The following is a 144179-nucleotide window of genomic DNA, read 5'->3' on the forward strand; positions in this document are numbered from 1 at the left end:
ATAAAGCAGAAGCCAGGGCCTTGCATGCTTAAAATGACCCACTCACGAATTAATCACCTGTTCGCACACAACTCAAAGTTCATGAGAGAGGAAAACATAAGCTAGAGTCTCTACAAAAGCAGCATGAAGTCCAAATTCACCAGACTTGAAAAAAGAGAGATGATAAAATGATTACAAAGCAATATCTGAGAAAAAACTGGTCAAAAATGAGGCCAAGAAATGATCTCAAATTTGGGATCAATAGACAAGTATGTTTAAATCAATTATTTAAACTACCCTGAAAGTAGGTCAACTGAAAGAAAATATAGAGCACCTCAGCATAATATTAAAACCTATAAAAAAGAATCTTGCTGGAGATGTAGCTTAGCAGTAAAGCAATTACCTAGCACATCCCTGGTCCTGTGTACAATTCCCAGCACTGGGGAATAAAAGGATCAAATTTTTTGAGTGCTAAATCAAGTTATAATTAGATGAATTTAAAAGATATATTGATTCATAAGAAGATAAGACTGATAGCCTCAAACAAAATGTAAGAGAAAGTATATTGAAAGAGCAGAAAGAGGATCAGACAGAAGAATTAATTGTCAGGAGCTTTCCATATCAGATGGGAAATATTAGACAAGAAATTCAAGAAGCTCAATGAACCCTCAGCAACACACAACTAAGTCCATAAGAGGCAAATTGCTGAAAACCAAAGATAAAGAGGAAAATGTAAAAGTGGCCAGAAGCAGTGGAGAAAACTTGAGATAACACTGTGAGCAGGCCTTGACTTCAGGAGAGAAATCAGAGAAGGCAGAGGATAATTGGAGGACACACTTACAGTACAGAACACACACACACACACAAACTCTCAAACTTGAATTCGATTCCCAGTGAAAACAATCTAAATGACAGAAACAAACTATCAAAAACAGAGAATTCATTGATAGGGGACCATGAAATACAAGAGCCTCAAAAGCTGTTTTCAGTACAAAGGAAGATGACCTGGGATTGAACCACAGAAGTGTAAACAAAGAGTCAACACTGCAGAAAAGTTAACTATGTGAAAATATATTAAAGAGTAGCTATTTGGGGGCTGGGGTTGTGGCTCAGCAGTAGAGCACTTGCCTAGCACATGTGAGGTGCTGGATTTGATCCTCAGCACCTCATAAAAATAAATAAAAGTTACAATGAATTTCTAATCAAAAATCCCAAATATTTAAGTGATGATAGTATGGGTGAATTCTATCTTGATCTGAGTGGAAGTCACCAAGTGAACATACAGTCACATGACACATAAGGATGTTTTGATGACAGACCACATGTAAAACTGTGGTTCCCCCAAGATTTTATTGCCTGGTAATACTGTCACCTTCTTAGCTTGTGTAAGTAAACACTGTCATGAAGCAACATGTGACTGTGGATACCTAAAGTTCATCAGAATGCAAATTACTGTGTATATTATACTTCATATTTTCAAAACTACATGTAGACTATCTGCTACACACAAAGAACTATCTCAGACAAGAAGGAGAATACAAACTCAAGCACCATTTTCCTGCTTTAAAGAATGAAGATAGGCCTGAGTTGTCTAAAGTTTGTATAACAAAAACTTGAAGTTCATTGTTGGAAAACTTGTGCAACAGGCTAGACTGGGTCTCCCTCCCAGGGCAAGGCACTTGACTCCAAGAGAGAACTTCACCCCACCACCCGGGCCTGGCAGAGGAGCAAGGGGCCTAGAGCCAGGAAAAGCCTCCAAAGACCGAGGAAACTCAACCTGGGCTGCTGCCTCAAGTGCGGGCGAAGCGTCTTGGTGCCCCGTGAGGCCAGGTCCCAGTGGCCCAGGGCGGCATGCGAGTGGACCTGAAGGCACTCACCTTTTCCTCCTGGAGGCCAACGCCCCAGTGGTACACAGTTGCTAAGAACGCTCTTCCAGTTCACAGGCGCGCGCTCTAGAGAGTAAAGGCAGCTGGGTGAAGCCACAAGTGGCGCGTGGGCAAATCCTTTGTGGAGCTTGTCTGCACATGCTCCACTGCAGCGGGGCAAAGGTGTTCACAGAGGCTGCAGCCACTTATCAGGCCTTGCCCGATGGCGACTTGCTATTGCTGGCTTCAGTGAAGGCGGCTCCTGAGATGCCTTCCTGCCAGGAAGGGCCCTTTCTTCCACCAAAATGCCCTGCCTGCCCTGGAGATTGTAGTCAGAGGTGCTGAACCACTGAGATACATCCCCCAGCTTATATATTTTCAATGAATCAGTATGGGTGAATTTATGTTCATGAATTCATATCAATTTATCTATATCCATGAATTTATAATAGTGAATATTTACTTTGAATCTAGATTTTGATGAATCTATACATCAAAATAGATCCATATTGATGACTCGATAATGATGTGCAAATATAGATGAATCAATATTGATGAATAATTATTAAATAATATATATTAATGTATTTATATTGAAAAATCTATATTGGTGAATTGATATCAGTGAATCTATTTTGGTGGATTTATAACCATGAAAATACTGATAAATTTACATTGATAAATGTGCATATTGATATCAATGGATCTATGTATTGAGGAATTTTATCAAAGAATTACTATGAATGGATCAATACTTATGAATCAATATTGATAGATATATATCAATGAGTCAATATATATGAATCTAAATCAATAAATCTATATTGATGAATCTATGCATTGATGAATAAACATCGATGAAATGACATTGATAAATATATATATCGAATACATATGGATGCATCTATAAAAATGTATACATATAAATGAATTGATATCAAAGAATCTACATGCAGATAAATCTATATCAAAGACTTCATATATTGATGAAATTAGATCAATGAATCTGTATCAGTGAATCTGTTCTGATGAGTCTATATATCAATGTATTAATATGGATCAATCTATATATTGAATCTATATTGATGAATCAATATAATGGATTGATATAGATGAATCTGTATATTGGTGAATTTATATCAGTGAATTTATGTATCACTGAATCCATACCTATGAATTTATATATCAATGAATCTATACCAATGTATAGGTATAGATGAATCAATTTTGATGATTCTGTATTGAAGAATATATATCAATGAAGTTATATTGATGAGTTATATCAAGGAATCTATGTATCAATGAATCTATATTGATTAATAAGTTGATGAATGAATATCAAAGAATTTATACATGGATGAATCTATTTTGATGAATTGATATTGTTGAATCTATGTCAGTGAATCAATCCATAAATGAATCTATATATCTATGAATCTGTATCAATGAATCTATATACTGATGATCTTGTTATAATGAATTGATACCCATGAATCTATATATTGATGAATCCATACAGATGAATCAATATCAAAAATCTACATATTGATGAATTTATATCAAATACTACATATTGATGATACAATATCAATGAATCTATACCCATGAATCTATATCAGTGAAGCTTAATCAATGAATTTATTATCAGTAAATTGATATAAGTGATTCTATATGTGGTTGGATATATAACAATGGATCTTTATCCATAAATCTATATCAGTGAATCTGTATAAATGAATCTAGACATCAATGTATTTATATGGATCAATCTATAAATTGATGAAGCTATATTGATGAATTGATATCAATTGATCTATACTGATGATTTTATACATTGATGAACGCATATCTATGGATCTACATATCAATGAACTTATAATGATGTATAGATATAGATAAGTTGATATCAATGAAACTATATGAAAGAATATATATTGATGTATCTATATGAGTGATTTATATTGATAAGTCAATATATTATTGAATCCATATCAATGTATCAAAATAGATGAAAAGATCAATAAATCTATATTGATTATTCTATATTTATCAATCTATACATTGCTGAGTTGATATCAGTATATAGGTATAAATAAATTGATTTTGATGATTCTACATTAAAGAACAAATATTGATAAGTCTATATTGAGGAATCTATATATTGATAAATCAATATTGATAAATATATATCAAGTAATCTATATGTAGATGAATATATATTGATGAATTTGTATATTGATGAATCTTTTTGATGAATTTGTATATTGATGAATCTTTGTTGATGAATTGATATTGATTAATTAAGATTGATAAATTGATCATGAATTTATATAAGTGGATCTATATCCATCAATCTATATCATAGAATCTATATCAATGAGTCAGTATATTGATGTCTCATTATCAATGAATCTATACTGAAGAATCCATATCAATTAATCCATATGATTAAATATATATTGATGAGTCCATATTGATGAGTATATATTGATCAATCTATATTCATGAATCTATATCAATGAATCTTTAATGATGAATCAATATCAATGAATATATGTTGATGAATCTCTATATATTGATATATCTGTATTGAATAATGTATTTATTAGTTAACTTATATATCAATGAATCTATATCAAAGACTCTGTATCTTGATGAATCTGTATCAAATATCCATGAATCTATATCAGTAAATATTTTTAAGTTGTTTTATTCACTTATTTTATTCACTTATTCACCGTTATTTTATTCACTTATTTATATGTGGTGCTGAGAATCAAATCCAGTGTCTCACACATATAAGGCAAGCATTCTACCACAACCCCAGCCCCTATATCAGTAAATCTTTATTGATGAATCTAATATCAATGAATATATATATCAACATATCCCTAACTATGAATCAATATAAATTAATCTATATATTGAAATTATTTTGATGGGTCTATATCCATGTATCTGTATCAGAGAATGTATGTCAATGAATCTATATATCGATGTACCAATATGGATCAATCAATATATTGATGAATTGATATCAATGGATCTCTACTGATGAAATTATATATCAATGAATTTACATAAAATAATTTATATATCAATGAATCCATATTGATGAATCTATATACCTATGAATCAATATTCATTAATTCACATTGATGAATCGATATCATTGAATATATGTTGTTCAATCTATTTATAGATAAATTTATATCAATGCATATATACCGATGAATCTATATTGATGAATTTATACCCATGAATTTATATCAGTGAATCTTTGTTGATGTATAGATATTGATGAATCCCCATTTTTGCATCCTTGATGAAGAAAATGATGAGGACTTTACCTAAACCAGATCTTCAAGAATTTATGAAACTGATCCTTGATGACTTTGAGTCCTGGTAGTTCCTGGCATATATGATCCCCTCAAAACAAGAGGAAGGGTACTCATTGTATCATCAGCTTTTTTTCATCTTTCTGAGGGTCTGTCTGTCCAGCTAGCAGGGCCAGATTCAACCTGTGTGTAAGGCTCAAAGTAACCCCTACTGGCCTCATTTCCTTTTTTGCCACCAGAATATAGGCTTTCTGACTTACCTGAAGATTTTGCTGGTATTCACTTGGTGTGCAGTTAAGTTCATCAGATACTGATGCTCCAAGAGACTGTCATTACAATCTACAGGTGATTTCATAAAATCAGCACCAAATACCTTATTCTATTCAGTTTATTTCAAAAAATAAATTAAAAGAGTGACTTTTACCTCAGCTACACCTAGTTGACTTCATGCCACCAAGGAATTGAGAAACCATCATTTTTTATTATTTTTTTTCAAATAGTTTCCTATTCTCAATGTCATTCCTCTCACCCTCGCTGTGACAGATTTTGAGTATTATTTCTCTCTTCTTCCTCTAAAAGTTTAAACATTTTAGATATTGCCTATCAAAGCAATCATACAATGTGTGCTCCTTTGTGTTTGTTTACTCCCAGTATAATTTGTCAAGTTCATCCATGTGGTAGCACATTCTTCATAGCTTTTACGTCACTTGGATGAATGGTTCCAATCCATTTCCATGTTTATTGTACAATTATTTGAAATATTATAAGAACATCTAGTCTTGGATAAATACCACATCATACACCTTTCTTGGGGGTTCTCTACCATTAGTTAGCATAGAATCTAATCTCATGTTACCTAGAACACTATTCAATTATAAAAATATTCATTCAAATTTCGTGCTATTATTTTGCTCCACAGATAGGGACAAGAAACCCAGAAATTAAAACATAAAAACAAAAAACTCATTTCACCAGTTCAATGGCATGAACAGACTCAAGTCCATCAGTTTAATATAGCTGAGGACAAGCTCTTCAACTGAGTGGTCTCAACCAATGCTGCTTTTGCCTCTTGGAAGGGAATATTTGGCAATATTTGAAACTATTTTGTTGTCACAAATAAGAAAAGAAGTTAATAAAATTGAGCTGTTTTAGAGCACTGAAAATTTTACCATATGCAGGACAGTTCTCAACAACAACAACAAAAAAATCAATAGAGTTGTGGGTCAGAATCCCTGTTTTAAATTGCATGCCTTCCATAGATTGATTTTGAATACATGAGAAAATAAGTCAGCAAAATGTAAAAGAAGAAACTGGTGTTTTGAAAGAAGAGTGAGGAAGTTGTGAGCAGACAAGTCCACCTCCAACTTCGAAGAGGAGGCAGAGGGCCCAACTTTCACTATTGAGACAGTTTCATGGCTGACCCAAGCTGAAGACACTGAGGAGTTTCTGTCTCACTTCCCCATGTGTCTGGAATACTCTCTGATTGTAGCTGCCATCAAAAGACCAACAATTGTATTCAGACTCATCCTCAATCTGCAGATCAGAGTCAGGCTGTGTTGGAAAAATCCATCAATGGAACCCTGAGAACTTATCAGAAAACCCAGAGTATCTGTCTTCATCATCATATATCACAGTGCTGAAAGCACTGCCTAGCCGCTGTTGGTACTAGTGCACATAGTAGCTCCCAATATTGTGATATTGGGAAAAAAAGTTAAAAGAGGAAACATCTGATGCTGCTTAAAACTGGCCTATTTTGGAGATTTGGATCTCTCCTGATGTCTGTGAGACTTTGGGACATTAGCATGAGTAATTCTATTTTCTAATCCGTCTTCCTCTCCTTCTCCTTCTTTACTTTTCTTCTTTTTTTGAAAGATGGCTTGCTTATTTGTTTACTGTCTATTTGTTGGTAGTGGAAACTGATCCCATGATTTATCAAAAGCTGAGCATATATTCTACCACTGAGCTATACACCCAGCCCAATAATGGAGCACAGTTCTGTTAAAAGAAAATTCCTTAGACTAATGAAGTGGTTTTTTGTATATTTGTTTGTTTTTGGGATTGAACCTGGGTGCACTCAACCCCTGAACCACATTCATAGCCATATTTATTATTTTTAAAAATTTTATGACAATATCTTACTAAGTTGCTTAGGGCCTAAGTTGCTGAGTCTAACTTTGAAATTGAGATCTGCCTGCCTCAACTCCTCAGCTTCCGGGATTACAGGCATGCACCACAGTTGAATTTTTGTAAACTTTACTTGAGCAATGAACAACAGAGAAAAACAAAGTAAAACTTTTTTTTTTTTTTTTTAAACCTGGAAGCTCCCAGAACCAGTACTGGTTCTGAGAACTCTAGTCAACCACCTGATCAAATAGCACTTAGAGAAAAACAGAGGGAAGCCATAGGAAACAAAGTAATTGGCTACAGCTTTGTTAAGCAGTCAATTGATTACAATTGAAGTAATTAATGGATATAGGGTCTTCCCAACTAACCAAAGCTGTTTCTCATTAAACTCTGTATTGACTTGGCCCACTAGGCCCAGTATATGAGCTCATCCAAACTCAAGTTCTCCCACCAATTTCAACAGTCCTAAGTAATGGCCTCCCATTACTGTTTTTAACAACACAAAAATGTGCATAGAATTTTCCTGTTTAAGTGCTAAGGATTCAGCCTAGGACAAAACTTATCCTTTTTGTTGTTGTTGTTTGTTTGTTTTGTTTTGTGGAGCTGGGGAATAAACAACCTAGGGCCTGATGCTCATGTACTTCACCACTAAGCTGCACCTCCAGCTCCTTACAATTGAGTTTTAAGAATTCTTTCTATAGTCATCTGCCATTGCACTGCTGCCCTGCCTTCTTGATTCCTCTCAATTCCTCGCACCAGCCTGGAACCTAGCTTTTCCCTGGCAGCTGCCATAGCAGGAGCACAGGTAAGCAGCAGCTCCAACTTCTGTTAAACTTGTATGTTTACCAATTACCACAGGATTGGAGCCTCACCTTCAAGATCAGTCAGTGATGGCTGCCCCACAGTGGAGTATAATGACCACTTTGCTATTCAGCTATTTGGGGCTTAAGATTGTGAAAGCACCTTTGAATGTCTTATTTTCTAGGTTGTCAACAAATACTCTTTGTCACATAACTATCCTTTGGGCATTGCAACACACCTAAGATAAGAATTATTTCATCTTAGCCTTTATACTTGCTTAAAATCTCATCTAAAACACTAAGTACCTGTTTGAAACTCCCCCACTGTCCCACCCAGGAGGTCAAAACTGAGAGGGGAGGGAAAAAATCCTTGACAGGATATGGGTTTGAGACAGTGAAAGGTCACTTTTTATGTTGACTTTAGCCTTTTATGAAGATTGTAACTGGTGAGTATAAAGTACAAAAAGTACAGTTAAAACATTTACTCAATATAATTGTTAACCTGTAAACTTATATTTGCTGATAAAATTCTTATACTTCAGGAAAATTGGTACCCCATTTTGAAAATGAGATCCTGTGCCATAAATTCAGCTGAACTAAATATAAACATTAGTTCACAAATTAATAAATTATTATTATTCAACAGAATGAATGAAATAGAAAAACATTTAATCAATAACATTTCTTTTTAAATTATGTAGTCTAATCAAACAAGATTATACAGAAGTTTTGTATTTTTCTTCTTTTATGAGATTATGTATTCTGGTGCTTTTTGAAAAGAAACCCTTTTAAATTCTTCAAATTGACACTTTGTGTCAACCACCAATGGATTAATGATTTTTTCTCCATAACCTCTGAAATTTCTTTATATACTTAACAGAATAGAAACTGGATTGCTTTTATATATATATAAGACTGTTTCCAATTGAAAGGCTACCACAAGTACTTGTGGGTATTTATCTTGTATATGATATTCTTAGAGGTAAAATGCATGAACTTATTTTATAACTCTTGGACTATATATGTGTACATTTGGAGAAGGTACTGGGGATTGAATCCAGAGTGCTTTACCACTGAGATACATACTCAACCCCTTTAATTTTTAATTTTAAGACAGGGTCTCACTAAGTTGTTTAGGAACTTGCTAAGTTACGGAGGCTGGCCACAAACTTGTGATCCTCCTGTCTCAGCTTCCCATGCTGCTGAGATTATAGGCATACACCACTGTACTCAGCTAGGACCTTGTATTTGACATGAAAAAACATGCAATATTAATGTTAACCATATCTTGAAACTTAGCCTGTAAATATTTTTGTATAATTTGCTTTGGTGAGAAACATTTTGGTGTTACATATTGCCATCAAAATTTTCTTCATTTCTATTTAGTAAATCAACTATTTTAGTCTCTACAACTAGCAAAGATTTGTGTAATACTACAGAATACTTCAGAATTTTTACTTTTAAATTTCTCTCCTGTTCTTCTGGAACCCAATCTAACAAAATTAGAGGGAATTACCAAAGAGATTCACTTAAAGGAAAAAGTTGACCTGTTCTGAATCAATAGTTTAACTTGCTAAAGATAGCCAATACTATCTATTATCTTAACCCCCCAAAATTTGCAGAGACTGTCATTTGTGCTTATTTGTGGGATAGTTGAATAAAATTTTAAGTTCTATAACCCTCATGTGAAAAACAAAATAAGCAATTATTGTATTTACCTGCAAGTAATTGACTTGCAGGCAAAGTAGAAACTACCCCACATGTTGTTGTATTTGTAAAGAGATGACATATTTCAATGAAGTGCCTGCCATCCAGTTTCCTGTCAATCATACCTCTCTCTATATATAAAAACAAGCAACACTGAAGTGGATAATTGGCTGCTTTCACACTGAATTGCTGTGCATGGTCTTATCAGAGATAATTGATTCAAGAATCTACATTTTTGAATACTTAGAAACATCAAATTAAAATGGAAACATGAAAATAGTTCTTTCTTTCCTCACCTCAGTTGTTTGTGAAACATGTGGCACACAAGTCTTTTCCCCACTGTTTCTTGTCTTCTAATGCTCTTAATAAAGTCTGTCACAGAGCAAAAATTAATGTTGTTGTTTTTAAGAGGTGTTGTCAATGGCACAATGGCACATACCTGCAATCTCAACAACTCAGGAGGCTGGGGCAGGAGAATTGCAAATTTGAAGGTCAGCCTCAACAATGTAGCTAGCTCTAAGCAACTTAGGGAGATGCTCACTCAAAATTTGAAAAGTAAAAAGGGCCTTGGGTATGCAAGTAAAGTGCTCTAGCACTGCAGTAAACCTCAGCCCCTCTCTTCTAGTTCTTTATAGTTTATAATAAATTATTATCATTTTATGGTAACTATATTAACTTTTTGTTTTGGAATTTTATCAGAGGCCCCCAGAACCATGAACCAGCATTGGGTAGATACTTTAAGTGAAATATGCTAAGAGGTTATGAAAAACCTGTGCTGTTATTAGTTTAACATCTATCCTAAATTTATGTAAGCTTCCAGGTAAATGATCAATCAGGCAAAGTAACAGAATTTCCTAATTTTCCCCCTGGTGCTGGTGATTGAACCAAGGGTATTTTACCATTGAGATACAACCCTAGCCATTTTTATTTATTAATTTTTATAATAAGGTCACACTAAAGTGCCCAGGCTGGCTTCAAACTTCAGATCCTCCTATCTGAGGCTCCTGAGTAGCTGAGATTATAGGCATTAGCCATGACACCCAGCAAAAAGGGTAATAGAATTTCTTTAATTTGATAGGAGCTGAACTGGGGCTGCCATTGGACATCTCAGAGTTGCTGCCTACAGTGTTATAGGTCATCTATAAAAGCAGGGGTTTTTTAATTTGTTTTTTTTTATACCAGGGATTGACCCCAGGGGTGCTTTCCACTGAGCCACATCCCCAACCATTTTTATTTATTTTGTTTGTTTTTGAGGTAAGGCCTTGCTAACTTACTTAGGACCTCACTAAGTTGCTGAGGCTGGCCTCAAAATTTCATTCCTCCTGCCTCAGCCTCTCAAGTGTCTGGAATTACAGGCATGTTCCACTGTGCCTGGCCCAAGCAAATCTTCTTGAAAGGAACACTGACTAGTAGACACCTGAGTTAGAGGAAGGTCCACAGGCCAGCTGAGAGATCAACCATGAGTTTTGCAGGGATAATCATTGGGATGGATAATATACTTGGAATGGACCTGAAAAGTTCTAGGATTGGGATTTCTAGAAAACAGAATCTGTCTTCCATGCTTTAAAAATATACAACCAGCTAGATGTGGGAGCACGTGCCTATAATCCCTGTAATTTGAGAATCTTAAGCAGGAGAGTTGCCAAGTTAGAAGCCACCCTGGCAAACTTAGTGAGTCCATTTTCAAAATTAAAAAAAATAGAAAAAGCTGGAAATGTTGCTTAGTTGTAAAGTACCTATGGGTTCAATCTCCAGTATTAGGAAAAAAGAAAAAAATACATATTTGTATATACATACATAGTATACACACACCCATATACATATATTTATTTCCAGGGATTAGCAATATAGGAATTTAGCTCAGTGACAGAATCCTCACCTCAGTATGCATAAGGCCCTGAATACAATCCTCAGCACTAAAATATATATATATATATATATATATATATATATATATATATATATATATATCTATCTCCAACCTGAGTTGGGTGGCCTACATTTGTAATCCCAATGGATTCTGTGACAGGAGGACCACAAGTTCAAGGCCAGCCTGGACAACACAGAGAGGCCCTGTTTAAATAAATTGAGTTAAATTAAATTTTAAAAATTACTTCCATGGAAAAATTTTTACACTGGACAATCAGAGGGACATACACTGTCAGTCTTAAAAGGGGGGCTAATTACTGTGTCTGGCAGGTTGATGAGGAATAAATTGTTCTCAGAATGTTTTTCAAAAAAATATAGAATTTTCATATACATAGCTCTATTTTATTAGTTTGAATTCTTATATTTCAATATGTGGTAACATTATGGTGTTAATCTATCATCATTGGTTATATATGAGGCAACAATTATTATCCTAGTTTTTCTGGAACAGGCCAGCCTCAAAAACTTAGTAGAGCACTGAGCAAATTAGTTAGACTCTATCTCAAATTAAGAAAAAAATAGAAAGGGCTGGCGATATGGCTTAGTGCTTAAGTATTGAGATTGAATCCTGGGTTCAGTTTGTACTAGGGCTAGGGGGAACAACTCAGCCAGAACAAATGAAAGGGCTGGGGCAACTCCTGTGGGAAATAGACTGACAGGACAGTGATGTCAGGAGGTAGTCAGCTGTCTTTATTGAAGTCCTGAGAATTTCAAAAGCTAAAGGGGATGCTTGGGAGTCTTTGTTAGAGGGCTTATTGTGCATGCAAGAGAGCCTGGGTTTGATTCTCCAGGCATACCAAAAAGAAAACAAAACAAAACAAATCTGAATATTCCCTATTGGGAGAATCAGATTCCTACATTGGTCCCCATAAACCACTTATATGTGCAGGATAGGAAAGCATCAACAATACCAGCTTGCATTCTGAAATTTGGGGAATGTTTTATACTTGGGGGTTCACTTGGTAACTCGTGGAAAATGCCTCCCTAGGTGATGGAATTTAGTCTCCTAAGAAATCACAGAGTAGTTGACAGCAACAACTGGGGCACAGGACTAAACGAAGGAGAAGAGGGTGCAATGAGTAGAGCAGGGCTTCGAGTCTGGGAGGGAAAATTATGCAGAGACTTTGCCTAGAAGCATTCTCTTATAAGTATGACACCTTCTCTTAAGAAAGAGGGTAGAAGGTGGGAGTCCTGGCATGTTCCTGTAATCCTAGCTACTTGGTAGGCTGAGGCAGAACAACTGCCAGTTTGAAGCTACTCTGTGCAACAAACAGAGACCCTGCTTTAACTTTAATATAAAAATAATAAAGTAAAAGACAGGCCACTATTTGCTGTCACACACATATAATCCCATCAAACATGGAGACTGAGGATGGGTAATTACATATTCTAGAGGCTGAAGCAGGATTAAAATTTTAGACTTGCCTCAGCAATTTCATATTCTAGTGTCTGAGGCAGGATTAAAATTTTAGACTTGCCTCAACAACTGAGAGAGACCCTGTATCAAAATATAAAGTGATGGGGATGGGGCTTATTTGTAGAATATTTCTGGTTTAAACCCCAACACACACAACACACACACATACACACACACACACACACACACACACACACAAATTAATTAAAATAATATTTAGAGCATGGTGGCATATGCCTGTAATATCAGTAACCTTTGAAGCTCAGGAAGCTGAAACAGGAATATCTCAAATTAAAGGACAGCCTGAATAATTTAGCAAGACCCTATCTTAAAATAAACAAAAGATCTAGCTTATAATCTAGTGGTAGAGAGAGTATCCTGGCTTCAATACCCAGCACCAACACACATGCACAATTAAAAAAAATAAAAAGAAAAAATAGAAGGTAGGAGTCTAACCAAAATTCCACCTTGTAGATAAACTTAGGCCAAAAAAGTAAAGGCCTAGAAAACCTAGTAACTAAGACTGTTACAATTGCATATTGCTAAATTTATCAAGAAAATTGGGCCACATTAGAATTCATCAGTAATTTATTCATCAAAAATCCTTAGTGAAAGCTTATTATATGCTCATCACTCTCCTAGGTTCTTGGAATACATTCATGAATAAAGCTCACTTAGACCTAAAACCAGAAAAGCTTACATAACAATGGGAAAAGGGTGTTTGCAATATTACTGTATTTTCTTCAAATATGAGAAGCACAGGACCAACTAAACTCTCAAAAAGTTAAAAGAAAAATTAATCATCATTTTTAAACTTGGTGGTGGGGTGTTTTTCTCCCAGGAAAACTGGCACCATGTAGATTTTTTGGTTTTGGTAGGGTTGGGCTAAAATCTAAGACCTTGTACACACATTCTAAGTAGGCAATGTACTGATGTGTTATACCTCCTGAGCCTAAAATTTCTGACTTAATTTTTTGGCAGTACTGGAAATATAACCCAGGACTTTGTGCTTGAAAAGCACACACACTAACCACTAAGTTACAGCACCATCCCCATAGCACCATTTTGAGTGTGAAGCCAAGAAGATCTCTCTCTCTCTCTCTTCTCTTGCTTCTTACTGCATGTGCTGCTTTCTCTGAGTCTTTTTTGTGTTCTTTATGGGTAAACAAAAAATAGAGAAGATTTTTATTGAGAAATATAATATTCAAGAAATTAGTATTATGATTTAAGTAGCTCCCATGCTTAGATACTTGTGAAAAAGTTTTCCTACTTTTTTTTTCACTCTTCTTTCTAAAGTAATTAAGTTGGGAGTGTGGCTTACTATAGCACTATCAGACAGTGCAACATATCAGAATTCAAGGGGCTGGGGTATATTTCAGTGGTACAGTAGGTGCTTAGCATATGAAAGGCCTGTGTTCCATTCCTTGGACCTTCCCTGAGTGTTTTTGATTGCATAACTAATTTAAGGTAACTTACAATAACAATAGGTTTTTTCCATAGGTATTTAAACCTCTCATCTTAAAAGAACAACATTCTCATGGAGTGTGTTGGTACAAATTTGTAATGCCAACTGCTTAGGAAGCTGAAGCAGGAGGGTCAAAAGTTTGAGATCAGACTAAGCAATTGAATGATACCCTGTCTCAAAATAAACAAGAAGAAAAAAAATATAGCCTTTTTAGCAAGTAGTGCTGAGAAAACTGGTTCTTCATATGTAGAAGAGTTAACTACATTCTTATCTTTACCCTGCACAAAAATCAACTCAAAATGGATCAAAAACCTAGAAATGAGAACAAATACTATGGAAATCCTAGAAGAAAACATAGGGTAAATAATACTTCTGCTTACAGGCACAGGCAATGATTTTCTCAATAGGAATCTTAAATCTCAGAAAATAATGCCAAAAGTTACTTAACTGGATGGGATGAAATTTAAAAGCTTCCACAGAGCAAAGGAAACAATTAAGAATGGGAAGAGGGAGCCCATAGAATGAGAGAAAATCTTTGCTAGCTGGTCTTCTGTAAGAGGATTAAAAAGTAGAATATATTTTAAAAAACTAAAAAACAAATAACCCACTTAAATATTAGTAAATATAATAAAAAGACACATATCAAAAGAAGAAACACAAATGGCTAACAAATATATAAAAAAAGCAGTTCATCAGTAACAATTAGGGAAATGCAAATCGAGACCATATTGAGATTGCATCTCAAACCAGTCAGACTAGCAGTCATCAAGAATAAAACTAAGGCCTGCACCCCCATGCAATTGAAACCCAGAGTTCCAGGGCAGAGCCCCCCCCATTCTGGGGTTCCTTATTCAAAAGTTTCTCCACAGCCCAACATCAGGAAACATACAGGCTTGAGGGTAAAACCACCACGAAACTGGAATATCTCTGCTTCTATCAAGAGACAAAAATAAGGACCTGGTAAGACATCACCAAATTCCCTGTGGCCTGGCTGCACCAGGGTTTTCTCTACTAGTCCTAACACGTAACAGGGAGTCTTGCATAAGGTTGCCTATCTCTTGTTTCTTCTACTAACAGTCAACTTCTCATGATTACCCTCTCACTAGTCTTATAATCTAATAACTCCATATTCTCACATCCTATCTCATAAACACCTCAGCAACACCCCAGTCCCTCTTTCTACCATTAAAACTATAAACCATTACACAAACCTATTGACTATATGGTAGAAGATAACAGAAATTTCTGATTATAGTGACAAAACTGTAAATGTAAAAATAGAAGCTGATATGTAGCTGCACAGGTGGGTACATTGAGTGCTGTATTATGGATCTCTCCCCTAAAAGCGAGGTATAGGTAACCTATAGGGATACTATAAGATAATAGGGCAGAAGTTGTAATACCTCAGATCTACATTGCAAGAGAGGAAGACACATAGACATCATTAAAAAACAAGGGAGGAAAGTGCCCCAAACAAACCAAGATACTATAACAATAGAATCCTTAGACAGCTCAATAGGTGAAATATCAGAGAAGGAGTTCAAAATATACATAACTAAAATGATTTGGGATTTAAGAATGTGATCAGATACAGGAAAAAATTGATCACTCCAACAAAGAGATAAGAACAAATTCAGGTGACCATTAATTATACTAACAAAGAGATAAGAGAGCAAATTTAGGTTGCAAGAGATTATTTCAAGAAAAAGATACAGATACTGAAAAAAGAAACAAACAAAAATCCTTGAGATGAAAGAAACAATCAGCCAATTAAAAAACTCAATAGATAGCATCACCAACAGACTAGACTACTTGGAAGACAGAACCTCAGACAATGAAGACAAAACATACAATCTTAAAAATAAAGTTGACCTCACAGTGAAGATGGTAATAAACCACAAACAGAACATCCAAGAATTATGGGATATCATCAAAAGACCAAATTTAAGATTTATTGGAATAGAAGAAAGTTCAGAGATTCAAGCCAAAGGAATGCACACTCTCCTCAATAAACTAATACCAGAAAACTTCCCAAGCAAGAAGAATGAATTGGAAAATCAAACAGAAGAGGCTGATAGGACAACAAATATACAAAATTACAACAGATCTACACCAAGATACATTATAATGAAAAGGCCTAGCATACTGAATAAGGATAAAATTTTAAAGGCTGCAAGAGAGAAAAATTAGATTACCTATAAGGGAAGACCAATTTGGATGGCAGCAGATTTTGCAACCCAGACCCTCAAATCCAGGAGATTCTGGAACAACATATGCCAAGCTCAAAAGATAATGGATGCCAACCAAGAATCTTATATCCACCAAAATTAAGCTTCAAATTTGACAATGACATAAAAATCTTCTAGATAAACAAAAGCTAAATGAATTTACAGCAAGAAAGCATGCATTACAGAACATTCTTGGCAAAATATTCCATAAGGAGGAAATGAAAAATAGCAATGAACATCTGCAAAGGGAAGAACTACAATAAAATAGAAGCCAACCAAAGGAGAAACCAAGTCAGGCTAAATACCAAAAATTTTTAAAAAATGACTGGTAATACAAATCATATCTCAATAATAAGCCTAAATGTTAATGGCTTAAACTCACCAATCAAAAGACATAGGCTGGTAGATTGGATTATAAAAAGACCCAAAAATGTGCTGCCTTCAAGAGACTCATCTCATAGAAAAAGATGTCCACAGACTGAAGGTGAAAGGTCGGGATAAAATATACCATTCACATGGCCTATGTAAGCAAACAGAGGTTTCCATTCTCAGACCAAATAAAGTAGACTTCAAGCCAAAGTTAATCTAAAGGGATAGAGATGGGCATTCCATACTGATTAACGGTACCATACATCAACAAGACATAACAGATATAAATACATAAGCCCCAAATGTGTTCATTAATCAAACTCTTCTCAAGTTCAAGAATCAAATAAATCACAACACAATAATTCTGGATGATTTAATACACCTCTTTCACCAATAGATAGATATACCAAACAAAAGCTAAACAAAGAAACTATAGAGCTCAATAATACAATCAATAACTTATACTTATCTGACATATACAGAGTATATTATTCATCAACAAATTAGTACACTTTCTCCTCATCAGTGTATGGATCCTTCTCTAAAATAGACCATATATTATGTCACAAAGCAAATCTTAGTAAATACAGAAAAGTAAAGATGCTACCCTGCATTCTATTAGACCACAGTGGAATGAAATAAGGAATCAATGATAAAATAAAAAATAAAACTACTAGAACACCTGGAGAATAATAATGCTATTGAATGAGCAATGTGTTGCAAAACATATCAAAGAGGAGATTAAAAAATTCTTAGAAGTAAATGAAAACACCACCGATACAACATATCAAAATCTCTGAGACACTATTAAGGCAGTGCTAAGAGGAAAGTTAATTGCATGGGGTTCATTTCTTCAAAGAAGAAAAAGTCAACAAATAAATGACCTAACATTACATCTCAAAGCTCTCCAAAGAGAAGAACAAATCAACCCCAATAGCAGTAGGAGACAGAAAATAATTAAAATTAGAGCTGAAATGAATAAAATTGAAACAAAAGAAGCAATTGAAACATTGACAAAACAAAAAATTGGTTCTTTGAAAAAACTAAATAAAATTTGATAAACCCTTAGCCATGCTAATGAAGAGAAGGAGAGAGAAAACTCCAATTACTAAAATTCATGATGGAAAGGAAAATATCAAATGGACACCATTAAAATACAGAAGATAATTAGAAATTATTTTGAAAATTTGTACTCCAATAAAATAGAAAATATAGAAAACATTGATAACTTTCTGGAGGCATATGATATGCCTAAACTAAATCAAAATGATATTCACAATTTAAATAGATTAATTTCAAGCATGTAAATAGAGGATTCCATCAGAAGATTACCAAGCAAGACAAGCCCCAGACCAGATGAATACACAACTGAGTTCTACAAGACTTTTAAAGAACAACTAACACCAATACTTCTCAAACTATTTCATGAAATTGGAAAAGAGGGAAGTTCCAAACTCATTCTATGAGGCCAGTATCACCCTGATTTTAAAACCAGACAAAGACACATCAAAGAAAGAAAACTTCAGACAAATATCTCTAATGAATATAGATTCAAAAGTTCTCAATAAAATTCTGGCAAATCAAATAGTGCATCACTATCAAGTAGAATTCATCCCAGGAATGCAAGTTTGGTTCAACATACAGAAATCAACAAATGTATTTCATCACACCAATAGACTCAAAGATAAAAATCATATGATCATCTCAACAGATGCCGAGAAAGCATTTGATAAAACAGAGCATCCCTTCATGTCAAAATCCTTGAGAAACTAGGGATAACAAGAACATACTTCAACCTTGTAAAGGTTATCTATGCTGAGCCACAAGCCACGATCATTCTAAATGGAGAAAAATTGAAAGCATCTCCTCTAAAAACTGGAACAAGACAGGGATGCCCTCTGTCACCACTTATATTTAACAATAGTTCTTGAAACTCTAGCCAGAGCAATCAGACAGATGAAAGAAATTAAAGGGATACAGATAGGAAAAGAAAAACTCAAATTATCAGTATTTGCAGGTGATATGATTCTATACCTAGAAGACCCAAAACATCCCACCAGAAATCTCCTAGAACTAATAAATGAATTCAGAAAAGTAGCTATATATAAAATCAACACTCATAAATCAAAGATATTTCTGTACATCAGTGGCAAATCTGCTGAAATTGAAATACAAAAACCACCCCATTTACCATAACTCAAAAAAATACTTGGGAATAAATTTAAAGAAAGAGGTGAAAGACCTCTGTAATGAAAACTACAACACGCTAAAGAAAGAAATTAGAGAAGACCTTAGAAGATGGAAAGGTCTACCTTCTTCTTGGATAAGCAGAATTAATACTATTAAAATGACCAAACTACCAAAAGCACTTTACAGATTCAATGCAATTTCAATCAATATCCCAATGTCATTCCTTATAGAAATAGAAAAAGCAGTCATAAAATTCATCAGAAAAAAATAAGAGACCCAGAAGAGCCAAAGTAATCCTTATCAAGAATAATGAAGCTGATGTCAATACTATTTCAGACATAAAACTATACTACAGAGCAATAGTATCTAAAACAGTATGGTATTGGCACCAAAATAGACCTATAGACCAAAGGTACAGAATAGAGGACACAGAGTCTTAACCACATAACTTCAATAATCTTATATTAAACAAAGGCGCCAAACATGTACATTGGAGAAAGCTCTTCAACAAATGGTGCTGGGAAACTGGAAATCCACATGTAACAACAACAACAAAAAAAACTCTCTCTCACCTCTTCAAACAGATATGATTCAATCCCCTCACAGGTGTATAGGAATGTGCACAAAAAAAAGTTCTTCTAGAAAATATAGCAACAGTACATAATTTCACAAGCAACTTCCCTATGTTTTAGACCTAAATTAACCTCTGAGCCACAAAAATTACATTAATATTTTTTGACCTATTTTAATAACAGTTTAACTTTGCTGTTTTTTGGGGGGATACCAGGGATTAAACTCAGGGACACTTGGCCACTGAGCCACATCCCCAGCCCTATTTTGTATTTTATTTAGAGAGGGTCTCACTGAGTTGCTTGGGGCCTCACTTTTGCTGGGGCTTGCTTTGATTTGCAATCCTCCTGCCTCAACCTCCTGAGCCACTGGGATTCCAGAGGTGGGCTACCATGCCCTGCAAGCTTGCATTATTGTTTCCCATGATTATCGCACATCAGTAGTTCAGAGGTACAAATGCTTCAATTACTGCCAAATTATACTTTGCACAGCCTCCTCAACATTCAGAAAACATCCAATGGATGGTTTCATAATGTCATAATTGTTCCATCTTCTTCTAAGAGTTTTTGATCTGAAGCTTGTTTTTCGAGTTCTGTGTTTATGTCACTTTCTAGGGGTGCTAAGCTCTAATTCATGAGAAGAAATAAAACCATATTGCCCAGACTCAAAACTGAATTATATTTGTCTTATGAATTCCAGGATCTCCACCTCAGGAAATGCCTTTGGAATCTCTTGCTGTACTCCATTGTCTTCAATAATAATGTCGTCTTCATCGCTGTCTTCATCTTTTCACTCAAAGCTTGGTTTCATCTGATGTGGATAGCTAATAAGGCTATTATTGGTAGACTGTGCAGAGCTACTGGAAGTCCAACTTTTCCCAACAACGTTATTCCTCTGGTTTTCTGGTCTCGCTGTTATGATGAGGTTGCAGCTGTTTGCAGTCATCACATCTCTTACTTGGTCAATACTATTCCCTGAAAATTCCATACCATTAACTTCTAAAAATGTCATCATTTACAGTTAACAGTCCTGTGCTTTGAGCCAGATATACTGAGAGGATCCTAGATATAAAGATCCCAGGGACATTCTCTAGGTGGTGTGGTGTTACCCTGACATTTTAGCCATCCTAGATGGAGAAACCAGGGCATTTCTCAATGCCATATTTGTAAAGACAATCCTGATGGTGTGTTTCTGGGAGCATATCCATTTCTATGATGGAAGACAGAGGCCTGATATCCTGGGGCATACTAATGCATGGCTTTTTTTCTGTGGTTATCTGGACTGAACACATTAATTAAAACATTCTTCATCGTTATCAGCATGTCTGTACTGAAGGCACTGTACTCTGCTGCTTCTTTCCTTTGTATAAAAATCCTAAACAGTGGATTGGCTGTTGACATAGATTTGTGATAATTGTCATTATTTATAGGCAGCAAGTCTCCCTGGATGTCTGCATTGACTATCTTGTGAACAAATTTCTAGGTTTTGACCTTTAAGCAAAAATTGATGAAACTCAGCTCCAAACTTGCTCTTCACCTCTATGGTGCCCAGGCAGCTACCGCTTGCCCAGTGCTGGTGGACACTGTTCAGGCTGAGGCACAGCCCTATGAAGCTCCTCAGGCTGGCCGCCACTCAGGAAAACAGACAGCTAGCACACAGCCAGTGGGCTCAAGCTGGGATGGGACCCTGGACACCTTGTCACAGGCACCTGCAGATGGGGCTGCTGCTGCTTGGGCAAGGCAAGCTCAGCTAGACTTGGCAAGCTGCTCACCTGGCAGGATCCAGGGTATGACTGGCTGCGGGCCAGCAGGTATGTGAATCCCTACCTCTGTGCTTCATGAGAATGCTAACACTTTCTTGCAAAAGTTTAATAAAGCTAATAGATATGAACATCTCGAGCTATAGGCACCACTTCTCAAAGAGAGCAATGTTGGAAAATTCATTCAATGTCATTTTCACTGTGAGCTCTACAATATTGACCTTTTCCTCTTTGGTGACTTAACATTTAACCCAAAGGCTGGTCCACAGTAGAAGCTTAATAATTGATCACATCACTATATGAATAAATGGCTGTCCCATGCCCAGGATATTAAGGTTGGAGGGGGTAATATAGATAATATAGTTAAATCTCTATTAAAAGCTTGAAATCTATATGTTTGCAGTGATTAATTCCTGCTTGGTTGCTTCCAGGGACAGGAAACTCTCTACCATATTGCCACAGCAATTTTTAGCTATGCAGAATTCTGACTGCTAAAAGCTGTGCCCTTCAGGGCCACATGGAATAGGATAGGCCCTCAGAAATGTCATTCATAGATTTGTCACTTAATGAAACACTTTTTTTGTCAACTGGGGGATCAGGGTACTATAATGGTGGTTATATGAGCCTGGGAGTTGGTTGTCAGAGTTCACACCCAGGCCCTGCCACTTCCCACATGTGTGAATATGGACAATTTATTATGTGAACTTAAGCAAGGTTCCTGGCCTCTCTGACCTTCAGTCTTCTCATCTGTAACTGGGTGGTCAAGGAGACTTCATCTCTGCTCATCGTCCTAGGAATTTCAAAAGGAAGAAGGTACATCCAAAATCAGTTTGTCTGAATCTATTAAAATATAAACAGGTTCTACTTTGTTAAATTACATTGTTTTGTTATTGGAAAGGGACTACTTTTTTACACCCATCTAAGCCAAACCCATCTCTCACTTGGACTGGTGAAGTAGACACTTCCATTTGCCCCCACAGGCCTGTTCTCTACTCAGCAGACCACCAGGCTTGTGATCACATGGGCCTTGTACAAAATCCATGGATGATGAACAGTCTGGGGTATTTCTGAGTCCTCCATGGCCCTGAGTGCTCTGGTGACCTCTTTTTTAAATATTTATTCTTAAGTTTTATGTGGACACAGTATCCTTATTTTACATTGTTGTGGTGCTGAGGCTCAAACCCAGTGCCACATGCATGCTAGGCGAGCACTCTACCACTGAGACATAACCCCAGCCCCTCTGGTGACCTCTTCATCTTACCTCCTGGCACCTTGGCCTTCTCCCCTGACCCTGCTTGGGTCCATTCTAACCCACACATTTGCTCTTTCATCCAGCCTTGGCCAAAATGTTTTACTCATTGAAGGTGCTGCTCCCTAACCCATCTATCACCTCCTGCTTTTCACCTTCTTTTTTTTCTCAAAACTTTCTAGGTCTTGACATTATATTATCTCTTTGTTGTTTGTTATTTGCCATCTTTCCTGATTGACTGTCATTTCCACCATCACTGAAAGAATGTGACCTTATGATTGGAGCCATAGGCTATAACTCTGGCCCAACATTGCTGTGTGTCCTTGGGCAAATTATCTGGTCTCTCTGAGCTCCCATTTTTTATATCTGTAAAATATAGACAGCACTTATCCATTAGGATTCAAATAAGTTTTGATACATGCCAAACCCTGACAGGATGTAAGAACTCCACACACGCCAGCCACTCTTCTTTCCCCTTTCTTGGGGGGGTGTGGTGATGACATTGAATAAACCTTGACATTGAATAAAACACTCACTCCAAGAAAGGGCTCCCCTATAGCCTGTTGGCCTTCTCATCTCATAGTAAGTGCTCAATAAACATGAATTGGATGAACAATGGGACTGTTCAAAAGAACAACAGATCTTCCAGAGCCTTTCAACTCAACTTTGCTTTGAGAGGCATATGAGATTTAAAGGACCAAAAAGGGGCAGCTTCAAGACAGTTACTTGGAATTGATATCATGGTCATATCATCAACATCCTCATTGTTTTTTTCTTATTTTTTTTTTATTTTTGTAGTTGTAGATGGACAGCATGCCTTTGTTTTATTTATTTATCTTTATATGGTGCTAAGGATTTGAACCCAATGGCTCACACATGCTAGGCAAGTGCTCTGCCACTGAACTCCAGATCCAGCACCTTCTAGTTGTTTTTTTTAAGAGCAAATTCCTTTTTTTAGATAGCAAAATTATAAAGGATTTTCTTTGCCCAGTAATTAAAGTTCTGTATTAACTGGGTGAAGTGGTTAGTTGATGCAGCTGTGTAACAAAGTTGAAAATGGAAGTATCTTATCAGTTAGGGAAATCTCAAAGGAACACCTTGATGCAGCTTTGTCCTAGGTTTTTTCTTCATGTACTCAGAATGAGGCAGACATCAGTGAGACCATATTGTAGACACATTTTATGCACTAATTATTTCACTGTGCCTTTACTTTCTACCCTATGCTTTTCTCACATAATTGTGAATGTCTTTTCCTTGTGATAGTCAATTGTAATATTCCCTGGTGACTTTATCAGAATACCCTGTTACCTTTGCAGGGATGTCTCCCAATCTTTGATTAAAGAAATTCAACAACGCTTTCCATTCTCCTGATACAAACATTGGTACAGAAGTCATGGGACCCAGTTAGGCTCATGATACAAAAGGAAATTATGCTGATAAATAGGAAAGTTTTTTTTTCTTTTAAGTATGAGTTATTGGAAGGTGTTCTGTAACCTGATGGTGCAGAATGAGGCTTCTTTCTTCTCATGAAATAAGACTCTGGATCAAACTGTACTTGAAGCTTACTTTGAACAGTAACTTTGCAGTCATAGCAGCCAATGAATTCCTCTCTGGCCTTTTGTTCCTTTGTTGTAGGTTGGTTTGTTTTGTTTTTAACACCACTTTGAGTTGGGTTTTCCCATATTTTACCACCAAAGACTCCTCAAAGACATGGAGCAGTTTAACTTCCTAGACTCTCTTGGGTCAACATATTTAATAAAGATTAAAGTATAAACAACTGTAGACCTCTTGTCATTTGGGGATTGTGGGCAGGAGGTGAGGGTGATACACCATTTTCCAAATGTCTTGGTTTGTATTCTGCCATTTTCACCCCTGACTTTCCTGTTCCCCATGCACCCTTCGCCCCCATATACCATAACTGGGTCCCTGGCCCTCTTCCTTCCCAGGGTCCCTGGAGGCATTGCTCACAGCAAGTGACAAGGGTTTCAGTTGATTACACCCAACTGGGGGAAAGTCAAATGGAGTTGGCTGCTAAAAAGGTCCAAACTCACCAAGCATAGCTGAAACAGTAGATATGTTAAGGGGTCTGCCCTACAGTGAGCCCTATAGCTGGGATGCCCAAAGCCACTCTTAGGGTACACATGCTTACCCTCTCATTTTATCTTATTATTATTTTTAATGGACAGATCAAAATCATATGTGGTCATCATGTACAACGTGCTATTCAGAAATGAATCTATACATGGAAACTGAATCAAACTTGTTAATGTATGCATTCCATCTTGCACTTAATTTTCATTGGTGAGAGCACTTAAATTCTAGTTTCTTCACAAATTTTAAGAATACAATACATTAATCTGGGCAGGCTAGTGCATGCCTATAATCCCAGTGGCTGAGGAGGTTGAAGCAGATGTTCAAAAGTTTGAGGCCAGCCTCAGAAACTTAGCAAGCCCTTGAGCAACTTAGTGAGAACCTGTCTCAAAATATAAAATAAATGAGTGGGAATGTGGCTCAGTGTTTAAGCATCCATGTATTCAATCCTTGGTACCAAAAAATTGAAAAAAAAATAATAATACAATACACTTGCCTCCCCCTCCCTCTTATCCATGGCTTTGTATTCCATGGTTTCAGTTACCCATGATCAATCACAAAGATATGAAATGAAAATTTCCAGAAATAAACCACTCTTATTACAATGACTTGTTACATTTGTTCATTTTCTTATTGCTGATGTTGATCTCTGACTGCACCTAATGTATAAATCAAACCTTATCATTTATCCATTATGTACAAGAGAAAACAGTCTATGCAAAGATTTGGTGCTTTCCATGATCACACCTTTGAAGTCCTGGAATGTATCACTCAAGGATAAGTGGAGGCTGCTTCATGTGGTTGTCCACTGTGGTCACCATCTGGTGCAATGAATCTCTTGAACTTATTTATACTGCTATGATATAGACAAGTGTCCCCAAAAACTGATGTGTGGAAAAGACTTTATCCAAACCTGTGGAAGTATTAGGAGGTGGTGGCATGACGAGATCCACTCTGCAAATACATGCCCTTAAGACCTGAGCAAGAGATACTGAACAACTATTGCACTCTGAAATAACTTGGGCTTTACCTCTGCTGGGATAATGAGGCATGGCTCCAGAAGTAGGTGTTGCCTGGTAGGGTTGAGTTACACTCACCTGTTCCTTTGTAATCCTACCCAATGCCCTTTGTCAGATAGAATGTTTTAAGATACAGCATTCCCCAATAAAATCCAACTCCAGAATGTGTTCCCCCTCTCTCTCTTCAGCATCTCATAATTTTCTCTTGCCCCCCTAGTGAGAACCTGAGTCTGGGAGCCGGGGAAACCATCCTGAAGCTCATATAAAAAGTTATTCAATGTCTGCGTGGTATTTTGCATCACCCCAAATTCACATGAGTGATTTTGGTTCAGTTGCCTAGGCTGGATGGGGTGGGGTGGAGGTGCAACAGTGGCACCTTTAAGAGGTGGTTCTGGGAGAGGAAGGTAGGTCATTGGAGCATGCCCTTGAAGGTTATTTGGGGACAATCAGACAAAGATTCAAGACAAGCATCCCTTTTCTTTGTTTCTTCAATGCTACTGGGTGAGCAGCTTCTTCTAATAGGATCTCCAACTCTGATATTCTACCTGGCCACAACCCAATAGGGCCTACCAACCATAGACTGTGAAACCACTAACATTCTGAGACAAAGTAAAGTTTTCCTCTTTATAGACTGAATATAGGAATAGGAAGCTATCTAACACACCCTATTGTTTTAAAATGAGAAAATATGTCAGAAATGGTGGCACTTTCCTGTGTTACCAGTGGTTCAGAAAGCAGAAGGAGGTTCACAAATTCAAAGCCAGCCTCAGCAAATTAGTGAGACCCTAAACACTTATTCAACCCTGTCTGTAAATATAAATATACAAAAGGAAGAAGATATGGCTCAGTGGATAGATGCCACTGGGTTCAATAAGGGCTACCAAAAAAATAAATAAATAAAAAGACTTACCAAATTTTCAGCTTTCCTGATGATCCTGTTTACTGCAATTCCCCTCTGGAATCATGACTCTGAGATTGGTTTCAAGAAAGTCACTTCCATTGAACTTCTCGTCATTCACTTCCAATCAAAATCATGCTACCCTGGTTTTGATTCTGCTCAAACAGCATAAACAATTCTCCTGTAAAATGATGGCATAGCACATGACAACTACAACATTCAAAGTGAAACAGGCTGACATTGAGCAATTTTAGATTCAAAGCATGGAGATGCCATGTTCTGATATGAAATTGCGCTTGCTTCCTCTCCACATTGAGTGTTTCTGGGCCTTGGGTGCCATCGGTCCTGATTAATGCCCACTGTGACATCCTAGCCACTCTCCAGATACCTCCTGATATCACAGACAGGCAGACTGACAGCATTGTGACATCACTGTTCCCAGGCAACCAGAGAGGCTTCAGGTTCTGGCTGCTTCAGACAAAGATTCATGACAAGCACCAGGTCAACTGTGATGATATGAAGAGAAACCAAGTTACCAAGCCCCAGGGGTATGTTATTTTCAAGAAAAGCTTGAAACTTCTTCTCCCACTGGAAATGAATTGAGGGTCTGTTGGTGGCATGGCCCATCTAGTCTATGGGTGAACCATCTCCTTCCAGACCCAGGATCCCACTGAAGCCCACCTGCCTGCACACCCTCCAGGGCCTCTAGGAGGCTCAGTCAACAATTGGCCAAATCAGGCATGCTGAACACTTCCATACCCATATCCTGCTGCAGACAATTGGGACCCCACAGGTCCACTGGACCTGGTAGAGACAGAGGGATATGGGAGGGATATGAGGATCACCCAGCATAGCACTGGCCCCAGTGGCATTGACCTCCAGCTATGATCCTCCAGGCCATGGCTCACCCAAGGTATTGTCTGGTCAGGGAACTGGCCTAAGGCCCTACCAACCACAGAATGGTGGCTATTGATATCTGAGGGCAGTGGCACATCCAATGCAGTTCAGTGGGTGATGGGAAGTTTGAGCTTCAAAACATCACACAAACTCTGGTGGGATGCATCTCCATTCATAAAAAGCCAACACAGGAGAGAGCTCAAACCTGCAGAATGAAATCCAAGGGTACATAAGAGGTGGCAGTGCTCCCTAATGAAGACAGGAGTGAATCACTGAGCACGTGTGAGGAGGAAAGGAGCAAGCTAGCAAGACAGCATACCCGTTCTGTGCACCCCCAACACCAGCCAGGCCCCACCACAGTTGCCACTACCATGCACCAGGGCCCAACCCAGAAACTCTCTTTGACTGACAGAAACTCTCTCTTTTTTTTTAAGAGAGAGTGAGAGAGGAGAGAGAGAGAGAGAGAGAGAGAGAGAGAGAGAATTTTTAATATTTATTTTTTAGTTCTCGGCAGACACAACATCTTTGTTGGTATGTGGTGCTGAGGATCGAACCCGGGCCGCACGCATGCCAGGCGAGCGCGCTACCGCTTGAGCCACATCCCCAGCCCCAGAAACTCTCTTTGACTGAGTTTCCAACAGTCCCTTAAACTGACCTTTAGGTGCACAAATATCTGGCCATTTGGTTCATCCTGCAGATTTCACTGGGTTCTGATTGGATGTGTAATAATACACATAAGCCAGCTTTTAAAATACCTGCTATTGCTCCAGAGTCAAATTAGAAGAAACAAAGATATTTATTCACCACCTATTCCCTCATTTCTTCAAAGAACCATCACATCTTCCTAATGCTAAGCAGAACAGAGGGAGAAAAGGAAGTGCCATTTTGTTATCACCTCTAGGTTTCCCAGCTGATATGGAGGTTGATTTCACCCTTCCAACTTCTAACAGGCCACTTAATTTGCATACAACCAGGAGCCTGGACCAGAAGCTTATGACTACCCAAATATTAGTGCATGTAATCCTTTGAATTTCACACCATGTGTTCCTTGTTAACATCATTTCTTCAAGAATAGGCTGAATAACACCCCAAATAAGCTCTGTCATGTGAATGCTGTTACCTATCAGTTACTGATAGTTGTCTTACCCCCAGGGATGCCTACTTTCAAAAAAGTCAAGCTCCCTGAGGAAGCACTGAGGATTCCTACCCTAGCTTCCTGCTGAAAACTCTGATCATAGGGATGCTTCCATCTGAAGCCTTCAACTTTCCCAACCACATTCTGTTGATGTGATTAACAGAGGAGAAAAGGTTGAAAAGCACTGGTAATCTGGAATATCCGAAGAGGTCCAGTAGGCCAGGTGACTAGATCCCTTCCAGTCTTACCTCTGTGGAAACAGAGGGAAACCATCCCTATACAAAACCAATCACTGTCTGAAGAATTTATACTTTCATATTTGAAAGCACTACTGCCAGATATATTAGTTACCTGTCAAGACCCACAGTCATGAGGTGTGTAATTATAGAAAGATTCATCCCAGTCTCGGTAAGCAATGAAATTGCTGTGGCTGAACTCTGATCATACAAAACCTTCAGTGATCTCTGGTGTCTTGGGGCAGTGGAGGAGGCAGGGACATCTGGATATATTTTAAGGTCATTATGACTTAAAAGTGTTGTGTTAATTCAAACCCTAGCACCCAGCCCTCTAGAAAAAAAATAATTTTTTCATGACAAACCCTTCTTCCTCCTGGGTATTTCCTAGCAAACATACCAACCAGCAGATATATGGCCAAAATGAAAGGCCCAGATATGGTGGTGGTTCTGGCCTGTCTTCTCAGGGATTGGGGAGGCTGAGGCAGGAGGATCTGGAAGGGATTTCAAACCCAGCCTCAGCAAATTAGGGAGGCCCTAAGTAAACCTGTCTGTAAATATAAATATATCAATGTCATGGCATATGGCTCAGTGGATAATTGCCCCTGGATTCAATATGTGGTACCAAAATAATATTAATAATATTTTTAAAAACTCATTTAATTTTCACCCATCATATGATCCAGTTGTCTGCAACTCCAATTGGGAACCATGGCACTGAGATGAGTTTCCAGAAAGTTACTTCCATTCCAACATTCACTCGCACTCTAAATCCTGTTTCTCTGTTTTTTTAATCTTCTCAATGAAATGCCAAGCTGTGGTAACAATGCTTCTGGGAAACCACTGCAGGAACTGTGGTAAAAATGCTCCTGGGAGTATGACATTCAAAGTTGAAATGGCTGGCATCCATCAACTTTGCATCAAAGGCCTGAAGATTTCAAGCTCCTGTAGGGGATTGCACTTCCTTTCTCTCCCCTGTGGGTCTTTTGGGCCTGGGCCTTGGGCACCAAGGGTCCCATTTACGGTCTGCTATGACAACAAATCTGCTCTCCAGCTATCTGCGGATGTCCAGACTGGTAGTACTAGTAGTACTATAACATCACCATGAGTGGGAAAGCAGAGGAGCTTCCAGTCCTGGCTGAATCAGAGGAAGATAGAAGCCTCAACTCAGCTGTCATGATAAGATGGAAGTCCAAGGGACAACACATGTGACCTTCACTTATTCACACTAGAAACAGAGCGTGGGTCTCCTGGGGGCGAGGCCCATCTGATCTATGGGTGATCCCAGTCATTCCAGGGCCTGGTCCCCGCTATTGCCCGCTTGCCAGCAACACCATTTAAGGCCGCTAGGAGGTGCAGTACACTGTTCTCTGACACCTGCATCCTGCTGCCCGCAATGAACCCCAAAGGGCCAGTTTCCCTGGGGAGAGAAGAAAGGCAGCGGGAGAATGCTAAGATCACACAGTATAGCACCAGCACCAGCCACATTCCCCTCCCACCCTGCTTCTCCATCCCTGGCTCTCCCAGCATTTTGCCCAGTTAGCAAACTGCCCTACATCCCCAACAGCCACAAGGACTGGCGGTTGTCCATAGTTGAGGGCGGTGGCACAGTCAATACAGCTCAGGGGGTTGTGGGATGTTTTCTGGAAAACTTCACCTAAATTCTGGTGGGTTGCCCCTCCATTCATAGCATTGATAGCGTGAATCTGTGCAGAATAAAAGCTGAGGGGAGGTGCGTGGTGGCTGTGCTTTATAGTGAGGGCCCATGGGAGTGAGTCACTCAGCATGTGTGAGGGAGGGAAGGAGCAAGCTAGCAAGGGAGCATCCTCAGTGTGCATCCTCTGCACCAGCCAGGTCTCACTGCTGCTACTGCTGTTGCCCTGCATCCAGGCCCCATTCAGAAGCTCTTTTTGCCTGAATTTTTAAGGATCCCTTAAACTGACATCTAGATGCAGAAATATTTGGCCAATCTGGCTTAATATAATGATTCATCCTCTTGGCCTGACTCTAGCCTCTAGACACAAGGAACAGGGCAACAATGCCAAAGTTTCTTGCAGAGGTGTCTGGAGGAAACAGATTTCATGTGAATGTCACAGCCCCTGGCACAAAGATGCTTCAAAATGGTTTGTGTAATGAATAAAATAAGTGCCTGTAATTCACTTGATAAACACACTCATCCAGTGCTTCTTGTCAATTTTACACATGCACAGCACTCAAGGAAAGGAAATAGACAAAGATTCTAAAGCTGAATATTTAAAAGGGGAAGAGCTAAAGACTTTTCTGTGGAGCACTAATACCAGAAAGGTGTTAGAAATGAAAAACTAAATTCTTTTCATAGACACTGAAAGAAATTGTATTAATGTTAATGGTCTCCTGAAAAACACCAGTAAATTAACCAGCTTCAAAATACCATAAATAAGAACTAATGGGGAGAGGAGTAGTTAAGCAAAGATAAGAACTGACAGTATTCAACTTCCAAGGGACCTAAATGCACTTGCAGCTTCTGAGCTATTTCCCTTTGCTTGCAGTGTACAGCAGATGACACGTGCTGATTTTGCTTTTCTGTCATGAGGCCTAGGAGTGAAGGTTTTCATTACACAACAACACTATCATCCAAGTATCTGAATTAACACAAATGCCAATTTTGAAAGACATCACTGCATGATATCTCTCCAAATAAATAAACACCATAAACCCCTACAAATATACATAAATGTAGACCTTAAACTGGCCAAACCTGAATTTGAAAACCAGAAAAGTTTTATTAAGCCACAAGTATGGTATGCTAGTTTTTGACCCACCAAAAATATATCCTAAATCATTTGTAAAATACAACATCATTTATCTTCTTAAATTGTTTTTTAACCATTATAAAATTTCACATCCCTAATGCCTGTGATTTAGTTAGCTTCAATGTGGATTGTTCCAAACATGTATTCATGTTTGATGCCTTAACCTAAGAAGACTAATCATCAATTTCCACATAAATATTTATAAGAAGAGATAATAGCCTCCTACACACAACTCTATCCTGCATAACTGAAAAAAAAGCATCCACTAAATGCACAAAAGAGTATGAAAACATTTCATAAGAGTTGTGACTGAATGTACACTGATACACATAAGCCTGCCTTTTAAATTCCTGCTAGGGCTCCTGAGTCACATCAGAAGAAACTAAGATATTTATTCACTACCTCTTCCCTCACTTCCTCAAAGAAACATCAAATTTTCCAAATGTGAAAGAGAACAGAGGGACGAAATGCAGTGCCAAGCAACAGCTCTCTTTTGTCATCACTTCTAGGTTGCTCAGCTGGTGTGGAGGTTGACTTCCACCCTGCCAACCTGTACCAGGACACTTAATTTTCATACATCCAGGGAGCCTACTACAGAAGGCTACTACAGCCTAAAGATTTATGCAAGTGCTCCTTTGAATTTCATGCCATTAACTGCTTGTGAGCATTCTTTCTTCTCCAAGAATAGGCTGATTATTACCTCACATCAGCTTTATCATGTGAATGCTTTTACCTAACAGCCATTCATAGTGGACAACCACCATGGATGCTGCTTACTATCAAAAAGTCAAGGTCACTGAGGAAGCCCTGAGGACTCATACTCAGATTCCTGCTGAAAGCAATAATCATAAGGATGCTCTCATTTGAAGCCTGATACTTTTCTAACCACATTATAATAATGTTATTTAACAGAAGATAAAAGGTTGAAAAGTATTGGTGATCTGGAACATCTGAAGAGGGTCAGTATGGCAGATGACTGGATCTTCTTCCAGTCTGACTTCTATGGAGAGCTTTGCAGAGCAACCATCCATGGAAAAAAAACAAGTGAATCTAAAGCTTTTAATCAGAGTTGATGGATGGCAGCTTTTCCACTTTGAATGTCCAAGAATTTAGACTTTCTTATTTGAAAGCAATACTTTCAGAAGCTTTAGTTACCTGTGGACCCACAGTACTGAAGTGTCATTATAGAAAGAACTCTTCCAGGTTTTGTGAGCCAGAAAGGGTTTGTGCATAAACTCTGACCATAGAAAAGCCTGAGTGAGTGATCCATGGTTACATGGGCCTACAGGAGAGGCAGAGACATCTTGGAAAAATTAAATTTTCAGGTCATTCCCATTTAAGAAAACTATTGGCATAATTCAAATCCTGACCCCCCAGCCCTTTAGAACAACTAACAAATCATTTATGACCCATTCTCCCTCCTCCAGGACATTTCCTAACTATAACACTAACCAGCAGAAATTTGCCCAAAAGGGAAGACCTAGATGTATAGGAGTTTCTCACCTGTCATCTGAGGGACTGGGATGCTGAGGCAAGAGGATCTGGAGTTCAAAGCCAGCCTCAGCAAATTAGTAAGGCCTATGCTATTTAGACAGACCCTGTATGTAAATATAAATATGCTATTGGCAAAGGATATGGCTCAGTGGATAAGTGCCCCTGGGTTCCATATGTAGTATAAAAAAATAATAAAAAGCCTCACCAAATTTTCAGCCCTCCTGATGGTCCATTATTCTGAAATTCCTGTCAGGAATCGTGACACTGAGATGAGTTTCTAGAAAGTCACTTCCATTGAACATCCCTACATCCACTTGCTCTCAAAATCTAGCTACCCTGGTTTTGATTATTTTCAATGAAATGCCTGTGTTAACTATGTTCCTGTGAAGTGATAACAATGCATATGACAACAAGGTCATTCAAAGTGGAAAAGGCTGCCATCCATCAATTTTGGATTCAAAGGCTTGGAGATTCAAGGCTCTGTAGAAGATTGCTCTTGCTTTCTCTTCCCTGCTGTTCCTTCTGGGCCTTGGTCACCAAGGGTCCTGCTTAGTGCCTGTTGTGACATGCTAGTGGCTCTCCAAATACTTCTGATGTCACAGGAAGGCTGACTGACAGCTGTATGACATCACCATGCCAGGCCAGGAAGAGGAGCTTCTGGGACTTGCAACTTCAGAAAAAGATTCAAGTCAAGTACCAGATTATCTGTGAGGGTATGAGAGAAGACCCAGGCCCCAAACCCCAGGGGCATTTTCTTTTCAACAAACACAACCCCAATTTCTTCCACCACTGCAAGAGGAGCATGGGTCTGTTGGGGCTGCGGCCCATTTGGCCTATGGGCAATTTCACTCCTTCCAGGGCCAGGGACATCTCTGACGCCCACCTGCCAACACCACACTACAGAGCCTCTAGCAGGCGCTGTCTGTAGTTGACAGCACCAGGAATGCTGGGCTCCTTGAAGCATGCATCCTGCTGCAGGCGAGGACCACGCAGGTCCAGTAAACCCAGGAGGGCTGGAGGGCAGTGGTAGGACGTGAGGATCACCCACTGTAGCACTGGCCCCAGCCACATTGCCCTCCTTAATGTTCCCTCACAGCCTGGCTCTCTCGAGATTTTGCCCAGTCAGGAAAATGTCCTACCACCCAACCAGCCACATAGAGTTGTGGCATTGACATTTCAGGGTAGGTGAGCATCCAATGCAGCTGGGCGGGTTTGGGGTAGCTTGAACTTAAAAACATCACCCAGACTCTGGCGTGGTGCACCTCCATTCCTAGAAAGCCAATACAGGTGACAGTTGGAACCTGTGAAGAATGAACGCTAAGGGGAGTTGGGTGGTAGCTGTGCTTTCTAGTGTATGCAGGAAGAAGGGAGTCACTGGACATGTTTCTGGGAGGTAAGGCAAGAGAGAGCAAGCCAGCATCTCAGGCTGTACACTCGTTGCACCAGCCAGCCCTCCCTACCCGCTACAGCTGTACACACTATCAAAAACTGAGAGAATACATTGTCAGGGAACCATAAACTACAAGAGCCTCAAAGGCTGTTTTCCATTCAAAGAAGACAATCTGTTATTGAATCACAAAGGTGTAAACAGGAATGAACACTCCAGTAAAGTTAACTATGTGAGAATACATCAAAGACCTAAAGAACAGGAATATCTTGTGGTGCTTATACCACCTGTTGAGGTCAAACGGATAATTAAAATATCCAAATGGTGGGAACGGTAGGTATAAGATCCTGATCTTTCCAATATTTTAATATATACACTATTAAAAATTATTTCATTTTTGTGTAATCAGTGAAATAAATGATACCAAAAGGTATAACAAAAAAATTGAGAAAATACAATTGAATTATAAACGTTGCTTGATAAAAAATGTTAAGAAAAGGGATTAATGAACCAAGAACAAATGAGGCACATACAAATCAATAACATGACGCAAAACTTAAGATCCAGCTGTATTATTAATTATATCAAATATAAGTGCCCATTTAAAAGATAAATATTTTCAGAATGTATAAGGAAACAAGACTTTAATATCTTTCATTTATAGGGAACACACTTTAAATATAATAATATAGAAAGATTGAAAATGTATGAATGAAAAAAGCTCTACCATGCCTATACTAAATATATTGAGATACTGAATTTCCTCAAACTATTGTGTATTTATAATGTATTTCTAATCATAAATCCGAGATATGTGAGTGATGATGATGTGGGTGATTCTATCTTGATCTGAGTGACAGTCACCAATGAATGCATGGTCATATGCCACCAGCAAGGATTTTTGATGACAGACCACATGTAAAACTGTGGTTTACCCCAAGATTTTATTGCCTGGTAATAATGTTGCCTTCTTGGTTATCATAAATACACTCTATTGTGTTTACACAATAAGAACACCACCTAAGAAGCCTTCTAAGAAGCCTTCTGTTGTTAACCAATATATGGCTTTGGATTACCTAAAGTTTATCAGACTGCACAATTAAAATTTGTGGGTATATACATGACTGCATGACCAATGGAATTCTGAAACCTGTACATTCAGAAAAATGAGAAAGTATATCCCATCTGATTCAAAGTATGATATGTTAAGATCAATGTACTGTCATGTGTAACTAATTAAAACAAATAAAAAATGTACAAATTACTGTGTAATAATTTACATGGTAAAATCTACATGTAGAACATCTGTTAGACACAAAGCATTATCTCAGAGAAGGTGTAGTATACAAACTCAAGGACTGTCTTACTCCTGCTTTCAATAATGGAGATGCCTGACTTGTCTAAAATTCATGTAACAAAACCTTGGGGTTAGTATTTTTAGAAAATTCATGCAATGTTTTCCTGCTTAACGGAAAGCTAATAGCAACATTTTACTTAAGATATGAATTTCTAAGCACTATGCTTTAACATAATTGTCTTGATTCTAGTGATTTATTTAATTCAACATATTTTAAAATATGAGAATCAAGCTTAGAATAAGTTAGATTATTTTACTTGTCCTTTTATTTATCCACTCATTTTATTTTTTATTACGTTTTTATGATACTGGGACTAAAGTGCAGGGGTTCTCTACCACTGAATTACATCCCTAGGCCTTTTTATTTTCTGACACAGTATTGCAAAGTTGCTGAGGCTGGCCTTGAACAGGCAAGCCCAAGATTCCAACAGTACTCCCCAGGCAATGTGGGACTCCCTGCTGGGCACACAAATACTCTATGAAGAGCAAGGATCCAGGTGCAGATTGGGCATCCCACCCAACCCAGAAGTGGACTCACCCCTCTAGTTATAACTGTCAGGAAGGAATAGGACCAGAGGTACCACCCAGAAGTCTATACCTAGGTTTGCCCCACCTCTCTACTGGGCTCCCCAACTCCCCGGCTTACCCTGTAATTCCATGAGAACACCAGAATACCATGTGCTGACTCTCACTATCCATCTCTAACAGCCAAGTGCATTGGAAAGGACCAGTCAAGCCTGGGGTCACCTGCCTTCCTTTCATGTTCCTGCCTCTCACTACTAAGGGGCACTAAGGGCACTAGTGAATGCTTATGAGCAGGTAGGGGAGGGCTGGGTTCACTGTCAAGCTTTGCAAACTGTAAATGTCAGTCTGTCCCTGGGACTTACAGCCCCACAGAGAAGGGCTCAGGTCTTGGACTCCACTTACCCCCTGCTCCAAGGCTGGCTTGCCCCAACCCTACTGGCCCTCCTCCTTGACTGGCATCTTCACAAGTAGCACCGTAGTTCCTGGAAGCATAAAGTTGGTCAAGATGTCCTTGCAAATCTAGTCAGCTGGAGGTTTCTGGGACAAGTTAAATCTATTTGCCTGGTGGCTCTGATTGGATCATGCTACTGCCCATTTCACAGCTGAGGATGGAAGTGTTGATCAGGGTCATGGATGCAGTCTGTGGAACCTCCCATGGAGACCCAGGAAGGTGAGTATCTTTAAAAGAAAGACTACATATATTCATATTTTTATAATTGTAGAAATTTACAATTTTTACAATTGCTTTCTCCATCTACCTCTCCCCATGACCTGTGCAGGAGCCCCCTATGATAGGTATATGTGTGTTGGTAATAGTAATAATGCAGTTAAAGCTGCACTTCTTCCATGTTGTATGCACTTTATGAATATTTTCTCGTTTACTGCATGTAAAACTCCTTGCCCAACACCCAGCACATACAAAAGTCTGATCAACGTTTTTGAAATATATGGATGAATGAATGAAACAATAACAAACACCAAAAAGCAAATCTCTTAACTTCAGCCAAGTGCTTAGATTCAGACAGGCCTGGCTGGAATCCATGTTCTGCCATTTAACTTGTGACATTGGTCAAGTGCCATTCCCTCTCTGAGACTTCAGTTTCCCTACTGTAATGTGAGCATGCTGAAATCTGCCCACCAGATACAAGGAGCTCAGTATATAAAATCCTCAGCCCAACACCTGGCTCAGCCCACAGTGTGGTCTTTATTGCTGTTGGTACAGTTTATGCCACTGTGTGCCTCAGTCCACTCAACTTACAGTTGTGAGTCAAGAAGTTCAAGATCAGAGTCACATAGTACGCAAGCGTCATTCAGTTCTCAGATGTGTTTTATTTAGTTGATGTTATACTTCATTGTTGTTTCTTAATGAAAGAAGTTCCCAACACTTAAAGATGGAGAGATTTCACAAAAAAAGTACAGATTCTTGGTCTCTCTCAGAATCTTTACAATTTGAAGCACATCAGAATCACCTTCTCCCAGAGCTGTGGTCAGCTGGAGCTGAGAAGTGTCTGCCCCTTTCCATGGGGCATGAGCTCCCGGGTTGCCCCAGTCCCCACCTCTCCCTATGGCCTCCCACCTGGACAGATTCTTTTCTTTAAGTTGTTCACCTGCCACCAGAGGCTTTTGCACTTGGAAAACTTGCTTTGGATCTTTTCTTCAGTGAGACTGAAATTCCCAGTCACACTTAACTAAGTGGACTTAAGCAAGAAATCGAAAACCTCACACCTCACCAGAGTTAGGTGGGCACTTCCCCAACCTCAGCCTGGGACACAGAATGAAGTCCACACCTCCCTCCTGAAAGACCCAGACCATTTGGCTGCCCATAGCCACCCAGCTGCCTATGCCCACCCTAGGAACCCACCAAGAGCCACCAACTGGCCCCTGTCCTTTCTAGATGGAGGAGAGTGAGCAGAAAAATGGGTCCCATCTGACCAGGCAGATTCTAGCTTCTTGACTCTAATTGGGGACCTGATAATGAGATGATAGAAGAGTCTTCCCAGGGCTCAGCTTTCAGCCTGCGGTTCCATCGACCAACCACCCCCTTTGGAAAGTCCACCTGACATTCCTGAGCCAAAGAAAACTCAATCAAGGCTCCTCTTAGTGCGGGCTCAAGCCCTGGGTTCAGCAGGAACCCCAAAAACCTTTTCTCATCTGTCATGCAATGTCCACTTCCCTGAAGAGGTTGCCAGGTCTCCAGTGGCTCTGTGGACTTGCTGGGGGGACTTCTGAAGGGGCATGTGTTCCTCAGCATGGCCACCATGCTGCCCAGACAAAGAAAACACTGCAGCCACCCCTGGAGAGGGGTAAGAAAGTACTAGACAGCCTGGCTTGGGGTGCCTTCCTGAGGCATTGAGAGTTGTGTGCCTCCATGGAGAGCAGCCATTTAAGTGTGGCCACATGCATTCAGGTCACAACCTGACCAGCTCTACACCCACCTTGGTGTGTTGGCCAATGTAATGATCCCTAGAAATGTCCAAAGGAAGGCCAGGTGGGTTGCAGTCTCCATGCTGACAGCTCTGAGGAATGACCTCTCACCACCCTCACTCTCTGCACAGTCTCTGGTCTCTTTTCCTGGATGCCTTTCCCTGGGGTTCTCCAGTGCCCTGCACATCCTCTGGCCTAAAGGGAATCCCTGAGAAGGGACGGCTGACCACCCAGCTCTACCAGCTAGAGGCCATGGTCAAGAGGTCCCAGAGCTTGTGATGCACAGAAAGAAGTCCTCACACACATTACAGAGCCCTGGGGGATGCTGGATCATCTGCTAAGTCCCTCAGGGTCCTGTAAGCACTACTTGGAAGATAGAGATTTCTGGTAAATGTTACTGCCTTTGGCACAACCATGATCGAAAAAAGTTAATGTGATGTTTGAAACAAACCCTGATGATAATGTGATCACCATACTTATCCAGCGCTTAATGTCATCTTTAAACATGCACCATGTTCAAAGAGAGGAATTGTACAAAGTTTTAAAGTTGAGCATTATAAAAGGGAAGACCTTGTAGGTCTTCCTAAAGGAGGTGGAAACAAAAGGCTAACTTCTTTGAACAGACATTGTAAAAAGTTGAAATTGCAACAGGTCTTCTGAAAAATACCAGTAGATTTATCAGCTTCAAACTACCATCAACAAGAACTAAAGGGGAGAAGAATAGTGAAGCAAAGATAAAAACTGGCAATAAATCAACTTTCCAAGGACCTTAATGTACTTGCAGCTTCAGGACTATTTCATGTGGCATAGAATGGATAACACACTACACGTGTGCTGATTTTGCTTTTCTGGCACATGACCTATGAGGGAAGGCTTTCCTTACGCCACAGCACCTTCCCCCAAGCATCAGAATTTACACAAGTGCAAATTGGGAAAGGCAGAACTGAATGATGTCTCTCGAAATATCTGGGGCTCCTCATCAACAAATAAGAAAACAAGATAAAACTCTGCTAGCATACAAAAATGCAGACCTCACATTGGCCAAATATGAATTCAAAACCCAGAAAATTTTAATGAAACACTAAGCTATGCTAGTTATTTCCCTCCCCATAAAAAATCATACCCTAAAATCTTTCTGAAATACAATATCCTTTTTCCTGTTTCAATTGCTTATATTCACCAAAAAGATGCCACCTCCCTAATGATTTTTATTTAGTTCCTTCAAATGCGAATTCTTTCAAACAGTTATTCATGTTTGATGCCTTAACCTAAGAAGCCCAATCACAAAGTCCCACAGAATCATTGATAAGAAGAGAAATGCTTCCCACAGCAACTCTACACAGCAAGGCTGGAAAACATCCATCAAAATCACCAAAAGACTATAAAAATGCTTCATTAGAGTTGTGACTAGACGTACAATGATATATGGATGCTTGGTTTTTAAATGATACACAGATGCCAGGTTTTTTCAGCACCTATTCATTCATTTCCACGAAGAAAAGTAATATCTTCTTACTGCTAAGCCTAATAGAAGGAGAAAATGTGGTGCCAAGGAGCAGCTCCTTTTTGTCATCACCACTGTTTTCCAGCTGACATTGAGGCTGATTTCCACCCTGCCCACCTGTAGTAGGCCACTTGATTTGCAAAGAGCCAGAGAGCCTGCCCCAGAAGACTCCTATCTCCCCAAGACTAGCACAGGTGCTCCTTTGAATTTCATGCCATGAACTCCTTGTAAACACCCTTTCTTCTTTAAGTATAGTCTGATCAACCCCACACATCAGCTGTTTCATGTGAATGGAGTTACCTATCAGTTACTGATAGTTGTCCCATCCCTTGGGATGCCTACAATTAATGAGGCAAGGTCACTGGGGAAGCATGAAGAAGTCCTACCCCAGGTTCCTGCTGAAAACTGTCACTGTAATGATGCTTCCATTTCAATCCAAATACTTTTCCAACCACATTCTACTGACTTGATTCAACAGAGGAAGCAATGTTGAAAAGCACTGAGGATCTGGATTATTTGAAGAGGGTGAGTATGTCAGGTGACTGGGTCCTCTTCCAGTCTGACCTCCATGGAGAGCTTTGTAGGAAAATGATCCAAAGACATAACCAATCACTTTCATATTTGAAATCAATATTGCCAGAAGCTTTACTCGGCTGTCGAAACTGCAGTCCTGGGGTGTATCATGAAAATTTTATCCCAGTGTTTTTCAGCAAAAAAAAGGGTTGTGAATGGACTCTGGCTATAGAAAATCTTCAGTGATCTGAGGTGGCCTGGGACAGGAGGAGAGGTAGGGACACCTGGATAAAGTGAACTCCCAGATCATTATCATTTAGAAAGAATTTTGGGTTAATTTTAACCCTAACCCACAGCCTTACAACAACAAACAATTCCTTTTTTACAAACTCTCCCTCCTCAGGGACATTCCCCAACAAAAATATTAGCCAGCAGATATCTTAGCCAAAATGAACGGCTGAGAGGGGGTTCTCCCTCTCTCCTGTCATTTCAGGGAGTGCGGAGCCTGAATCAGGAAGAGGGATCTTGAGTTCAAAGCCAGCCTCAGCAAGTTCCAGAGGCCTTAAGCACCTCAGCCAGACCCTGACTGAAAATATAAGTATGCAGTTGCAGAAGATAGGGTTAAGTGGATATGTGCCCCTGGGTTCAATATGTGCTAGAAAAAAATTAGAAAAAAATTAACTTATGAATTCTCAGCCCTCCAGATAGTCCTATTTACAGGGATTTCCCTCTGCAGTTACAGCACTGAGATTAACTTCCAGAAAGTCACTTCCTTTGAACTTCTCACATTCACTTCCAGTCAAAATTCTGTTACCCTATTTATTTTTATTTTTAAGTTGTATATGGACACAAAATCTTTATTTTTATTAGTTCATTTTTATGGGGTTCTGAGGATCAAACCCAGGGCCTCATGCTGGTGAGGCAAGCATTCATTCTACCACTAAGCTACAACCCCAGCCCCCTTGATTTTGATCCTTCCCAATGAAATGCTTAACTTTGTTAACCAAGCCCCTGTTAAATGTCAGCAAAGCATGTGAAAACTATGACATTCAAAGTGGAACAGGCTGGCATCTGGCAACTTGGGATTCAATGGCATGGAGATTGCAGGTTCTGTTTGGCAATTTCACTTGTTTTCTCTCCCCAGTGGGCATTTCTGGGCCTTGGGTACCATGGGTCCTGATTAGTGCCCACTGTGACATCCTGGCCGCTCTCCAGATACCTCCTGATGTCACAGACAGGTGGACTGACAGTGCTATGATGTCAGCGTTCCCCGGACAACCCTAGGAGCTCCCTTGAATCAGACAAAGATTCAAGACAAGTGCCAGCTCCGCTGTGATGGTATGAGGAGACAAAGAGACCGAGCTTCAGGGGCATGCTTTTTTCAAGAAATGTCATCCCAACTTTTTCCCCCAGTGGAAGCGGAACGAGGGTCTATTGGGGCTGAGGCCCATCTGTCCTGTGGGCGATCCTGCTCTTTCCAGGTCCACGCCCCATGCTGAAGCCTGCCAGCCTGCCTGCCTGACTGCTCGCCCATCCGCAAAGGCCTCTAGGAGGCGCAGTCCACGTTTGGCAGCACTAGGCAAGCTGGCCACCTAGACACCAGCATCCTGCAGCAGGCAGTCGCCCCGACCAGGTCCAGTGGACCTGGGAGGATTGGAGGGATGCACGATCACCCAGAACAGCACGGACCCCTGCAGAATTGCCCTCCAACCTGATTATCCAGGACCTGGCTCCTCGGAGATATCGCCCAGCCAGGGAAATGGCCTAGGGCCCTAGCAGCCATATGGAATAGAGGGAATGGCAGCTGTTGACATCTGAGGGTAGGGGAGCATTCAGGACAACTAGGTGGGTTATGCGAGGTTGAGTTTGACATCATCACACAAACTCTGTCAGGGTGCCCCGACTTTCATAGCAAGCCGATAAGGTAACAGCTTGAACCTGTCAAAATGAACTCAAAGTTAAGGGAGGTGGGTGGCTAAAGAGTGTTATTTTCATGAAAAAAGCAATCAAAAGAATAGACTGAATGTGTTGTTAATTAACTTATATTAGTGGTTTTGTTTCCTTAAATTTTCAAATACTTAAATTCAACATCTTCATAATACAATTAAAGAGCTAGAATATTTATGTAAAATATTTATATAAAATCTGGAGAAATATAATTATTCTAGAAATTAAGTGTGACAGGTAGCGTGTCAATTTCTGAAAGCTTATTACTCGATATCAAGAAGTTTTTAGCACCTAAAGGGAATTAATTAGTCAATGGTATCAAATAAATATATAAATGAAATTGTTCCAAAATATTCCATCTCATTTATTTTCTTGCACTATTTTGGTGAGAGAGGAAGAAAATTCTTAATGTGATATCCTTTTTTTTTCCCCTTTGCAAGTCTTTTCAATTTTCATACACTTTCCAGCTTTTTGCTGTTTTAGTTAGCTGCTAACTAAAAATAAACTTGAGGAGAAAAAGTTTTCACTCATGGTTTCAGAGGTTCAGTCAGACAACTCCATAGCTCTGGGCCTGAGGTGAGGTAGAACACCCCAGCAGAAAGGCATGGCAGATGAAAGCAGGTAAGGACATAGCAATCAGGAAGCAGAGAAAGGGCTCAACTCACCAAGGACAAAATATAAAACCCAAAGTCACACCAATGACCTATTTCCTGTAGCCATACCCTCCCTGCCTACATTTACTGCCCAGTTAATCCATATCACTGTTGAATACACTGATTAGTATACACCTCTCATAATCAAATAACTTCACCTCTTAAAATTCTTTCATTGTCTCACGAGTAAACTTTTGAGGGACACCGCATATTTAAACCATAACACTGTCCTATATGTGAAATATCATATATGTGAAATATCATTGCATAGATATATGCTGAATTCATATTTTCATTTAGGCAGCATGTATCTTTGAAATATATGGAATGCTGCAGAATGTCAAAGATTATATTACCCAGTCTTAAAGAAGAAAGAAATTATGGCATTTGCTGGTAAATGGATAGAGCTGGAGAATCATGCTAAGTGAAGAAAGTCAGTCCCACAAAAACCAAAGGCCAAATATTTTCTCTGATATGCAGATTCTAACTTACAATAAGGGTGGTAGGGAAGAATAATGGTAATTTGGATTAGGTGGAGAGAAGTGAACGGGGAGGGGGTATTGGGGTAGGAAGGGCAGTAGAATGAATTGGGCATTATTACCCTATGTGTATATAAGACTACATGACTGGTGTGAATCTATATCATGTACAACTAGAATAAGGAGAAATTACACTCCATTTTATGTATGATGTGTCAAAATACATTCTACTTTCCTGTATAACTAATGAGAACAAATAAAAATATTATATAAATAAAAGAAATTTATAAAGAAATGTTTATTTAAGGAGAACTGTATGGATTATATTATATTCAACACACCTACTGGTTTGTGACTGTTTAATAATGCTCTTATAATGATCAATGTTAGTAGAACTGTCCCTACTTCAAAAGTCCAAGAGTTATATATAGCACACATTGCTGGTTCATTAATACAAATTTACCCAGGTCCAAACTTTCTTTTAAACTACTGCAGAGGACTTAGAAGTTTGACTTTTAAAGATTGATTCCAAAGGATTGTTTTATATTAAGACTTTTATAATTATAATAGGAAGGATATAACTAAAAAAATAACTTTAAGTTATAATTTCACCAAGTAATTTTAACTATAATTAACAATATAGTCTGCATCCAAAATATGTAATAACATAAGTAGTACTTTCATTATTTAAATAATTGTGTTAATTTTTAAGCTCTTGAGATTATGTTCAACATTTTATTTAGTAAATATATATTTACTTGTAACATATATAAATGTAAAAATATAAAAACACATCAAATAGTAAAATACTATGGCTTCTATGTAGATTACGTTTTTTTGATTAATTATTCCATCAAGTAAAAGAGTAGATACATAGGGTATACCAGCTATTTCCTATGGCAATCTCATAAAAAAAATTCATTATACAAATAATGGTATCAATAATTCCATATTTCTTGCCTATATTTTGCATTGGAATCAAAACATCTGTTTATATGAATTTTGATTTTATTAACCTTATATTTGCTAATGTGCAAAATACGTTAAAGTTGGCTGTGTTATACAGTAAAGATTAAATAATATATATCTTAATCTACTTACTCTGTTTTGCTATACATCTAAAACTTGGATTAAAAAATAGTTTGACATCTAGAGAAGAAAATGCACTGGTTAATTGATTCCAACATTTACACTTCATTTATCTTATAAGTTTTCCGGTGTGTTTAAATAGGTGTGTGTGCCTATAAACACACAGAAATTACCCTCTTTAGATTACCCACATAGATCATCCTCTATAGTTGGATGATAGTTAAAATTTAGCCCTGGGGGCTGGAGTTGTGGCTCAGTGGTAAAGTGCTTGCCTTGCACACATGAACCACTGTGTTTGATCCTCAGCACCACATAAAAATAAATAAAGATATTGTGTTCATCTACAACTAAAAAATATTTTTAAAAATTCACCCCTGAAAGAGTAAGAAAGGAAAACTAAAGGACACTTGATAAACTCAATGTGATGCTTCAAAAATGAGTGAATTATAAAAATGAACATGTGGGGCTGGAGCTATTGCTCAGCGACAGAACACTTTCCTAGCATGCATGAGGTACTGGGTTCAATCCTCAGCACCACATAAAAATTAATAAAACAAAGGCATTCTGTTCATGAACAACTACAAAAAAACATTTAAAAAATGAACATGTGTAGTACATTTAGACACACATGCAAAGCAGGTATACATTTATAGGAAAAACATAAATTTAGGAAAAACATTTTAAATTAAAAAATGGAAAAAAAGTTAAATGGATGTTAAATGGATGTTGCTAGATCTGTAATAGACCACTCCTGGTTTCAATCCCTAATACAAAAATTTGTTTTAAACTACTAAGTTTCTGAAGAATTCCTTTTTTTAATTTTTTTTCTGAGGAATTTCTTAAGCAGTGTTGGGCAATGATTTATGTTTTGGGTACCAGAACTAGGATGTGATCATAAAAATATTAAAATATGGGAGTAAGTTTGGAAATGGAAAGTGGGCAATACCTAGAAAAACTTGGTATGAAGAACAATAGTAAAAATCTAACTGGCCTTATCTCATACATTGCATAGGCTTTCAGTGAGGGGTTAGTGGAAGAGGAGCATGAATTAGAAATTGGAAGAAGGAGGAGACTTGTTAATATAAAATAGAGTTAACACAGATTATGGCCTATCTGACTATCCTAATAAATGTTAATAGCAAATTTTTTGATGAGATTCTCATTTAAGGGCCAAAAACTGATTTATAGGCAATAAAATCTCTTTTTTCATGTGGAACATTAAGGTGAATGGAACACTATGTTAAATAAGCAAAACATTAAATAGTTATGTATAATTGTGAAATATAGGCCAAATATAGTAAATAACTTCAGACATTTCATGATATCTATAGTCCACAATCTCTGGGGATTTGAATTGCAAACCACTGAAATTGTGATTAGGCCTATTTTCCAATTTTATTTTGAATGGCATATTGAATGATTCAATGACTATATTTAGAAAGCCTTGCAAAGTCTGTGTGGTTAAAATAAGCAAAGTGGAGATATAAGTTTATGTAATGATGTGATACAAAATGAATGGAGTGGCAGAAGAAAGAAGACGCCAAATATTCTGGAAAAATAGATATAATGGAACTGAGTTTTCTTTAAAATTCCCATTATAGTCAGTATATCTACATCAAGTGTATCTTTATAATTTTATGAGAAGCATAGCTTCTATTTTTAATATTCAGGGAACATTATTTTTAAATAATAAATCAAATAGACACAGCTTTCATTTACCTAAACATCCATAATCCAATGTGAATATAAAATGCAATCAATTGCCAAATTACACATGAAATACAAAGGGAATGCATTATACATATGTGAAATGATTGTTAGCTATAGCAAATTATCAGCCAAATTAAAATCATTGTACATTTAAAAACAATAACACCAAAAAAACCCACCTCAAAGCCAATTATCTATAGTAAACCAAGGGCAAGTGTGACGTGGAATGATTAAATTCAAGCAAAGAGTGAGACACCTGCTATGAATTTAAAGCAATAACTCATTTTTAAAGTTACAATTAAATAGGTAACCAAAATTTGTTTCAAAGTGGGAAACAAGTGCAGGGATTGACTTATTTACTGGGTGAGAAAGGAGGGTAAGAGTTCAGCTTGAACTTGCTGGCCCAAGGTTGGCCAATTCCTTTCCTATTGTATCAGTTGAGTTCCTAGATGCCCTTAACCACTCTGCTCCTTTACTCTCCTCCTTACCTGAGGGTATGTCAGAAGTTCTCTATGAGGTTTTCATTGTGTACATATTAGCTTATTTTAAAAGAGATATCCTGAGGCAATTCACAAGCAAACATAAGCAGATTTTACCAAATCATTAATACACATGCATTGCTCAGCAATTTTGCACCAAGTTATGGCTAAGTGTATCCAAGACTTGCCATTTTCAATAGTACCAGAAAACTCAAAATCTGCTTTATCACTCTCACCCTTAGTAGTAGTAAGAAGAAAATGTGATCACATCTAATCTATAAAAACATACAAAGGAAGACTAAAGAATGATCTTATGAGTAAATCCATTTAATTTCAAATGCCACTCTAAATTGATAAATCTAATACCTCTCCTAAGGGCATTTTAATTATAAATCTACAAAAAAACATTTTCAAACTAAGTGTAACTTTTTAGTTCATGTGCCTTTTTTGGTATTAAAAAGTGCTGTGTATGCTAAGATGTCTTAGCGCACACTGAAGGTATGATGGTAAGTCCTGATGATGCATACATTTCTAGTAGAAATTTTCTATAAAATTTTGCATAAGATTTATGCAAATCCTTTTGATATGCTAAAATAATCCCAGTGATATCAATGTGACATAAACCTTCCCTAACTTCACTTCACTATGGTATCTTTTAATGAAACCTCAGTGGCTGATTAAGTGACAAAATGACCAAACAAGTCTTTTTTTTTTCCCTAAGAATAGGCCTTTAGGTTATGCTCATTTGTGCAAAATCCAAGGAAGTGAATTAGAAATAATATCATTGAAATAGATGTGGCTTATATATAAGAATCACTAATTCTATTATGCATTCAAAAGTTTTTCAAAATTTTCAGGTGCTAATGGTTATGGCAAACTAGGCTATATTCCATTTATAAGTACATTATTAAGGAAAATTACATGACCCTATAAATGAACTGTGCTTTCATTTCAAGAGAGAGTAATAAACTGCCTACCTAGATAAAAACCTTAAGATTCCAAATTTTAAATTAAGCTAACTATGTTAGAGTGAACAAAATCTAGATCCTATCTACACAGATTTACTAAGTACTCTTACTGTGTAATGTTTCAATGACCACATTAAAAAACTTTATTAAGTAGGGTCCACTACCTTAGTGGAACAAATGAATTTTATTGCTTTATTCATGTGATGCTTTTTCAAGGCCCTGTGGTCTGAACTAGAAACTCTGGAATGACTTGTGAAAAAAACCTTGGAATGACACATGAAGGATGCTATGAAAGTCATTCTGAGGCAGGATGCCTCAGTGAATTGTTTTTAACAGGGAATAGAACACCAGTAATGAGTTCTAGTAAAAATTCACAGAATGAAAACATCTTAAGGTGAGTGACTTCATATGTCCTTCCTGATGCTCTGAATAACCTGGAGAATTGCAGAGCCACAAACAAAAACAAAAAAGAAAAAGAAAAAAATTAAGAGAGCCAATAACTAGGGGGCTACAGATGCCTTCTCTTCAGGGCATTTCACAAAGTCTTGTGGACATAGCCACACTGGGCAATCTTCTTGGTGTGCATCTTCTTGGCCATCTGGGTCAGCGGCTTGGCAACCATCTTCATGGAATCAACCCCTAGGCCTTTCTTCCTTTCAGGGCTGCTGTGAGGCTGGACTTCTGGTACCCTTGCCGCCCCTATAAGGAGGAACTCAGGACAGGTGCCTGCTGAGGCCACTGGGCCTGGATGTGTGGGGTCAGGGGGAAAGGCAAGGCTTGGCAGTGGGGCACCTGTTACCAGCAGAGAACTTTGGGCTGGAGGACTGGGCCAAAAGGGTGCATGGGAGCACAAAAGTGGGCCACCAGGAAATTCTCAGCAGGTGCTCTGGCAGCTGCTGTGAGCCTGGATATAAAGAGGCTCACAACCCCGAGAGTGCAGTCCACCACCTCTGTGAAGCAGTTTCTTGTGTAGAATGTAAAGGTCTGTTATCAAGTTATGTACAGTGTTGATCAGGATAAACCTCCATCCTTGAATTAGCAGGACAACAATTATGGCCTATACCAACTATCCTTTTTCAAAAATCATGATATTTATTATTTCAAGAGAATCCTATTAGATGAATAGGATTCCCCTAGAAGCAATTAGATGTTATAATTCCCCTAGACGCAATTAGATGTGATTGCTTCATAGAGGAATTGACATAGTTTTTATATGGGGGATCAAGGCTGAGTCTTGAATGGTCCCAGGAATGAGTAGATTCAACACTGTGGAAAAGTAGGCCTAGAGTTAGACCATCCTTGGATGTAGGTAGTTTACCCCAAATTAGGAATGATTTCTCTCAGCACCAAAGTGGGCCTCACTATCCTTGTGATGGGCATAATCCTGAAGGGATGGTCAGTCATAAGAAGCCAACTCTACATTTCTGATTTTGTAATGATTTTCTGGTCTGGAAAAATCTATTTCCAAAGTCACTGACCATAACTGTATTGTTTAGATTATTGATTAAAGCTAATCTTTAAAGACATCATAGTAATTTACTGTTAGAATTTCTGTCAGGATCACTGTAGGACAAATTAGGATGTGCCATTAGTCTTCTGTTTACTAGTATATGGAGTAGTCTTATGTTTTATCTTCATATTTGTGATTTTCTTATGTGCCAGTTTAAGGCAAAGATTATTTTTTTTTTTGGCTTCCAAAAATTTGGGATTTATTGTGTCAGGATATAGAAATGTAAGAATGAATAAAACTATGTCTTTCATTAAAGGAGATATGTGCAATGTGAGGTGGAACCAGGTGTTGGGGTGGATGGAGACAGCAGTGAGCACAGTGCAGGTCTCCTAAGTGGCTTTTGGAGGCTGCAGGAGAGCTTGCCCCTAGAGCTTTCCTGCTGTTCCTGTAATAGGTAGAGTCCGATTAGACTTGTGTCTTGAGGGAAGCTCCTTCTGAAGTGGTGTGTGTTTGGGGAGTCAGTGTGGTGAAGAATCTGATAGTCTCCACTGGGCTTACTGAACAGGAGATGACACTGGTAAGCAGTATGCAAGATATAATGGGATTTCAGGAGGAAAAGTTGCTTAAAAAAGTGTTCCGTTGTTTCTCAGGGTCATCATGTATCATGACCAGCACAGCTAAACTTGCAGGTTCCTTCAAGGAGTGAAGGGAGATTAGAAAAAAAGGCTCACAGATGCATATTTTGAAGATTAAATAGCTGGCATCTGAGTGGAGTACTGCTGTCTGATGGAGAAGCAGATCTACAGTTACACCAGCAATCCTTATTTATATAAGTCTCATTATCAAGTTAAAGACTATGAAAGCATTATTCTTTTTACTCATAAAGTTACAGGGCTAGCAGCACTTATGCAGCTTTTATGCAGTTGCAATTTACAATTGCAATGTGCAATGTTAGGAGCTTTGTGTAGCTCTCCAGAAAGTCCATTGTTGAAAGTTACTGTTAAACAGGCAGCTTCAGAAGTAACAAAGCTAGTGAAACATTGTAGTTGTCTAGCAGGAGAGTTTCTCTATTCCCAGGAGCTATGGATCTGAGATCAAGGTCAAGGCAGATAAAATTCTTCTGAAGAGCCTCCTCATGCAGGGCATTATTAAGGCAGCTAGGCACCCTGAAATCTTGCACTAGAACATTCCCAGGCAACAGGCTTGCCACAACCATGAGGTCATCATATACCCCAGGCTCAGACACTGCTTTCCTATTCTTTGTCATCATTCTCCACATTCATGGTCAGGAAAGTTAAGATTCTTTGTGTTTAGCAGACCAGAAAAGGAGGGGGGGTGCGTATAGGTTGACAGAGAGCAGTGGCAGATCTTGGGCTTGCTCCCATGAGCTGTTGTCTTAGGGGGGATGAACCCACCCCACTGGGGTGGGTAACCTGGCCAAATTGAGTGCTCTGACAAGTCTTCAAGGGGCAGAGCATGCCAGATTCACCATCCTGTGCTAGAAAACAAAGGATCCCCAATGGTCCTGTGCAGTAGAGGCAGGGTCAACTGAGGCCCATCTGAGAAAAGTGGAGGACTGATGAGATCTGTGGAACTTCAAGTTTTAAAGCAGTTAACATAATTCTATCTTCTCCTTGGACACCTCTGCTGTTTTCCAGCAGAAGCACCTATTTTGGTACCAAATGCCTTTCTACCATGAGAATTGTCTTGGTTGTGTAAAAACGTGAAAAATTGAACGTTGAAGAAAACTTGAATTATTAAGTAGTCATTCACTGACCCATGCCTACTGGTTTTTCACATACCTATGGTTTAGCTACCATCCCACCAATTCTTAGAGTTCCTGATGGGAAGAAGCTCAGAGCCCTCACCTTTGCTAGCTGTCAGCAGTATGGTTACCTGTGAGCTCCAGGTGCAAGTGCAGCCCCAGTTCTACCATTGATGGCAGGCCCCCCTTGGGAAGCCCACACTCATCCCTTGGGGCTGATACATAGAAATCCCACAGATGAGTGCCCATGCCAGCACCAAGACACATTCTGCTGATAGCCAGGCTGCAAGGTCGTCTGGTGTATCTAATACATCTGATTCAGCCTCCATAGTTGCTAGCCAGAGGCCAGGGATTGTGGCCAGAGTTTTTTCTCAAGAACAGGCAGTCTCAGTCTACATAAGATAACCAAGGTTCATCCCCCTGAACTTGGTGTCAGTAACCTCAAAGGTAACTTGGAGAACAGACTTGTTCCCAGGCATGACATCTTCCATGGCAGTAATGAGCATCTGTACAAAAAGGGACTCCCAAAATCAACACCATGGGGCAAGCTTGGGACAGAAACACCAGTAGAACCCCTAATCAGAGCTCTACCATGGGGACCAAAAGACACAAGACAAAGAACACAAATGAACAAAGAAACACTGGTGTTCCTACCCTATATCCCTCAAAGCCTGCCCCAACCCATAAGCTCACGTTGGGGAATCAGCACCCCCTCCAGAACAGCTACCTATAGTTGCTCATCTGTGCTTGTGACATCAATGGGATCTAGGAGCCCAGACTTGCTCTCACATCTCATATCTGCCTTTGGAGCCATGTGCATCTCCTCTCCAAGAGGAGGGACCCAAAGAAACAGACAGCACCATGGTGCAAGCTTGGGACACAACAACAATAGTACCCCTAGCCAGAGCACCACAATGAGTAGCAAGGGACACAAGACAAAGCACAAACCAGGGAAAGCAAGCACTGGTGTTCCTACAATTGTTGCTAATCCTTAATGCCTGCATATGCAGAATCCTCTATTCTCATCTTGGGGAACCAGCACTATCCCCACAAAGGCCACATCTACTCTCAAGTCTATTCCTGTGCCATCAATGGGATCTTGGATTTACAACTTGCTTTCAGATCTCATATCTGCCATTGAGGCCATGTGCATCTCCTCCCAAAGTGGAGGAGCTCAAAGTACACGACACTACTTGGGAGTTCAACATCTTCAGCCCTATTAAGCAGACCATCTCCATGGTGACCACCTTACATAGGCCAAACAACAACTGTGTACTTGGAGCCATGGTGACCACTCCTTCAAGTGTCTAAAGGCCACTACTTGAAGAAACTTTCAAGTCCCCCTCAGGGCTCCAAGACTACCATAAGAAAATCTGCATCTAGCTTTAAATCTGTCCTGGCCTCTCACCCTGGAAAATTTGCTTCTCATGGGTACACAGTGAAGAGGAACCCGACCTTCAAGGCCCCATCCTTATCTGGCCAAGGGACTCCTGGAACCAGGAGCACTTCCTCAAGGTCAGGACCTACTCCTGTGGGGTCCAGGAAGAAAATGCTGCCCTAAACCAAGACCCACCTTTCTCTCTTGCAGGACCTGGTGTGAATCTGGTTCAGATGCATACCACAGGGCTTGCCCTGAACTCTGTGATCCTGGGGAAAACAGGAGGCTCAGATACACAGCCTCCCATCCCCACCCACTTCCTAGGCAGCTTTGCCCTTAAAGCTGATGAGGAGGAGGTTGGAGTCTTATTTGGGCTCACTGGTTGGGGTCCTCACCACTATAGGCACAGGCCCTCAGCCTGGCTCTCTCTAGTTTCCTTGTGATTTGGAGCTCTTTGGAGCTTTGGGGCTTTGGCCATTTGCTTGATTAGAGAAAATGAATGCTGGCAGATTTGGGGTACCGCAGAGTGAGAAGAAATTGAAGGTACATAGAGGAAGCAGGCTATTGCCAAATCTCTGTTGTCATTTGTAACTGTGGTCAAGGCTGAGCCCACACTATCAGGAAGCTCCCTGGGGAGAATTTTCATTAAATGCTTTGCCTGTAGCTCTGAAGCTATGAGCATGAAGTAGATAACCACCTGCTAGAACACAGCATGAAGGAAAATTTGTGTCTATGAGGGAGGCCCCAGATGGAACCACTGGCTTTGGAACTAAACCTGCCAATGTGCTAAGAGAGGGCCTGGGAGGAAGGGCCAAAGCAGCAATTGCAATTGGCAGGCTGGGGAAGAGGAGGACACTGAGGTTTGGAGTGCGAGGGTGTCTCTGTGAGGAGACAGCAGAGCCTACACAAATGGAGGTGGTGGCCTACATTGTGGGGATATTGGGGTGGTCAAGAAATGTCTTGTGGAGGCCCAATGATGCCAGAGGCCTTGCCCTTTCCCATGCACAGGGGTCAGGCTCCTGTACATGGGCTTATGGGGCCAGGTGCAGCTGTTTCTGATGGCCTGGATCTCACTCATCAGAAGACAATTGATGTGCTACAGAGATTCTCCTTCTGGTCTAGGTGCTCAGCAGTCACTGGAAAGGTCAGTTCTGGAGGTGGTGGCAAGCTCAGAGTGTCCCCTTGGTGGGATGGCAGTACAAGAAACTCACTTCTGTAGTCTACTGGTGTCGCCTATGGATGAGGACATTTTCCTCAGCAACGCCTGTCCTGGCCTGCCTTTTGCCACCTTCTCACACTGGGTCTTCTTCTGGGGAATTCTCTGCAGCTGAAGAGGATCCCAGGGGCAGCTTGCAGTTGGATGAGCCTGGAACCCTTCTCTTTAGGACTAGGAGACCTTGAGTGGAGCTGTCGGAGCTGTTGATGGCATTTCTCCTAGGGCAGGAGTTCATCCAGGAGGCCCAGGGGATCTCAGCTCTGTCTTGGGATTTCTGGGTGTGGAGGTTTCTCTGCAAAGCCCCAGGCCTGGGCATAAAGGAAGGCAGGTGGTTGTGAGCCACTAGAGGTCCAAAGACATATTGTGCTCCTCCAATGACATAAGGGCCCCCCCTCTGATGTTCTCTAACTGCAGGATCTTCCACTTTTTCTTTTTTCTTTTTTTTTAAAGAGAGAGAGAGAGACACACACACACACACACAGAGAGAGAGAGAGAGAGAGAGAGAGAGAGAGAGAGAATTTTTTTAATATTTATTTTTTAGTTTTTGGCAGACACAACATCTTTATTTGTATGTGGTGGTAAGGATCGAACCTGGGCCACACACATGCCAGGCGAGCGCGCTACCTCTTGAGCCACATCCCCAGCCCATCTTCCACTTTTTCAACCACCCATTGGCCACTGTTTCCTGGGGCTCTGAGCACAGTCTTCCCTGGGCAGGGTCTAGGGTACACCATGGTGCTGCAAGCTGGCAAGGAGCACCTTCCTGCTCCTGTGCTATAGAAGCTGTCAGGTTGCTGAATCAGTGGGGTGAACTGCAGGAAACGTTGAAAGTTGCAGCAGACAGCAATATTTTCTTCAGGAGATCAGGCATGCAGAAGATGCAGGTAATGTCTAGGTTTCCCAGAAAGGATCAAAGGGACTGCAGGACCCAGGACATACACCTAGGAGGCATGTTTCTCACCTGCCCTATAGCAGTTGTGGATGCCAGCAAGAAGACCTGTGAGTTATCCCGAGGCCTAGGCAACACAGGATGATCAACAGTGAAGGGAAGTCTGCTAGCACTGTGAGACGGGCCCCTTACGGTAGTCCCTGCTTCCCAGGGCTGAGGGCAGGGGTGAGGGACAAAGCTTGCCCATGAAATCGATTAGAGAAGGTGGGATTCAGGAATTCCAGAGAGGGCACAAAGATTCATTCTTTGCTGCCAAGGCGGCTTCAGGCTATGGCAATGTCAGACCAGTAGCCAGGGCCCGTCTTTGGAAGGTATGAATAGAGAACCTGCAGGTATGGAGAAAACCGTGGATCCAGGGCACAAAAAGCCAGGGCCCATCTTTGGAAGGTATGAGCAGAGAACCTGCAGGTGCATACAGAAAACCGTCCACCCAGGGCACAAGGCAGGGTTGAACTGGGAATGGTGCACTTGCAATGTTGGTGTAGACACACCAGATGCCAGAGGGATGGGCCAGGAACTTGGTGTCTGGTTGTGCTCTTGGGTCTTGGGCAGACTGTGGAGTGCTGGCACTGGGCCTGAGGATCCAGATCCTGCTGATAACACCAGCTGACCCAGTGAGGTTTCCTGATCTTCTGGAAAGGGTGGAAGATGTTGGGTTTGAGGGTCAGCAGCTACGACAATAGCAGGGATCCCTCCCTTCTGGGTGGTGCAGGGCCTTCACCCCTCCAGGGAGGCAGCAAGGATGGCTACACAGGTGAGCTGGAGTCCAGGGGAGGTGGGAGGAGGCAAGAGGGCTGAGCAGCCTCTGTCTGGCAGGTAGAGGGCCGTCCTGGGGGCTTAGAGCAGGTGCTACATGCATGTGTTGGACAGGTGATACCTGCACCTTCAGTACAGGGTCATACTTCCTCCGGGTGCTCTTCTTCCACAAGGTGGACCCTGGTGCTGGGCCCCAATATGAGTAACTCACATGCCACGGCAGAGGGGAGCCACCCTATGAAGGGGGAAGGAACGACAGGATAGGTGGTGCGCCAGGACAGGACTGGTCTGCAGGTGTGCAGCCAGTGAGTAAGTAGGGGTGGCATCACCAGGATCTCGCTTGCTGCACCTGGTACAGGACTCTCCATCCTCTACTGTAGCAGTGAAGGTGTGAAATGGCATTTGTGTCTAGACTTGCTCTGGTGAGAGTGGGCAGTGTAAGGTTTGACATAATAGGAGCTCTTGCAAGGTCAGGGATCCCTCCGCCCATGTACTGGACCCAAATCTCTCAGACAGCTGTCTGCTGTCCGGATTGGGCCTGGCCCAACAGAGAGGAACTGCTGGGGAGCAAGGTTCCTTCTTGGCTGAGGGGCTCCTGCAGGTGGTGGTAGTTTTGGAATCAGGGCCTCTGTGTCTTTCTGTACTTCCTCTAGGAACTCTAGAAGGGACAGTTGCTGAGAACACAGTGTGGGTGCCACTCAGCATCTGGCTGAGGGGTTCAGCAACGTAGGGTGGGAGGAACTGGTGTCCTGTGTACAGAGGAATGGTATGGAAACAAAAAAAAAATGAGATCATTTTCTCACAAAATCTGATTTCATTCATGTTTGAGCTGCTTTCTTTGGATTTTGGCATCAAGATTCTCCTATTTTTGTGTGTGTGTGTGCGTGTGTGTTTCTTCATTGCTTAGCTGTTCTGGGAATAATAGTAGGTCTCCTATTGTTTCCACAGTGTAAGATGTGTTCAACTTTGTCTGATTGAATGCAACACAGAAACCTTACAGACCTAGACATTCCCTTAGCATTCACTCTTAGGAGGTTCGAGTTGTCACTGGTAATGTCTTTCTCTGGATAGAAGGGATCCTGCCAGAGTTTGTGTGATTTTTCCAGCTCAAGCTTCCCATAATCCACCAAGATATCCTGCATACTCCACCACCCTCAGCTGTCAAGAGCTGCCACTCCTGCTCACTGGTGGTGTGCTGGGCCAGTTTCCAGACTGGGTAAAATATCAGTGAGTCTGGTCCTGGAGGAGCCCAGGAGGGTACCTCAACTAAGGCCAGTGTCCAAGATGGCTGATTATCATGCACTCTCATGCCCACTGGGACTCCCATGTCCATTGGACCTACTAGGACTGGTTGCCAGTCTGCTGTGGTGTGGGGTGTCACAGTGCTCAGTGGGCCTCGTACAGTTACCCTGGCCCATGGATCTCCAGACCCTGGGGGGTGATGCTGACCTATAGGCTGCAGTAGGAACCAGGGGCCTGGATGGAGCAAGATCACCCATGGCCCAGAAGGACCACATGCAGCACAGACCCATGCTCCACTTCCAGTGAGTGAAAAAGTTGGAGTCCAGTTGCCAAGAACAGGCTCTTGGGGCTCAGTGTTGAGGTACTCCTGTGTGCCACCAGAGCTGAGCTGGCACTTGTCTTAAAACTTCCTGTGGAGTGGTCAGGACCAGAAGCTCCTCTGCTTGTCTGGGTGCAGTAAGGTCACAGTGCTGTTGGTCAGGCTGTCTGTGACATCAGGAGTTGCCAGGAAACCAGCTGATGTCATAGCAGGTCCTAAGTGGGATCTTTGGCACCCAAGGTCCAGAAGGAGCCACAGGGGAGAAAAGGCAAGTGTAATTCCCTACCAGGGCCTGGAATTGCCAGGCCTTTGAATACAAAATTTGCTGGATGCCAGCCTTTTCCAGTTTTAAAGTCCTAGTTTTCAAGTATTTAGCATTACTTCACAGGAGCATTGCTAGCACAGTTAGGCATTTCATTGAGAAATCAAAACTAGCGTAGGAGATAGTTTTGCAGGGAGGAATGTTGGGATAGTCAATAGAAGTGACTTTCTGGAAGCTAAATTCAGTGACCATCTGGAAGGCTAGTAATTTAATGGATCCTTCTCCTCCTCCTCCTCCTCCTGTACTGAATATTGAATCTAGGGGCACACTTTTCTTCTTCTTCCTCCTCCTCCTCCTCCTCTTCTTCTTCTCCTCCTCCTCCTCCTCCCCCTCCTCCATCTCCTCTTCCTCCTCCTCCTCCTCCTCCTCCATCTCCTGCTCCTCTTCCTCTTCCTCCCTTTCCTCTTCCTCCTCCCTCTCCTCCTCCCCCTCCCCTGCCCCTTCCCCTTCCTTCTCCTCTGGCTCCCCATCCTCCTCCCCCCTCCTCCTCCTCCTTCCTCCTCCTCCCCCTCCTCTTCCCCTCCTCCTCCCCCTCCCCTGCCCCTCCCCCCTCTTTCTCCTCCCTCTCCCCCCGCCCCTCCCCACCTCCTCCTCCTCCTCCTCCTTCTTTACTGAATATTGAATCATGGGGCACATAAGCCCTGAGCCATATCCCCATTCCTTTTTTATATTTTTATTTAGAGACAGCATTTGGCTAAGTTGCCTAGGCCCTTGGTAATGTGCTGAGGGTGTCTTTGAACTGGTCATTGTCCTGACTCAGCCTCTGTAGCCAATGGGATTACACACATGGTAGCTTTGTCTTTTATTTTGGTCAGGAATTTTCTAGTTAGTATTTTTCTTAAGGAATGGCCAGATGGAGAAAGAATGGGTTATAATGGATTGTTATTGGAAATAGCTGGGGGTTGTGGTTTGAATTAACCCAACAGTCTTCTTAAATAATAATTACCCATGCATTTAATTTATCCAAGTCATACTCGCCTCTCCTCCTGCCCCTCCTCCTGCCCTATGGAACCATGGATTGCTGAGTGTTTTCCATGGTCTGAGTTCAGTCATAACCCTTTTCTTGCTTACTGAGACTGGGCTAAAACTGGGCTAAACTCCAAGTAGTGCAGGTTTAAATTTATATAATTAATTTTTTTGGTACCAGGGATTCAACTGAGGGGCACTCAACCACTGAGCCCTATGCCCAGCCCTATTTTGTATTTTATTTGGAGACAGGGTCTAATTGAGTTGCTGAGTACCTTGCTGCTGTTAAGGCTGGCTTTGAACTCTCCATCTCCAGTCTCAGCCTCCTGAGTCGCTGGCACAGGACTTCTGGACTTGACAGGTAACTAAAGATTTTGTCAGGAGTGCTTTCAATCATACAACTACAACATTTGTTAGCAAGTGATTTCTTTGTCTAAGGATGTTTTTCTTTTAAAGCTGTTCAAGGGGGTAAGACTGGAAGAGTACCCAGTCATCTGCCATAGTAAACTCATTAGGTATTTCAGCTCATCAGTACGTTTCATTATTTCCTCCTCTTTGTAGAATCATGTCATTAGAATGTGGCTGGAAAAGTAGCAGGATTAGAACTGAAGCACAATTATGTGTTTTCAGCATGAAGCTAGGGTAGGAGTCCTCAGTGCTTCCCCAGTGACCTTGACTTTTTATAGTACACAACCCAAGGAATGGGACCACTATCCATAACTGATAGGTATCAGCATTCATATGCAAGAGATAATGCAAGGTGTTAATCAACCTATTTTTTAAGAAGAAAGGATTTTCACAAAGTGTTAGTGTCATGAAAGCCAAAGGTGAACCTGCACTAGACTTTGGGAAGTAGTAGCCTTCTGGGGCAGGCACCCTGGCTGTGTGTACATTAAGTGACCTGATATATATGAGCAGGGATAGAAGACAACCACAAGGAGGTCTGGAAAACCTGGAGGTGATGACCAACCAATAGAGCTGCTCCTTGGCACTGCATTTCCTCTATTGTGTTTATCATTATGAAGATTTTATTTTTCCTCAAGAAAATGAGTTAATAGGTGGTGAATAAATGTCAGTCTCTTCTGATGAGACTGAGGAGCAATGACAGATTTTTAAAAAGCTGGCTTCTCTGTATTATTGTACAACCAGCGATAACTCATGAAAATTCTTACAGTCTGTTTCTGCATTTGGTGGATGTTTTTTAGCCATGCTGTTGGAGAATTGGATAGGGGAGGCTGTTTTCCCTTCTTATAAATTGTTTTATTGAAATTTGTGATTGGGCTTCTTATTTTACGGTCTCTTTTGGGGTCATGTATACCAAAGAAAGTGTAAATTTGAATAGAAAATCTATTTTTATATAAACTTTGTTTAGTTTGTAGGAAGATGGTAAATATTGAAGTTTGTGCATCAGAATAAGAGACTGAGAAAAGAGAAGATGCTAATTAGCAGGAATATCTGCAATTAGGCTTTCTCTGGCTAGTCTCCTCAGGATGATCACCACTTTAGGACCAGGACATGTCCCCATTTATTTACAGCCCTTTTCCAGGGGTTGTATCAAGTGGAATGCATCCATTTTTCCTTGATACCTCCAATAACTCTTGAGAATACGGTATTTTATTCCTAAGCTGTAGGTAAGAAAAGCAAAGCAAAATCAGGAAAGATTCATATCCAGATTAAATAAAAAAATATATTTGGACTCTTAAAAAAAGTGTTTTGAAATCTTAGTTCAAAACCCACAAATGATTTCAAGTATGTACTATAATAGATGGGCATGGTGGCAACCACCTATAATCCTAGTGAATGGGGAGGCTGAGGCAGGAGGATTGCAAATTTGAGGCCAATCTCAGCAGTTTAGTGAGGTCCTAAGCAACTTAGAAACACCTTCTCTCTCTCTCTCTCTCTCTCTCTCTCTCTCTATATATATATATATATATATATATATATATATATATATATTCACATATATACATATTATATACATATATATATATACACACACACACACACACACAAACACATACACACACACACACACACACACACACACACACACATGTATATAAAGTTCTTGCTATATTTTGTGAAAAAGCAAGGAGGATGCAGAAAACCAAGAGCCTAGACAGTGAACATTAGCATCATGGGCAATTATTCTCAGGCATTAAAGTTAGTCAAATTATTTTCCACATTTGACTACCCAGATTTCACAATTATAGCAAAACTGTAAGTCTTTTATACTGTGCCTCATCCCACTTTTTTATAGAAATGTCTGCAGAAATTACCTCATGTTTACCTCACCATCATGTGCTAGGTGTGTTTGGGGTAACAGATCTCAAATGGAGATTACCTGACTTTAAGGACCTTGTGCTTGTCTGGACTTGATTGAGATGAGCTCCTGGACTTTGAATAATGCCAGGAAAGGATTAAAATCTTGGGGTCCTAGAAGTGGCTGAATATATATTGCAGAGGAGGAATGTCCAGAATCATGGGCGTGCTGGTGTCACAGGGGTTAGACAGAATGTAAAAGGCTCAATATTATCTCAGCTTCCTTGTGTTCATGCTTTTGTGTCATCCTATTACCTAAATGAGGGCTGAAGTTACTTCTAGCAATTAGAATAGGGCAGAAGTTATGGGATATCACTTTCAAGTTCAGTTTATAAACTATGTCTTTGAATCAAAGTTTCTCTTTCTCTATTTCTCTCTCTCTCTCTCTCTCTCTCTCTCTCTCTCTCTCTCTCTCTCTCTCTCTCTCTCTCTCTCTCTCTCTCTCTCTCAGTTGCCCATGGGGGAAATCAGTTTCCCAGATGTGATGTAGCCCTGTTAAGACTATGTAACAAGGGACTGAAGACTCATAATGATCACATGAGTTAGCATAGAAGCAAATTCCCACCTACCCCATATTAAGCCAACCTCAGCCAATAGCTTAGCTACAACCTCTCAGTTTGGGGTCAATGCATTAGGTAAAAATAGATAACAGATACACAACCCTCATCAAGTACTAAAAACATATCATTAGTTATAAGATAAATCAGAATCATGTCATGTCTGATGGTGGAATAATAAGAATACTGCACTGATTCTCTGATATCACTTAATATATATCCTTAATTCATACATGAGGAAACCACATACAAACCCAGGATATTTTATTAACCCTAGAAAACAGTATATTTATGATTAATTTCATACCACAGACCCCGTGAGCTGTTCTTACTTTCTTATTGTTGTTACGATTAAATAAAATAAAGATAAATCATCTGGTACATTGGTAATGCTTAGGAAGCAGTACATTTTACCACATAAATTATGATCCATGAGTCACAATTGACAGCTACAAAAACATGTCATAGAGACCTGGTTATTATTATTGTAACAAGCCCTCTCAAAGTGAGCTGATGCAGAAAAAGAGAACATGAGTGTGAATATGGATTTAAACACTTGAAGCCTTCTAATGCTCCATGGAAAGTATACTGTATAATCTATTGATGCATAATCATCAGGTATCGAAGAGTTCACATGCCTGCAATTCATTGTAACTCTAGCAATCTTAAAGAATTAAGACCAAATTAAGATCACATTCATAAAATCCAAATTTGTCTTCAAGGAATATCTTTGAGTTGGAGAATATCTGGATCATTAAGTAATTTCTTGAAGTCAAAGTTAAATCACTTTATCTCTGAATATTACTCCCATGGTATAATGGATGTAGCAGAATTTGGTAACAGAGTGGCCTTTCTCTTAAACAATTCATTGATTCACTATTATTTTCTTCAACTTATGGAATTATATACACTCCATAGTGTTATGTCTTAAATATTGATTTTCCTCTAAAACCTTAACCCACTCTGATCACCACCATTCTCTCTTTGTACACTTCCCTTCCATGTAATTTTCATTTCACTTAATTTCATTGCAGGTTACTTAAGTACCATGATTTCAGGTTTCTAATCCACTGTTGCCAAATTGACATTTGCATAAGACACTTCATTCCAATGCTATTTCATGCTCTGTTTTGTATTACAAAATAAACTATTATACTGTATGTATTTTTAAATTTGTTGTTTCTTACTTTTTATAGAAAATTAAATTGCCACATTCTCACTGGTTTGGAAACAAAGTTATTTCATAGGGAACGCCTCAAACACAAACACCTAAAGCAAACAGTGAGATGTGTTGCAACCAGGGCTACATTGTCAATTTAACATGAAGAGTTCCATCTAGTCTTGACCAGTAATTATTTAAATATTCCCAGAAAATTTGGTAAAGAGAATAGATTGTTTAGATTATATGGGAATAGGTGGTGATCAGGAAAGTAGAGAAAAATAAGCTTTTCTTTACTTATTAGACCAGTGAAACATTTCTACCAGGTAAGAAGGGCATACTTGAGAATGGAATTCAAGTACTCTGGGAATGTACAGTAAATATAAATTCAGGATACACAACTGTTGTTGGTGAGCTTTAAATTAGTCATGGAAAAAGAAAAGCAACAGATGCCACAAGTCTAGCTGGCTCTCCAGTGTTTCGGGCTTTATGTGTATGGGGGGATTATGAAAATAAAAACACCATGTGTGTTTCATATTTTACATTTAACATTTAATTCACAGGTGGTTCTTGTACCTCTTGTACCTCTTGTATTCATTTGAAAAAAAAAGCTCAGTATGTTAATGTGTTCCAAGAATACCCAGGCTAACTCACAGCATGTAAAACTGTTTCAGATTCAAAAGAAACACACCTCAGTGAATCTCACAATTGTGTTCATCCACAAGACTGGGATACTAATTAGAATAAGTTAAACTCTATGGGTGTATAGTATGTTAAAATTCACTCTATTGTCATGTATATCTAAAGAGAACAAATTTAAAAAATAAAAAGGGGGAAAGTGGGTAGGGTAGTGCAGGCCTATAATTTAGCTATAATCTTAGCAAGGCTGAGGAAGGAGGGTCACAAATTCAAGGACAGCCCAAGAAACTTACTTAGAACCTGTCCAGAATAAAATGAAAAGTGCTGGGTGCAGCTCAGAGGTGGAGTGCTTGCCTCATGGGTAAGGCCCTGGATCCATCTCCACTATCATGGGATGGGGAGGAGATGTGTTGCAAACCAAGTTGCATTTTTACTGGAGTCTTTTGAATAACAAATGAGAAATTTCTGTAATGGCAAGGACAGCACAATTTACAGATCCTTTTTTTCCACAGACCTTTCCAATGTCTCATGAACTCAGAGTAATTGGTCAAAGTCCAAAACTGCAAAAGCTGGGTCCACTTTGCTTTCTCACTTATTTACCTTTCTCCTGATTTTCCAGATTGATTTCTGTCTTAGGCACTAGCTGCAAATTTTCTAAATAAAGGCTGCAGTTCTGAAGGCCTAAGCTTTATAGTAATCAACAAAAGACCTACTTGTTTACCTAATGAGATAGAATTTTCTAATACTGTAACAAGATGTGTGTGTTCACTTTAAGGATGTTCTTTTAGTAATATAGTCACTGAGCATTCCAAATTCATGTTGACATTTTAATTTATACAAAGTGGCTGGGATAAAATACTTATCTACTGAATAGTATTATCTTCTTAACAACCTTTTTAAAAAATTATTACCTTTATTTTTCTCCCCCTCTATAAAATAAAGACACAATTAATCAAATAGTCTCCCCCATTTCCTGAGATTAATTTCTAATGTGTCATGCTGCAATCCAATTACACTTCTAAATCTCTAACAAATTTAACACTGCATAAAATTGGCAACTCAAAATGTATCTGACAATGAATGATATCTGCAGCTTTGAGTAAACAAATTAAAATTTGAAATTTAAGTGAACTACTTTCATTTGATTTCTTGGGCAAAGGAGAAGATGGCCTTTGAATGGCTGATAAGGTCAGACACAAATCCAAGTGCATTTATAATAAATCTATGTGACATGTTCTACAACCACTAACCTGCTTCTGCTCTGGGGGCAGTGTGTGCAATCTTCACTGCATGTCCTAAATAGTTGTAGGGGAGCAGCAACCCTTTGAGATGTTTCAGACTTAGGAAATATTAGCAATGGCTCACTACAAGTGTCAAGTTTAACCTATATGCAAACAGTAACTTTATGTTCCAAATGTAATAGGAACTAGAATTTCCTAAAGATAATTTCTTTAATCATAAATAATAAACAAGAGCTTAAAGTCTCTTTCTTTTATTCTCCATCTTCTTTTGCATATACAAATTTTAAAAACTCAGAAAATTTGAAAACACATGTACTGTGAATATCTGTGAAAAGAGATAGATGTTATAGGAACTAGAATACAAGAAGGAATTGGCACTAGTGACTGAGGACTAAAATTTTAATTAGAAAATTGCCATTAATTTAGAATTCTCAACTTAGTTAATCTTATACATATATTATAGGACTTTGTAAATTCAGGATAATATTGAAATATGAATTTATATTAAATATAGTTTATTAAGAATGATGATGCCACCATAGTCAAATTGTAGATTCATTCTAATAATGAAATCACAATATTATTTTCTTTGTTGTTTGGTAGTATAACTAATATGGAATATTTATATCACAAAATAAATGATCTTACCAGTCTTGAATCTCTATCCATACTAAAAATGATATAAAAAATCTCTTTTCAGACTCTTTCTAGGTCAGACTCAATACATACTACAGTTAAGATTTGCATACTTGAGCCATAATTTCTCTCTCTTATTTGGTCTTATGAAGCAGTTTTACCCAGCATTCAGTTGGTGTCTAGAATTGTTAAGGATAATGAATTTCAATATAAAATGTTTTCTACACTTGAAGAATATGGGGTTGTTAGGATATCAGGAAAACAGCAGACAGGAAAAAACATGGAAGACTATTATATATTCTAATTGCTATCTTCATAATGAAGAAAAAAAAAGGAATCACAAAATGACCTAAAAATTAATTGTATCCTCTAGAGTTGAAGAGTTATTTGGGGGTTACAAGTCAGATGTTACATGCACCTGAAAAATGTGAATGTTGGAGAGGTCCCTTAACATTTAACAAGGCTTTCATATGCCTATTTACCCAAAGAAGATATTTCTGGAATTCTAAACACATAAGGTCCATCCAAAAACTTTGGCTCATTGTCATTAATAGCTTGCACTTTAATGATGAACTCTGATTGAGGCTCCAAGGGTTTCCTGGTCTCTATATCCATGGCCTGTGCCTGTAGGTTGTAGAAAGCATTTTCTTCTCTATCCAGGTTCCTTATTGCATGAATGTTGTCTGTGATTTCATTGATGGTAAAAATGGTGCTGGAACCATCTCCTGGGAGTGTGTATTTAACAGTACTCTCACCGTTGTCCAGGTTGGGGTGGGGGAGAGAAGAGGGAAGAGGGAAGTGGGAGATCATTAATAATCTTGCCATTATTAAGGAGTCATATTTTGCAGTAAAATTTCTTTAATCAGGATTATCAAGGAAAAACTTATACCCCTTTTAATTTTTTTTTGAGGTGGATAATTTTTTATTTGTTTTAATTAGTTACACATGACAGTGCAATGACCTTCACATATCATACATTTTAATGAGATGGGATATAATTTCTCATTATTCTATTGTATGGGTTGCAGAATCACATTGGTCATGCAGTCATATATATACACACAGCAATAATAATGTCTATTTCATTCTACTGTCCTTCCTTTCCCCCTTTTCCTTCCCCTCCCCTTCCATCACTTCTTTCTGCCCAACCTAAGGTGATACAATTCTTTTTTTCTCACATCTTCATACACATATTTTGTATAAAGATGAGGGTCTCTTTCCATCTTCCATGCAATTCCCTTTCTCCCTTTCTCTCGCACCTCTCTTCCCTATCAGAGGTGATATTTTTCTGATGCTCTTCCTCCCTCCCCCATTTTGAGTCATCTCCATTACATCAGAGAAGACGTTCAACATTTGTTTTTCTGGGATTGGCTAAATACGCTTAGCATAATCTGCTCTAATGCCATCATTTCCCTGCAAATGCCATGATCTTGTTATTTTTTAGTCTGAGTAATATTCCATTGTGTATATGCCACATTTTTTTATCCATTCATCCATTGAAAGGCATATAGGTTGGCTCCACAGTCTAATTATTGTGAATTGTGCTGCTATAAACATTGATGTGGCTGTGTCCCTGTAGTATGCTGTTTTTAAGTTCTTTGGGTATAGACTGAGAAGAGAAATAGCTGGGTCAAATGGTGGTGCCATTCCCAGCTTTCCAAGGAATCTCCATACTGCTTTCTAAATTGGCTGCGCCAGTTTGCAATCCCACCAATAGTTTATGAGTGTACCCATTTCTCCTCACATCCTCGCCAGCACTTCTTGTTGTTTGACTTCATAATGGTTGTCATTCTTAATATTGAGTGAGATGGTATCTTAGAGTAGTTTTAATTTGCATTTCTCTTATTGCTAGAGATGGTGAGCATTTTTTGTGTATTTGTTGATTGATTGTATATCCTCTTCTGAGAAGTGTCTGTTCAGATTCTTGGCCCATTTGTTGATTGGATTATTTTGGTGTTTCATTTTTTGAGTTATTTGTATATCCTAGAAATTAGAGCACTATCTGATGTGTGAGGGGTAAAAATTTGTTCCCAGGATGTAGGCTCCCTATTCACCTCACATATTATTTCTCTTGCTGAATTTTTTTAGTTTGAATTCATCCCATTTGTTGATTTTTGGTTTTAATTCTTGTGCTATAGTGTCTTATTAAGGAACTTGGGGCCTAACCCTATGTAATGGAAATTAGGGCCAACTTTTTCTTCAATTAGATGCAGAGTCTCTGGTTTCATTCCTAGATACTTGACCCATTTTGAGTTAACTTTTGTGCATGGTGAGAGATAGGGATTCAATTTCATTTTGTTGCATATGGATTTCCAATTTTCCCAACACCATTTGTTGAAAATGCTATCCTTTCTTCATTGCATGCTTTTAGCATTTTTGCCTAATAAAAGGTAGTTGTAATTTTGTGGGTTGGTCTCTGTGTCCTCTATTCTGTACCATTGGTCTAACAGCCTGTTTTGGTGCCAGTACCATGCTATTTTGTTACTATTGCTCTAAAGTATAGTTTAAGATCTGGTATATTGCTACCACATGTTTCACTCTTCCTGCTTGGAATTGCTTTAGCTATTCTGGGTATCTTATTTTTCCAGATGAATTTCATAATTGCCTTTTCTATTTCTGTGAGGAATGCCACTGGGATTTTGATCAGAATGGCATTGAATCTGTAAAGTGCTTTTGGTAATATGGCCATTTTAATAATATCAATTCTGCCTATCCATGAGCAAGGTGTATCTTTCCATCTTCTAAGGTCTTTTTATATTTCTCCTTTTAGAGTTCTTTAGTTTTCATTGTATAGATTTTTCACCTCTTTTGTTATGTTGATTCCCAAGTATTTTATTTTTTGAGGATATTGTGAATGGGGTAGTTTTCCTCATTTCGATTTCAGAGGAATTGTCACTGATATACAGGAATGCCTTTGATTTATAGGTGTTGATTTTATATCCTGCCACTTTGCTAAATTCATTTACTAGTTCTAGAAGTTTCTTGGTAGAAAGATTTGGGTCTTCTAGGTGTAGAATCATATCATCAGCAAATAGTGCTATTTTAAATTCTTCTTTTCCTATAGTTATACCTTTAATTTCTTTCATCTAATTGCTCTGGCCAGTGCTTCAAGAACTATATTGAATAGAAGTGGTGAGAGTGGGCATCCCTGCCTTGTTCCAGATTATAGATGGAATGCCTTCAATTTTTCTCTGTTTAGAATGATTCTGGCCTGAGGCTTAGCATAGCTTTTACAATGTTGAGGAAAGTTCCTGTTATCCCTAGTTTTTCTAATGTTTTGAACATAAAGTTGTTCTGTATTTTGTCAAATGCTTCTTCTGCGTCTACCAGGATGATCATATGGTTCTTACTTTAAGTTTACTGATGTGGTGAATTACATTTATTGATTACTGTATGTTGAACCAACCTTGCATCCTGCAGATGAATCCCACTTGATCATGGTGCACGATGTTTTTAATTTGTTTTTGTCTGATTTGCCAGCATTTTATTGAGGATTTTTGCATCTATATTTATTAGAGATATTGGTCTGAAGTTTTCTTTCTTTGAAGTGTCTTTGCCTGGTTTCGGAATCAGGGTGATGTTGGCCTCATAGAATGAATTTGGAAGTAGTCTCCCTTTTTCTATTTCCTGAAATAATAGATTGAAGAGTATTGGTATTAGTTCTTCTTTAAAGGTCCTGTAAAACTCTGATATATATATATATATATATATATATATATATATATATATATATATATATATATATATATATATCAATCTGTCTGGTCCTGGGCTTTTCTTGGTTGGTAATCTTTTGATGGCTTCTTCTATTTCCTCATTTAATATTAGTCTGTTTAAGTTGTGTGTATCTTCCCGACTGAATCTGGGCATATAATCATATGACTTAAGGAATTTATCAATGCCTTCACTATCTTCTATTTTATTGGACTATAAGGTTTCAAATAATTTTCTAGTTATCTTCTGTATTTCTGTAGTGTCTGTTGTGATATTGCCTTTTTCATTCCATATGCTAATAATTTGGTCTCTCTCTCTTCTCTTCGTTAGCATGACTAAGCGTCTGCCAATCATATTTAGTGTTTCAAAGAACCAACTTTTAGTTTTGTCAATTTTTGATTCTCAGCACCACATACAAACAAAGATGTTGTGTCCACCGAAAACTAAAAAATAAATATTAAAAAATTCTCACTCTCTCTCTCAATTCTCTCTCTCTCACTCTCTCTTTAAAAAAAGAGAATTTTTCAATTTCCTCCTTAATGTCTTCTGTAACCCATTGTTCATTCAGTAACATATTGTTAATTCTCCATGTGAGTAGGAATTTTTCTTCCTTATTTTCTCATTGATTTCCAATCATTCCATTATGATTGGAAAAAATGCATGGTAATATCTCTGCTCCTTTGTATTTGCTAAGAGTTGCCCTGTGGAATAATATCTGGTCTATTTTTGAGAAGGATCCATGTGCTGCTGAGAAAAAAAGTATATCTGCTTGATGTTGGTTGATATATTCTATATATGTCAATTAAGTCTAATTTATTAATTTTGTTATTGAGTTCTATAGTTTCTTTATTCAACTTTTGTTTGGAAGATCTGTTCAGTGGTGAGAGAGGTGTGTTAAAATAACCCTTGAGTATTGTGTTGAAGTATATTTGTCTCTTGAACGGGAGAAGAGTTTGTTTGCTAAACATAGCTGCACCATTGTTTGGGGCATATATATTAATGATTGTTATGTCTTGTTGGTGAATGGGTCCCTTTAGCAGTATGTAGTGTCCTTCTTTATCCCTTTTGATTAACTGTGGCTTGAAGTCTATTTTATTTGATATGAGTATGGACACCCCTGCTGGCTTATGTGGTCCATGTGAGTGGTATGATTTTTCCCAACCTTTCACCTTCAGTCTCTGTATGTCTTTTCTTATCAGATGAGTCTCCTGTAGGCAGCATATTATTGGATCTTTTTTTTTAATCCAGTCTGCTAGCCTATGTCTTTTGATTGGTGAGTTTAAGCCATTAACATTTAGAGTTACTATTGAGATAAGGATTGGACTTCCAGCCATGTTTGTCTATTTTTATTATTTAACTTGATTTGTTTTTCCTCGTTGATTAGTTTTTTCTTTACTGTACTATCTCCCACTGTTGATTTTCATTGTTATTTTTTATTTCCTCTTCATGTAATGTTTTGCCAATGATGTTTTGAAGTGCTGGTTTTCTAGCTGCAAATACTTTTAAATTCATTTATCATGGAATGTTTTTATTCCATCTTCAAACCTGAAGCTTAATTTTGCTGGATACAAGATTCTTGGTTGGAACCCATTATCTTTCAGCATTTTAAATACATTATTCTAGGATCTTCTAGCTTTCAGAGTCTGTGTTGAAAAATCCGATGTTAACCTAATTGGTTTACTCCTAAATGTAATATGCTTTCTTTCTCTTGTGGCTTTTAAAATTCTCTTCTTGATCTGTATGTTGGGCATTTTCATTAATGTGTCTTGGTGTGGATCTCTTGTAGTTTTCTACATGCAGAGTTCTGTAGGCTTCTAGGTTTTGGATTTTCATTTCTTCATGAAAGAAAGACTGGACAAAGCTCATAGTAAGAGAAGTGCCTGTTTATTAAGGAATAGCTCTGCACATTTGTAGAGCTGGGGGCAGTTTGACAGTTTTGACAGTTTAACGGTTTAACAGTTTGACATGACTGTTGGCACAGGGTGCTTTCTGATTGGTGGGTAAGGATCATGTGAGTCAGCAGGGTTCACCACTGGATGGCTCTTCCTGCTGCTGTCTCGGGCCGGGGATGGGGAAGTTAGTCTTTTGATTGGTGAGTTTAAGCCAATAACATTTAGAGTTTCTATTGATTTTCATTGTTATTTTTCATTTCCTCTTCATGTAATGTTGGAGCCAGGGCGACTCCCAACATTCCTCATTCTATGTTATTAAATGTGAGTGGGCATAGACTCATTCTGGCTGTTTTCTGCTGAGATGGGGCAGGGTGGGAGAATCAGAGAGGAGGGAAGTAAGGAACACCTACAGGAGGGCAGAGAAGACCGGTATAACCTAAGGAACCTGATCAATGAAGGTTCCTTTCCACCACAGTTCCATGATGATGTCAGTAGATGTTCCAGGGAATTATGAGGTGTAAAGGAACTGGCTGGCTCATAATTCCTGAGGAGAAGCTGGTTAAAAGCTTAATTAGAAATTTTACCCACCTGAGTGTGAATGAACTTTATGATACAGGGAAGGAACAGGTACATAAGGAGGACAACACACAACAGTCCCACTACTGGCCAGATCCAAGCAAGTAGGGAGGTCTGTAGTAAGGAGAAGAGGGGTCTGGCTGGAGGGGGCCCTTAGGGTCACTTGCCTTGAATCTCCAGACATAGGGCAAAGAGAGGATCCAAGAGGGGCAAGAAATAAGGAAGAACATTACAGGAGAGGCAGAGCTTGTGGGGAGGGATGACAAGAGTACTTAATGACAGGTGACGATCATTGGCTCTTCTGATGAAGGTGTAGGAGCATCGGGCTTAAGCCTAGAAATGTGAATCCATGAGGTAAGTTGATTATTAGATAGCTTGAGTTTGGCTGCCAAGGGAGTGCATATAACCACCTGAGCAGGACCCTCCCATTTTGGTTTTAGAGGGGGTTACCCCCAGTGAGCAATAGTAAACAAGTTGATCAGGTGTTAAGGAATTAGGGTTTTGAGAGAGACTGGGGTCAGGAAGAAGCCAGTCTTGATAGTGCAAGAGTTCAGAGCATAGACGGAAAAGGAGGGGCAGGGCATAGGTTTTGGAGATGGGTAGGGGTTCTCTAGGCAATCCAGGAGGAACAAAGGGATGGCCATACATGACTTCGAAAGGTGAGAGATTAGAAGGCTTCTTTGACGAGGCCCTAATGCACAATAAAGCCAAGGGGAGCCCCTTTAACCAGTCCAGGCTTAATTCCATGGTGAGCTTGTGAGGGTCTCTTTAAGGAACTGATTGATCTTTCAACCTTTCCAGAAGCCTGGGAGTGGTAAGAGCAATGGAAATACCAAGGGAGTGATACCGTGTGAACCAGTCCCTGAGTTATCTGTGAGGTGAATTCTGGGCCATTGTCTGATTGGATAGAAGTGGGCATCCCAAAATGGGGGATTATGTGAGTAAGCAACAAATCAACTACTGAGGAGGCACGCTTATTAGAAGTAGGAAAGGCTTCAACCCATCCCAAAAAAGTATCTACCAATACAAGAAGATATTTTATGTTTTTTACTTGGGGCATGTTGGTGAACTCAATCTGCCAGTCTGTAGCCAGAGTATGACCATGGGCCTGATAAGTAGGGAAAGGTTTAGGTTTTAATGGAGTATTGGTATTGGTTCTCTGGTAGATCTGACAAGTGGAAGTGATCTGTTGTAGGAGGGTCTTATCATCCCCAGTGGTAACGAAGAGTAGTGGAGAGGAGGTAAAGCTCTGTAGGGCAGCTGATGGATCCACTTGATCGGCCTTGGAATTCCCCATAGTAGTAAGGGAGGAGTCAGTTTGGTGGGCCTTGCAATGGATTATTCCCAGTTGGGAAGGCAGGCTGGAAGCTCATAGGCCAGAAATAAATGTGGGATTAATGACTGACTGCCATCCCTCTGGTGATCAATAGTCCCCTTTCTTTCAGGATACAGTGCCTGATATTTGGAATCTGTATATAGGGTGAGGGTTTTTTCCTCTGCTAGCTTGCATGCCCTTGTGGCAGCTACAAGTTCAGCTTGTTGGTTGTTGGTATTGGGTGGGAGAGGTTTTGCCTCTATGATGCATGAGAGGGAAGTGACAGCATACCCCACCACTTTAACCCATCATGTATAAAGGAGCTACCATCTAAGAACCAGACGAAGTCTGAAGAGGGCAAGGGTCCCTCCAAAATGGTGGTAGGCCAGGGTAAAATCATCTCTAATACCTCCAGGCATTTGTGGATGGCATCTTGTGAGGGAGAAGATGAGATGAGGATGGAAGGGTTTAATGGAGAGCAGGGCTGAAAAGAGATAGAGGGATTTTTAAGGAATGAGACAAGGAGGAATAGAACCCTGGAAGGAGGAAGTGACTGTAGCTCCTTGTAGGTGAGGAAATCCTTTAGATGGTGAGGAGATGAGATTATGGGGAGCCAAAAGTAAGCTTGTGTGCTTCTTTCTGGAGGTCAAGGGGCACTGCTATGGCTCTGAGGCATGGGGGCCAGCTCCTGACGGTGGGATCAAGCTGTTTGGATAAGTAGGCCACTGGTGCAAATGTGGGGCCATATTCCACACCCAGAACGCCCAGACCTTGTCCCTGTTTTTCATGTACATAGAGGGTGAAGGGTCGGAGAGATGCAGGGTGGGTGCCCAGACAAGGGACTTTTTAAGGATTGTAAAGGGCTTCCCTACAACTGAGAGTAGGGGTTCATCTTGGGGGCCCTTGGCCAGATTATATAGTGGCCTGGCAAGGAGAGAGAATCCAGGCCCTGAAGTAGCCAGCCAAACCCAAGAAGGAGAGTATGTCATCTTTTGTTTTTGGTGTAGGTATAGACACAATAAGCTATTTTCTGTCTACTGTAATGGCCTTTTCCCCTTGAGAGATAGAACCCAAGATATGTGACCTCTTTACATGCTACTTGGGCCTTTTGTAGAGAAGCCCAATATCCCTTTAAGGCCAAGAAATTAAGTAGGAGAACTGTGTCATCTGTTGAGCACCAGGCCAAGAAATTAAGTAGGAGAACTGAGTCATCTGTTGAGTGCCCTTTGGATGGGCTAGAAGAATTTGTAGAGGTTTGCAAGAGGTGCAGAGAGCAGAATTGGATCTGAGCAAGAAGAAAGCCTGGACATAAGTGATCTCTACCCATTTTTTTTGAACGCTCAGAGTAATTGTAGAGATCCCTTAGAATGGAGGGATCCAGGAACCCAAAAAGGGGCCATCTGCTTTGGTTGTCTAAGGGATAATTGGGCCAGGCCTGGGTGCTATATTAGATCCAAGAGACATTGTAGGGGAGAGTTGATTGGCAGAGAGGACACATTACCCATGTAAGGAGGAGGTAAGAGGACACAAGCAATATAAGAGAGAAGGAGGAAACTGATTTATTGGCAAAAGGGGTGTCCCCACTAGAGCCAAAAATCAGGAGTGCCTAAGTGGCAGGTTCGAGCTACAGAGATTGGTAGTCACCAAATCCTGAAAGTCAAAGCTCTCATCCTAGATGGGGCACAAGCTGTGGGAGACCTTGGCCAAGGCTTTTCGGGACCGCTCCTGGAGAGGCCGGATACTCCCAGGGTCAGAAAGAGGGGAAAGAGAGAGGCAGAGCAAGAGAGAGGAAGGGGAGGGTAAGCATTTCTCTAGCAGCTGAGTCTTAAAGGTGAGAGGACTAGGACTTTTGAATTTGCCCAATAATGGAATCCCTGAGGGCCATCATAGCCTTAAAGGCTGTGGTGGGGTGCTACTTTCCTCTCCACAGGTGGGCAAAGTGATTTGCCGGATGATAATCAACATATTGCAAGAGAGTGGATTTGGGGCCCTTGGGGTGAAAAGATTGGAGGTCGGAAGCCAAGGTTTATCCAAAGAGGTGTGGATATCTCAAAATCCCTGAGGAAGGACAGTCCAGGTTAGTTGTTGAGACTGTCTGGTAGTGGGATCTTTCCAGGTAAAGGCAAAAAGATCGTGTGATTTGGGGGCAAGGCGAATGGAGAAGAAAGCATCCTTTAAATCTACTACCAAGAAGTGGGTGGCAGTGTGGGGGATCTAAGATAGCAGGGTGTATGGGTTGGGAACCAAAGGATGTATGGGCCTAACAGAGGTGTTGATGAGTCGTAGGTCCTGAACTAAGCAATAAGACCCATTGGGCTTTTTTACCACTAGTAGGGGAATATTGTAAGGGGAATGAGCAGGACGGAGGTACCCTTTGCTAACAAGGTCCTGAATAATAGGTTGTAGGCCCAGAAGACCTTTTGTGGACAAGGGGGTATTGAACCTGATTGGGGAAGGTGTTAACTGGTGGGCAGGAAATGGTGAAGGGGGTGTGGGTTGGGTCAACCAGGTTTGTAGGTAAGGGGTAGTGATCCTTTTTAGTATGGAGTTCAGCCTCACAAGTGGAGCAGAATGGCTAGTCTTCTGCCAAAAGGGCCATAAAAGATGAACAGGCCAATTCTGGGGCCTAACTGATGCCAGGAGCCCGGATGTTGATTATTGTATTGAATTTAGAGAGAATATCTCAGCTGAGCAAAGGAACTGGACATTGAGGCATAACTAGGGATGTGTGAGAGAATGGGAAGTTGTCTATGGTTCAGAGTAATAGGGGATTCTTTCTTGGATAGGTGGTCTTTTTCTCCTACCCTGAAAATAGGAGAGGTGAACGGCATTGTTTGTCCCCAGAATTCTGTCAGGACTAAGAAGGTAGCCCCAGTGTCAAGGAGAAAGTCAACCTTGTGTCCATCCACCTGGATCCGCACCTTGGGTTCCTGTCTATTGATCATTACAGCTGGAGACAAGGACCCAAGGCTCCATCAATATTTGATTGCCATGCCCAGAAGGTTGGAGGGTTCCCTGGCCATAGGCCTCCTATGGGATGTAGGATAGTCAGAGCCCCAATTACCTTGTTGTTGGCATTTAGGGCATGGGGTATACAGAGTGCTTGGTGCAGGAAATGCCCTGGCCCAATGTCCCTCCTTGTCACACTTGAAGCAAGTATGTGGGGGGGTTTGACCTGCGGTGATGGGCAGCGACCCGAGGAAGCACCCTGCAGGGCCTGGGCGAGCATCTGAAACTTATTGTGTTTGACCTTCTACTTGCGGCATTCGATTTCCTCATCCCAGTTGTGAAAAACCAAAGGCTACCAACAAGATCTCATTCTGGGGGATGGCAAGGCCTTATTCGAGCTTTTTTAGTTTGGCCCGGATGTCAGGGTAGCTCTTTGAGAAGAAATATGTTATAAGGACTTGATGGCCATCTGGGGTTTCGGGATCTAGGTGAATATATTGCTGAAGGTCTTTCATAAGCCAATCCAGAAATTCCGATGGGGTGTCCTCTTGCTTTTGAATATCTCTTGTAATTTTTGGAAATTGACGTCCTTTATGTGCCGTTTTTTTGAGCCCAGCAATAATACATGTGGAGAATTGGTCCCTACTCTGTATGACAGCTTATGTATTATAATCCCAGTTGGGAATTTGATCTGGGGCAGCAAGTGGCCACCAATTACCTTGTTGAGTTTCATCTGCATTGGCTCTGGCAAGTTCCTAGACTCTGGTACATTCCTCAAGAAGGAGAGTGCTAGCAAATATATATATATATATATATATATATATATATATATATATATATATATATATATATATATATATGTCATGGTGAGTGAGGCTATAAGCCTGGAGGACCCATTGAAACTCTCTTATGTAAGTGGTGGGATCTGTGGTGAATGAGCCCAACCTTCACTCGAGTTGCATGAGGTCATTCATAGAGAATGGGACATGTACCCGGATAATGCCCTCAGGTCCAGCAACCTCTCTTAAGGGGGCCATGGTTTGTGGTACTAGGGAGTAGGACCTAGTTTGGGGGGGACTTGAGGGGCTTTGCAGAGCCAAGAGGGGAGGTCGGTAGGGAGGGGGTTCATCTGCTGGATAGGTCAGGGTGAGAACGAACATAAGGGATCTCCTTTCACTTTTTTCGCGTGCTCGCAAAAGGTAAACAAATCTCTGAGAATTGCGACCGGGTTCCAGAGAGTCCACTGTGACTGTGAAAGTCGTGGCAGGGTGTGTTCTCTCCTCCAGATTGGGCATCAGAGGTTTGATGGACGATCATGGCCAAAGCCCCTGCGTATAGTCCATCTGAGTTTGGATTCCTGATAGGGGAACTCACCTACTGATGAGCCAGTGTTGTGCGAGTAGCAGCAGTGCTCGAAAGAGTGCACAAGAATGGCAAGCCTTGAGAGAGGTTGCCCTAGAGCAGTGAGAAATTCCCCCTCCCAGGTTCTGGCACCAATGAAAGAATGACTGGACAAGACTTATCAACTGAGAAGTACCTATTTATTGAGGAACACCTCTGCACATTTATAGAGCTGGGGTGCTTTGAGAGTTTAAAGGTTTAACGGTTTGACAGTTTGCACGGGGCACTTTCTGATTGGTGGTTAAGGATCATGTGAGTCAGCAGGGCTCACCATTGGATGGCTCTTCCTGCCGCTGTCTTAGGGGATGGGGAAGTTAGTCTTTGGAGCCGGGGTGACTCCCAACATTTCATGTCTGCAAATTTTTCTAAAATTATTTCATTGAAGAGGTTGCTCATTCCTTTGGTTTGGACCTCTATACCTTCCTCTAATAACTCTTAAATTTGGTCTCTTTATGTTATCCCAAATTTCTTGGATGTTGTGCTCATGGTTTCTAAGCTGTCTACACTCTTTTAGAGATGATATACTTTGTCTTTGTTGTCTGATGTTCTGAATTCTAAGTGTTCTACTCTGCTGCTGATACTCTCATTTGAGTTTTTAATTTGGTTTATTATTTCCTTCATTTCCCAGATCTCTGTTTGTTTGTATAATCTCTATCTCCCTGTAGAGTTGATCTTTTGCTTCTTGGATTTGTTTTATGTAATTCATTGTCAAAGTGATCTTTCATTGTCTGAATTTGCTGTCTAAAGTCCTCCTTAAGACTCCAAGATCATCTGAACCATGTATATCTTAAAAACTTTATCTGACATTTTTTTCTGCTATAGCTATTATCTCCTCTATTTTTGAGTTGTCCTGAATTGTTTGTGGCCCTTTATTTCCTTGTTTCTTCATGTTGCTCACATTTCGTTCTAGCTCTGTGTGACTGTTGTGTTATTATTTTTCGCCTATAAATTAGTGTTGCTCTTGTATAGTTCTGAGATCTCTCCTTTGTGATGAGAGACAATGTCTAGAGATGTTGGATTCAATTATAGTTTAAAATATATTCATTAGCTTCATCCAAAGCATACAGATTCTGGTTGCATATAGAGAACTGAGGATCGTGTTTAGGACTTTATGTTTAGGAGGAAAGATGTGAGGGTATGGGTATTAATACATCTTAGCTAATTTGGAGGAGAACTCTAATGAAGGGGGTTATTAACAGGAGAAGAGACAGGAGGTATTTTAGGATGGTTAAATACATTGGGAGGACAATAAGAAGCATAGAAACAATCACCTATTTGCATTTAGTAATTTACACATAGTAGAAATAGTAACACTTGGGAGGTTGGGAGAGGAAGAGAAGGAGGAAGAAAAGTAAAAAGAAAAGAAGAAAAAAGAGGGGGAAAGAGAGAAAAATGAATTAAAAAGGAATGAAAAAAGAAAGAGGAAAAGAGAGAAGAGAAAGACAAAAAGAAAAAAAGGAAAGAAGGAAAAAGGGGAAAAAAAGCATTCTTAGAATTATATTTTCTTCTCTTCTAGTAGGTGGTGTTGTGCATTGTAGGCTGATTCACTGCCCTCAGGGTAGGGGAAGAAATCCATGTGAGGTAGCTCTTCCTCCCCTGCCAGGTGCCTACCCAATCCTGGTCTCTTTGGGTTGCTCCCGGTCTCTATCTCCCTCACTTCTCCTGCCCACCAGGACCCAATTACTGGGACACTTCTCTGCAGCCCTGGGTTCACTCTGGGCTGGCATTGCCTGGCTGCCCTGCTATCCTGAGTGCTACCTCTGTGTTGGGTAGTCACCAAGTCATCACAGCTGTGGAGAGGGGGAGTTGGAGATCAGGCACCTTTTCAGTTTCACAGGGTTCTGATATTCACACACACTGAGAGCTGGTGAGAAAAGTTTTCAGTTGTCACAGCTGGGAGGGGGAGGTGGTTGGGACTCAAACACCTGTTCAGATGCCAATATCGCTGTCTGCTACATCCACCAAAAGCTGATGTGGTAGATTTTCCAGGATAGCGACTGTCCATTTCCACCCTAGGGTGTCCAGTGAGGTGAGAGGGGCTAGGTTGTTTGTCCACTATGTCCTGAGTTCGGTCCTTGGTCTGGTGCCCTGCAGTGACATGGTTCACAGTCTGGTACACTCTAATCTTAAAGGATCTGTAAGTCTGTGTCTCTGTGCTGCCAGATCTCCGCAGTGCTCAACTTCACCCATCTGCAGAGGATTCCCGGGCTCTATTTGGCCATTCCTTGTGCTGTGTTCAGAGCTTGGTCTGTTGACCCACAAGCAAAGCCTCTGCATTCTGCACTGCTTTCCTTCTGTGCCAACTGGGCCATGGGGGACCACCTAATCACCAGTATTTCTGTACTTTAAAAATATCAGAGAAATGCAAGAAGACAACTTCACTTACAATAATATCAAAAAATAGTAATACTAATTAGCAATAAAATGAATAAGGTGGTGAAATGTCTGTGTACTGAAAATTATAAAACATGTTAGAAAGTAATTATAAGAAGATACAAAAAAGAAAACCTCCCATGGTCATAAATTAGAAGAACTAGTAACATTTAAAGATCTACAATTCACAAAGTTCTCTTAAAGAATCAGACAATGCAATTTTGGCCAAAAGTCAAATGACATTTTATTAATAATATTTTATTTTACTTATTAGTGGTTTTTATTTATTTATTTATTTATTTATTTATTATATGCAGTGCTGAGGATTAATCCCAGTCCCTCACACAAGTTAGCCAAGCACACTACCACTGAGCTACAATCACAGCCCCCTGAAATGACAATTTTTAGAAAAACAGAAAATTCAATCTTAAAATGTATAAGAACCATGACCACAAGTATCCCAAATGGTCTTGAACAAAAAGAACAAAGCTGTAGACATAATGCCACCTGACATCAAAATGAACCACAGTCATATAGTAACCAAAACAACATGGTACTGACATAAAAACAGATACATAGACAAATGGAACAGACAGACTAGAAATATTTACTGTCATTTGATTTGCATTAAAAGTACCAAACAAAATGGGGAAAGAACAATGTCTTCAATAAATGGTGTTAGGACAATTAGATAGCAACATGGAAAAGAATAAACTTAGACTTTGTCTATCACAATATACCAAAAGATTTCACAATGGATTAGAATTTTAAATTAAAATATCTAAAAACCATGAAAGTACTAAAGGATAATATAGAGAAAAATCTCCATAATGTTGGTCTTGGCAATAACTCTTTTGAAAAGACCTGGAACTATAAAATTACTAGAAGAAAATGTAGGGGAAATACTTCAGGACATTAGAATGACCAAGATATGTACACAGAAGCAAACATAAAAGTAGACAAACGAGATTACATCAAACTAAAAGCTTCTGCTCTGTAAAGAAAACAACTTACAGAGAAAAGAGAAACCTTATAGAATGGAAGAGAATTATCTGAAGAATATATGCCTGATAAGGTGCTAATGTGTAAAGTATATAAGAAAATCTAATAACTCAATTTCACATGAAAAATTATTTAATATAGGGCAAAGAATTTGAACAGATGCTTCTCTAAAGAAGAGATAAAAATGATAAAATTTTACATGAAAAAAATATTCAATATTTCTAATCATAAACATAATGAAAATTAAAACTACAAGAAAGATATCTCCTCACACCATTAGAATGGCTGTTATAAAAAGATAAAATATAAGAATTTTCAGAGAGGAAATGGAAAACAGTGAACCTCTGATATGCTATTGGTAAGAATGTACATACAGCCATATGAAAAACACTGTGCAGATTTCTTATAAAATTAAAACTAAAGAGGCCATATGGTCATATATGATTTAGCAATACTCCATGGAATGAATCAATCTACCTACCTACTTACCTACAAATATATGCCTCATATATTTTGAAAAGATATGTGTATTTCCATGTTTACTGCAGCATAGTTCAAAATATTCAACACTTGGATGAAACCAAATTATCCACCAATTGGAGAATGAGTATAAATGTGGGACATATACAGAATGGATTTCTACTTAACTTTTTTTTCATTTTTCCAGAAGTCTTATCACTTGTGACAACATGGATGGATCAGGAGGACATTTCTAATGTGAAGCAAAGATTGAACAAAAAGACAAATATTCACTATCTTATTTACATATGAAATCTAAAAATTTGAATGGAGAGGGAGTTGGGGAATTAGATGTTGGCCAAAGGACACAGATTTTTAATTATACAGGAGGAATAAGATGAAGAGGTAGGTATGTTATACTACATAGTGACTAAATAAAATTTAATGTAATATTAGAAATTGCTGTTAGGAGATTTTTTGAAAAATTGGGCTTTGTTAGCTCCATGTTTCATTTGCCTCTTTTATGCAATTAATTTATTCATTTTGTTATGTCCCATCTTTCTTATGAGAATATAAACCTAGATGACAAAGAAAATTTAATTTTCCCTCACTTTTGTATTCTCAAAGACTTGAACAGTATGTGATATATAGAATAGGTACTCATCAATGTTAGTTGGAATGATGAACTGAGGTAGTAAACAAGGAAAAGTATGGATCATAAGAGAAAGAACCCAATGGGGGTAGAAATTAGCAGAATTCATGATTTTGAATCCAGAGAAGGTCATACAGAAACTTTATACTTTTTGAAAATTTTATTTCATTTCACTTCTCAGCCTTATCTTTTTGTAAAAATAAGGGAATTGAACTGATTTCTAAGCTCTCTTTTAGTATTATATCATTTCTCAATTCTTTTCTACCACCTAGCAGGTATAATTCTTCATTTGGTGAAATGATTCTCCTCTGGTAAAATAGTTTATAAACACTGAAATATTTTGTAGGGTATTGGAATAAAATTAGAAGTTCTACATGTAATTAAGTGTATCTAAATATGTAGCAGTAAATGCCTAGAACTTGTGGAGTCTTCCAAAAATCATAGTTAATTGTAAATGTTACTGACTGAAAACATGAGTCAACTACTTTCAAGCAGTGTTTGATGCTAATCTTATAAGAAAGATTAAATTCACTGATGGGGTCTAAATCACTCCCTTACAAAATAGAATTGCATGAAGGTTTTTCTAAAAGATAGGAGGGAAATAAGAGGAAGAAGATAAATTTTCTTCAGGTTTGATAACTTATTTCACTTCTTGAAGCAGACAGAATTAAATAGCAGCAGTTAATTTCATACACTCTGATTTATTTTCAGGTAGGAAGACTCAACTCATGGCAGAGTAGACAGGAAGAAAAAAAATGGTCAGACCAACTTATCTTTCCTCTCTTTGAGAAGAATGGAGTTTCAGGAAACATGCTGATCATTTTGTTTTTGTTGTTTGCATATGAAATAGTCTGGAAAAGTCATAAGAGTAGAGAAAATGTTAGGAAATATTCAGTAGGAATTTTCCTGAAAGATGACATCAGTGCTGGCCACAAATTAAGTACTGTTTTTAGGTGACACAATATCCTATTGAGGGGCTGGGCTATATGTCAGTGGTAGAGTGCTGCTTTGCACATGTGAGGTGCTGGGTTCCATCCTCAGCACCACATAAAAATAAATGAATAAAATAAAGTTATTGTGTAAACTACAAGTAAAAAATATTAAAAATAAGAAAAGCTATTGTGTCCATCTACAACTAAAAAAATTTAAAATATCCTAATGATATGTCTCATTAGGAGATGAATTCTAGAGGAAAACCATCATTCATAAATTTTACTCAAGACATTCAGTGTTTTTAAAATATTTGTTTTAATTGTAGGTGAACACAATACCATTATTTTTATTTGTATGTGGTGCTGAGGATAGAACTCAGTGCCTTCCACATGCTACAACCCAAGACCAGACTTTCAGTTTTAAACATTGTCAAATATTGGAGTTTTTTTTTCTTTATGAGGCAAATAAACATTTCTATACTAAAGTCATAATGATTTTCATTGACTTCACTTAAATAATAATGATTTAGTTAAAAATATCTCTGAAGGATAATATTGAGGAACTCTTTTACTGAAATAATATTTCTTATATCTAATAAATGGAGTAGTCAATGCCTTCCCTTTAAGCTCCATATAGGTGCTGATAAAAGTCAAAGTACTGGCATAAAATGAGACCATATTAATAGTATTATGACTGGATATATGGTTCATGTACCAACATAAAGTCAGAGATTTTATAAATCTATTGCAGACCTTCATTGGTATTTCTGAATTGCCCATAATCACATAACTAGTTTTTGATATTGTTTTTGTTTAAACAATAAGTTTTTTCTCCTTATTTTCAGTGCTAAGGATCACACACTGGACTCATGCATGTTAAGTGGGCACCCCTCAACTGAGTTACATCCCAAGCACTAATTTAAAAAAAATTGTGTCAAAAGAATAGCATCATAAATGATGGTATTACTTACCAAACAGAGAAAAATAAATGCTAAACAAATACATGATAATTGATAATTCACTGAATATATTTTGTACCTCATTCATTCATCCATTTATTAACATGCTTTTTTTTAATTTTAATCTTATATTTTAGTTGAACAAAATACCTTTGTTTATTTTATTTCTTTTTATGCAGTGCTGAGGATTGAACCCAAGTCCTCACACGTGCTAGGTGAAGACTCTGCCGCTGAGCCACAACCTCAGTCCTAATATTCTATTTTTTAAAAAAATATATATTCTTTTTAAAATACATTTTTCTTTTTATTTATTTTTATGTAGTCTGAGGATTGAACCCGGAGCCTTGCATGTGCAAGGCAAGCGCTCTACCACTGAGCCACAACCCTAGCTCCCTAATGTGCAATTTTTAATGTCTATGTTTTATCCTAACTTCACATTGTACCACAGTTAAATATGTACTTCTTTGTTTATTTCTGTCTCCTCCAATTTTCAACCTTACTCCCTAGCCCATGTACTTTAATTCATGCTTCAGTGTATTTAAATTTAAGATAAACCTTGCCACTGAGATATAAAATATTTTAATTGCCTTTTGGCTAAACACAGTATTTCCTTTTAGGCTATTTTATTATTTTATGTTTGCAGTCATTTTAAAAATGTACTTCTTACTTTTTAAATAAAGTACACAAAATTATAAAACCTGTGTCTTAGAACCCTATATCTATGGGCTGTCTTCCATGTCTTCATTTTGTGTTTTGTTTGAGTGCATGTCTGAGTGTGCAGGTGAATGCAGAAGCTTGTAAGTGCTAAGTATAGGAATCATTGTACACACAGCTAGTTCATATGATTTTCCTTAAAATAGATGTATATTTAATTCTGCTATTATGACTCAGAGTTCCAGGAATTGAAAATACAAGATTGCAATTTCAAAGTATGTAATGATTACAACCTTAATTACAGCTTCTGTAAAGGGCCTATCAATTTCTGACTTTCCATTTTCTTTATCTTATAGCTACTTGGGTCTCAACTTAGTTGGGCAATATTTTTTTTAAATGTTAGCTGTCAAAAGTAAAGCAGATCCTGTTTTTAAGTAATTCTCTCTGGAGTTAACATATGTCCCTAAGTGAGAAGACTCACCGCCCCACACCTTCCTGAAGCTCTTGTATTTTATTATATTAAGGACATTTTGCTAGTTTTCTACCTTCAAAAATAAAGTTTTCACATTTTACTGCTTTTAATATTTCTTTTTTCCTCAGTTATAACTTTTCTCTGAGTTGTCCATAAAGTATATTCTAGAACCCTTTCTCTTGAATGAATATGTGTGTGTATTTATGTGTATGTGTGTACATACACACACACACACACACACACACACACAGTTTTAAGGTAAATCTTTAAAGATTTAGAGAAAAATTGAAAAGACAGAACAAAATTCCACTCCAATGGTGAGATACTTGACTTTTACCTTTTGTCCTCATTTATTTTATGTTCCAATTCCAATATTATGCCTGCCTAATCTTATATTTATTTTTAAATTGTGTTAGCTTAGCAATATAGTATTATTCTTTTTACTACTATTTTCAACTTAAATACCAGAATGCTAGCTGCAATACACAAGAGTAAAAATCAAATTTTTATTTTCACACTCAATTTAAAAACATTCTTCATTCTGGGCACATTTGCTTCAGTTTATGTCCAACATTTACAAAATATAGAAAGGCAAATTTAGTGTCAGTATGACTGGTCATCATCAGTGCAAATTTTACTACTATAAAATTTGAATTTTTTTACAGTATAGACAATTCACACTATTAATAAGCATGGTTCGAAAGTAATATTAAAGAGGGCGCCACGGCCCACAGCGCCTCAGGGCTGGCACCTCACAGGGAGCTCCCTGGGAGCCTCAGCACAGCACAGGAAGGAAAGATGGCCCTGCTCTACCCAGGGGTCCCCTGGCACCAGACCAACCGAGCCAAGAGGCACAGCTACCAAACAAGATGGGGTGGAAATGAGCAGGAGGGGATGCTGGGGAATTGGAGTCACGGGCCACGCGGGAGCCCAAGGGTGAGGGAAGATGTGAGCAGCAAGTTTAGGAGTCCAGGGAAGGCACAGGAAATGAGACCTGCTAAGGAGGTGACAGCAGAGGCCCCAGGGACTTGGGGCAGGGAGGAGGCCACACTTCTGGAGCAACTGAGACAAGGAACACTGGGGGAAAGAGTCTCAGCTAGGCACGGGGAAGGTGGCTTTGCCATGCAAGAGCCATGTGACCTGAAGGAATCACTGCTGCTCCACCCCCAAGGCCACACCATCACCTCCATCTAGGTCCCTGCAGGCAGGCGCTGCTGGGGGTGGTGAGGGAGGGCCTCTGGTGGGCTGGATTTCCAGGGGCTGAGTTGGCCCTGGCTGGGCAGACCCCCAGGGAGGACAGTCCCCCCAGGAGCAGTAGGTCACGGGGCAGCCCGGTGTTTTGGGAATGAGATCTGGTTCAAACCCTCCTAAGCCTCTCCTCGTCCAGAAGCGCTGTCAGGGAGCCTCTGTGCTCCCCTGGTAAAGGGGGCAGGGTGTTCACTGCAAGGGCCAGGAAGTCAGAAGCCAGCTCCCAACCAGGGCTGGAGGGACCCGCTGGTTTATCTTGATGTTTCATAAGGAAGGCGCCACGTGCGTGTGGGAATCCAGAGCACAGCAGGGTGAACCTCCCCGTGTCACCAGACAGCTCCAGCCATTGACTGACATGGATCTGGCTGCACCACACCCTCCGCTCACACACACACACACACACACACACACACACACACACACACACACACGCAACTCTGCTGCCTCCGCTCAGCTAACTCTAGAGCAAATCGGGGTTGTCGTGCCATTTCATGAATGGCGGAGCGCGTTTACCTACAGTGAGTCGCCTCTGATGGTGTTTGAAGCAGCAGGTCTGGAGGGGACATGCCCTCTGCTGCGAAGCGGCTGACTGGGTGTCAGATGTCTCCTGAATGCCAGTGTCCCCAGGGCCACCCTGGAATCTGAAGCCATTATCTCAGACACCTGCACACTACCAGCCCTGATGACCTCCTGACGTCACAAGCCCCAGAACCACCTTCTGGAACAGGATGATTGTCCTGGACGAACAGATGGGCGGGGACACCTCTGTTGTCCTCTTTCCTGCTCCTTGGGTACTGGGAGGCAGGTGCACGTCCCTGGGGGCCACACCAATGTAGATGTTAATTGGCCATGAGCCAGGGGAAGGGCCAGGCCACGGTCAGCTAAGGTCCATCCTGGAGGACAGATGTCCCCAGTCGGAGCCTATGGACCTTCTTCAACCAAAAAGAAGGCCAGGAGGCGGCCACCAGCAGCCACAAAAAAAACCATAGAGGGCAGAGCAGGAGCCAGGCTTGGGACCAGCAGCTGCAGAACCGCGGGCCTCACCCCATGGTCCTGGCTGGGAAGACCCCCTTCTGCAGTGACAGGGAAGGGACCCACCCTCAGGTGTCTCCTGCACTCTTCAGATCTAAATCTCACAACATTCTCTGAGGTGCCTCAAGGTTCTCTCAGGTGACACAGAAGAAAAGCATGCAGGAATGGGACAATAAGGGAGGCTGGGTGACAACCCCAGGTGAACTTTAAGTACAGTGTTCAGAGTTTACCAATAGCACGCACGGCCCAGACTCGCGGGGGAAACAGCGATCCCACTTCTGGAACTCGCCTAAAGAACTAAAGGCGATGACTTGAAGCAGAGAGCTCCGCCCACAAGAGCTCCGCCCACGAGAGCTCTTCACAGCGCTGTTGACTGCAGTGGCTGCTCCGGCACCATAGATTCAGGAAGATGCTCCTCCAGAGACCCTCCACATACTTGTTCTCATTATGTTAATAAGAACAAAAATGTCTGCAAAGATGGGCTGGGCTGTGGCTCAGTGGTGGAGCGCTTGTCTAGCATGTGTGAGGCACTGGGTTCGATTCTCAGCACCACATAAAAATAAATAAATAAAGGTCCATCAACATCTAAAACAATTTAAAAAAACAAATGTCTGCAAAGAGCTCAGTGTGCTTTGGAACTTTCTATCTCCTGTAAGGGCTAAGTTGCTTTCTCACAAAAGCTAAATTTGCCTGCAAACTGGATGATGTACAAGAATTGTCACTTCTGCTTTCTGTGGTTAAAAAGTTGCACAACCTTGGCCTAACCTAAAAATACGGGACAAAGAGTAACTGTTTGTCACCCACCCACCGACCCAGAACCACCCCACTGAGTGTAAGTATTAAAGAATTTCTAGACTTGAGGCCCAGTGATTTTTAGGTGATAGCCACTCTGGACCGATGGAACTAATAGACCTGCTTCCTGTTGATTGCTTGGGTGTCCAGCCTCCTCTGTCCTCCATCAACAGCCTGAGAGGCAGAAGCAACTCAAGTGGCCATGGATGGATGAATGGAGGAATACCTGGTGTATACATGGAAGGGAACCATGACCCAGCCCTAAAGAGGAAGGAAATCCTGATGCACAGGACAACCCAGAGCAGCCCTGAGGACAGTATACCAGGGGACACAAGCCAGGCACCACCGGCCAGATCCTCAAGGTTCTGCTCACTTAAGAATCTTCAAATGGTCCAAACCACAGGGACAGGAAGTAGATTGTGGTAACCAGGGACTTGGGGGAGCTGATGTTTCCTGGGTACATAGTTCTGGAGGCGGTGGTGGTGACGGTGGCACAGCCATGTGAACGCACTTAATGCCACTGAGCTGTGCACCTAAAAATGGTTAAAATGGTAAATTTTATGTTGTGCATATTTTACCACAATAAAAATAATAAAAATCAGAAAAAAAGAAAATAATATTAATACTTTATTTACAAAATTCAAAATTAAAAAGCTATAAAATGTAGAAAACTTAAATAAATAAATAAATATTAATAATAAAAAGCTATAAAATGTTTTCCATGATACTGTAGAATAAAATAAAAACGTACTACAATAAGGATATTTCTGTATTGGCAGGCATTTAGTTAAAATCATTTATTATCTTTTGAGCAATGGGAAGAAAATCTGTATTATGAAATCACTAAACAAAAGAAGTCTGAAATGGGTCTAGTGATGTGAAATAAACCTCAGAACAAAAACTTCTATGTGAGATAGAACGCATATTACTTGATTAACAGAAAAATTCCATAAGTCTTAACAATCCTAAATTTGCATGTTCTCCCCAAAAGTTTTAAATATTTTAAGCATAATTGATAGAACTATAAGCAAACTATTTAAATCCAATGACAAATATGGAAATTTCAACAGCACTTGTTCAACAATGCATAGAAAACTTACACAGAAGTTCAGCAAATTCATAGAAGAAAATGACTTTTACAAAATCATCAGCTATTTACAGAAAAATCCCACCAAGAGCAAATAGGGCACTTCTCAAATGCACACAGAATATTCAACAATCTAGACCATAGGTAAAACAAACCTCAAAATACCATACAAAGTATGTGTTCATTAGTAATGGGGCTAGGATAATAGGTAAGTGGTACAGCACTCACATTGCCTACTTGAGACACTGGGTCTATTTGTGGGCAACACACATATACACACGAGAAAGAGATACAGTTAATGTGTAATATCCCTACAATTTGGCAATAAAAAGCATAACTATAAATAATCCATGAATCCAAGGTACAAATCGAATTTTTAAAAATTTAGACTAGGTTGAAGATACAAGTAAAATCTATGAAGTGCTTTTATATAGTGTTGAGAGGAATGTGTGTAGCATTAATGTTTCTATTAGAATGAAAATAGTTTTAAAATAATTAACCTGAGCATTCACACTGAAAAAAGAAAACATTAAATCTATGGCAAAATATTAAACATATGAAGCTCAAATCAGTAAAACAGACAAAATAATATGAATAAATAAAAATCAATGTAAACATGAATATTAAAGCAACCTTCATAATTGATAAATTTTTAACCATACTGATTGAAAGGTGTGGGACAAAATTTGTCAATATCTTACATAAAAGAGGCACCTTCAATGACCCTACAGATATTGATATGAAAATGATATAATACTAGAGAACTATTGATCTCCAAATTTGGCAATTTATGTAAAACACATAAATTCCAGGAAATAGATTTTCTTTTGGTCATTTAAAATAACAAGGTAATTTGAACTGGCAACCATCCTTCTTCAGCTTCCCAATAACCAGGATTACAGGTATGTGCCACCATGTATTGCCTGAGTCTAATTTTTAAATCAATTTTTTGAATAAGTAATATGTGGAATCATATGAAGAAAATAAAATCCTATTTGTATTGATATATATGAATAAGTACACCTTGCTAAAAGGTCCCTGTAGTATAAGTAGTTTCCTGCTTATATTGGCGGGTGAATTCCTAGTTAGTGACAGGACTGCGCCGCGTCAAGCAGTTCTTAATAGCAGGCTCTACTCACAGGTATTCAAGCAGACCACAAAAGCTCATCACCAATTTTGTTTTACAGGGATAGGCGGTGCTGAGTATGCTGAATCCAAACGCCAAAATCTGTCTCCTAACATTGCACAGAAGCTTGGTGCTTGAGTGTGCGCAGCTAGCATGTACATATCTCTTTTGTCAAAGCTATTGGTTCTACTTTATGCTAATAAGGATTTGGAAAAAGTAGCAACACTGTTGGTCCAAATTTATGAACTGTCTCTGCCACCATGCCCCCTGAGAGCATGGCACTTCAGGGCAGGGCACTTGAGCTAACCAACAGCAAGTGTCCATTTCCCTGCCACCATTAGCACAGCTGCTGCAGTAGCTGTGTTTTGATCACAGGAGCAGCTGTGGTCACTGCTGCCAAGGCTGCCTCCACCACCACCACAGCAGTGAGTCCCACAGCCAGCTCCGCCTCAGCAGGAAGCCTCAGTCACAGAGCCTCCACAGCAGGGAGCAAATGCCACCAGGGCAGGCAGGAAGCCACAGTGGCTGCCACCAGAGCACAGAGCCTCTGCCACTGCCGCTACCAATGCCAACACCACATCAGGGAGCCCCATCGCCGCTGCCGCCACAGTAGAGAGGAGCTGCTGCTGCCGCCACCACAGAAGGGAGCTGACACTACTGTCGCTGCCACCAGAGCACAGGATCATTGGAGCTAAGGCCATTGCAGCCGCCGCCGCCATCACTACCACCAGAGCACAGACTCAACAGGCGCTGCTGCAGCCGCTGCTAGAACATAGGAATGTCGGAGCCAGAACACAGCAACTGTTGAAGCCAACACCTTGCCTCATTGGGAGCGCAGGAAACGCCCCTGCCACTTCCATAGCAGGGAGCTGAGACCACCTTCGCTGCCACCAGAACACCGAGCCAACGCCACTACCACTGCTGCCGCTAGAGCACAAGAACCTTGGGGCCAAGGCCGCCGGCGCCGCCGCCGGCCGCAGCCACCGCAGCGCCGGAACCCTTGGAACCAACGCCTCTTCCGGAAAGCAGGAATCAATCACCACCGCATCCAGAGCCCCAGAGCACGGAGCCAACGCCGCCAGAGCACAGAAACTGTTGGGAGCCAAAGCCTAGTCCGGAGCATAGGAACCGCTGACGCCGCCTCACGGAGCCATCCTCCCAACCAAGTGCACAAAGCCGCCACTGCTGCCAGAACACAGGAAACGCTGGAGCAAATGCCGCTGCCGCCACCAGATCAAGAAGACAATGCCAGCGCGATCGCTTCTGCCAGAGCACAGGAACTACTGGACCTAACACCTTGTTGATCCACTATGCTGCAACCCACGACGCTGCTGCTGCTGGAGCCAAGAGCCAATGCCGCAGCCTTGCTGCCACCATAGCAAAGGTCCACTGGAGCCAAAGCCACCTCCAGGACACAGAAGTCACTGTCACTGCAACCACCTTTAGAGCACAGGAGCCAAAGCCACCTGCTGCGTCCTGAGCGCCAGAGCCCCTGCCAGCATCACCAGATAGCTGGAGACAAGGACTCTTGCTATCTGGACTTCCAGGAAGCACAAGAGCTTCAGGAAGGCAGGAGCCTCAGCCGCCACAGCCGCTGCAGCCGCCAGACCTTAAAGCGGCTCACGACAGGATCCAAGCCAAATGAATTCTGTGCAAGGCTTTGCTGTGGCCTCCATGGAGTAAGGGAGGCGTGAGGGAGGACAGTCTCTGCGGTTCCCACCGCGTGATCGCACAAGCATTCTTGCTTTGTCTCTCAGGGTTGGAGACCCAGCAGAAATTGGAGAACAACCTGAAAAAGGTGGTAGGTACTGGGACATAATCGCAAAGGGTGCAGGTGCCTTGGGTGGGAGACTGAAGTTTCTCTAGAGGTGCCACTTGGTGACAGCACCCCTCCACGTTAGAAGGGGGCTTACCCTTTGTGGGTGTCTACCTCAGCAGGGCTGGAGGTGTGGCCTGTGAGTTTAGGGTCTGTGGGGCTAGAGGCAAGGTATACCTCTGGCATCTTTAAAATCTGTGTAGGGGGCTTGTCTTGTGTCTCAGTGGTAGAGGGCTCGCCTAGCAAGTGTGAGGCTCAAGCGGTAGCACGCTTGCCTAGCATGCATGCCGCCTGGTTTGGATCCTCAGCACCACATACAAACAAAGATGTTGTGTCCGCTGAAAACTAAAAAAATGAATATTAAAATTCTCTCTCTCTCTCCCTCCTCTCTCTCTCTCAAAAAAAAAAAAAGATATATGCAGGATCAGATGCAGCATGAGGATCATTCAGGTTGGAGGCATGCCTTGAGGTGTCCGGGTGGAAGCCTGTTTTGTGATGGAACATGTGTGTGGGTCTCAGTAATGTGATCTTAAAGGAGAGACAAGCTCCTCAGGACAAACAGGCCTGTTCGGGGAGGATGTTTAAAGGGGTTGCCAAAAGTGTCCCAGGCTTCAGCAAAGGAGAGAGTTTTAGTTTGGTAACATAAAGACTCCCTCCTGCACCTCCACATTCTCAGTCCTTAGAACCATCTCCAGGAAGCTCCCTCACTGAGGGTACCAAGTCATAGTCTGGACTGTTCTCTTGTTAGGCAGGTCTTCTGCTCTCTACCTCCCCACACAGGAAGATGACAGGCTTCTGCTGCTCCTCTGCCTTTTCACTCTCCCTTGGGCCAGCCTGAACCTAAGTCTGGCCTCTGGATTCATAACAATCACCTCCCAGGTACCTGTAGATAGATGTAGGGGGTGTTTATAGTTGTAGGGGCTAAGGAAAACATTTCCATACAGAAAGGAGTGAATCAATAAGTATGTGTGAATCAATAAGGCAATGAGTGAATATGTGTGAGCATGTGTGAATCAATAAGGCTATGATTGTGTGTGTATTTGTGTGGGTGTGTGAGTGCACACACATGGCTGTGTGTGTGAGGACATGTGGGTAGAGTATGTGAGAACATATATGCATTTGTCTGGAGATGTCCAAGTGATTATCTAGGTATTGTGTGTATGTGAATCTGTGTGATCTGTTTCTGTGAGTCTGTATTTGTATGAAGTGTGAATATGTGTGAATCAATAAGGCTATGATTATGTATTTGTGTGGAGTGTGTGTGTAGCCCTTCCCTTGTCAGCCCCCCATCACTCAGCCTGGCCTACATTGCCATGTTTGCATCTTAGGAATTGTAAGCCCAAGATTATGCATGGCTGTAGACCTTGTGAGACAACCTGCTCCTTGTGTGTGCATGGGTGTGCTTGTGTGTGTGTGCATGTGTGCATTAGGGGTTGAAGCATGTAGTGGAAAAGCACAATGAAGGAGCCCCTTTCTGTGTGGAGGAAGATAGCCCCCTAGGGCAGCCTGGAGACTAGGATCTGTTGCTGCCCTCCTTGCAGGGAGCATGAGTGTGTATGTGTCTCTGTGTGTGGATTTTCCTTTTTTGTATTATGAATCAGATCCAGGGCTGTTTGTAATCCTGGTGTTTTCCAATAAGGAAATATACAAGATATCTGGGATCCCTCAGAATGGCCCAGGTTTGTAAGGAAATTGCAGGCTAGTCCAAATGAGAAGGGCAGAATTGAGAAATGGCACATGAGAGAGTGTCAGCAAAGTTTCTGGGAGGGCTCTGGCTCAGGTTATGGTCCTAGATTTTCCACCAGCTTCCTCAGAGCTGTACCCTAATTTCTCTCCTTTTCTAGGACCCAATTTATCATATGCATGACGAGTTTATCCTGATGTCCCAGTCCAGTCCTTGTCAGTGCAGCTTGGTTTAGAGAACAGGCTGTGGGTTGTGCATTGCCCCTAGTGGCCAGAGTCCTGGGCCTCTGTCCTGGGGTCCGAAAGGTTTAGGGTTGAAATAAGCTTCCTGTGTGGCAATAGGCTGAGAGCTACTCATACTCAAAGAGACATCTAGTCGCCCTGCTTGGTGTCTTGGAGGGGCAGGGGCCTAACCTCGCTACATTGGACAGATCTGTTGAACTCCGGATCTGGAATCACAGTTGCAAATTTGTGGTGCTTTCAATATCCGGAATTGGTGGGGGCTCTCATTTTAGGAATAAGAGTTTCCATTTACCAGTGAATAGTATGCACCATACTCTCAAGTATACAATAGGCTTATGAGTTGGGTAGTTTGTCCCCATTTCACAGAGAGATCAACTGAGGCTCACAGGGGGCAATGACTTGCCCAAGAGCATCCCATCAAAAAGGGGCAGATTTAGGACTTGCTTCTCAGGTCTGTCTGTCATCAGAGCCAAGGTCTTACCCACTGTCCTGATACCACAAATGTTTCTATCCAATCCCACACATCGCCACATCCTGGAATGTGAGGGGGGGGGCATAATTTGTAATGTATAGATTGTAATCCTGGGCCCTGAGAGAGTAAGCAATGTTCCAGTGGAGGGAAACTGTTTCAAATTTGCAATCTTTGAGCTCTCTTTTGAGCATGGGTTCCCTAAGGGCTTGGTTAAAAAACATCTATGTCTCTCAAAGCAGCCCTCCTCCATTCTTTTGTTCCTTTACTTATCTCCTTGGCAAGAGACATCTATTCCAATGTCAGAGGGCCAGTTTTCAGTGGGATAGTATTGAAAGCTCTTGTTCAGAAATTTGAGCACCAAATCAGGTCTTCCCTCTTCCCTCCCTCTGGGTTCAGAGGAGCTGTTTCCCTGATTGTCAGTGCCTCACCTTTTTTTTCCTGAAAGGTGAGTCTTAATCAGTTTTCCTAGATAAGCTGGACAACTTCCAAGTTTGGCCTGACCCTCGGCAGCCACTAAGGGCTGGAAAATATGTCTAGCGCTGACCTAGAAACCCATCAGGACCCAGGACCGGTGAAGCAGGTTAAGAAGGTACTTCAGGCTCAGGCAGAGCTGTATTCAAATCCTGGAGGCTTTTAAAAATTTTTAAATTTGTTCTATATAGTTGTACAAGTAGACAGTAGAATGTATTTAGACAGCAGAATGCATTTCAATTCACTATACAAAAATGAAGTGCAACATTTCAATTCTCTGGTTATACGTGGTGTAGTAATGTACCATTTGTGCAATTACATATGTACTAGGGGTAATGATGTCCAATTTAATTCCACCATCTTTCCTATCCTCATAATCCCATCCCACTGTCTCCTTTGTCCAATCTAAAGTTCTTTCATTCTTTGAATTGGCCCTTCTCCATCATAGATCAGCTCCATTAATCAGAGAAAACACTTGGCCTTTAGTTTTTTTGGGATTGGATTACTTCACTTATCATCATATTCTCAATCTTCATCCATTTAACTAAAATTGCCATAATTTTATTCTCTTTTAAGGCTGCGTAATATTCCTTTGTGTAAATATACCACAGTTTCTTTATCCATTCATCTATTAATGGTCATCTAGGTCAGTTCTACAGTTTAACTATTGTGAATTCAGTGGCTATAAACATTGGTGTGGCCATATCACTATAGTATGCTGATTTTAAGTCCTTTGGGTATAGACCAAAGAGTGGGATAGCTGGGTCAAATGGTGATTCCATTCCAAGTTTTCTGAGGAATCTCCATCCTGCTTTTCAAAGTGGTTGCATTAGTTTGCAGCCACCAGTAATATATGAGTGTACCTTTTTCCCCACATCCTATCTGACACTTATTATTACTTGTATTTTTCATAACTTCCATTCTGACTGGGTTGAAATGAAATTTTAGAGTAGTTTTGATTTAAATTTTTCTAACCACTAAAGATGTTGATTGCTTGTATATCAATACAAATACAAATAATCAATTTGTGGATTGCTTGTATATCTTCTGAGAAATTTCTGTTCAGTTTCTTAGCCCATATATTGATTAGATTGTTTTTTTCTTTGTTTGATTTTAAGTTTTTTTTGAGTTCTGTAGGCTCTCTCTTTACCTCTATGATTATCTCTTTTGCTGAGAAGATTGTTTTACTTTGAATCCATCCCATTTAGTGATTCTTGCTTTTGTTTCTTGTGCTTTAGGACTCTTGTTAAGGAAGTTGGGTCCTAATCTGACATGATGAAATTTGGGCCTACTTTTTCTTATATTAGGTGTAGGATATCTGGACTAATTCCTAGATCCTTGAACCACTTTGAGTTTTGTGTGTATTGAGAGATGGAGGTTAATTTGATCTTGCTACATATGGATTTCCAGTTTTCCCAGCACTGTTTGTTGAAGAGGCTATATATGTTTTTGTTGCCTTTGTCTAGTATGAGATAACTATTTATGTGGGTTGATTTCTGTGTCTCTATTCTGTACCATTGGTCTACATGTCTATTTTGGTGCCAATATCATGGTGTTTTTGTTACTATTGCTGTATAGTATAGCTTAAGGTCTGGTATTGTGATGCCTCCTGCTTCACTTTTCTTGCTAAGGATTGCATTGGCTATTCTGGGTCTGTTATTTTGAAGTGAACTGTCACATGAGTTCAGGTGTTGAATTTTCTACCCGTGGCATCAAGTTGACACCAAAAGTTTTCAGATTTTGGATTTGTGAATTAGGGATGCTTAATCTGCAATGGTAAAATTGGAAAGTCTACTGTCATCTGACACTAATGTACCCCATGCCCACTATGCTCCTTCTAGCTGTCATATGTGCACATCCTCTTCTTAAGTAAATGATTCTCACTTCTTTTAAATTTTTTCATATGCATGTTTAGGGTTCAGAGGAAATGTGGGGGCTGTAGTTACTTTGATGTGTTTTCTGGAACAAATTTCCTGACATGCCTCAGCCTCTCACCTGTAAAGTGGCTAGGCCCATTGATGAGGATGGACTTTGTGCTAACATTCAGTATCTAATTCCTCACTTCTTGTGGAAGTATTACTTGGCACCGTTCCAAGAAGACCCCAAGCCAGGTCTCTTTAACTCCCCACCACAGCCCATTGAGGAGAACCATCATCTTGTTTACTTGATATGTGAGGACCCAAAGGCACATGTTAATCAGGCTGCTTTGAGATCACGCAGCTAGTTTATGGAGCAGTTAGAATTGAAGCACTACTTTTACAGGCTCTTGTGGTCCTGGCATATAGAGAGCAGCAGGAAAGAGCTTTGGATTTTTGTATTGGTCACTGGAAACATGGCTTGGATCAGGTACATTCAAAGAAACAAATGAGGCAGAAAGGTACATTTATCTCAGCCTATGTAGGACTAAAACCTGCCCACATCATTTAACTCACCTGAACAATTAGCAGGGAGCTATAGAGATTGTATGGGCATGATAGGGTTTACTTAAAGCTGTCATTCAAGATGTTTGAGCTGATATCAAGAACAAGGGTGGATATTGTCTGCTAGATGTCTAAGGGGATAATATTTGAGCTGAGATCTGAAGGAAGAGAGGACATAGACATCTGCAGACAGGGTGTTGCTGGCAGAAGGATAAGCCATATGCAAAGACCTTGAATTGGGAATAGACAAAAGCAAGGAGGCCTGTGAAAGGAGCAGAGTGAAGGAGAGTGAAGATGTCATGCAGAGCTTGTGGCTGCTGAAGTCTTTGGCTCTGGGGGAGTATTGGGCAGAAGATGAAGTGCAAGTATTAGGGATGAGTGTGGAGTAAGCAAGGATGCCAGGTTATCAGGCAAGAGAAGAAACTTCTGCCTGATCTTCACAGAGCTTTTGATTCTGGGTTGGGAAACCCCAGGTCCTCCCCTCCACTCCCCCCATGTGGAGATGATGTTTCCTAATGCTTGTCCATTGAATGTGTGCAGAACTTCCAAATGGGTAATTTCTGATCCCCCTGATTCCTCTAGGAGGGTAGAATTTAGCTTATGAATAATACAGACCCATCTGTCTAATGCTTATTGAGACTCTTTTGTTGGCTCTAGCAGCACAGCTCCTGAGAGGTCCACATAGTGATGGCCATCTGTGGCAAAATTGATTGCCCTTGTTCCCAGTGAGGAGAGTGGCAGGAGGGGCCTTGCTTTCTTACTTGCTTTTGTCTCCAGTTCCATCCAGCTGTGTCTCCCTTCAGAAGCCTCATGGAGTGGGAGCATTTTGTAGGAGTCTAGCATAAAGGAAAGGGCAAGTTTATTGCCACCTTAGCCTGCAATTGCTAAGGCTTCAGAACACTGATGGGCCATGAATAGGCCTGAGTTCTTGTTCTGAGGTCTGTTTCTAACAACCATGTGACTCCCAGTAGGTCCCTGCTCAGCCTCCTGTTCCTTTTTTCTAAGCAAAAGAGTTTGCAGAGCTGTAGGAGCCTGAATGCCTCAGCTTATGTGATTGACCTGTACCACCCTCTGTGACCAGGCCATCATTGTTTCTGTACTTTGAATTTGCCAAAACTGTATTTAAGATGTATAAAACTCAGTAGCTGATAAGATTTTGGGAGTCTTGTTTCCCTCCAGTTAAACCAGGGCTCACTTAAAGCCTTTAGCTCTTCATCTTAAGGAACTAAAGGCTTAAAAAAAGGACACACCATAAGATTGATTACTAGGGTTGTTTTCTTGCTCATGAGTTGTTTTGAGGTCCTTAATATGTTTCTGTTTATTTTATTGATTGTTTATCTTGCTGTGCTGGAGAGCTGGTTGGTTTGATACAATCTCATTTGTGCTTTTTATGCTTTTTTTTTTGGTATGTGTATTTTGGGGTTTATATTCCAAAAAATGTTTGCCCAGATCCAGTTTCATAGAGCTTTATTCTTTTTCTTCAAATAATTTTGCACTGTCAAGTATTCTATTTAGGCCTTAAATGAATTTGAGATAATTTTTTTAATATTGTCTTAATTTCATACATTGGCATTTTGATGTCTTGTTTTCCTAGCACCATTTATTGAAGAGGCTGTGCTCTCCTATTGTATGCTCTTGGCATCTTTGTTGAAGATCAGTAGATCATAAATATTTATGTCGGGGCTCTTCATTCTGTTCCATGTATCTGCATGTTTGTTTTTATGGCAGTTCTGTGTGGTGATCTTGGTAATAACATTCTTTCTTTTGGCACTTTTTTCAATCTAAATTGGTATCCTCTAATGTAGAGGTTGCCCTCTATTTTTTGATGCTCATTTGCTATCCTGGGGTTTTCTTTCTCTCTCATCTTGGAAAATTCCTTACACTTATTTTACTCTGGTTCTCATTATATTTACATCAACTTCTTTCTTACTTTACAGTGTTTTTTAAGAGAGAGAGAGAGAGAGAGAGAGAGAATTTTTTAATATTTATTTTTTAGTTTTCGGCGGACACAACATCTTTGTATGTGGTGCTGAGGATCGAACCCGGGCCGCATGAATGCCAGGTGAGCGCGCTACTGCTTGAGCTACATCCCCAGCCCAGTTTACTGTATTTTCACAAGACGTGTACATTAGTACCTAACTACGGAAGAACACATGAAATTTTCAGTTTTGGCTCTAATTACATTTCCATTCAGTCTACAAAGTTTCTTTCTGCATTCTTGTAGTATGTCTGCAGGTGATGGATTTTTCTCCTTAGTATAAAGGTGTTTCCAGTTTGTCATTATTCCTGAAGGATATTTTTGTTGGATAGAGAATTCAGTGTCTTCTGAATGGAGGATTTCATTTTCATTTGACTTCTTTAGATTTTCTTTGTATCTTTGGTTTTCAATAGCTTGATTACATACTTTGAAGTTCTTTTTTTTTGAGAGGGGGAGGTTCACTCAGTTTCTTGATTCTATATGTTTATCTATTTTACATGGATATGTTTAGTCATTATTTCATTAATTTTGAAGGACCTATTCACCCCTCACATTTTGGAACTCCAGTTATCCTTATGCTTGACTTTTTGAAATTGTTGTTTAGGTCCATTATGTTCAGTCTATCTGTTTGTTCAGTCTCTTTTCTGTTTTTCAGGTTGTGTAGTTTCCATTGATACAGTTCTTTCTCACTGACTCTTCATTCTTTTATTTCCATTTAGCTATTAAGATTACCCACTGACTCTTTCATTGCAGATAATGTATTCATTAGCTTTAAAATTCTCATTTTTAAAGTAAATTTCCTAAAATATCTTCTGTGTTTTGGGTAAAACATGGATTTCAGACAAGAGATTAATGTCTGACAGACTTGTTAAACTTTTGTCACCTCTATGCTTACAATTGCAACAACCTGCATGCAGACAGTGCTAATCAAGTTGGAAAGGAAGGCATCTATTCAGGAAAATAGTGAAAATGGAATAGACACAATTTGTCCATAGGTTATTAATGGATGAAAAAGATGAGTACTGTTTACTATGTAGGATTGATAATGCTGTCATTAATCTGGATGCACTATAGGTGTGTAGTATACTTTAAGAAAAATTTTGAATTGAATTACAAACATGTTGCACTAAAATGCTGGCCAATGTAAGTCAGTAGGAAGTTGGAAAATTAAAGAGGAGCTATGAGGAAGAGGTCTAGAAATGTAGATTTAACTGTTTAGCAGAGAAGCAAAATGAGTCTTATAATACAACCATGCAAATAATAGAAACATCAGAGGTCATTCTTTGAAAGAAGAAGAATCAGCATAAAATCTGAGAATTTCAAAGAAAGTTAGAAGAACCAGAAGACTGAGGTATACCAGAGGTCAAAAGTGAGAAATTTGTAGTCTGAAGGATTTGCCAGTGTCTTCTTGAACACACACAAAAAATTCAGCAAGCAAACAGATGTACTCCTCCTCCTCAATCTAAAGCATGCCAATATTTAAGTAATGAGGATCTTCCCTAGCAATACCAAAAAATGTAATTTTGTTATAGAGATTAATGTAAAAATCCTACTCCAAGGAAGAGTAAAGAGGATGCACTGGAGGTAATAGAGGGGGTGTGTCCAGGTCATGTTTTAAAACTTTTCTCAGGGGTGAGAATAGATCAATATAATGGTAGCTGGTTGCTTAAAGTGTGCAGAAGGTGAACAGAGGCAGCTATTAGATTGGCTGGGTATGACTGGAAACAAAGCTATGGAGAGAATAATGGGTGTGGTGGTATGGTTTTAGAGCACATAGATAAAATTGAATTGAAGATATTAGGTTACAAACATTAAGGGGTATTTTTGCTTCTATTACAGGACAGGAAGAGAGGTAGTTATGGAGAAATTTGCTCAGGGAGAAAAATCAGTCTATATTGGAGGAAGTCGGGAATGTAAGACATTTGAGGGTGAAAGTTAAAGAGGGAGGTTGCTGTTTCTACTATCAGTTATGGGATAGAAAATATTTGGAAATAAATCTTTCTTCATACAACAAATATAAAAGCTAGTTCCTCCCCTACCCAACTATTTGAAGGTATTTGAGAATCAATAAGAGGATGAATATCTAGGAGAAAATAAATGCTTAGGGAAATAAGATCAGTTTTTGGAGCAATTTTTCTCTAGTGGATATCTGCTGATTTTTGGAAGATCATCTGAAAAACGGAGCAAGCATTTGATAGCCTCTTAGGGTTAGAGGGATGGGAAGTAGAACTCCGGCCCTATTAATGTGGTATTTGTGTTCCCTGTGAATCAGTGGTAGGAAGCAGAGTGATCCAGCATGAGAGATAGGTTCAGCATGTGGAGGAGTGTTGCAAAAGGTATCTCCTGAAAGATAATTGAGAGTGGGGATGTAGGTTGGTGCTGTGGCACCAGGTGAGGGAAGATCTGCTGTGCGGTCAGCAGCACAGGTGGCAGCTTAACAGGAGCCTGTGCCTTGGTGCTGCTTCCTCTGATGGCATAGTGCCTGCCTTCACAGGTGCCCAACTACTAAACAGAATCTGTAATCTCCACTGGCTAGTCAGTTTGGGGACCAGCCAGGGAATGGCCTGTGTTGAAAGCTGACTTCATGCCATATTGTTGTTTTTGTTTCTCCAGTACAGGAGTGGGCTGTAAATGAAGGTGGCGGCTCTCAGCACTTTTACCAACTGCCAGGAATGCTCCTTCACTTTCCTCTTGCAGCAAAGAAAGAGAAGGAAGCCCACAGTGATCACATAATACAGCCCCAGTAATCCATAATAAAGGGAATACAATTTAAGGCTGAAACAGAAAGAGGCAAGCTGACTGACATCTGTAGCTTGAGACCTGGACTCTTTCTTCTTCCTCTACTTGACCTGGTTCATTCATCCATTCATTTATTCCCACCCTCCTCCAAGACATGCCAATTCTCTTCTGATTGAGTCCAAGCTAGTTTGGCAGGAAGCCTGAGAGGTCACTTTCACCTTTGACAGATAAGGAACACTAGGTGTACAGGGGCCATGACCTACCTGGACTCTGTCAGACCTTTTGGCTCCCAGTCCCGGACCCATCTGATCCTTCAGACTCACTAAGGGCAAGGTCCTTGAGGAAGTCAAAGCTCCCCTCTTGACAAGGACTCCCATGTAGCTTTTCTGTTTGGGCAGAATGTAGTCTGTATCCACCTGGAGTCCCTCCTCTTCTAGTGGAGCCAACCTCTTAACTGCTCAGCACTTCCCAGAGGCAGCCACCTCCCCATCCTTCCAAAGGGAATTCCCCTACACACAAAGAACAGGAGGGCTACTTACATCCAGGAAAGCCCAGGTCCTCCTTTGAGGAATCCATCAGTTGGAGGCTTCTTACCAGTCCTAAGGCTCTGGAAAGAATGAACTCCCCCACTGCTTGTTCCACCAATGGGAATCCTCAAAAGGCCTCAGCCTCATTATGCCCTCAAGATGAGGTCAGAGGGTTCTGAGCACTGAGAATTCCAGGATAGGTGGTTGTGGAGTAGGTGACAGTTGATGCAAGGAAGGGACTCCATCTTGTGACATGTCATGAGCATAGTTGTCTTTCATCAAAAATGGACCCAAGACAGAATTGTCTGTTCCCCAGTTCATATTGGGAATGCACAGAACAGCCCCCAGGAAAAGGCCCTCACACCCTCAGGAGTTTCTATGTATGGGGTTGGTGATTAGGGAGCCATTTCTGCATAGCTGCTGCTTCTTGTTGTTGTTGTTGTTGTTGTTGTTGTTGTTGTTGTTCTTCTTCTTCTTCTTCTTCTTCTTCTTCTTCTTCTTCTTCTTCTCTTTTTTTCTGTTTTTTTTTTAATTGTGAATGTGTAAAGGTCAGACGAGCGTCAGAGGAAGAGACCACCAAGAGACTGTCTCATGCAACAGCAAAGGGTTTATTGGGGGTCCAGCATGCTGGGGCTCAGAGCTCACTTGAATAGAGCAAAGATGCCTGAGAACAGCTTAAGCAGAGCTTATATACTTTCCTTGGAGAGGGCAGGGAGGGAAGTTTATTGATGGGTAGGGTGAGTGGGTGGTTTGTGGGTGAGGGAGTACTTTCTGCAGTTTGGCAGTTGGGGACAGCACATTCTGGGAACAAGATTAGCAAACAGTTCTCAAGATTATTAACCTTTCAGATGGACCCTCATTTTATTAATTGATTGATGTGTTGTGCTTAGAATCCAACACAGTGTCTCACACATGCTAGGCTAGTACTGTACCACGGTGCCACAGTCCCAGCCCTGTAGATAAGTTTTTCAGAGGGAAGTGGGTCAGGGAACACAGTGAACATTGGACAGCCCAGGCAACAAGAAGTTTCCGCATGAGTAGTCAAGGAGACACAAACTCCAAAGTACCTTGTGGTTCAAAATTCCTTCTGTGGCTCCTGGACTCTGTCTGTTGTCTGTTGTTTCTTCAACCAGTGTTTCTTTGGCATCATCCATCCCGGTGGGGGCTATCTCCTATGTGATCCTGTATCCCTTTCCAGCTTCATCTCCCTCCCCATCCTTCAGACACCATTCCCTTCGGGCATGCTAGAGTCCACCAGGAAGTCTGGACTTTGGCTTAGACTGCCCCTTCACTCAGAGTGCCTCTCAACACATTTCTACCCCCAAACACATCCTTGTCCTCCCATGTGGCAAACACCCCAACATGGTGGCATATAGTGCTTTCCATAGATTTCCCAGAACCCCATGGTCTCCAGTAGGAGGAGACTTGGAGACTTGTCTAATCCAACTCCCATCAGATAGCAGAGTCATGAGGTTAGGACATCCCTACTCACCACCCAATCATCACAGTATGCTATCACTCAGGGACTTGTGTCAGTTCTCCTGAGGCAGCTGGATTCACTTTTGACCAGCTCAGTTAGATATTTGCTCATGAAGCTGAGGGCAGACTCTAAGAAGCTTGTACCTCTGGCCCTGGCTTGGCTCCTTGTTACCATTCAGTTCCTCCCATTTTCTTAAGTAGCCAGAATGAGCCTTGACAGCACAGATCATGCCAGTCTTCTCCCACACGCAGTGACTTCTCATTGCCCTCTGATGGAAAACCACAATTCTGAACCAAGGCCTCCAAATGCCTGAGCATTCTCACCAGCCACTCCCATGTGTCTCTTTCCACTTCCTGAGAAGCTTTTCTTTCCCTTCTTCATAGAGACTCTTTGCTCAATTTTTAGTTCTCTGCTTGAGTGTCTTTTTATTTCCATATTTTTTTTTCTGCTTTGTTCATCAACATAGTGTTCTCATCACACAACATATATTTATTTTTTGTCTGTATCCAGTGGAATGGAAACCAGTGGAATCAATTCAGAGAGTGAAATTTCCATGAAGGGAATAAAAGAGTTGAAGTCAAAGAGACAATTAAGGTGTGCAAAGATGAAGAGAGTTCATTTATGAAGGATCCCTTGAGGAGTGGACATGGGAACGAAGCCCTAGGAGATGATCAGGCAGCCTGTGCAGCTGGATGCAGTGAGATGAACTGCAATGATCCTGAGCCAGTTACAGGCCAGCCCATCTAAACTTTTTAACCCTCTACTACATTCCAAACAGCACAGAGCAGGGCTGATCTGATCTTTCTAAGTATAGGTGTGAGAGAGCAGAGTTGTAGGATCTGTACCTGCCTCAGGAAGGGTTTCCTCAGCCAGATTTGCACACAATGCACATCAGTGAGTGCCTTGACAGAGGATGCGCTCATGTGGGGAGCAAGCCAGACAGATGTGCACGTCACTGGCCCTGACCTCAGGAACTCACAGTTGGTCCCAGAGGTGAAAAGGATAGTTGCATTGGGGTTGAGAGAGGCAACATGCATTGCAGGTATCCAAAGAAGCCTATAGAAGTAGTCATTGGGCCCAATTCTGGGTTACTCCAGGAAGTAGTTCCCATGTGGTTGGAGCTGCAATTTGGCTTTAGGAAGTACAGGGTAACTGAAGTTTGGGAGCATTTTCTAAAGGTCAGCTCTGGGGTATAATTGGGAGAAACCACTTAATATCAGGCCCTCAGTCTCAGCTTCCTCATCCAGAAAATGAGGGTAATGCCTGCCTGATTCTGAGAAAATGGAGGTCACCTAGAAACTTCAGTAGAGAGAAGCAGCTCCTGTGAGGATGTCTGGGGAAACAACCTTTGATGCTAGAGGAATGAGTGGTATGAGTGCCAAGAACGTTTTCCGAGGAGCTATCTCATGAGCACCCTCGGGTTCAGTCAGCTCCCCAGAGCAGGATTGGCACCAAAAGAGGGCTGGTCGTGAGGAGGGAAGGCATGAATTAGGGCAGGCTCTCTGGATTAGGGGTGCCATGGCACCTGCAGAGCAGAGAGAGCCCATGGGTGGGGTTTGGAACAGCCAGCCCAACCCCTTAGTAGACTCTAGTCTACTCTAGCCACCTGCCCTTTGAAATGCTGTCCAAAATGGGAAACTTCTTCCCAAGGTATCTTTTCTTTCCAAGATATCTTTCTATTTCTTACCCCCTCTGCAGCTCCAAGAGAAAAAGGTGAAATGGCCAAGCACAGGAGACCCAAGAGAGCTCATTCTGCTAAGGCATCCCTGCAATTCACAGTGACGCCTCTAGAATGGGCCCTCAGTACTAGCACAGAGTGGTTACTGACAAATCCTCTCTCATCTATGCACTTCAGAATTTTGGTCAGGGGCTAGCTCTTTCCGAATCCATCCTTCTCAGCATGAGGTGTAGAAGTGTTACAGAGAGTGGAAAGGAAAGTGAGTTCTTAGGTGCAAAATCATTGGAGTTTGTGTACCTCAACTAGATTGGTTTTCTTTTCCCTATGAAGAAAGCATAGATTTAGTGCTGGGGATGTGGCTCAAGCGTTAACATGCTCGCCTGGCATATGTAGGGCACTGGGTTTGATCCTCAGTACACATAAAAAATAAAATAAAGATGTTGTGTCCACCGAAAAATGAAAAATAAATATTAAAAATTTCTCTCTTCTCTCTCTCTCTTAAAAAAATAGAAAGCATAGATTAATATTGTGTCTCATCATGTATTTCACACAGTGCCTTGGGGAAGCAGCCTGCATGCAGAGGACCCACTCCGGAACAGGTAGGTTTCTAAGGAAACACAGAGATCCGACTTTAAAGCTCTAGGAGACATTTCCAACTAGGGGCTAAACATTTGAAAATATTGGCCAGGATTCACTGTTTTTGTGCAAGATGGTTTTTCAAAGAGACCTGAGAGGTATTTCCATGGCTTTCTGAGGCCTTGCCATGACACCTGGTTTCAGTATGTGTTCTGGGAGTGCTGGAGCATATTGGAAGGAAACATGGTAACACCGCTACATTCCTTAGCCAGTCATTGAAAAAAATCCAAGGAAAATATGTGTAATCTGTCACTTCATGTGCAGATGAGGAAGCATCTCTGGTCAAATGAGAGTTGCATTCAAAATGACAACCTCTATATCTTTCAATGATTACAAAGTGCTGCAGGACTTCACCCTCATTGGTGCTGGTGAAGTCTGACTCCAATTCCTCAAGACCTTATGCCTAGAAGACTGTGTGATGCTTCTGATAGATGTCCTGCTCTCATTTCTTCCCCTCTACATATGTGATGCCCACCAGCTGAGTTCTCTTCAAGTTCTGCCTATCTTATAGGAAACCTGAGCATACTGGTTGACACATAGACTCTAGAACCGGTCTGCCAGTTTTCATCTTCAGTGAATAAAAATAAAGGTTATAATGGGAACCTGCGTTCAAATGTTCCATAACTACTTCTTTCTTCCTTCCTTCTTACCTCCCTCCCTTCTTTCCCTCCTTCCTTCCCTACTTCTTGATGTTTGGAATTCCTAATCCTCCATGATTCTACAAACATTGACAAAAGGCTTTCTGATTTCTTCCTTCTGTGTGCTTATCACCCAATCTGCTTATTGGGTCACCTTACATGCCTTGATTTCCGTTGCCCATTACAATTTCATGTCCAAGTATTTTCTTTTTTTTTAAATATTTTAAACCTTTATTCTTAAATTTTAAAGAAGTGCATTGTATATGCCTGTCATTATTAAATCTGAATGTAATTACTTAGATATTAGAAAAAATTAAGGGCATAGACATGACAAAATCATGCATGTTCAATATAAACATTGTTTTAGAAAGTATACACTACTTGTGTTGCACCACTTTGCTTTAAATTCATGACTTCTACCTAGCTTAGAACATCTCTACAACTACCCTGATCACCAGAAGACAGAACAGATCTTTTAGCCTATTATGCAGTTTGACACTTGCACATATAGAATTTTGGTTTTGGTTTTTTTTTTTTTTTTGGTGCTACTGTATCCAAGTATTTTCTAATTCAAACCCAAGAAGCTGTTTTTGTGGCATTTCATGAACTTCATTTCAGGTATGCGTACTAATTATCAAAATAAAAGTAAAAGTAGCACACTCTGTCAGGCATTATGCCTACTGCTTCCTATCGAGCATTTCATTGCACTCTCACTGAAATGAACTCAAGACCAGTTAGTGAATCTTGTGATTGGGGTTACTCTCTCATAGAGGAACCCTTTTTTCTTGGCCTCCAGTGTTCCTTAGTGTGAGGTAGGGCTGACACAAGTGCATCTTTACCTTAATCAACAATCAAAGAAACCAATATTCCTTTTCTTTTTCAACATCCACACAGGGCTGTGATTTTAGGTATTCTGTCCTGTGTTTGAGGACCTAGTTTGTCCAATTGGCTATTTTCCTATGTATTCCTATGCAATAACTGTGATACCTCAGACATCAACTTGGGGACATTTTTGAAGACCTCTGACTTCTTTAGCTCTCCTCTATGAGTAGTGCCTCTTGCCAGGGTGGGTCTGTGTCTGGCTGACCTTAATGGCTTCTCTGGGAAGCATTGGAGATAATTGTGTCTGCAATGACCCTCCGCTTTGCAGAAGGTGCACAGGATGGCTTCCTGTTCTCTGGGGTCCTCTCAGTCTCTCTGATCTGCAGATTCTATGGATCATCTTAAACTTTCCCTTACCCCTTCCATTTAATCAGAGTCAGCATGAGTATTGGATGTCAGCATTCTGTATTACCTGTACTGAAGGTGATGGCTTATGATCTGCACTAAAACCAGGTTGTTGTTTAGAAGCAATAAATTTGCCATACACTAACAGATAACAGTTATAAAGGGGAAGGCCTCTGTGGAGTTCACACAAATGTGAGCACAGGGCTGGCTTGAGAACATTTCAGATGACTTGATGGTTTTGTTCCTATACAGGGGGTGGAAGAGGTGTTTCATTAGCACTGATGCCACCAAGGGAGCAATACCTCAGCGCACCAAGGTGAAGCTGATGCCCTCGGCTTCCATTTAGGAAAAGGCCCCCTTGTACCTGATTTTTTAATCTGGTCTATTAAGAGAAGAATGGGGAATATTCAGCTGGAAATAGACTTCTCCATGCAGTGTGCATCCACCAATAGGCAAACACATTAGTGACATAACATATTCCACCAGCCCTAGTTGGTACTTGTCATTTTTGTATAAAATGGACTGACACATCAGTTTAAGTTCTTCTAAAAATCATTGCCATTGAATGGGAGGATTCTAGGAGCTGAAGCATGCTTGACTTTTGGTAGGGACCTAAATGTATAATATGAGCAGATGCATTTGTTTTCATGATGGTCATAAGAAAGTCACTACAGTTTGAGGGCTTGGACCTCACTTTTGACAAGTATGATTTGGTTTGGAAGAGTCATGTAGCCTCCCTTGAAACCTTTTTTATTTTGGCAACAGAAGAACTTTGGGTGACGTGGTCCTAACCTTTTTTGCTCCTTAATCTTGTGGTAACTCTCTCTGGGCATCAGCTTACCTGGTAGCAAGTACTTCCAGACCAGGATAACCACACATCTCCCAGGAAGTAGAAAATATTCAATATCCACTTGCCATGATGCATAAGAGCAGTGCCTCTTGGGACCTTGTCCAGTAATTGGGGGACAACTTGGAGCTCCAGTAATGGGGGAGGGAATTGAGTGCCTCCACAAGTATTGTTTCCATGTGTCTCTTCCCAGCCACCCTCCAAATCTCCTTGTATTGGTGAGACCAATTCCCCCACTCTAGAGAGGAAGGACATTGCCCAGATAAGGGCCATTGAGAAGCAAATGATTCTGAGTATTTTCAAAACATTTACTACAGTTAAAAACTGCAGGGAATCTGACCTCTATGTCAATGTCAATTGCCTTAGGTTAGCTCCCTTTTCTAATATCCCTGGAAGTTTTCAAGTTCATTGAGCAAAGGTTAAAACTCTAAAGCAAAATGTGTATATTGAAACATTCACCCCAAGGGCTAGAGTGGGAAGGAAATGGGAGTGGACATTCCTTCCACTTCCAATGGAGACAGGGTAAAAGGCAGAATGGTTCACCATGGGAGTTAAGATAAGCATGCAGAGGGGAAGAGCAAAAGGTATCTCCTGAAAGATAATCAGGAGTGGGGATTTGGACTGGCACTGTGGCATCAGGATAGATTAGGGCTGCTATGCAGCCAGCAGTGCAGGTTGCAAGGGAACAGATGCCTGTGCCTTGGTGCTGCTTCCTCTGATGGCATAGTGCCTGCCTTCATAGGTGTCCAACTGCCACAGAGAATCTGGAAACTTGACTTGAATCTCAATTTGGGGGCCTGCCAGGGAAGGGCCTGTGTTGATACTGCATTCATGCCACAATGTCGTTCATTGCTTCTCCAGTACAGGGGTGAGCTGTAAGCAAAGATGGCAGCTCTCAGCACTTCCACTCAATGCCACAGGTAAAACAAAGCCCAGACATGTCACCTTCAGCATTTCTGATAAGGCTCTTTCCTGTAGGCATACCATCTATATATACTCCTATAGAGCTTGAGAACCCAAAAAACCTGAAGGCAATTAACCTGGCTTTTGTAACTCAGTGAGCCCCAGACCTCCATAAAAATGTTCAAAAGATTGATGGCTTTTTGAGGAAGAACAGGTCAGAGCTATTGGAGCTAGCTCAAAAGTTGTTTGAAAATAGAAACAGCCAGGATGCTCTACTGATAAAGGAAATAAATTGGGCCTGTGCTTCAGTCTCCTGAAATTTTCAATCCCAGACAGATGCAGACTCCATACAGCAGATGCAAAAGACAGATCAGTATTCTGTAAGAATTTGGACACTGGAAAAAATAAATGCCCCCAACAAAATCAAAAGGACTTTCCCCAGCTGCAGGCCAAATCCCCTCATCTAAAACCAGCTCTAACTTTAGAAGAATAGGGGGACCATGGCTCTTACAAACTAGGCTCCCAAGAGCCAATGGTAACCTTCAAAATTGAGAGCCAACCTCTAAATTTCTTAGTGGATACAGGAGCTTTCACATTTGGTGTTGCAGAAGCCACCAGGACCCCTCACTAATGAAAATATGGAAGTACAAGGAGAAATAGGAGAAATTAAAAATTATAAATGGACCACTGTTGATGTAGGACAAGGAACTGTGACTCACTCTCTCATTGTTATCCCTGAATGACCTTTCCCATTGCTGGGATGGAAACTTCTAAGCAAACTTTAGGAAACTATATCATTTTCAGGGGATATGAATTTCATACAATTGGGGAGTCCTACAAGAGCCTTAACTATATCATGCCCATTAATGGAGGAATATCTGCTCTCTCAAAATCTTATCCAAGCTTAGAAGGAAAGTGGAAAAAAATATTAATCCAAGAAATTCTTACAGTTTGGGCTAAGGATAACCCTCCTAGTTTGTAATACAACTAATATCTGGGGCTATGCCAATTCAGATTAGACAATACCCCATCAGCTCTGAAGCCAGAGAAAGAATCAAAACCCATATTAGATGTCTCCTAGAAGAGGAAATACTAATTATATATCAGTCACCTTGGAACACCCCTTTGTTGTCTGTCCAAAGGCCTGTAACTCATTATTGGAGACCAATACAGAACTTAAGGGAAGTGAACAAATGGGTAGAAACCATATACCCAACTGTCCCAAACCCTTATACCTTGCTCAGTCTTTTGGCATCAGAACATAGGATCTACACGGTATTAGATTTGAAAGATGCATTTTTCTCCATTCCTTTGTCAAAACTGAGTCATCCCATCTTTGCATTTGAATGGACTGACCTGGAGCAGGGAATATTGGGACAACCAATCTGGACTCAACTACCTCAGGGATTTAAGAGCTCCCCCACCATCTTCAATGAAGAACTCAACAAAGATTTGAGCCTTTTCTGCAGTGAGTACCTCAAAATAACCTTAATTCAATATGTGGATGATCTTTTGCTAGCAGAAAGGGATGAAAGGGACTGTTGAAAGGCCACCTGGGGCATAATGAGGACCTTCGCTCAATTAGGGTATTGAGTGTCCAAAAACAAAGCAAAAATCTGTTCTCCTGGAGTTACTTATTTAGGATATGAACTGATGGAAGGGAAAAAGCTGCTGTCCCAAGCCCACATAGAGGCCATAATGAAGATCCCAATCTCAACTCTAAAAAGCAGGTTAGGAAATTCCTAGGGGCAGTCAGGTACTGCCGCCTTTGGATACCTGGATTTGCTGATATTGACAAGCCTCTATATTTTGCAACTGTGGGAGGCAACTGACCTTTAGCTTGGACTGTAGAAAATGAATTAGCCTTTAAAAATATAAAAAGGCTCTGGTAGGCTCCTGTCCTAAGCTTCCCTGATATCTCTAAGCCCTTCCTTCTGTATGTTTAAGAGAAAAAGGGTATTGCAAAGGGAATGATTACCCAAAATCTAGGGCTATAGAAAAGATCAATTGCCTACATTTCAAAAAGGCTTGATCTGGTAGCATCAGGGTGGCCTCCTTGTTTAAGAGCCATAGTGGCTACTGCACTCCTGATGAAGGACACAGACAAACTAACTCTGGGGAAGACTCTTACTGTGACTGTTCCACACACAGTGGAAGATCTATTGAGGGATGCCACAAAGCACTGGATGTCAAATGCCCACCTCACTTAATAACAGGCTTTCCTCCTAGACAAGGACAGATTAAAATTCAATAAATCCATGGCAGTTAATTCAACAACCCTGCTGCCAGACAACAACCTGTAGGAGCCAATTCATGACCGCTCGCTCATAGATGCTGGATGTCATCCAATGTACTTGACTAGACCTGACTGAAATTCTTCTCAGCGTCAGAGATTCAGACCTTCACGCTACTGGCAGCAGTTACGTCTGAGATGGAATGAGGTATGTGGGAGTAGCAGTAGATATGGGCCAAAAAGAAGTTATTTGGGCACAGGGTTTGCCCAGGGGCTCATCAACCCAAAAAGCAGAAATCATTGCTATCACACAGGCATTGAGATGAGCAGAAGGAAAAGGGGTGAATATTTACACAAACAGCCACTATGTTTTTGCTACAGCACATGTGCATGGACAGATATATAAGCAAAGGGGACTTTTAACTTCATATGGTAAGGCCATTGAAAATAAACAAGAAATTATTCATTTACTGGAGGCTATCTATCTGGTTGTCAGATAATTATCCACTGGCCTGGACACTGCAAAGATGATAGTCCTCAGACTCAGGGAAACCACTAGACTGATCAAACAGCCAGGGAAATAGCCCTTGGAGATCCAAGACACCAAACTATCCAACAACTCTCCAATTATCCAAAATTTTCTGTTAAAATTGGGGAGGAGGCCTCTTCACACACTACAGAAAAAAATAAATTTATCTTCTCATTGGGTGCCCAACAAAACTGTCATGGCTGGTGGAACCTCCAAAATGGAAAAATCAGCATATTTAAGCTACTAGGGAGAAAATGGTTAACTGATCTTCATCCAGCCATGCATTTATCACCCAAGAAGATGTCATAATTAATCTCATCCTATGTTTGGCTTCGGGGACATCGAGGGATGCTTCAAGATATCTCAAATTGTTGCATGACATGTGCACAGGTAAATGCTAGAAGGATCAACTTCCACAAGAAAACAGGAGTTAAGATTTTGTACCTGGTAAATTTTGGGAATTAGACTTTACTGAAATTAAACTTGGACTATATGAATATAAATATATATTATTAGTCATTGTTGAAACTGTCTCTGGCTGGGCAGATGCTTTTCCAATCTGGATGGAAATGGCACAAATAGTAGATAAAAAACTAATAAATGAGAATGTTCCTAGATTTGGCTTCCCTTTAATTTTGGGGTCTGACAATGGTCTGGTCTTGATGTACAAATTATCTCAATTGATTTCAAAGGCCCTTAATATAAACTGGAAATTATGCTGTGTGTACCACCCTCAAAGCTCAGGGAAGGTAGAAAGGATGAATAGAAGTAAACACTGTCTAAATTAATCCTTGAGACTGGTGTTAACTGGGTTAATCTTCTGCTTCTTGCCCTATTGAGGGCCCATTGCATTCCTTATCAGGAAAAATTTACTGCATATGAAATAATTTATGGGCGGCCACTCCCTATGGTTTCCAGAATATACCTAGATCTGCTAGGAGACATTCCAGTCTCAGAGTCACAACTATTCATGGATAAGATCTTTCTTCAGGTTCAGGCTGCTTAGCCTGTTGGACATAGATTGGTTGATCATTCATTCCAACCTGGCGATGCTGTGCTGATACAATGTTTGAAAACTAATACTGAAAGTTTAATAAAATAGGTACTTGTCACTCTGTTTCTCTATATGCTTAACAAAACACTGTTGAAATCTTAAGAACTGTTTGCTAATCTTGTTCTCAGAATGTGCTGTCCCCAACTATGGACTGTCTGCTAATCTTGTTCCCAGAATGAGCTGTCCCCAACTGCCAAACTACAAAATGTAACTTCTCTCACTGCCCTCTCCAGGGAAAGTATATAAGCTCTGCTCAAGCTGTTCTCAGGGCTCTATCTCTCTTTGCTATAGAGAGAGCCCTAGCATGCTGGTCTCCAAATAAACCCACCCTTCTGCTGTTGCATAAGACAGTCTCTTGTGGTCTCTTACTCCGACGTTTCACCGGACCCTTACATTACCATCGAACCCAGGTGAAAAGGCCTTTCCATTGTGATTCTCCACATTCCCACTGCCATAAAAGTTGCTGGTATTCCTGCTTGGATTCATCATTCTTAGCTTAATAAGGCACCTTCAGAACCCACTGGAGGAGAATCTAGCTGCTAAAGGTGGAAAGTGACTGAGCATGGACCTTTTAATTTTAAAATTTCTAAGGGTTAATATTTTGTCATTAACTTCTTATTGCTTTTCCTTGTTATTGTAAATATTATGCTAATAATCTTTCCCTGTTGGAATATATATGTATTCTTGGGTATTAGCTATGCTAGCCTCAACCAACATTGCACCCCTTTGTAGCACAGGTAGGACCTGCCATTGTAAGATCCCCACTAATATTAAATTGTACTTACTCCTGTCAGGATCCAATAATTGGCCCTATAAGATGGTGTAAAGAAAATCAAGAGATTTTCAGTCTGTTATTCAGGGAGGGACCATGGAAAAATCTTACAGACCAGTCTCAAGGGGATCATATAAATTTTGGAATCTATAAATACTCAGCTCACCCTCAAGATTCAAGACAATATTCTTTTATTAAGTTTAAAAAGAGGGCCATAGTGGATACTGACTATTCAAGTGCTACTTTAAATGTGGATATTTCCATGAGCCTCCTAAATTCTGCAAACAATCAAACCTTTTGGTTACAATTGGTTGTTGATACTATGAACAAAAGTTCCTTCTGCATACAAGAAGGAAGTTCCATCCATCAATTGTTAGCTAATCATCTTATGGGCCTGTCTATATAATATGATGACTATATTAAGGTCACTGGTGATAGGGCTACACATCAAGACTGACCTGTGTCTCATGCAGAGTCAGACTTGCCAGCTTCACTGATGTCCAAAAACATTGTTTATGCATAGAGTGCCTCCTTCCCCAAACCCCAACTAATTGTTCTATTGAACAAAATATCTCCCTACTCAATGGCAAACGACTTCCTACAGGATGGACTTTTCTCTGTAATAAGATGAGTTTCCAGGCTTTGCCTACCAATTTCTGTGATATCTGCTCTATTGGATGGATCTTTCCCTTACTGCCATCCCTGGCATCTCCCCATCAAGACATCCGAAGTCTGCCCCCCAATTGCAATAACAATTTAATCCACTTGGACCCCTTAGACTTTGCAATTGCAGCAGCTTTCTTTTTGCCAATTCTGGATCTAGTGGTAGGAATACAGAGAAATCATGAAATTAGTCTGTAGTTTTAGCAAAACAGCTAACCTTATGGCAAAATTCTCAGTAGAAATTAATCAGGAGATGAAAGGACTCTGAATCTCAATACTACAAAATAGAGCAGCTATTACTTTCTTTTTCTGAGATATCATTTGGCCTATCAACAATTCCCAGGCATGTGTAGTTTTAATATTACCGATTATTCTAGTGTTATCCAACAACAGGGGGATGAAATAAAAAAGGAGATCAACAAAATTCAAATGGAAAACTCTTGGCCAGGCTTGGGAAACTGGTTTCCATGGTTAACTTCCCTTGTAGGTCCTATAATTTGCATCGTCTCCTATTAGTTCTTGTCCCATGAATCATTAACTATGTGTTTATTTGTGTTTTCTGTAAAATATTAGGATTTCTATTTAGCCTGGCCGTATTTTGATGTTTTAAACTTGCTTGGAATGCTTGCCCATTCCTTGAACTCACCCATGACTAGCTTTCACTGACAAGATAGCAGCCCTCTCTGAAATTTAGTTATGCCTCATAATCTCTGGCTTTCCCTGGCCAGATAATGACCCTCTCTGAAACTCTAGTGGCACCTCATAAATCCTCATACTGGGATCTAAACTTACTCCCTAAATGCTGAAACATTTAGACCATTAACCTACTACCTGCCTTTGTGTTATGCTTGTCAAAATTATGTTATCTGTAAGTTCTAAGGACACTCCCCCTTTGTATGCAAGTTTCTGTGCTATAAAGCTGTGTTCCTAGAGAGCTGTAGCATTGTCTTCTATTCCCATGGGTTTCAGGAGAGACAATCCTGGCCTGTCAAAATTACAAGCTTGTTTTAATTTGATTTAAATTGGAGTCAGTGGTCTTTTCTTTTTGTTTAACACTCCCATGTATCTTTTCTCTTTGGACAGAACGTGATCCGTGCAATAAGGCAACTCATCTTTCGATGTCGTGCTCTCATATACCTGACCAACTCATGTTTCTCCTATGCCACTACTGTTGCCTCCATCTCATTGCAAGTCTTTAAGACCCTATGCATAGATGATTGTATTATCTTTCCAATAGGTTTCCTGCTCCCATTTCTCCCTCTCTCCATATCATATGCTCAGCAGGTGAGTCCTCCTAGAGTTCTGCCTGTCTTATTGGAAAGCAGAGCATACTTGTACAAATACAGACTCTAGAACCTGTCTGCAGTTTTCATCTGCAATGAAGAAAAATAAATATTATATTGGGAACCTGCCTACAAATGTTTCCATAACTTCTCAATTTTTTCTTTCTTCTTGATGTTAGGAATTTGTAATCCTCCAGCATTCCACAAACTTAGAAGAGAAGCTCCCTGATCTTTTTCTTTCCAAGTGCTCATCATCTAGTCTGCCTGTTAGGTCACTGAATATGCCTTGATCTTCATTACCCATTACAATTTAATGTCTAAGTCTTTTTAATTAGACTAAAAAAAAGAAGCTATTTTGTGGCATTTCATGAACTTGAGTTCAGAGAAGAACCCTTTTTCCAAGGCCTTCAGCATTACTTAGTGTTTGTAGGGCTGACACAAGTGTATCTCTGCTTTTATAAACAATAAAAAAAATTATTTTCACTTTTCAACATCCATGTACTCCTCTGATTTCAGGCTATCCTCTCCTGCCCTGAGTTTTTAGTCCAAGTTGGTCCAAACTTACCTTGTTCCTATCTATTCCTAAGAATTAGCTGAGATACCTCAGACATCACCTTGAGGGCATTTATGAAGACCTCTGACTTTAGCTTTCCTCTATGAGTGGTGCCCCTTGCCAAGAGGGGTCTGAGTCTGGCTGATCTTACATGGCTTCTCTTGGAAGCAATGGGACAATTGTGTCTGCAATGACCCTTGCATTTGCAGAAGGTGCACTGGAATACTTTGGTTCTCTTGTGCCTGTGCCTTGGCACTGCTTCCTCCAATGGCATATTGCCTGTCTTCACAGTTGTCTGACTCCTACAAAGAATCTGGAATCTTGACTTGAATCTCAGTTTTGGGACCAGCTAGAAAATGGCCTGTGTTGATAGCTGCATTCAAACCACATTGACGTCCCTTGATTCTCCAGTACACGAGTGGGTTGTTAGTGAAGGTAGCACCTCTCAGCAATTCCACCCACTGCCCCTCCAGTTTTCTCTTCAAGTGCAGAAAGAGAATGCAGCCAGACCACCGGGATCACAGAGCATAGCTACAGCTATCCAAAGTACAATTTCTCCCACACTGAGGCTGAAAAAAATAAAGGAATGTTGACTGACAGCTGTAGGTTGAGACCTGAACACTTACTGAACATTTTACACAGACTTGATCAGTTTGTTCCCCCACAGGAGGTGGAAGAGGTGTTTCATCAGCACTAATGCCAACAGGAGAGGGATGCCTCAGTGCACCAAGATGAAGCTGATGTACTCTTTCCATTTAGAAAAAGGCCACCTTATACCTGATTTGGAATCTGGTGAATTAAGGGAAGAATGGGGAATGTTGAGCTGGAAATAGAATTCTCCGTGCGGTGTGCATCCACAAATAGGCAAACATATATTCCACCAGCCCTAGTTTGGACTCATCATTTCTGTATAAAATGGACTTAAACATCAGTTGGAGTCATTCTGAAAATCATTCCCATTGAATGGGAAGGATTCTAGGAGCAGAAGAATGCTTGACTTTGGATAGGGAACTAACTCCATACTATGAGCAGATGCATTTCTTTTGATGATGCTCATAAAAAAGGCACTAGAGTGTGAAGGTTTCCACCCCTCCTTTGACAAGTATGATTGGGTTTGGAAGAGCCATGTAGCCTCCCTTAAAACCTTTTGTTTGGGCAACAGAAAAAATTTGCATGGCATGGTCCTAACCTTTTTTGCTCCCTAATCTTGTGGTAACTCTCTTTGGGCATCAGCTTACCTGGTAGAAAGTACTCCCAGACCAGGCTAATCATACATCTCCCAGTAAGTGGAAGATCTTCAACATCCACTTGCCCTGTTGCAGAAGAGCAGTGCCTCTGGGGACCTTGTCCAGGGGTGGTACACCTTGGAGCTCCAGTGATTGGGGGAGGTAATTGAGCTCCTCCACAAGTATTGTTTCCATGTGTCTCTTCATAGCCACCCTCCAAATCTCATTTTATTGGTAAGACCTGTTCCCCCATCCTAGAGGGGAAGAGCATTGCCCTGTTTAGATCCATTGAGACACAAATGACTCTATTTACAAAACATTTACTATTGTAACATCTACCAGGGCTCTGACCTGGGTGGCAATGTCAATTGCCTGAGATTAGCTCCTTTTTCTAATAGCCCTGGTACCTGAAGTTCTCAGCTTCAATGAGCAGAGACTGAAAATCTAAAGAACAAAGTATGCATTGAGACATTCACCCTAAGGTCTAGAATGGGAAAGGAATGAGAGTGGACATTTCTTTCCACTTCCAGTGGAGATAGGGGTAGGAGGCAGAGTGGACCAGCATGGGAGGTAGGTTCAGCATTCAGAGGGGTGGAGCAAAAGGTATCTCCTGAAAGATAATCAGGAGTGGGGATTTGGACTGCTGCTGTGGCATCAGGTTAGATAAGAGCTGCTGTGTGGCCAGCAGAGCAGGTTGCAGAGGAACAGGGGCCTGTGCCTTGGTGCTACTTCCTCTGATGGCATAGTGTCTGCCTTCACAGGTGTCTGACTTCCACAGAGAAGCTGGAATCTCCACTTGTATGTCAGTTTGGGTACCAGCCAGGGAAGGGCCTGTGTTGATAGCTGCATTCATGCCACATTGCTGTCCTTTGTTTCTCCAGTACAAGAGTGGTCTGTAAGTGAAGGCAGTGGCTCTCAGCACTTCCACCCACTGCTGGGCATGCTCCTCCAGTTTATTCTTCCAGCACAGGAAATCAATGCAGCTCACAGTTATCACATAGTGAAGCCCCAGCAATCCAAAGTACAGTGACACCCACACTGAGGCTGAAAATGAAGAGGCAAACTGACAGCTGTAACCTGGGACCTCAACTCTTTTTTCTTCCTCTGCTTGACTTGGCTCATTCATCCATTCCTTCCTTCCCACCCTCCTCAAAGACACATCTCATAGACTTCTCATTGAGTCCAAGCTGGTTTGGCAGGAAGCCTAAGAGGCCACTTTCGCCTTTGACAGATAAGGAATGCTTGTGTACAGGGGCCATGACCTACCCAGACTCAGTCAGGACTTCTGGCTCCCAGTCTCAGACCCATCCTGTCATTCAGACTGAGATGCCTCACTATGCACAATATCCTTGAGCAAGTCAAAGCTTCCCACTTGATGGCAAGACTCCTTGCTTTTCTGTTTGGGCAGAGCATGGTCTATGTCTTCAAGGAGTCCCTCCTCTTCTGGTGGAGCCTACCTCTTAACTGCTTAGCACTTCCTGCAGGAAGGCAGCCACCACCCTATTCCTACAAAGGGTATTCCCCTACACTCAAAGGACAGTAGGGCTACTTATGTCCAGGAAGGCCCAGGTCCTCCTTTGGGGAATCCATCAGTTGAAGCTTCTTACCAGTCCTATGGCTCTGGAAAGAATGAACTCCCCCACTGCTCATTCCACCAATGGGAGTCCTCAGAAGGCCCCAGCCTCATTATGCCCTCAAGATGAGGTCAGTGGGTTCTGAGCACTGAGAATTCCAGGATTGGCAGTTGTGGAGTGGGTGACAGTTGATGGAAGGAAGGGACTCTATTTTGTGACATGTCATGAGCATCATTGTCTTCCATCAAAGAATAGTCACAACACCGAATTTTCTGTTCCCCACTTCATATGGGGAACTGACAGAACAGCCCCAGGAAAGGGCCCTCACACCCTCAGGAGTTTCTATTTATGCAGTGAGTTGTTACAAAGCCATTTGTGGATTATTTCAGTGGGTTATTACAAAGCCATTTATGGATGATTTCTCCTTCTTCCTTCTCCCTCCTCCTCCTCCTCCTTCTCCTCCTCCTCCTCCTCCTCCTCCTCCTCCTCCTCCTCCTTCTTCTTCTTCTTCTTCTTCTTCTTCTTCTTCTTCTTCTTCTTCTTCTTCTTCTTCTTTTTCTTATATTTTTTTAATTGTCAATGGACCTTCATTTTATTGATTATTGATATGGTGTCTTAGAATCAAACACAGTGCCTCACACATGCTAGGCTAGTGCTCTACCACTGTGCCACAATCCCAGCCCTTTACATGGATTGTTCAGAGAGGAGTGGGGCAGAGAACACAGTGAACTTTGGACAGCCTTGTCATCAAGAAGTTTCTGACTAAGTTGTCAGAGAGTCAAACAGCTCCAAAGTTTCATGTAGTCGAAACCTCGTTCTGTGGCTCTTTCAATTCTCTTTTCTTTCTTCTACCAGTGTTTCTTGAGCATCATCCATCCCTGTGGGTGCTCTCCTTAATGTTATCCTGTATTTCTTTCCAGCTTCATGTTCTTCCCCATCCTTCAGACACCATGCTAGTCTGCTCCCACACGCAGTGAGTTCGCATAGTCCTCAGATGAAAAACCATAATCCTTGACCAAGGCCTCCAAATGCCTGAGCATTCTTACCAGTCACTCCCATGTGTTTCTTCCCCCTTCTTGTGAATCTTGTCTCTCAGATATTCATAGAGATCCTTTACTCACTTACTTTAGTTCCCTGCTTGAGTGTCTCTTTATCCCTGTTTTTCTTTGCCTGATTTGCATATATATATATATATATATATATATATATATATATATATATATATATATATATATATTTTATCTGGTATGGAAACCTGTTAAATTAAAGAAAAGAAAGATATAGGCAATTCAAAGTGTGAAACTGCCATGAAGGGATTGAAGCAGGTAAAATAAAAGAGACAATTTTGGTGTATAAAGAATGTTAGACTTCATCCAGGAAGGTTCAGTTGAGATGTGGACATGGGATCTGAGCCCTAGGAGATGATGAGTCAGCCAGTGCAGATGGATGCAGTGAGAAAAACTGCAATGATCCTGAGCCAGATACAGGCCAGCCCTCCTAGAATTAATAATTTTCTACTACATTCCAAAAGCACATAGCAGAGCCAATCTTGTTAAACTACAAGAAAAAGAAAAGACCACTGAGTCCAATTTAAATCAATTTAAAGCAAGCTTGTTATTTTGACCCTCTAGGACTGTTTCTCTCCAGAAACCTGTGGTAATAGAAGACAGTGCTATGACTCTGTAGTAGCACAGTTTTATACAACAAAAAGTTTCAAAAGGGGGATGTCTTGAGAACTTACAGATAACAGGGTTTTGACAAGTGAAATCCAAAGGTAGGCAATAGGTTAATGGTATAAATGGTTCAGCACTTAGGGTGTAAATTTACTTTCGAACCTTTGAAATTATGAGGTGCTACTAAGGTTTCAAAGAGGGTTGTTATCTGGCCAGGGAAAGCCAGAATTTATGAGGCTTCATTAAAGTTTTAGATAAGGCATTCAAGGCATGGGCAGGCATGTCAAGCAATTTTAGAAATCATAGTAATTTATAGTAAAGCAGAAATGAACTTTTCATGGCTTTTTGATGAGATTGCTCCCAATATTAAGGAGGAATTAGGCTCCTTGTCTTATGTGTCTTAGGTGTCCCTTCCAAAACTTTGCTAGTGCAGAGAAAGAACTCTGAAGAAATTTTAATCCCTCAGGAAACAGTTCCCAACTTCTCAGACTCACCCAAAACTGGCTTCCCTGATGCAACCTGACTGGATTTACCTATTTATATTGTGTATCTATTTCTATCTCCATTGTTGTCAGAAAGGGGAAGGTGATTGTTCTGGCTACTTTGGAGCTTAGAGGGGGCTATGTGGAGTGAGGCAGCTTAGGAGTTCAGTCTGGCTGGAGAAGAACAGGATGTAAATTTCTATGTGAATGGGTGCTTCTATGTAAGAGAGGAAAAAGAAAAAAAACATGAGTACTGAACAAATATTGCCAAAGAATATCATGAAGGTGACAGAAGGTACTATTTTTTCACCAGGAAGTGTGGAGATTGAGAAGCTGTCCCCATAATAAGGGCAGAGTGGAAAAGGCCTTTACATAGAAATGTAAATCTTTAACATCTTTAAAGTTATCAGGAATGTAAACACAACATTTAACTTTTAATATTATAGATGTCCACCCCCATGAGATGTAGTTAAACTACTCAATGTCATCTGATCTTGTAAAATTTTTGCTTATGTGACCTCCATGTCTAGTACAGAACCCTTTTTTTTCTGGTTCTTGGGAATGGAAATATCATACTAGCAAATATCAAGCCTACCTGTATAGGTTAGGAATAAAAACTTCTGACTCTGGCAGTTTCTCTTGATAGATTTTTTTTAAATCAGGCATTCCTGCCTGAGAATCCTTCTTTGTAGCCTCCAGTCTTACTTATTTGTGGGGCTAACATAAGTGTAAATCTTAAGTTATATTTAATTATTATTATTTATCTTTAAATACCCAGGCGTGGCTATGTTCTGGTTTTAACTGTTTTTGCTAGATGTTTAAGATGAAGCAAGTCAAACTGACTTTTGTTTCTGTCTATTATTAAGAGTCAGGTGAGTTTCCATGGGAGTCACTCTTGGGAGAACTTAGAAGCAATTTTTATTTCTGCTACTGCTGTTTGCACTAGGAGGGATCCAGGTCTTGTTGACCATGTGGCTTCCCTTGAAAACACCAGAAATATATCCATTCTCCAATAACTCTCCGTTTCATGGCAAGAGCATTGATTGGCTTTCTGTTCTCCAGGAGTCTCATTAATCTCCCTGTTTGAGAGGTTATGTGGCCAGGAGTTGCAAAGCTCTCTAGAGAAGTACCCTGTTCCTTGGGTTTACATTGACTCAGAGGGCAAGAGCCAAATATAGAGTTTTTTGTCCCTTTTAACTTTAATTTTTATTATTTATTTTATTTTTTAAATACATTACAGCAGAATGCATTACAATTCTTATTTCATATATAGAGCACAATTTTTCATATCTTTGTATACAAAGTATGTTCACTCCAATTCATGTCTTTATACATGTACTTTTTGTGCATTACAATTCTTATCACACATATCTACCACAATTTTTCATATCTCTGTTTGTATATAAAGTAGGTTGATACCCAATTCATGTCTTCATACATGACTTTGGATAATGATGTCTATCACATCCCACCTTCCTTGTTAATCCCCTGCCTCCTTCCCTTCCTTCCTTCCCCTCTTCCCTATAGATGAATTAACTTTAATTTTTAAGACTTGGTGTTATACATCTAGCAATTCAGTCTCACCAGTCTTAAATTAAGAATACTGGGGTTTAACTTTAATGTATATAACTTCACATTAATTGAGGTCTCTGCTATCTTATCTGTCATTTAAGTGATTGCTTATCTTAAATTAACCCAGGTTGTGTGTTATTGAAGCAATACCTTTGCAAAACATTAACAGGCAACATGTATACAGTTTATAAGGAACATAGGAGTGGGGGGTGGGATGGGGGTGGGGGGATTCCTGGAGAGTTCCGATTGGTTGTGCAAGTGCAGGAATTGGGATATTTCCGGTTGCTGGTTCCTAGATGAGCTGCGTAGCGTTCAAGAGAATTCCCAGGGAGTGTGTGTGGAGTGTGCTGTGGAGTTCAGAAATAAAGTTTGTTCCTGCTTCAGTAACTTGTAATTTGTGCCCAGCCAGACACAATTTACAGATCCTCCTTTTCCAAAGACCTTTCCAATGTTTCTTGACCTCACAGTAATTGGTGTCATAGTCCAAAACTGCAAAAGCTGTGTCCACTTTGCTTTCACATTTACCTACCTTTCTCCTGATTTTCAGATTGATTTCTGTCTTCAGGCACTAGCTGCAAATTTTCTAAATAAGGGCTGCAGTTTATCAGCCCTAAGCTTTATACTAATCAACAAAAGACCTAATTGTTTACTTAATAAGACAGAATTTTCTCATACTGTAACAAGATGTGTGTGTCTTTACTTTAAGGATGTTCTTTTAGTAATAGAGTCACTGAGCATTCCAAATTCATGTTGACATTTTAATTTATACAAAGCAGCTGAGATAAACTACTTATCTACTGAATAGTATTGCCTTCTTAAAAGCCTTTAAAAAAAGAATATTACTTTTATTTTTCTCCCCCCTATAAAATAAAGAAGAGTAATTTGGGGGTTACAAGAATTAATCAAATCTTCTCCCCCATTTCCGGAGATTATTTTCTAATGTGTCATGCTGCTTCCCAATTGCACTTCTGAATCTCCAACAAATATAACACTGTATAAAATGGGCAACTCAAAATGTATCTGAAAATGAGTGAGATAAAATGAGTGAGATCTGCATCTCTGTATATACCAGTTAAAATTTGAAATCTAAGTGAACTACTTTCATTGGGTAAAGGAAAGAATATGGTCTTGGACGCCTGATAAAGTCACACACACACACACACAAACACACACACACACAATTTCAAGTGCATTTGTAGTAAATCTATGTGACACGTTCTACAACCAATAACCTGCCTCTGCCCTCGGAGTAGTGTGTGCAATCTTCATGGAATGTCCTCAATGGTTGTAGGGGAGCAGCAGCCCTTTGAGACTTAGAAATATTAGCAATGGCTCACTACCAGTGTCAAGTTTAATCTATGTGCAAACAGTAACTTTATCTTCCAAATGTACAAAATGTTTTTTACACTTGAAGAATACAGGGTTGATAGGATATCAGGTAAACAGCTGATGGGAAAAAACGTGGAAGACTATTATATATTCTAATTGATATCTTCATAATGAAGAAAAAAGGAATTAGAAAATGCTCTAAAAAATTAATTGTAGGGTTGAGATTGTGGCTCAGTAGTAGAGCACTCACCTAGCACGGGCGGGACCCGGGTTCAATCCTCAGCACCACATAAAAGTAAAGGCATTGTGTTAAAAAAATGTTTAAAAAAATTAATTGTATCTTCTAGAGTTGAAGAGTAATTTGGGGGTTACAAGTAAAATGTTACATGCACCTGAAAAATGCGAATGTTGGAGAAATTCCTAAAGACAATTTCTTTAATCAGGAATATTGAACAAGAACTTAAAGTCTCTTTCTTTTATTCTCCATCTTCTTATACATATACAAATTTTAAACAATTAGAAAATTTAAAAATGTACTGTGCATATCTGTGAAAGGAGATACAAGTTTTAGGAACTGGAATATGAGAAGAAATTGGCAATAATGACTAAGGACAAAATTTTAATTAGAAAATTACCATTAAAGTTAGAATTCTCAACTTAGTTAATTTTATGGCATATATTATAGGATTTGTAAATTCAGGCTGATATTGAAATATGAATTTATATTAAATATAGATTATTAAGAATGATACCATCATGGTCAAATTGTAGATTAATTCTAATAATGAAATAACAATATTATTTGCTTTGTTGTTTGGGAGTATAACTAATATAGAATATTTATATCACAAAATAAATGATCTTACCATTCTTGAATTTCTATCCATATTAAAAATGATATTAAAAAACTTCTTTTCAGACTCTTTCTAGGTCAGACTCAATACATACCTCAATACACATTTTGGTTAAGATTTGCATACTTGAGCCATAATTTCTCTCTTATTTGGTCTTATGAAACAATTTTACCCAGCACTCAGTTGGTGTCTAGAATTGTTAAGGATAATCAATTTCAATACAAAATGTTTTTTACAATTGAAGAATATAGGGTTGTTAGGATATCAGGTTAACAGCAGACAGGAAAAAACATGGAAGACTATTATATATTCGAATTGCTATCTTAATAATAAAGAAAAAAGGAATTAGAAAATGCTCTAAAAATTAATTGTATCCTCTCGAGTTGAAGAGTAATTTGGGGGTTACAAGTCAGATGTTATATGCATCTGAAAAATGTGAATGTTGGAGAAGCCCTTAATATTTAACAGGGCTTTCATATGCCTATTTACCCAAAGAAGATATTTCTGGAATGCTAGAAACACAAGGTCCATCCAAAAACTTTGGCTCATTGTAATTAATATCCTGCACTTTGATGATAAACTCTGATTTAAGCTCCAAGAATTTCTGGTCTCTATGTCCATGGCCTGTGCATGCAGGGTATAGAAAGGATTTTCTTTTCTATCCATATTCCTTATTACATGAATGTTGCCTGTGGTTTCATCAATGGTAAAAAACAATGCTGGCACTGTCACCTGGGAGTGTGTATTTAATAGTACCCTCTCCCTTGTCCTGGTTGGGGCAGGGGGAGAGAAGAGGGAAAAGGGAGATCATTAATAACCTTGCCATTACTAAGGAGTCATATTTTACAATATAATTTCTTTAATCAGGATTATTAAACAAAAACTCACAGCCCCTTTTAATTTTTAATCAATCATTTTTGATACAAAAATTTTAAACACTCAGAAAATTAAAAATACCTGTGTCTGGTGTGTGTATATATATATGTGTGTGTGTGTGTGTGTGTGTGTGTGTGTGTGTGTGTGTGTGTGTGTGTGTATATATATATATATATATATATATATTCTAGATATTCTTCATTCACCTTTCAGTTACTTGCCTCATCATTAAGGTGCATCACAAATTCATCCTCCTGTTGATTCTACTCTGAGTTCATCCTCCTTTTAATTCATTATGAAGATAAGAAACACTCCAAATGTATCACCTGGTATAAGTGTAATTAATTTAGAACATTTGTTGAGTTCTTTCATACCTCTTTGGGAATCAAATTTTCATTAATGACAAAGCACAAATCTTAAGTATAGTTATTGTTTAGTTTAAATTATCATCATAAAATAAGTAAGATCATAAATACCAAACCATACACTTTCCTAATGATCTGATGGTAGAAATTATCTAATATTAACCAAATCATTGGTGGGATCAGTGGTTATCCTCTCATATTATCAGATAAGTTTCTTCAAATTCGTTGTGTATATAGAAAATTTGTGGTCTGTAATATAGAGAAATTTGAATTCAGTTAATTTCTTTTCAAATTTAATGCATTATTAGTTCACTGTATTATAGCATGGAATAAGATACACATGAAATCAATGAGAGAGAGAGAGAGAGAGTCAAAGAGAAGGGAATTATCACACTGATATGGTTATCATTGCTCAAACTGGATTCCAAGAATAAGTGGAAGCTCAACAGAGCTTTGGAGAACTACAAATTATGCAAGAATAAGTAAATATATACAACAAATAGCACATTAAAATATCACAGTATATAAAGTTTTCTAATACATATTCTTATAATTAATATAAATAAATGTATTTTATAATTATTTTACACAATAGTTTGTATTCTCATGAAGTATATACATTCTTTTCATTCAGATGCAGATCTAAAATGTTTTAAACAGTTTTCACATATTATGGTACAGTTTTCTCATTTCTTTCTCCAAGATTTTATATTTGGGAGTTCATTCCAGTCAATATATTGTTAAAGGAAAAACTTTGAACTTGTATAGTGCTCATAACCATTGGGCTGTGCCTTACAATCTTCACAAATGTATTAATATCTGGAAAAACTTTGGTAAAAAAATGACTTTTTGTTTGTTAATAATGCAGTGCAAAAAGATATTTAAAATATTTGTAATTACATAAACATATTTTCTTTGGAAGTACTCTTTGTGTTAGTTTTAGTAACATCAAATTAGAAATATCAATTAACTTTAAGTTAATATTGCTACATCTTCACTCTCAAGCGTGACATTGCAGTTGAGGTTCAGTAAAATGATATCTTTCAAATTAAAGTTATAAACATGAAATTATTCATTTTGGAATTTGTATTTACTTGAAAATTTGCTTGGAAGGTATATTTGTGTGAGAGCATAAGCATTAGGATCTATTCTTGGTTGTGTTAGGGTCAGTCATGAGCACGTGAGTAGACATACACATCAAAGACAATCAGTCCATAGATCACAGGATTCGGGATAACAGAAAATTTTGTCAAAGCAGACAAGCATTAGGAAAATGGAAACTGGTATTTCCAACCTCCCTAGAGAGCCAATTATAATACATTACAGGAAGTATTGTTTCAAGATCTCATTATCAGGCCCTCATAACTCTCTTTGTTGTGACAGATCATGACCAAAAACAGGTTACTTTCACCTGTCAACCATCAGGACCCAAAGATTTTCTGAAGTCTCTACAAAGGGTAACAAACCACTTAATGTAGTATGAAAAACTGAAGTAAGATGAAAGGGACCCGAATCCCTTAAAAAACCTGGACTCTGTAATAGCTACCCTATTCTCTCATGAGAAGGCCTATCCTGTGTATCCCTATCCTGTTTCTAATTAACTTCCACCTACTACTTTGTGCAACACACATAAATCTTTTCCATTGGGATTGCCAAGAACAGGCCCTACCAAACCTGAAGTTACTTGGGGTCCATGGGTCTTCTCTTCAAGAGTTAGGTGTATAATTTAAAGACTAAGGCAATGCTGTGCACAGTGGGACATGCCTGTAATCCCAGTGACTTGGGAGGCTGAGACAGGAGGATTTCAAGTTCAAAGGCAGCTGCAGCAACTTAGCAAGGCGCTAAGTAACTCAGTGAGATCCTATCTCTAAATAAATTATAAAAATGGGCTGTGGCCGCCCCTGGGTTGAGTTCAATTCCTGGTACCAAAAAGACTAAGGCAACAATTAGAGGGCATATGAATTTGATATTTAAGTTTCTATGTTTTACTTAAGTATAAAGAACAGTGCTGTGAATGATAGGAAGAAGGATTTTCCTTTTTATATTTTATAAATTGCTATGAAGCATCAAGTGTAAAATCAAGCTATAGATATATGTTCTTTGAATTTATGAATTTCAAATTACAAATTTCAACCAAACCATTAAAAATATTCAATACAGTGAGTATTGCTCTTGTTTTCCAATTTATCTAAAGATATAGGAGAAGCAAAAGCTCAATACAGTAGGAATGACTTTATAAACTGGAAACATTTGCCAATGGTTCAAAAAATATGTGGTGATATTTCAAAAATCAAGTGAAAATCCCAAGTTGGTTTTACTCCAAGTAGAATTAAAAAAATCCCATTTAGCTAAAATCAAAATTGCTTTCTTTTGAAAATGACATAAGTATAAAAATGCAAATATGTTTTCATCCCTATCCAAAACTCAAATTAAAATCACTTGCTGATTCTCCTCAATCATCTACCATTTCCTTCTAATCTCAAAAATGAGTTTTACAGAGATTATAATTTTATAAGAAATATCTAAAAATACATCAAAACTTTGACTTGAAAATAAAGTTGTTGAATGTAAAACCCTTGAAAGATTAAAATTTTTATAGGAGTTTAACATGTGATAAAAATCCTTAATTAAGGGGCTGGGATTGTGGGTCAGTGGTAGAACATTCGCCTAGCACGGGCGGAACCCGGGTTCAATCCTCAGCACCTCATAAAAATAAAGGCATTGTGTTGTGACCATCAACATCTAAAGAATAAATATTAAAAACAAACTTAATGAAAATAATAGGTGTTAACCTGAATTGACAAAAATATTTAAAATTAGCTATTCAGTGCTGATTGACTCAAGAACATGGGTAACTAGCACAAAATATAGTTACTTTTTATGTCAATTCTGATGATAAATAATAATGTTTTGATGTTGGATAATATAAAATTATCTTTACTTAAAATATAAAATATTTTAAATAGAAAATGTGATAAATTAAGATGAAAATATGTATCATTCTCTCTCCTAAAAATAACTATTTTGTCATCTCCATATGTTCCCATTATATAAAAATATAAATACACAAATAAAAAGTAAAATACACAAATGAAAAGGTAAAAACATATGCAAACATGTATTTGCTATAATTTATACATACATAAATTTTAAAATGTGGACACTTGACATAAAAATCTGAGCTGACATATTTCAATGAGAGTACTATAATTATTTTTTGATTCATTTGAAATTCTTCAATTTTTTAAGGTGACTTCATTATATTTATTCAGTGAATTTCAGTGCTATAATGGACATTACCCATTCTTTCATAAACAATGTGGTGAATGTTTGTGTATGAATGTGTATGTTTTCTTCTGTTTATTTTCCTAAAATAAAAGGCAAATATCAAGACCAAAACTATGATCATTTTTATGATCTTAAGAGATGTTAAAAAAAAAAAAGAGAGATTCCAGAAATTGATCTCCATAGATAGAGCTGCTGTCCCAGGCTTTTCAACAATGGAATTTAGGCTGAGCCTACATAGGGAAGATATTTCTTGGCTTCATTTTCATAAAAGGGCTTGGACAGAAGGATTCACATGCTTTGCCTCATTTTGGGGTAGTGTTAACTGTAAAAGCAAAGTCATGGGGCATGCCTCAATTTATATCATTCTAATAACTCCACCAAAATTATTTTTTTTCTTAATAAATTTTAAAAATAACAGCAATGTGTCTTATTCCAAGTAATAAAAATAAGCTGTTGCTGAGTACATGTCAACTGCATTTACCGAATGAAGCAGCCAATTTAAGTTTTTAGTATTGACATTTAAAAGATACAGAAGACTAGATTTACAGTGTGAACAAATATTCAATTTCGGTGCTCAAAAGTTTTGAGAAAACCAATTTGAAGTTAAATGTTTACTAGCATCTCTCTGATTATATTTTGGAAAATGCTGCCAAAAATGGAGTTTATTCTTATTTTCTATGAGTTTAAAAGTACACATAAGATGGAAAGTGCATTTGTAACACTGAGTCCAGTGATTTTATTTTCACTTTCCATTTGCTAGGACAGGAGGATGTCTACCAGGCATGATGGGAGCATGGGGTGTTTTGGGAAGAAAATTTTTTGTGTGAAATCAAATACTTGTGTTTAACAAACTATTATTAAACTATATGTAGAAATATGCATTGAACATTTACATTAGTGCAGTAGAAATACCTGCTATAGTAATGTCATTGAATTACCAGTTTACTGATACATGCAACAATTTAACATAAATTATGAATCATTAGGTAGTCCCTAAGTCTTAGAATTAGGCATATTTCCTGGGTGGACATAACAATGCTGGACATTTAGTTATGGCTCTTATGAGGTACTCAGAAAGGTTGTGATGTGAGGGTAATAGAAAGCTAATGCAAAACAAATTTTCAAAAAATTACAGAGAATGTTAGTATTGTTGCTACCTTTGAAATGTTATTTAAAATCTTAATTTCTTTGTTCTTTAAAATGTCTGCTGTTTTGTAAATTGCTCCTTGTATTCCAAATACTGTTCATTCATTCCTGTCTTAACTTTCATTAGCATTCCTTTTCATTTTACCTCTCTGCAATTGCCTTAGTCTCTCAAGTTATAATTAGTATAAATTTTGAGTGAATTTTAACTTACATTTTCTTAGAATAAATTATATAAAATTATGGGAAAAAACAGGAAATGGGGGTATTAATTGTCAATTTCTTTACCTATTATATTGTTCAGTTTTTTAATAATGACACTAATCCATTTTATGAGGGATTCACCAAATTACCTAATCACCTCCTAAAAGGACTTACATCACCGCAGACAGAAGTTTCAATATAAGAATTCAACATACATCTCAACAAAAGAATTTTGAAGAGAAACAGACATTCAGATGATGGCGATATTAAATGCCACAAACAGCAAAGCATTAATTCTAAAAGGTTCTTAACAACTGTGCTTGGGAAAATTGCTAATGGCTTTGCAGAGAATTCCTGCTCAGCTCTCATTTAACATGCATGGCCCTTGAAATACACATGTTCTCTGACTTTGTCCAAATTCTGAGGCCTGTGTACCACAATTCCAGGAAAATGAATAAAACTGCATAGAATTGAACTGTCATAGAAGATGTTTTTATTCATTATCTCTCTTCTCATTTATTTTTCTTTAATATGTACCCTATTTATGTCACTTACTGTGTTATCAGTGTGAAAATTAAGGAGAGCGATTTTAGATGATAAATGAATCCTTATGAAATAAAAACAAGCCAATTTTGGAAACTTAAAATACTAAAACACTGAAAAGAAAGCAGGAATCTTTTATGAACGATTAAAAAAGCTAGAACAAAGAAATCCAAGGGGTTTGACTCTTTGGTTAGATGCAGTTGAATGCTTAAATTTATATTTAAGTTTCCTTGAAGCTGAGATACTACAGAGGGGTGTGTGTGTGTGTGTGTGTGTGTGTGTGTGTGTGTTAAATCAAGTCCATGCACAGTCACTTAATCATGTGTCAGTTTGAAGAAAACGTATCATGGAAGGAAGGATTCACCTTCCACTAACCTCCACTTGTCAAAAATCACCACATCTGCCATGGCTTCTGAAATATTGCCATCTCCTGCACCCAGCTTTCAATACATCCTATTCATTTCATCCTACCAAGTGTGCTGTTCCCTGATAGTCTCTCTTGTCAGTTCCTCTTCTTTATACACTTTTAATGTCATGCCTCAGGGCTTAGTTTTGGGCCTACTTATTTTTTCTGTTTATACACCTTTAGTTATATCTCTCACCCAGGGTCCTCAATATGATCTCAATTTCCCAGATATATACTTCCATCCAAGATTTCCTTCCACCTTTGTATATTTCATGTGCCTGACATCAAAAATTGTGTTTTGCCTACTATGTTGAGTAGATATGTTAAGTAGATTAGACACTGATGTCTAATATGTGTGTCAAATTTGGCAGTTATAAAACTAAGCTGTCTCTAGTCCCCACAATCTATTTGCAGAATCATCTATTTTAGAACACAGCCACATCATTCATTCAGACTAAACATTTGAAGTTTTTTTTGAATCTATTATTTTTTTACAGTTTACAACTAAAAATACTATACACACTATTTATAATTTGAAAATGTTTCCCATCATTGTTGCTATTTTCCTGACAGGAGCCACCTATCTCTTCCCTGAGTTATTGTTAGAGGCAACAAACCCCAGGATTGGACTGTCACATGAGATTCCCAAGAATCAGAGATTTGATCCACTTTTGAGCTTAGTAATAATTCCAATGATGCAAATAAGTATAATATATAGATGAATCAGGCATAATTCCAAGATGCCCGGGGTGACTTCCTATGTCATTTTTTCATCTCATCAAATTGTATGTGTTTCAAGTAGCAGATGAGATTTCTAAGGAAGTATAAGGTCTCCTTAATGTAAGAGACATGTAGATAATAGAATATCACCATTTTTACCCATAAAGTTATATAATTACATTATATAATACATGGAACTAGATCCAACAGATCTATATTTTACAGGCTTACTTACCAAGCAATTATAGAAACAAGTATATTCTGTCCATTTTTTTCCATAATAATACTTTCTCCCAGCACAAACCACAGTATTTACCTGCCAGGAGGTCTGGCATTTCCATATTTAGTAGAAGACAAGACACATCCTTAAATGTTTCCTTCCTAGGAAGTTCATTCACCAGTTAACTGCAGAACTGCCATGCAAACACTTCCATCTCACCTCATACTGGCTTTTACTCTTTCCTGCATGACTCTGTTTTCAAGGCAGCCAAATGACCATGTTATTCCTTTGCTCACAACATTGTAAAGACACCACATTTTACTCAGGATAAGATCCAATGTCCTGGCCAAGAACCCCAAATGTCCACATGAGCAGTTGCTGACTAACATGTCTTCACTTTCACCATTGTAACCACATTAGCCTCCTGGGTATCTTGTTCTCAGGTACATTACTGGTACTCTTCTCAGATACAGAGCTAATTCTCCTACTTCCTTGACTTCTTCACTGACCAGGTCTTTTCTCAAGGGGTGGACAGCTCCTCCCCCAAGTCACTCATGTAGACTTCAAACACTCACAGTCTGCAGGTTTAATTTTTTTAACCTTCCTTTTGTTATCAATTACCAGTTTATTTCATATGCTGAATTAAATACACTGTTAGAATATAACTTTCAGAAAAGCAAGAATATTTGTCTCTTTTGTTCACTGAGGTATACCCAATACCTAGAGGAGTAGCTAGTGTGTATAGCAGGTTGTAAATATTTTATAATGAGTTTATGACTGCACCAGGGTTATGCAGTTGTGCATTTGTCTTAGATGGCAGGTTATCCTCTAACAGGGATAATCATTTTTCTCTTGTCCACATCATAGTCCCTGATAGTCAATTATGAATATAACTTTTCTGAGAATATTTTTCACTGAAAAATATTTTCTCTTCAAAATTACAATTAAACAAGATGTTTCAAGTATTTTCTTAAAAAGATTTTAAAAGTGGGTCAACAAGAATAAATCCAAAGAATAAAATTTATAATAGTATACTGCCAATCCTTATGCAGCACAATCTTGTAAATTATGCAAAATTATGTATATGTACTTTAAAAATATACTGACATGTAGAAAAATAGAGTAAAACACTAATTTAGTTATAAAGAACTGACTTTTTAATTTTTATTTTTTATTAGTTGCTCGAGACAATACAAAGATCTTGACATATCATACATTTGATTCAATGGAGTATGAATTCTCATTGTTCTATGTGTACAGATTGCAGGATCACATTGGTTATATAGCCATGTATATACATACAGCAATACTAGTGTCTGTTGTAATTCTGCTGCCCTCCCTATCCCCCTCTTCTTTCCCCTCCCCTCTCATCACCTCTCTCTACCCAATCTACTGTGACACATTTCTCTCTCTCTCTTTTTTCCTTCCCCCTCACACTATCTTATATGTATTTTGTATAATGGTGAGGGTCTCCTTCCATCTACAATGCAATTCCCCTTCTCCCTCCCATTCCCTCCCACCTCTCTTCCCTGTTTAATGATAATCTTCTTCTCATGTTCTTCCTCCCTACTCTGTTTTGAGTCACCTCCCTTATATCAGAGAAAACATTCAGCATTTGTTTTTTAGGGATTGGCTAACTTCACTTAGCATAATCTGCTCTAATGCCGTCCATTTCCCTGCAAATGCCTATCATGGCATTTGCAGGGAAATGGAATAACTGTCTTTTAAGTAATATCATGTAAATGTCTATTCCTTAAGTTTCAGCCAAATTGTCATTGCTGACCTTCCATCCCTGTTTTATTTTATTATTTTTTTAAAAAATGTTGATTTTTATTTTATTAGTTTATATGTGGTGCTGAGGATTTAACCCAGTGCCTCACACATGCCAGGCAAGTGTGCTACCTCTGAGCCACGGCATATATATTCATTGTAGTTTTACATATATTAACACACACACACACACACTTTATTTGGCATGAACCATATAAGCAGAGGAGAAAATAAAGATGTAGATCAAGCCCACTTCAATCATTGGGAGAAAATGCATACAGAAAAGTATGTGGCTTGGAGACGATGTTAGAAACTGTTGATATACCAAATGCTGCTAGTCACATGGCTGATTTTAAGCAGAAGAATAAATAAATGCCAATCAAAGAAATCACAGAAAGCCTTGCTAAAAGAAACGTACTCCAGGGAACTGGAATGACCTTAAACTGCCAAACCAAAATGGACTGAAAAGTTTAATGCCATGGTTAATGCCATGGACAAATTTTCACAATGGTAATGGCATTGGTGTCCTTGGATTCATCCCACTCTAGGAAGTTACAACTTTAAAAGCTTTCAATTTACTTATCATGACAAGTTCTTTAAACATTTAGCTCTCAGATTCAATGCTTTGCCAAGCTCCATTTCTCTTCTAAAGGCTTGGAATCAACCCCAAGAAAAGAAAGCATGGCAATCTTTATTTATAAAACAAAATTTAAAATTTTACTTCTACTTTGATACATATAAAAACTATAAAATAGTATTACAGTCCAATAATGATGACATACTACTACATTTTCTCATTTTACATAAGTGTATTAAACAGCTTTCCATCACTATACTAATATACTTGAGATTATTGATGTATAAAAGAAAAGATTTATTTAGCTCATAGTTCTGGAAATTACAGTCTAAAATAGAACAAACAGACTCATGACTTTGGGCCTCTAGTGGCAGGGGTACCACATGGCAATTGTGCAAAGTGCATAGTGGAACAAATTGCTAACTAATAAGTATAAAGGGGCTGGCATCCCCAAATTCCCCTCTGGGTGCACCTCCAATGAGCACTTCCTAACATTTCATCCCCACATTGGGAACTAACATTTTTTTTTTTAAGAGAGTGAGAGAGGAGAGGGAGAGGAGAGAGGAGAGAGAGAGAGAGAGAGAGAGAGAGAGAGAGAGAGAGAGAGAGAGAGAGAGAGAGAATTTTTAATATTTATTTCTTAGTTCTCAGCGGAAACAACATCTTTGTTTGTATGTGGTGCTGAGGATCGAACCCGGGCCGCACGCATGCCAGGCAAGCGTGCTACCGCTTGAGCCACATCCCCAGCCCATGGGAACTAACTTTTTAACACATGGGCTAGTAAAAGATTTTCAGGATCCAATCCAATTGGCTAATTTCTTTTGTTGAATTGTCCTAGTGTGACTCCTCTGGATTAGGTTTCATTAATGAAATTAAAGTTATGCTTCAAAAATAGTTTTCCTCTGACATACGCATATACCTGACCTAAAGAGTGACATCATGACTGGCTGATAGTGCAGGCTTCTAATCCCAGTGGCTCAGGAGGCTGCGGCAAGAGGATGGAAATTTGAAAGCCAGCCTCAGCAACTTAGTGAGGGCCTAAGCAACTTGGTGAATTCTGTCTCCAAATAAAAATAAACAGGCTGGGGAACATCCCCATGGTTAACATCCCCCTGGGTTCAATCGCTGATACATTTTTTTTAATTTAACAATTTTTTAAAAAGTTTAAAAGCAGTGAGATCGTACTTTCTTTCCTTAGTCACCTTCATTTTCCTCAACCTCTTTGTCACAAAACCAACATTTGGACACATAAGTTTTCCATTGTTCTGATAAAATCTTCATTTTTTCCCAGTCCATACAATTGCCATAAATTGCACAGAAAAGGGAATGAGAGAATTTTCTGGCACCTCCAAGGAAGCTGAGAATGATCAAAGAAGGATGAAAATTTGTCTTTTTCCTGATTTTATAAAAATCATTGGGTTCTGTACTGATACCATCTTTGCAGAATAATGTGCTGTATGATTTCATGCATGAAGATATAAATATATTTATAGATTTTTATTAATTTTGAAGAAATCACAAATAAAAATTGTGATCCTTCTCTTCATGTCCCTTCTCCCTTTATTACACTACTTGTTGCCAAACCCACTCATATATTTTCAATTTTTTTGAATTCTATTCCACAGTCACAGCTCAGTTCTCTAGCTAATATACTATCTTCTCCTTGTGTTTTAATTGCTTGTATATACTGCTGTAATCAGAAATATAATGAACTCTGCTCTCTTAAGCCACTTGAACACAGAGGCATTTAATTTTAAAACAGACTGTTTAACTATTAGAATCTAACAAAGGCATATTACTGTTTATTTTTCTCCTGTTTCCTTTTTATTGTCCTAAAATTAAAAGAGAATAAGCAGAATCTGGCTTTTGTTTGTGCTATTTTTACTTTCCAGCTTCCCATCCTCTGTCTCCTTGCAGCATTCACACATGGACACATATTATTTGTGTTAAACAAGATTTAAGTATGATTTTGATTTACATGGTTCAATATATGAAATCTGTTGTATATAAAAATAAAGGGTCTAATGCATTCCTTCAAGAATAATCAAGGTATAAAATACCACAATGAGACAGCAATCCTTGCAGTGTGGCATACATCTTCCCTGTTGACTTCCCCAATGACAGTAAACACACTTCACTAAGGAAGAATTAAGTATTCTTTTTTTCCTAGCAGATCAGGAAAAAAATACTATTATTTTGAATGCATTTACCTTCTCTTTTCCCATCTGTCCTTCTGCTTCCTGTCCATCCAATTTCTATTTCTCAAGTCTAATTCAGCTTTTCAAACATGACATGGTTTTGATCTCCTGTCCTATGTCTGTCTGTCAACCTTTCTTTTTCTCTCTGCCTTTCCATCATATCTTTCTTTGACTCTCACTTTCTCTCTGTCTCTATTTCCCTGTTTGTGCTTGGCTATCTGTGTGTGTTGTACATCTCATTGTACTTATATATACACACACATTTTACACTTCACTTTTCCTTTTTTTTCTTAAATTCATTTTTATTTATATTCATACACACACACATACACACACAGAAAGAGAGATAATTTACACTTTATAGATGGAACTAATTCCTGTTCTGCTCTCTTGAATAGTAAATTTCATATTAACCCTCTCACTGAGACAAAATTTCTTCCTTACAGACAAGAAACCTCCTGGAGTCTAAAAATGAACAGTCTTATCCATAATGATGACAGCAAGTTTCTGACTGAATAGTGCCTCTTTAGTCAGACTTTTATGCAGCCCAGTTAGACTTCTGAATACAAGAATGCACACAGACTTATTTATGATCTTGACAAAGTCTCACAGTCAAGCCTCATTGTGAGAGATTCATACTTGAAAGGAAAAAAAATATTTCACATCTAGCATTTCAAAGTCTAATTATACCCATAATAGGCATTATTTCTTGGGGTTTAATCTATGGCTAAGTTACATGATGCAATAATAAAGGAGAAAAAAATAATTGTTGTGTGTGCATCATTTACTAAGCACATGGCTAATGGTTTTATTGCATTATATGTGATTTTATTCAATGTCACACACTTACCCTTGTGAGTTAGCTGTTTCATAAACAAGCAAACTGGAGTTCTAAAAAAGTAAATATACTTGTTTAATGTCATAAATTCAGGGTATGGTATGCTGAGGACTCAACCTCAGAGGATAAGGACTTAAAACATGCCTTTCTCTCTTTATGAATGCTATTTCTTTGCTGGATAATTTTATGGCATACTGAAACATGCTTAATTGGAATAATCCTCTACACTTTTGGTTTTCATTACAATCTTCAAATTACTTTTCAAAAAAAACTGACATCTAGCAATTTCTGAAAGTGTAACATGTGTATAGCAGAATAATAGGAATATACAGGTAGAAACCTAAGTGTATCGCGCGAGCACACACATACACACACACACACACACACACACACACACACACACAACAAAGCTACTTCTCTTTAACATAGGTTATAGAAAACATAAATGATCCAAAGCAAAAATAATCTGATCAAAAATATATAAGCTGTTCTTATTGTCTAGGCATGTCAGTTTGGGGTAACTGAATATCTTGAATAATTCAACTGACTTCTCACATTGTATTGACTGATATTTGTTGACTATCAAAGAGCTGAATTCTGATAGAAAAGTTTGAATCTTTGACACTTTTCACACTAACAACCACCATAAATACATGATAAAATGGAGCTAGGGGGGTTTGGTTAAGTATTAAACTTAGGCAGCAATTAGATTGGTGAATCAACACATACATTTTAAAATTTTTTCAAGTTCAGCACTTTTAACTAATCACTATTTTTCCCAGATCAAACTGGACTGACTTTTCTATATTAAAGGAATATTCTGGGTTAACATTGTAAAATCCAAATGAGCAAAAGAACCATTAATTAATTCATTGAATCTGAGAACTGGTGGCATATTATTTGTAATAATGATGACTTTAATAGTAAGAATTTTATCTAACCTTCAACTGATTGAACTACAAAATTAACATTTATTTTGTCCTACTAATTTGTCAGTAGCTACTGTTTTTTAAATTTTTAATTAAGCTGCACTTGTTAGCAATTCTAACTTGTTAGAATTCAGGATAATTTAAAATGAAAAGGTTAGTAGATACATGCTTAAAAATAGGTAGTATCTGAAGTCCATAAACAACTATTTATGCCCCCTTTAACAGCTACATTTAGGGATACTTACATGTTATTTGGAGGCAGACAATTTAAGGGTATCCAGTCCAAGAACCAGCATGTCTCACTTAACAGCATTCTTGATAGGGAGTCAGGCTTCTATTCCTGCTCACAGGCTGAAAACATCATTATGATGTGGCAAGAAGCTCACTGGGTTCGTATATCAGTATCATTATCACTAACTCTGAGATAATAATTGTGACTTACCTCACAGGGTCTGTAATGATTAATTTGAAAATGTCCACTAAGTGCTTAGAATAAATATACTATATGAATATTAATCACTGTTATAAGATGTTGCTTTGATATAATATCAGCGACTGACTATTCCATGAGGGAAATTACTTCCCATGATATTATGAATATAATACTTATTGATTTAAAAATATATCATTTGGAATCTATTTAGGCTTTCTGAATGAGTTAAAAAAGGGCAGTATTCTGCATAGTTTTGTAGTTGCATATTTAATAACATACATTACCTGCTAGACATTTTTAAACACTTCATTTTTCTAATAATACTATATGTAGATACTAATTTTGCACAAGTTATAGGAAGAATATAGGGCACTGAAACTTTAAAACTTGCTTATCAGTCTCCTTGAAGACAAGTTCAGGAAAATCCCCCAAGAAAACAACAACTTAATGATGGACTGATGTGCACAGAAGGTAAGAGCAAGTGTGATAAAGGAAATGTAAGCTCAGGTTCCTCTCCCTGGGCAGCCTGCTGTCACTTCCTATTCTTTGTGAAGTATAGTTTCAGTGTAATCTTGAATTTAGGTGCCCTAAAATTTTTGAAAATACAGCAATAAAGAAAAATGGAGAGATGAAAAAATTGTATATGACCCCAAGAAAGCAACAGATATTTTATTCTCTAATCTTTTATCAGGTAAGACAATTTGTTTTGGAAAAAAATGAAATCCCAATACAATGTGTTTAAACCATAAAACCAAATCATCATCTCTGAGATTAAGAGGTACAGAGGTAAAGTTATATAATTTAACTTTTAACTCAACATCTCAACACCATCACTGGGGCCTAGACTCTTCTCATCTATCTCCTCTCTCCCCATAGCATGTTGCCCTCTCCTCTCTTCCTTTGCAAGAAGGCAGCAGCAGCTCCATATACCTGTTTGCTCCATATACCTGTTTATACAGATGGATATCTGCCAAAACTAGAGCTCTATCTATGTTCCTTGATTCTCTTCCAGAGCCCCAACAGAATCATCCCTCTAATGTATCAGTAGATAAAATTTGATTGCATGCTTATCCTAAAACAAACAGCAAGAAAAATTGAACATTCATGGCTAGCTAAATTAATCAAAATTCATTTCCTTGCTTGGGGAATTGAACTCCCCTTCTCTGAACCCCAAGGCGTCATAAACAAATGTGGTTTTTCTGAACATAATTAGCATCCTCTCAAGAAGGAATAAGAAGAATGTCTATTGAATGGACAACTCCATAGGGTCTGATATCACCATCATATTTTACTATATATACTTCTGTATTTTCCTATCTTAAGGTGAAAATAAATATATTTAATTGGCGTTAATTTTAAACATATCTTAATAAAAATTTTACAGAACAAAATGTAGGAAAGTCCAGTAGATTCTGTGGCACTACTGATCTGAATTTTCTCCTAACCTAATTCTGAGTATGACTCACAACCCATTTTGGAAAAAAAATATAGATATTACACAAGATTCATTAATAAGACTCAATGACATTTGTCTGATGTGCATGATCCTCTACATGTCAAATCAATGTGAACATTTCAGCATACGCACAATATAAACCCTATCTTAGTACATACCCATTTCAGGAGTCTATTCTCTTTAATACACCACTTACATTTTGATTTATTGATTTTTTTAGCATAGCAGTTTTGGTGGAGCTGGTGGTCATGTGCTTGTGTGTATGCATATACATGTGTACATGTTATATGTACATATGTAACTATATATGTACAAAGAGTGAAATGGAGACCCCTCTCACCTTCTGCATGGGTTATAACAAATATTATGAAGGATCACTTGATTTTCACAACACCAATAAGCACTCCCCTTCTATGACATGGAAAGATATCATTTGCACTGTTTTTATTGTGCTGTGAGTCTATGTGCTATAGCTATTTGTGTAATTATATTGCTCCTTCTTCTATACTAAGATAATAAACATACAACTAACATTTACATAATGTATAATTTCCTTAGGATTTTCCATGATACAATAACTTCCTACAGCAATAATAGGTAATAATATTAATAATAGGTAAGAGAAAGAATTTCAATAAAATTTCGAGAATGCTAATTTAAACAAAATCAGTGAGCTTATAAAAGTTTCTATATAACATGCCACTCAAAGTGAAATAGATATAGTATGATAATAGATACACTATGTTTCTCAAAAAAATATTTGACCAATTATCACTTTTTCTTGGAAGTCTTAGCAGGACTATTATATGATGAAATACATTAAATTCATAAAAGTATTGTGATTTGTATTGCAAAAAATACACACACAAAATATATTTGATTTTCACAAAATATTCTATGTAGCTACCTACTTACAATAATAGAAAATATCAAGAATTGATACTTTGTCATCAGATGAGAAAAACTCATGTTTAATATGTGACACATAATTTTCATTGCAAATTCAAAATTAAATGGGTTCAAATTTCTACTAAATCTTCTGCTGTCATCATTACACTATTAGAAATACAAGCTTATATCTCAATTTTCTTTGTATCTCTTTCTGAATGTGGGACAGTAATGTGTGCCTTGTAACATACTATAAAAAAAGAGAGTTACAAGGGTTGGGGTTGTGACTCAGCAGAAGAGTGTTTGCCTAGCATGTGTGAGGCCCTGGGTTTGATCCTGAGCACCACATGAAAATAAATAAATAAAATAAAAGGTATTGTGTCCAACTATAACTAAAACATAATTTTTTTAAAATAGTATTACTTCAAACTTCACCTGATTTAGTAGTAAATCACCATTAAATCAATAAGCTTGTACGCAAGATGTATAGCTATTTACCTAATATTTGGGGCACACATTGATATAATAAATTAATTTTATTCAAATATTTAAAGATCCTATGGCATTTTCAAAAGCCTGTTAAAACTGAAATTAATTCTGTCTTCTATGAAGTAAATGAACCTAAAATATAGTGAAAATCAGGTATAATTGATGAACTGGAAAATCTGTTCTGACATCACTCTAAGTATGAAATGGAATGATTAATACTGACCATAACAAATATAAATGAAGTTTTACTTGTTCTATTGAATCAACCACAGGAATGAGTCAATACCATTTGTCTTGAAGATAAGTAAAGATTGTGCCAATATACACTAAAAAAGGGCTGTAATAATGGGGACTGATAATTAACCAGACTCCCACACAATCTGGTCATGAATAACAACAACAACAACAAATACACACACACACACACACACACATGTTTATTATACATATGCATTTATAATGTATGATACACATAATATATACATATATTATACATGAATAATATGTATTATTATACATATTTTACTATGTATAATATTTTTATTAATTTTTTTAAAAAATATATATATATACACATGCATGTCCAAATAAAGAACTGATTTCAACCCAATTACAAATGTATATTTAATCTCACATCTTTAAACTGCATTACTTTTGAAAGAAATTTTTTCATATAAGAATCTAAGACAATCATCTCACTGCTTTAATGACTCCATAAAGTTTCTTTCTCTTCCCGTCACTATTAATGTTATTAATTATAAATGTTCTCTGTCTACTAACCCATAATTAAATTTAAAATTTCAGCAAAAAAATCAAATAAAATATATATTAAATCTAATCATTAAATATAAGCAATATGCTAACTTATGTGACAAAAAGGAAATATTCCAACAGATACTACAGAAATACAGAAGATAATTAGAAATTATTTTGAAAACTTGTACTCCAATAAAAATATCAAAGGCACTGACAAATTTCTAGAGTCATATAATTTGTCCAAATTGAATCAGGATGATATATACAATTTAAAGAGTTCAATTTCAAGTGACAAAATAGCAGACACCATCAAAAGTCTACCAACCAGTAAAGCCCCGAACTGAACAGATACACGGCCGAGTTCTACAAGACCATTAAAGAAGAACTAAT

General features: G+C 39.3%; 2 pseudogenes; both read right to left on the reverse strand.

Annotated features, from left to right (window-relative positions):
- Window positions 1-20770: 20770 nt before the first annotated feature.
- LOC101963311 (partitioning defective 6 homolog beta pseudogene) lies at window positions 20771-72979 on the reverse strand (annotated as a pseudogene).
- Window positions 72980-118690: 45711 nt separating this feature from the next.
- LOC110597252 (testis-expressed protein 38-like) lies at window positions 118691-119465 on the reverse strand (annotated as a pseudogene).
- Between the last annotated feature and the right edge of the window lie 24714 nt (window positions 119466-144179).

This window comes from Ictidomys tridecemlineatus, chromosome 8 (genome assembly GCF_052094955.1).
Source record: "Ictidomys tridecemlineatus isolate mIctTri1 chromosome 8, mIctTri1.hap1, whole genome shotgun sequence".
NCBI classification, from domain to species: Eukaryota; Metazoa; Chordata; class Mammalia; order Rodentia; family Sciuridae; genus Ictidomys; species Ictidomys tridecemlineatus.